General features: G+C 36.8%; 3 protein-coding genes across 8 annotated transcripts; all 3 read right to left on the bottom strand.

The window, feature by feature from the left end:
* Nucleotides 1-329: 329 nt before the first annotated feature.
* LOC117410760 (protein-cysteine N-palmitoyltransferase HHAT) lies at nt 330-95,976 on the bottom strand. 6 transcript variants are annotated; one of them, XM_034017548.3, is made up of 12 exons: nt 95,835-95,976; nt 92,751-92,915; nt 86,667-86,734; nt 85,487-85,600; nt 83,516-83,710; nt 82,075-82,287; nt 80,438-80,609; nt 75,446-75,596; nt 59,096-59,131; nt 42,576-42,777; nt 40,752-40,896; nt 339-1,469 (listed from the first exon to the last, which is right to left on the bottom strand). In XM_034017548.3, exons 2-12 carry the CDS (start codon nt 92,890-92,892, stop codon nt 1,384-1,386), a joined length of 1,524 nt encoding a protein of 507 aa, XP_033873439.3. In that variant the 5' UTR covers nt 92,893-92,915; nt 95,835-95,976; the 3' UTR covers nt 339-1,383. The 6 variants fall into 6 exon arrangements, with proteins under 6 accessions (XP_058881526.1, XP_058881523.1, XP_058881525.1 ...); XM_034017551.3 differs by lacking the exon at nt 339-1,469 and adding an exon at nt 1,483-7,624; XM_059025541.1 differs by lacking the exon at nt 339-1,469 and adding an exon at nt 21,114-21,339.
* Nucleotides 95,977-106,820: 10,844 nt separating this feature from the next.
* On the bottom strand, nt 106,821-109,756 carry LOC117410710 (peroxisomal ATPase PEX6-like). Its single transcript, XM_034017469.2, has 3 exons — nt 109,272-109,756; nt 108,802-108,910; nt 106,821-108,003 (listed from the first exon to the last, which is right to left on the bottom strand). Exons 1-3 carry the CDS (start codon nt 109,306-109,308, stop codon nt 107,901-107,903), a joined length of 249 nt encoding a protein of 82 aa, XP_033873360.1. The 5' UTR covers nt 109,309-109,756; the 3' UTR covers nt 106,821-107,900.
* Nucleotides 109,757-109,789: 33 nt separating this feature from the next.
* Nucleotides 109,790-110,706, bottom strand: LOC131737384 (peroxisomal ATPase PEX6-like). The gene is made up of 2 exons (XM_059025938.1): nt 110,597-110,706; nt 109,790-110,111 (listed from the first exon to the last, which is right to left on the bottom strand). The coding sequence occupies exons 1-2, from the start codon at nt 110,678-110,680 to the stop codon at nt 109,890-109,892; spliced, it is 306 nt and encodes a 101-aa protein (XP_058881921.1). The 5' UTR covers nt 110,681-110,706; the 3' UTR covers nt 109,790-109,889.
* Nucleotides 110,707-119,473: the final 8,767 nt, after the last annotated feature.

Genomic DNA, 119,473 nt, shown 5'->3' with positions numbered 1-119,473 from the left:
CCCTCTGCATCTGTAAGAGAGTAAATGGAAACTGTCTATATAATATCATAGTGCTCACCGAGGAGACAGAAATTGCAATCACCTACCTTTTTTCAAAAGCAGACTCGGGTTATTGCTATTGGTTTTTGCTGGAATAATTAGAATGCATGATAAATAATAATCCAAGCAGAAACAACCATAGAAATGACAGATGGCACATATAACAGGATATAGAGGGGGTAATGAATGAGATATTCTGAACAAGCTGAAGATATAAAGTATACCTTTAAGTTAAATAGCTTTTTAACCATGCTGAAAACAAAGATTTTGGATCCCTCAGTGATTCAATGTTTATGATCGGATGCGGCCAAGCGCATCTTACACAGCAATTTGTAACTAATCAATTGTAAACAAACTCTGTGCAGCGCATACCAACTCTATTTATAGTACAGTAATTTCATCATGAGTTACATCATAGAACAATGTATAGTATATCTTTTTTGAGGACGATTTTATTAAATCACATTTGTATGGTTGTTCCATTAAGTTTTATGTCTTTTTTTTATTTGGTTACAATGTTTTATGAACATCGCATGACACCGCCACAATACACAAACGTGTTCTTCTACTACTAACAAAGTTTACCAAATAACAGATCACTGCATGACACATCTTGTGTATTTTAAGTTCTATCAGGATAACGATTTCCCCATTGTGCAGACTGTATATTTGTTCCCTTTTGGAAATCTCCATTTAAACACAGTTATAACAATATTTTTTAAACCTCCATTGATACAACAATTGTAATAGTAATGCACAAAACAGCTTAACAAACAGCTTGTACACAAGAAGATTCTGTATACATCATGCGCTTTTCTGTATCCTTTCCCCAAGTTCTGTTTTAACGTCTTCTCCAAAAGAACTTACTTATTTCCTTTTGAAAAGCTCCTCACCTCCTGCCCACAATCTAGATATAAAAACAGTAACTATAACATAAAATCTTTGATAGATGAAAATAAATGGCTTAATAGATATGAAACAGTCTCTCATTACATTTTAATTATAGCACTGCTGTTTTTATACAAGTGTAAAACAAGGAAATACTAAATAATGCAATAGAGATAATGTGTAATTATGTAATAAAACTCCTAAAATGGCCAACTGGCCAAATTTCTTAGTTGTTACCATACCTAAAACCAGTTATTAAGGACAGCTGCACCATAGTTAAAAGGTAATGCCAGTCCCAGGGATAAGTCAATTATATTTGTACATTTCAGAAGAAATTAGACTCTTTACTAGCATAGTCATATTAGTGTACAGAAAAAGATAAAAATACAATTATTCAAATGTTTACAAAATCTGTGGAGTGTTTTATTTAGACTTCCCATTCACTCAACATCACTTTTACACATGTGTTCTTTCCCATTCCATTCCAATTTGTGCAAAGCAATACAAAAAAACAAGAATAGGTATGGTTGCTCCTGGCCAGCCTGTAAAAAAGAAAAAAAAGGTTTATCATACAAAACAATGTTAGTGAATACACTTTTTTATTTGGACTCTTTTTCAAACAGATCCTAAATTAACAGGCTTCTATTTTGTATAGCAGTTATGCAGCCAGTATACTGTACTACAGCAAACAGATATGTATTAAGTTCAAAATACATATCTGGAACACAAGAGTATATGAGTATACAGGACCCAGTACATCATCATATCACCTCCAACATGTAACCAACCCAACTGTATATGAAAGGTTTTAGAGCAATCTTGATAGTTAAAAAAAAAAAAAAAAAAAAAAGACTCCAAGATGGTTTTCAACTAGCCATATTGGATAGAATATCAAGGTCACTAAACAAATTCTCCAGTGCTGGCTGTTATAATGTTCAGATTTCAAGTCAATACAGTAGTGCCAGATGCACCAAGCATGAATCAGATTGATAACTCTTTGGTTTGCTCCCCGGGTTGATTGTTGCTTTCCTATGTCCTTCTCTGATCCTGTACTTTTGCTCTTGTGCTGCTATGTGTCCTATTAGCAACTGGCTACTTATTAGACTTCTGTAGGTGGGTTCATAATGTTATTCCCTACTGTATATTATTGTCATCTTGACAATGATATATAGAATTGAAAACTTTATTCATTTGGACAAATTACTGCAAATCATAAGAATACAAAACAGTTTTTTTTATTATTAATTAAATAGATTCAAACTTTTAAATACATTTAAATTTACAGCATAAACAGGGTTGGAAAAAACAGACCCAGTAGTCTAGGCAAGAATGATCAATTCAATGCACAAAACTTTTATTCGGTGCTCATACTGTATATCAAGTTCTGAAGCTCTGCGATGTAATAAACTATATGATCTGAAACACAGTAATTTGGAAAGATTAAGATGTCACTATGATAAAAAAAAACAATACATTGCCGACAGATCTAGTGCAAAGAGGCCATGTGATTGACAGTTGAAGTAATCACAGTGAAGAAGTGGGTGCATCAAATCGCAGGCAGTCTCCATATTTGTGGTTTACAAAGGTAAGAAATGAGATATTTAAATCAACATGTAAAGTCAGGAATCAGTGTTGTTTGCAATCTCTCCATGTAATCATTTAGAATGAAAAAGAAAGACCTGAAATCCAATCACCAATCTCTTCATGGACTGCAATGTTTGTAACATATTTTAAAACCAGTTACAGATTAGTTATAACTGCTTATAACAGATCATTGAACTAAATGTATACTTTTCTTGATCTACAGTAAAGAGCTTAGCATGCTCTCTCGGTTAAAATAGAAGGTCTCCAATCCTGCCTTTTTCTGACCCCTGTCTCTTCATGTGATGCCCACCTATAGTTGCAGGATGTTGGTCTATAATAAAACATTTCTACATGTAGATCTCATTTGACTACATTATTATTATTATTATTATTATTATTATTATTATTATTATTATTATTATTTATTTCTTAGCAGACACCCTTATCCAGGGCGACTTACAATTGTTACAAGATATCACAATATTTTTACATACAATTACCCATTTATACAGTTGGGTTTTTACTGGAGCAATCTAGGTAAAGTACCTTGCTCAAGGGTACAGCAGCAATATCCCCCACCTGGGACTGAACCCACAACCCTCCGGTCAAGAGTCCAGAGCCCTAACCACTAATCCACACTGCTGCCCCATGCTACATAGGATAAATAATTGACATTTATAGTGTTCCTTAAGTATATCAGAAAATTGTATTTAAATAATTCATATCAAAAGCACCACTCACTGACCTCCCACCAAAACCCTACGGTGCCCTTCTTCAGTCCTGCAGAAAACTTGAGCGCTGTGGCACATTTATCGTCCATTTTTCCATCACTGATTTCATGATCGGTCATGTGTGTCTTGTCCTTGAATTGTATTTTCAGCAGTCATTTCCTTATTGAACATAACTGAGATGATGCTTGACTTTCTGTGCTCCCATGGGAGCTTGGATCTGTGTCACAATCATTTGACTGCATACTCATTAGATTTCAAACAGACTGGCTACCGCACTGACGTAACAAATTGTGGGTTATCACAAGTTCATGCATGTGAGAACATGAAAGTGTTGCACGCCCTTTGAACTAAAAAAAAATAGGTATGTTAATTTCAAATCAGTTACACTATGCTGTGTTCTCAGTTTCATTTTTATGTGGGATATCAAACTCATGCATAGAGCAAATTAATTATAATGAAGCTTACAGCTATTTTGATCTTGTTTGAAAATCCTTATCTTGTTTGTTACAAATCAATGACTCCAATGTACTTTTTGTTCTTAGAAATGATATGTTATCACTTTCTATGTAAAATAGTTAGATCTATTTCTAATTGGATAGAATAGATATTGGGGGCATGCTAAAAAGTACAGTGGTTTAATACACAAGCATATGCACTAGCCTACACCTTGCATGTCTTTAAATTTGGCTTATTATCCAAGTTAAATTTAATTTTGGTGATCTCAAAATCTAAAAATTTTCCCACACATACAGTACCTCACATTTTCTGGAGTCTCCCTATTATGTATACTATAGATAAAAGCCTTAAAGATTATTTGGGCAGTTTGAAGAGATTACACTAAAGTGCTGAAATACAATATGGACATTTAGGAAGACAGTAATGAGTGTGCTTCAGTAAAGTGAACAAATGCCTCTTCTGCTTTGTGGCTCTAAACTGTAACTCAAACACTAAAAATATTGCACAGGACAGAGTCTGCTCATTTTTAGTTGAGTCAGCCAAAGGGAAATACTGGTCTCATTTATATTTTTCTTACCTGAATCTTTAGTTTCTGCCCATATGAAATGCACATGATAACATAATCTGCTATGGCCAGAATACTCTGGATTAAGGAATGTGTCCCAGTGTGCCTATTCTCTCCATGGCTGGGTAAAGTATAATTAAAGCTACACCCCTAATACTGTGTAGAAGCTCCAAATGTAGAGTGAATAGAACCGGATGTAAACTATTTTTATTTATAACGCATCATAAAACAAACTCTTTTCCAATTCCAAGATGCCATTTTGTTTTGTTACCAGATACTCTATAGTTTATTCTCTGATGTTTTCTGATATTGTTGGACTGAGTGACAATTTGCTGGTCTAACCATGATGAAGTAGAAAGTTTCAGTTGGAGATACATTTTGGTGGTCTTAAGCAGTTAAACAGAAGAATGGAAATACCAAGATGACAGCAGATCTATGTGCTATATTCATAGAAACATTGAAGTAAATCCAAATTCATAATATAATATTTGGTTAAATACTTTGAGTTCTGTTGTTCACAAAAAAACACATACTAGTAACAATGTCAATGCCATTAAAAGGTGCGTTCAGTGCTTATGTGACACTATACCTGAGGATGTTTGACACAACTTTCTGGTAGTTAACAAATAATTTACAAAATTACTGCAAAAAGATACAAGTTGTCAGATATACTACATACTATACTACATTATACTATATTATATTATACCACCTTTCTGGGATCCATCAAAATCCTAATTTAAGCTTTAAGCAGCATTATTCTTCCTTAGTAAAGCACGGAAATTCAACCAAGGATTGATAGGAACTCTGAAACAACCAATTACAATAAAGTTCATACCAATTATAATGGGATCCAACAAATTCATAATGTATGCAGAATTATTAATTTTTTATGTGGAGGCAAGCATACTTGATACAATTTAGCCAACTATGAAACATAAAATGGTGTCAAGGGACACGAAACCATGAAGAGACTTGATTGCTGATTTGCATGACAAAATAAATCTGTAAGACAACATGAACACAGACACAAAAGGCACTAAACAAGCTTTAAACTGCAGCAGAATAAAAACAATGATGGAGCAAGAACAATGGCCATTGGATCAAGGTAAAGCTCCAAGTAAGCGGAGTCACAGTTTACCTGACCATACATAAAATGTATAAGAACAGTAACAGTTAATCTACGTTTATTATCATTACTGGAACCAGGGAAAAAAGCAATGAAGGATTTCCCTCTGCTAATAACAACTCTTCCCTTGAGACACAAGCAACCCGTTTGGGTTTTAAGATCTTGGATGGCAGTAGGACCTTTGGAAATGGAATCAAAAATACCTTGGAGGATCACAAGCATCTATTTTACTCCTTTCATATCATGTAAAAGTAGTAGGTATAGCCCCTAAAGGTTCGATAATGTGAAAAGAGAAAAAAGGGCATTTTACAAGTGATACAGGAGGAGCCTTAGGCAAGGATAAAATATCCTTCTTTTCTATCTGGACAGCTTCATATTTTATTGAAGTAACAATGCTGCTTGCTGTATACCTTCGGAAGTGAAGAGGATAGATAGGGACATATGTGTGAAAGTGGAAAGGATTCTAAAATGAAATCAGGCTCTTGCAGTTCTGGAGTCTTGTCTTAAAGGATCTACCATTGAGGCAGACAAGAAGATGCTTTGTGTCGGAGCCTAAACAAATAAACACATCAGACCTTTACCCACTTTACCTAATTGGTGGGACAAAATGGGGATACAGTAAAAACATTTTTAAATAGTGTGCACCCTGTATATAATGTGCTGAGTTGCGTTACATCTCTTGTATAATACTCAATGTATACTAACCTATCAAAAAGAACATTATATAGTATATGAGTACTTATACCCATTAACCCTATCTTGGTTTTGGGTTGTACATTTTTTTACTGACTGAATATGTCTGAAACAGCTGCTGTATATAATAAGGCTCAGATTGGTCATGGTACTTTGCACTAGGAAAGCAGATAGAAGTTTTTACTCCTTGAACAATCTGTGCCTCCGAGAAACAACACTCAAAGCTCTGTGACTCTCAAGAGACAGGACACATGGGCCGGGTAATTGGACAAAAATCAAATATCATTGTATGCACTTTGATGTGTATCGTGTGCTACCAGTGCTACCACCTTAAAAAGAGTTCAGTAAAACTTGAAGAACAACACCGACTGCCAGATCCATGATAATTAAGCTTTGCAGATCAAAGGAAGGCAGGTACTGCATGCAACTGAAAATGTTCTTGATTATGGCACTCCTGTGGGTATGATCCTGCATCTAGCATACCATTAAGTGTGTGATTTTCCCTGACCATCAGTTCTTCCAAAGCTTTTCCTTTCTTTTATCTCCTTTTTCAACTAAACATACTTTTGCCAGGTAAGATCTTATGTGAGAGTTTTGATTACAAAAAAACTGAAGTTCTGGTTGTTTGATTCATGATTAAAATGACATACAACTTTACATGAAAATAAATATAGTATGGATTTTATTAACCTGATTGTTAACCAGACCATTTAGTAAACAGATATTACATATTGACATTTACAAGTAATCATACATAACACTTTCATTTTGCCTTTGGACACTAGTATCTTTACCCCATATGTTGTCAACTCAGCTGTTTGGAAACATTCTTTAAACTGAAAGTGGTGAAACCTGTTGTACAAATAAAATAAAAGATTTTATAGTGTTCCAGTGAAGAACCCAAGTCAAATGCATACCCTAGAGGGTGAATAATTTATTCCAGTATTTTGTGAGCCCCTGAAAAATAAACTTTGCAAGCAAACATGTGTGTATGGTGAAAGAGGACCAGGTACATCAAGAGCTGCTCCTGAACACACAGTATTTAAAATCGAATAAACATGACAGCCACTTACTCTTCATGAGAAAGGATTTACTCCAAAGAAAGACCACATTAATTAAGGTGCCACTAAAACTGGGATAAAGCTCCAACGCCACTGCAATATTATTTGTCTGTATGTCATTGTGGCAAAGTGGTTGATTGTGTACAGATGCAGGAGTGATGCAGTCCGTAATTAATAGACAGAGAGTTGTAATCCAGTTGGAAAGAGTTTTTTTTAAGTTATAATCCTGGTCTGGTGACCAAACAATAACTCCAGGCAATACACAACAATGTGTAATGCACTGGAATAAATAAACGTGTAGCAGTCCCAAATAATAAACACATGTATCTTTCCCACAATGTACAAAACACGGTCACCAGTCCTGAGTGTGTGCTGTAGTGCTTGTGGTAGGTGATACAAGTTTATGCGTGACAACAGTGAAGTGCTGTTCCGGGTTTTTTGCTGGCCCTTGGCGACAGCTCCGGAACGGGTTAGCCATCTAATAATAACAAACAAGAACAATTATAGACAAACAAACAAAACACTCACGATACGATTTATCACTGGGTCTCTCACGGGTCCTTTCAGGTTCAAATCACAAACCAAAGCGAAGGAAAAGATTGCGTCTCTCCGTCTCCTTTTATGTCGTCACACATGACCCCTTGGTAAATGAGTGCAGCTGCCCCTCCAATCCGTGACGGCCACATCGTTTCCCTTCCGGGTCGTTTAGTTAATGCACTGGAGTTCCGCCCCCTTTCTAGCTGGCTGACTTCCCTTGAACCCTGGGAAACAACTGTCAGACCAGCCCGTCCAAGGTACACTGTTCTCGCTGCTTAGCGCCCTCATAGGTCAGAAGGGAGAGGGAGAATCATTGTATTTCTGTCACAGTCATATACTAATATAGTCGCTTCTTTATGTTTTGCAGTGGACTACATGTAGATTCAGCTGTTTTTTACTGATGTGACATTTTTATTGCTCCCTTGATGATGTTTGCAATAATATGCCTAGGTATTGCCTAGCTAGTTGGTACATTACATATGTCTACGGCAGGAAACAAGAACTCGTGATTGCAAGAAGAACCACTAATAATGAATGCAATTATCATCAAGGGAACAGTAAAAAAAAAAAAAAAAAAAAAAAAAAAAAGAAAAAAAAGAATTTGAAGCACCGGCAATAACAGTTTTTATGTTCCTTTGTTTGCGTGTCACCAGAAGACTGCAAATAACAAATCTACATTTAAATGTACATTTCCCATAGCGATTGCTTTGTTAATGTACAGTGAGCTCGATTGTCTGACATATGGAAAGGTAATCTGCCTGCAAGTTGCACATAGTGGAAAATATAGTCCAGTAAGTCGAATATGGCATGAACATGTACTGGTAGCTACAGTTGTGTGCCACAGTTTTGATTACTGATTTTGTGTTATAAATGTAAACTGACTTAATAAATAAGTTAACAGGATATTAGCGTGTTTATAAATGAATTACAAACAAAACATGTTAAAGTCCCATAACTGAAATTTAATGCATGTATTTATTGTATGTGTTTTGACATTACACATCAGCAGTGTGATCAATGACTGTGAAATTAACAGAGAACTGACCTTTCACAACGAAAGGGACTACGTTTCAATCACATTAGCTGAATTTCTCCTTACGTAATGGACTGAATAGATTTAATTATTTTAGCCTGTCTGCATACGACATGCCTTTTAAACCCGGGATAATTCTGGTCAGTCTTCTTTGCACTCTTTCTAGAGCAGCAATATCCTTTTTGCAACGAGGTGACCAGAACTGAATACAATATTCTAGATGAGGTCTTACTAATGCATTGTAAAGTTTTAACATTACTCATAGATTTAAATTCAACATGTTTAATATTCCTGCACAACTCCTTATGGCAACTGCTACTAAAAGAAGACCGGGACATGTGTAGTATGTCTTAATTGAATGAGCTTCTGCTGAAATGAGGATGAAATGTGCCTTGATTCTGGGGTATTGTCGCTAGCAGGTAGCTTACTAGGTTTTATGGCTGATAAGAATAAATTAGCATTTTGGGTATTGGCTAATACAGTTATATTATATTTGGCAAAGTAGTGTTGCACAGTTCTGGCAATGTAAGCTTGGAGTGAACTGCCAGTGCACTGTCTTGGGAAACTGATTGGTTGAATGTATCAGCCAAGTTGTCTATCAAGCCAAAGGGGGCTATTTTTAGAAACTTGGACAACTTAATTTTAGAGGAAGACAGACCTGAAATAGCAGATCACTTGCCCAGGGCAGGTATACAGAAATATAATTTGCAGTTAACATTTACTGCAGAAACCCACTTCAAATTCCTGCTGTGAACAATACAAAGAAAAAAGGCTACAGTTGTTTGCTGCTGTAGTCATTGGCTTTGTACACTGCTTCAAGATGGTATATTATTCCTTATATTAGGATCTGAACTCACCTCACAGCTAATGAGATGAGCGTTACCTTGCTCATGCCAAGGAGGGTGAAGCACTGAGACACTTAGTGTAAAATTACTGTATTCCTTTGAATTTAAGACACACTTTTTAAACAATTTTTTTCTCCCCAAAATAGCCTCCATCTTAAATTTGAGTACAGTATAATGATGCATGTATTAAAATTGACAACAAACGACGTGACTACCCGAGTACACAAACAGCAACGAGACTGACTGCTGACAAAGGATGAACAAAGACATTACAGCCCAATCTCAAATTATCCATTGCAGCCATTTTCAAAGAAGCGTCATTAACTTCCTGAGGAATTCAAAGAGACGCTTTTACAATTTCAGCGTTTCTAACAAACAGTACCCGCTTGGACAGATTGGAAATGCTGATCACACCCCCGTATTTTTCGAAGTGCCATGCGTTACCACAGTACACAAATTGGGAGAAAAACAGGTGTAAGTAATCATGACTGGAAACGAGAAGCAGCACATAACTGTAATGCTCTGTGTGACAGCAGACAGCTGCAAACTGCCTCCATGTGTGTAATTGAGGTTGTATGTTTGTAAATGCATATTTATATAATGTTTTATTTTTTCCTCAAATTAAGGGTGGGAAATGTGGGCGATGTCTTAATTCAAAGGAATACGATAGTTTAAATATATTATTATTATGTGTTTTTTTTTTTAACCTTATTAGGCAAAAAACAGCAAAATAAAATCAATAAAAAAATATTATGGATCTGCTATTCCTTCTGCTGTTTGAATATGTCAATTGTGATGACCTTTCATGGTCACAATTAAACACATGTATTACCGCAGGTCTTCCTGCATGCTGGTTCCACAAGAGATAAATAAGCATTACCAGTTCCCATGAGCTATCTAAGATTACACTGTAGCGACTGTATTTATTTTAACACTCTGTGATGATTAAAGTAAGAGATCTTATTAGATGGCATTTGCGCACACACATTATAGCAATATATCCCACTGAGCTCTACTTAGATGGTTTTAATCGTTTCACCCTGAGGTATTCCTGCAGAAAGGAGGATAAAACCCAGACTTTCTTTAATTCGTGCTGAGATACTTCAGTAACAGTATGGTGCTACAATGTAGCTGTCTCTTCACAAATGACTGCAATAATTATCCAAAAACAGGGAGCAAATTTAATGGAAAGGCAATACAAACAAATTCAATAATCCAATAACTAGAACAAATTAGTAGCTGTATATTTAGTTTAGTGGTTTGAAGAGAGGTCTTTGATGTAAGGCTACTTTATTATTATTATTATTATTTGTTTATTTAGCAGACGCCTTTATCCAAGGCGACTTACAGAGACTAGGGTGTGTGAACTATGCATCAGCTGCAGAGTCACTTACAATTACATCTCACCCGAAAGACGGAGCACAAGGAGGTTAAGTGACTTGCTCAGGGTCACACAATGAGTCACTGGCTGAGGGGAGATTTGAACCGGGGACCTCCTGGTTATAAGCCCTTTTCTTTAACCACTGGACCACACAGCCTCCTAAATACATGTACAGTATGAAAGTAAGTCGTTTGATAAGAATGCCAATAAATGTATTTATTTTACTGGGCTCTGATCAGTACTACCGCCTAGAAAACTCATTAATTACTCCTAGCATGTTAATTAGAGTATGGGTGAGAGAGTGTGCTATCCAGGATGATGATACCAATTGTATATTGCTACAGAGTATACATTATTCTTCCTCTGTTCAAATGAATGTTCATGTCACATATTGTTCCTGTCAATGCAGTTTTACGCCTACCCACTCAATTATCCCAATAAGTGAACATAAAGATTGCCTTTACCTATAAAGGTCTTTTTCACTGGAAAAGAATGTGCGTTGGTGACAATTACTGAACAATATAGAGTGGAAGCTTCAGGAGTTTGCATGCGATAAACAACCACATTTAAAAAAAGTTAATAAATGAGTCAATGTATCCATCCTTGCAGTGCAATGTTCACAGCCTTTAGGATATTCTTTAACATCTACATGATCATTAATATGTTAATCTTCTGCAGTCTTCAAAAACAAAACATACTAGACTGCTGAACAGTCCAGAATAATCCAGGTGATTTCAATCTGGTAAATTGGGTAGACAGGTGATGTACATATCACTCTGTGAAGCAAAACTTCATATGTTCAAAGCTGAGCTCTATATTATTTTTTTTAAAAAAAGCTCCAGCATTATTTTCGTGCGGACATTCAATCAATTTTTCAAAACTTTTCCAATGTTTCTGGACATTTTTGCGAACAGCAGTACAGTGCCACAGTTCCAAAATCAAAAATTAAATGCATGCTTTATTTTCAAATGTTATGCAGATTGGGATTAAAGGTGAAATTAAGGAGAACATTTCCCCCCCCCCCCCCCACTTGAAATAGAACTGTGCAAGACTGATAGGTAAACATCTGCTATAGCATGCTTGGTCTGCTTCAATCCTTTGTTAACAGAAGGGCCATGTTAGGTGCCCTGAAAGAGAAAGGGTTCCACAGAGGACCACATGGAGGGTCATTTAGCATTCCTGCGGGTGATGCTGCTACTTCACTATTTATGCTACTTTGAGGACCAGACCAAGCTTTAATTCCAGAAGTTAGGAATGTTAAAATATTTACAACCCATCACCCCATTAGTTAAAAATTAGGTTACTCACTTTTTACAGAATGTGTTTTATTAAACATTTTGGTTTCTTAAACATTTAAGAATCATTTGAAAACATCCTCGTAGAAATAACAATACAGTACTTCACAGGAAAATACGTACAGTGACTATGCACACAAAACAGAACCTGTAGTTCTATTTTTGATTAGTTTGTAAATCATAACTTTTTTTATGAAGTGTTACGCTGAGTAGCTAGATAGAAATGTTCCCAATCTGAAGCCCCTTCAATTGTCAATGAAAAGATTATAAACAATCATCCCATAGGGATCCCATAACAGCATCTAAGCTCTCAAAAACTATTCAGTGTTCAACAGGCGGCCTCTATTTCTGATGACAGTACCATATTTGCATTGAGTTATGGTATTAAAAAGACACAAATCGTTGAACTAACTACAGTAGGTACAGTATTTATTATCAGAGGTCTTCTTTTACCTATAAACACCATCTCTGTCTTGTTTGTACTGATGATAGTCCCCTGGCTCACCAGAAGTGATCGTATAAACACTTTATTAAAAACAGGGTTAACTGTAAAAGTATCTTCAAATGACATGTGCAACATTTTTTTCTTTTGCCACAATACACTTTTTTTTTAAATCATGTTTGCTGTCATGAGAGATGACTGGTGACACCAAAGTGTCTTTATGAAAGTCAGAGCCATAGCCATCTAGTGCACAGCAGTGTATTGCCAGGAAATCAGCACAGAAAGAAAATTGATCTTTTGTATCTGCTCAAGTTGGCGTAGGCTCTTACTTTTATAAAGACACTCTGGTTGATCTACCCTGCGTTAAACATTTCTATGGCAGGCAACGAGGGCTGAGGAGCAGCTCCTGCACCTTACACAGAAAATACCAAAGTTAGTTTCTACCTTAAAACCCAAGCTAACCACAAAGCTGGTATTTTAAACTGGATACTGGGAGCTATGTGGTATGAGGTCTCCTGCAGAGTTATTAGCTTAAAAAGAATGAGCGCAGAAGCCCAAAGCTGATTAGTTACCTGGCATCTGTTCTCAGCAACTAATGGAGTGAATCGGATTTGGAGACTTTTTTCTAGGAAGATAATACCTGGGGATTGTTTGTAACATTACTTAGAAAATTAATCCAGCCCAGGCCAAGCAGCAACATTTAATTTTCTTCTGGACATTTCTGTTATCTTTTTTGAACTGCAGCATCCATACAATAAATAAATAAATAAATAAATAAATAAATAAATAAATAAATAAATAAAATACATAAATATTCCAAGGGTTTCTATAAAACAATGTTTACAGGGTTAAGATGTAATCACACAATCATGCTAAGCGTCACAAAATCATGTTAAGTTTTACACCATTTTAAACTAAAATATAATTCCCGGGTGATTTTTTTCCCTAACTCCATGAAGTTTAATCTGTAGGAACATTTGCGGCCTCACACCTCTAAATCTGCTTGTCAATACAGCATGTTGAGGTACTCCATATAAGCAACGGTTTACTCTCTCTTTTTTCTTTTTACAAAATACTGTTTTTGTTAAAAATGGCTGCATGAGGTTAAAAAAAACTCCCTAAATAACGATTGATGTTCTTTTAAAAACTGTCAGTACATTCTTCAAGGAAAGTCAGCAGCCAAATTGTCTGTTATTTAAGAGGCAATTGCTTATGAAAGGTGAGTGTGTAAGTATCTGTAAGTAAATACAGAAGACTCACCCTTTTGTACAGTATACCTTTAATAACTACAACTGTACTTAAGTTTATAACGAGTTACATTCATTTTCCTTTCACAAAAATGATGTACATTTTCACTTGGGAGTAAAGACTTAAGCTGTTGTCAAATATCAACTTTACACTTTTCTGTAATGATGTGTTACATGATGCTGTGGTACTGTGCATTTTCCTCATTAGAAAATACCATCCAATAGTATTATTTGTGAGTGGCATAATTACGTAATTAAGTACCAATTTTCAATTAAATGTAAATCACAAAACCACAATCAAAGCAAAATAGCTTTTTTTTTTACTTTTCTTTCTGAAAAGCTGTGCATTTTTTGCTGTTTTTTTCACAGCTACTATTCTGCAAACAGTGGGACATATCCAAAAGGGAAAGAATACTGGGGTAAAATCCCTGCCTACAATTTAATAAACAGATCAGATATCTGGAGGCTGTGTGGTCCAGTGGTTAAAGAAAAGGTCTTGTAACCAGAAGGTACCCGGTTCAAATCCCACCTCAGCCACTGACGCATTGTGTGACCCTAACTCTGTCACCTTTGGGCTGCAAGTGCGGTCGCTAAAATAGATAATGCACACATTGAACCCTCATTATCATAATTGCGGATCATTATTTGTGCGTGTCGAGTAATTTGCATTGCTGTTAAGCTTACATAAGGTGCAATGCAATTTGAATTTTGCATCCACAGTTATTTGCACTGCGCCTAAACTTATATCTATCTCTTAGAGTAAACTACAGTCTTAATGGTGCGTGGTGAAAGGGGGTTGGGCCAAAGACAGCAGTGTGTAATTACAAATCTAAATCTGCTGATATTTAAAAAACAAAACAAAAAAAAAAAAACAATAATTAATCTTGCCTTTATAAGTGACGACTTTTATCACGTTTTGCTAAATGTACAGCATAAATAGCACATCAAAGGACATCACTGACAAGCATTTGTATTCAAGAATTCCAGTTCCGTTAACTAAAAATAAACATGTCCCCAGGCAGAGATATGAAAAAACATAGGCATCTTGGGAGATTTGGTTTTCTCGAACCTGATTAGGTTGCTTAAAAAAAAGGATTTGAGCTTGCGCTTCTGCAAATAGCAAAACAAATGCGTTCAGAACTCAGAGCTGCTGTATCAGTGGAAATAACAGGACTAGTGTTATGACATACTGCAGAGAGACATATGCATCATAATGCAGTTATGTTTGAAAATGAATTATGAACAACATACAATTCCAAAGAATAAATCCCATTGAGTTTCACTGGTACACAGTACCCTCCAGACAGGCAAGCTAAATAGTAGAACATCTAGATTGAACATAATCATTTTAACTGATACCCACACAGCATCACAAGCTAATGCTAGACAATCAATGATTTTTATTTGATTTAATATTTATTTTTTGAATACAATAACCAAAAACAACAATCAATCATTATCATGGGGTTTCCATGTGGGGCAATTCACATGTGAAATGGTGATGTGCGTGCACGTTTGTGAGAATTACTCATGTAAATCAGGTTTGTGGCTGAAAAAAACATCAGAAAAAAAGGCCAAAGAGAGGGATAGGGTAAAGCTCATTTACTCGTGTAAAAGACGAAAACCACGGGAAAATCCACGCCCAGTTTCGCATGGAAACCCGCATTTCACGTGTAACTGAATTCCCTATGTCCAGCTACGTCCAAAGACAACGCGTGTCCGCGATCCACTCAAAATCACTGGAGCAAGGAGGAAACCCGGGTATTAATAAGTATAGTTTGTGACTTGGATGTGTTGAGCCAGCTCGATCGCCCGAAACAGTGCAACAAGCATGTGTACCAACAGGTGGTGAATGAATGAATCAAAAGATAAATTAGTTGAAACCTGATTCAATACTAACGACATGCCCCCCAGCCAATGACATTTAAAAAACAATTTGGGCAACAGCAGTAAAACACATTATTAACCAACCAGACACAAGGTATTTTACTTTATTACAGCAGCTTAGACTCGTGTTCCAGTTCTCTGCGCATGGAAACCACATTTTCACAAAATGTCACTAGTAATCTTCAAAAACAGCACAAGTATTTAACGCATAGCTAATTTACATATCAACCCCCACCTTTCCCATTCATTTGCATGACGTCGGGTGAAAAGCCCGGTTTACTCGACTAAAATAAACTGAGCGAATGGAAACCCAAAAAAGCATTTTACATGAGACATTTTTCTCGAGCAAATGTCTCGAGCTAAAAAAACACTCATGGAACCTCCGCCTATGGTTATGTATTTCTGAGAAACGCACTCCGCTCAACCATCACCTTTTCATTCAGCTGTTGTGCATCGTTGTGTACCAATCTCCTGTCTCCTTAAACACTTTGATTTCATAGTGCTTAGCATCCTACTGTATGTAAGCCGGCTCTGTATTTCTTAAGGCTGTTGCATTCTCTTGCAACCCTCACTGTAGATTCAGTTTCCAAGTTGCTCACTCCCCCATTAAGACCATTTGAGGTCAATTTATAAAGCTGCATAACTCCCAACTGAATTTTCAACAGTAGATGCTTGAAAACATCTAAGACATGGAGACAACAGCTGGATGGGAGAAGCTAGGCAGCCTACTGCCCTATTTTAGCATAAGGGCACCCTCTGTAGGTGAACGTTTGCTTTGTACTAGTACAGTATATTAGTTAGGCCCATTAGGGTACTAGTGGAGTACAATTTTGTCCCACTGTCAATACACCATTTACTTTGGGGTCAGGGCTAAAAATAGGCAAATTCAGAACACAGTGTGAACCTGCAGTACTTAGAAGTGTTCAAAGGCATTGGAAGATGAAATGGTCTGTGATAGACTCCCCCTCCGGAAAACTGTACAAGCTGTTCAATCTCAACCTGCTACAAGGGATCACCACAATGGCTTCTATTTACTTGGTAGAAGGTAGAAAGCTATCGTAAATTGCACAGTAACTAATTTTATATTAAAGAATGTCTCTACAAAGTCATAAAATACTTCTTAGCAATGATAAAACAACCGTGCACGCCTCCATTAATTGTTGATATTTGTGGAGATGGGACTGGTTGCACACACAAAAAAAAAAAACTACTCCATAGCACTGATGTTCTGCATCTTCCTACATTTAGTTTCTTTAAAAACATTTTGATTAGAACAAAACAATGTGTTTCAACACATAGGGTGTCTTCAGGTGTAGAGATACAACAACTGCTAATTTGAAAACAGCTTTAGAGAAAATATATAATAGATAACAATTAATCCAGTAATTGAACAATTAATTAGATAGTATACACAGACATGTCATTATATATATATATATATATATATATATATATATATATATATATATATATATATATATATATATATATATTTATTTACAGATCACAATATTAACCATTGCATATACAACCATTGCTATCTAATTAAAAAATAACATTAGAATAGACTATTATATAACCTATTTATACATGATTTAATTGTTTGACTACATTCACAAGTCATACATAAAAATACTTAACATATATACGGTTACAGATCATATTACATTTAATATACAAATAATTCAGAACATTACACTTAACCAGAAAAAAGATGAAAGATTCAAGTTGGCACATAACAATTAATGATCTAATCTTTGAGAGATATGGACTGATATCTGGTGTTTCATTAACATGTTTAGCTTTATTGAAAATCATTACAGAATCAATACAATCATTGCATTTTTTACCAGGGAGCTAAAGTATGTTTTACAATATTAAATCAGTGTTTAGGTTTTTATTTTTCATAATGTTTTTCCTTTATAAACTAATACTGACTAATACCACATTAAATACTACTATTTACAGTAGTCATTTTCTGTAAAATTCAGTCAATTGTGCTATTCCTTGCTTTATATACTACAAGGTGGTTACAGTATTCTGCAGCATATAGTACTGCAGTATTCTACAGTAAATATATTTTTAAAAACATTTTAAAAAACTCTGATAGCTGTAGTGAGAGTTAACAGAAGTTTTACTACTTCCCTTCTGGAGACCTTATTTGCTCCTACCTTTTACAATCTCCTGCTAAAAAAAACATGGTGACATATCACAGTTATAATTAAATTCCAGTTGTTCTAATTACATTAACTGCACAGTTCACCGTCAGATATGAGATAGTGCGAGATAGTAATTAATATCTCTTGTCATCCATTAATAGGATTTTAACATGAGCAGTACCACGGGAAACATTTTATACAATTAGTTGCATCTCAAATTCACATTTCAAAGTCATAATCAAATTGGATTCTCTGAGTAAGACAATGGCCATGCGCCATTTTTCTGTGTCCATCTTTCACATCGCAAATTGTGAGAAGCTACAACCGTAATGGGCTAGGGGGGTAGATATACTTTAGGGTTGGAAACTCAAAGTTGGAATCTTTATTACAGTTTTTAGAAACTTGCTTGCAAATAGCTTTCATTCTCATAACTCCTTGCCCAACTGCAGGTTCTCTTTCTCTCTCTTGACCAGAAGAATGCCTTAACAACATCCCCTGCCACCAATGTAAATATAAAATTAGAGCTATCAGTATCACAGAAAGGTAAACCGCCATAACATACATATACAATACAGTACAACTTGGATTAACATTTAGTTTGGGCTATTTCCAAGATAAAGCTAGCCTTCTACTGCTAAACTAAGCAACAATACCCATTTCTTCAGTGGCCTAATTCTGTCTCACAAATGTGCAGGTGGTGAATTCTGTATTCCTCTCAAGTGCAATGAGAAATCAATAGCGCTATTAATCACGGTAATTGGATATTCCTAGATAGCTTGCCATTTAATGGAGCATGCTGCATATGTTTAAATGTTCAAAGCATACTGTGCAACGCAATTTATACAAAATATAATCATTTAAAAAAAAGTCTGTGAAATAAGACACACTGCATGTTCTGCAGTTTTGCATATTCAATTGGCTAAGAGGAAATATGGCTTTTGATCCAATGTAATAACCAGGATAGGCGCGTAGTAAGGTTAGAGTCTCATTTCCTGTCTCTAAAGGTAAAGCCCAGCCACAGGATTTAGTCAGTGTAGAGACTCCTTGAGTGTGACTTCATACGAGCTGGATAGCGCACTGCCACTGTATGGCAAACCTGTGTTCTTGTTGTGATTTTATAATCTTTTTATTTATTTTCTAGTTAAATACAGGTTAAATATTTCCTTGAGTTGATGCATTACGTGGTCATTTACAGTAGTTCTGGAAATGTGAGAGCTTTATGAATTACGGAATATTTCTCTGTGCTGAAACAAAAAAATGTTCCCCCATGTACCTGAAATCTTTAGTTTCCCTGCGCAAGACACTAGGCATTCTGAGCTGTTTTGTGTAACTGGTGAAAGATTATCTTGGTGCAACACAGACCATCCTACATTCTGGAAGCTACGCTACAGGTTCAGTTTATGAATCTTTTCTAAATTTGTCCTGACGTTTCCATCAAGATTATGAAATATATTACCCATAAATAACAATCCCCATCTACGGTCGCTCACAACATGATTGGAAATGTTGTCTTTGCATGACAGTGATCAATACTTGTATTCAGAATACAATTAGAAAAATTATTCAGGGAAAAATACATTATCTGGAACACAGATATGGTTTTAAAATAAATATTTTGAAAATAATCGGCATTGACCCTGCAAACATATAACAATATAATTTCTGTACATGAGCTCAGATTCCAATCCTGCTCCCTAAGCTTTGATTGGTGTAATGTGTTGAACTAATGCACCAGATACAAGAAAAGTCATTTTAATCACACCATTATTTCAATGAAACCTCGACTTGAACTTTACATACCTAATTAAATGAGAACCCGTAAATTAGTGGGCTCACAATTATCTTTTTTTTTTTTTTTTTTTTTTTACACTCATAGAATGGACCATTTAAAGTATCTTGAAGGCAAAACCTCTAATTAAGTACTTATAAGGACTTCTTTTGTATTAATGAAATTCCATTCAATGGCAAAGGTAGCTGGCTGTTGAGACAATTACCCCCTGAAGATTCTGCTTTAAAGATTGGGCAGTGAATGGGAAAGAACAGGACTCCCGTGTGGCTTAAAACAACCAGTTAGAGCATGCTTTATGTACCATCCTTCCTTTCCATAATTGCTATGCTTTAGGACACTGGAGACTGAGGGGTAGATGTACTAAAGTGTTATGGCTGTCGCAAACCAGCTGCAAACGAGTCGGAAGTCTAGGGTGAAACGTACTAAACAAGCTCAATGTTCTTAGCTACTTTTTAGCAAATGCTTTGTGGCAGCAGCTTGTCTTTGCGGTTCAGCCTTCGATGAATATGCAATTATGGGCGTTCCTGCATAAATTCGCAAAAATGGGGTGGAGATGGTTTTCAAATATTATAATGAGATGTACTAAAGCTGCCGGCAATTGCGACTCTTATAATTGCATCAATTTGTTAAGAACTTTTGAAAGCACATTTTAAACAGTGGCAATTAACAAACCATTAAAAGACAGTATGAAAAACAATCCCCTAACCATGGCCGCTGTCTTCAGCACGAACAAGTGATTTATAGGATGAGCTGAGAAAGAGTATTTCGTACCCGCATTACTCTTTTCGATTTAAATGAATTAACACTAGAACTGTCGGATTTTCAAACAACCTAGAACCACCACGTGGGTCACTGTGACCCATACATTTTTAAACTGCTTCATTATGAAAATTAAAGACATACTATCGGATACAACTGAAAAGGCTTAAAGGCTTTATTTTTAAAATGAGCGCACATACAGGATGACTACAAACAGTGAAAAAATATAATAAAATATACATTTCAGAAGAAACGGGTACGTACATATACCAGTGTACAGGTGTAAACGGGTACATGTACACACAGAACTATAAAACCAAAATCGTTGTTTCTCATACTACATTAAAAGAAAATATAACACTACTTCTGGTATGACGGCAGCATTGTACTCTATGGAGGAGCGTACGCGTCTGCCAGCTGACTGTGCCTGCATCCAGGAGCTGTGTTGTAAACAGACACAGTTCCATTGAACACTATTGTTTAAACTGGTACATACAAACCTGTAAAAACAAAATGTTTTTTTTCTAATAGTAATATAAAAAAAGAATATATAACATACGTTTCATATTAGGCACATAAATTATTATCCTAGCTGTCATTTCAGTTTGCTGTATGCATCTGAGTGCAGCTTGCCGTATTCCAATCAAAACGACTACTTTCAAGTTTAAATATTTCCTTCTGATATATTCCCAGTTGCATTTGTAGAACAAAACAAAGGATTGTTGTCTCCAGGTACATTGAAAAATAAGCAACTAGGCTTTCACTGACTTTGCATCTTGACAAATCCACAATCATAACAATCTCTGTCTCGTAGTCAGTCTACAAACAAAGAAAGGCTTGAAATAAAAAAAAAAAAAACATGTGTGCAAGGACATGTATTGAAATGCATGGGTCACAAAGACCCACGTGGCGGTTCTAGGTAGAACTGTTTATAACGTTATCATTTTTGTGATTCTGGCTATCAAACGTCGTCTGGATATTTAATTAATATATTTAGGAAAAGTCAAAAACAGACACACACATACGATTTACAACGGAAGAGTAATTAACATTTTAAATCCAAAATGGGCCAAATTGACCAGCATGGCGGTTCTAGTGTTAAAAAATGACCTGGACCCTGTCACCCAGAGAAGCCATGCTATCCCTGCAGTGTCCAGACTGCTGTCCACCCTGCATTATCTTGCCTCTGGGTCCTTTCAGGCGACTGTGGCAGCTGTTGCTGGCATTTCCCAGTCCGCTTTTTTTCGTGAGTTGCCAGTTGTGCTCAATGCATTTTTGAATTGAACATCCAAGTACCTATTTTTTCCTAAAAGCAGGGTGTACTTAAGCCTTGAAAACAAATTTCTGACATTTCTGGTTTCCACAACGTGTTGGGAACAATAGACCGCATACATATGTAGCTAACCCCTCCAGCTCATTATGAGCATCTGTACAGAACGAGGAAACACACCCATTCTATTAATGTGCAGGTGGTTTGCAATTGTGAACAATTTAACACTGCACCACTGACTAACTTAAATAAAAACTGAAAGTATACATTTGGCTTATATTATTATTATTATTATTATTTATTTCTTAACAGACGCCCTTATCCAGGGCGACTTACAATCGTAAGCAAATACATTTCAAGTGTTACAATACAAGTAATACAATAAGAGCAAGAAATACAATAACCTTTGTTCAAGCAAAGTACAAGTGTGACAAACCACAATTCAATAATACAGCAGATAATAGTGATAGTTACATCAGGATATGATTAAATAGTGATAGTTACATCAGGATGTGATTAAATACAAAGTACTACAGGTTAAACACTTGGCGGATTACAGTATTCTGAAGTACAGGCTACTCATGATAATATTAACAAGAACTGACTGTACTCCTGCAAGTATCATAACTTGTCAATGCGGCACCATGATCTATTTTGTGTTAATTATCTAGACTACTAAGTAGGCAAAGTTATAATAATAATAATAATAATAATAATAATAATAATAATAATAATAATAATAATAATAATAATAATAATAATAATAATCACTAAAATCATTTACTTTCAATTTAAAATAATCTTTTAGCAGCAGCATGATTTATTGTGTGTTACCAGTAAGCTAAAGTAAAAAGAAAGTGTGCTAGATATTCATTTGATTTTACTGCTGTACTGTATACTGTATAGGCATACTGAATAGATTTATATTTTTACATAATGTAATGCGTAGCCTACCCAAAACACATTAGTGTTATTTCAGTGCAATGATTTATACATGTACATTTATAGTGCTCAGTGTATTTTACATGTGTGCGATTATATTGTATTTTTTTAACAAACGTATCTGGTTTAGTGAGGGGCTACTATATGATTATGAAAAACGTTTTGATGGAAACACATTTTTTATTTGGGGGTGAAGGTGGGGGCCCCACTGTAGAACTTGATGGGATTAAACTGCCTTTCATTTTTTATTCAAAAACATTTTGCTCGACTCTTGCAATGCTAGAGATCTCGCTAAGAGGAGGCAACAAATATTTAAATTAGTATATTGCGGCTCTCTTCTTTAACATATTTTCTCATAGTACAGACGACAAAATGTATACTTTGCGAATTGTCGCAGTGAAAATGCAAATTATGGTATGTTTGCGCTGCGACTGGCCCATCTTAGTACATCTATCCCTGATTCTCTTCCATCCAGGGGGACCAGGGACAGGAGGACGTTTGGGAGGACGGGAATAATCAAGGGATTTAGCCTTTTTGTAAAAAATTGCAGTAACAGGATTTCACAGTATATATAGTTGCCATTTTGGAGAAATTGCTAGTATCAAGTTTAAGGTGACCCAGTGGGAGAATGTTATACCTATAATATTTAACGTTAGAGCAGCTAATAGTCCCCGAGACTTCAATTCATTCTGAGGCAGGGGGGCAGTGAACATCATAAGCAACCTGGATAGGCATCTTTACTGAGGTGGCTAAACAAACAATTGTAGTTTGCTACAGCAATGCAGCCAGTCATAACACTGTACTGTTATATTTTGTATATTCATTATTCAGGGTATTACCACCTTTGCCATTCAACACTTTCAACTGACAAAGTTCTAAAATGAGTGTTCTTTGGGCAGCTTTGGGACAGTAAGATCAAGTGAATCAGTGTTCATGTACATAAAATATGAGAAAGAAAATGTCTTGTCCAATCTGCCTTGAATATGAAAACAAATTTGCAGTAATGATTTGTTGCTGCTGTGTTTAATTGTATTATCACGTTTACCTGATTGTCACATATGCATATAATTGAGGCAATCAATCTGGCTTCAAACTTAATTATATAACGCAATTGGTTGGAACTATTTCTGCTCAGCACCAGAGGTGGCATTGTATTTCAAAATGAAGTCAATAGAAAAGGTTAAAAGCAACACCACTTTCTCAAGCTTGTTTCTTGTGAGTAGATTTCATTCACACAATTAATAACTCTAAATATCAAACTGTACATATTCACATCACAATGAATGGATGAATAAATAATTGAATAAAACGGCAGAGTTAGCAGTGGCTGGACTCTTAGCTTCTAGAGGTTTAATTGGTTCAATTAAATAATAATGTTGGTACAAAGAGCTGGAATAGAAGAGCAACATTCCCTAGCCTGGTTATAATATACCCAATACTGATCTCACATACATATTACACATGTATATTGTGCAGTTTCATTAGCTTTGTGAATCGCAAATGTCCAGTTCTGAAATAAACCCATCAGGGTTTTACCAAGCTTGACAGAAACTGTTTGACTTTTATATGAAGCTGCATTACAAGTTATAACTGAATATATTATTTATATGAACTGCAAGTCCATCTTGAATAATGTAAAGGAGCATGCACAGCCTACAGCAGATGAGCAATCTGCCAAGAGGGGATAGGGCTTTTGATCTAATGCAGTGTTTCTCAACCTTTTTAGTAACAACACCCCCTAGATCAGCTGAGCTTAGTCATCGCCCCCTTGCCACAGAAAATAAAACAAAATTAAGAATTATTGCAGATTAACAATGTCGTTTAATTAACATCAATTATTAATTACATTTAATTCCACTAGTTCCGAGAATTACAGAGAAATAGTTCATAAAACAAAAATAATGAAGCCCCAGTCACTGGTGTAATCAACATGTAGATACATACATAAAATGCTTACTATTATGGAATATTGCCAACATATCTTCTTTGCTTGCGCCATGGTGTGGATAGCAATAGAGATATGCGAACCGGTTCCTTTGAAATCGGGTACCTGGTTCCTGCTTCGGAACCGACCAACTGGATACAAATATCAGGGATCTGTTTGCAGTGAGTACTATTATGTTAGTAAAACTGATTATTAAAACATTAATTTCTGTCAAAAATACATTTGATAACTATAATTGACACGTTCACACTTAGAAAAAAAAAGGTCTGCAAAATATTTATTACAGCAATAATGGGGGTTTTAATTATTATTTTTTTTTAATTATATGTATTTCCAAGGAGAATAATTCAGTCTCACTTTTACATGAAGGGATGAAAACGCTTTGGGTAAAGTGAATCTTCTGCATTTCGATGGGATCATTCGCAAGACAACCCCCAGCCAAACACGACACGATTTCAGCTATCTAAAAAAGTAATTTAACCCCAAGCCGATGGGGTCGTATTTAGGCTTGGGATCCTAACATCCACTGACCTCTTTGCACATACCATGTGGTTAAAGATTTTTTTGATTGTAAACTTTGTGAAATTAGCAATTAACAAGGTTCATATACAAGCACACAATGGCTTTCACTGTTGTAATAAAACTGTTACTGTGCAAATTGGAGATTATTTTTGTTTTGTTAACTTTAATTATACAGGGCCATTTCACATCTGCTCACACATTGCCATACGGACATGTTTTTCTAAATAGTTTTGGAACCAGAATCGAAATACCTGGTTCGCAAAAATGCACATCACTAGATAACAACATGGCAACAGGCATAAATGGAACGGCTGTTTCGTTCTGATTGGACCATATTACATTTCCATGACAAACCGGATCGCACAAAAGGCAGTGACGTTGCTGCATAGCAACAAACATTTCTGACTTGATGTGTACACGATCTTACAGTGCACAAGTCAGTGAGTATATCACTGGCACATTGTGTGTAAGTAGTTAATCAACATTTTGAAATAAAAGTTCCTTAATTTTAATTTTAAATAAGAAAACGCAATGCCCCCCCCCCCTCCCCTTTTTATTTTTTAGCTAAAACGCCACCCCCCCCCCCCGTCCTCTTGGATGTAAACGCCCCCCTTTGGCTTCAGAACACCCCTTGGGGGGGCGGTACCGCCCCCGTTGAGAAACACTGATCTAATGTAATAACCAGGATAGGCTCTTAGTAAGTACTCTGATGTACAGTCAACATGAGCAGGTCTTCCTAAACATTTTCATATTCATACATAGCTAATGATATTACATGGTGGGAAATTGGCATAAAAACATAACATCTTAAATTTGGAAAATGCTTTCTTGCCATCATTAAATTAGATTTACCATATAACTGATATATACAGTATATCACTTCAATTGTAATAAACTGTAAAGGTCAAATCCAAATGCCATGCTCACATACTATTCCCAACAAAACACATTCATTAGCTGCCTGCAAGCTTGTTATCCGTGAGTAAAAATAATTTACTAAACAGGTTCAATTTTGCCCTTAACTTTCACTCGTTAAAACATAACATCAAACTGACATATGTCAAAATTCATGCTTTATTGACAGTAGGATTAGATTGCTATGGTTAGCAAAAGCTGATTTCCTTTGCAGGTTTTGAATGCTATTAATTATGGGTGTTTGACCCAACGTGGTCAAGCTTTCAACTTGCCAACGGGAGAAAGCACTGATGGGCTTTCATCCTTACTTCAAGGGTAGGATAATGTTGTTGTAATTTTTTTAAAGGTGCCATAGAAACTGCGGCAGACTTACTGGTAGGTCTTGCAAAAGATCTTTACAGAGTAACAAGTGAAAAAGTCAAGCATGATATACACAGACTGTGAACTATAACCAAAGTATGGTTATTTCACTGCATGATCGAGCAGTTTATCTACAGCGTTGTATTTCAATTATTTACAAATCCTGAATTAACATAAAAGTAAAGAGCTAAAAGATTGTTAGCACATTTTTTTTTAAGGTTAGAAAAAACTAATAAGATGGGAAAAAAAGTTGAAATACTTGGGTATCACTCTTTAAGTCCATAATCACTTGCTGTTTCAAAACAAGTGCCTCCACTATATCCGTAACAACATTTGCCAATTCAATTTTTAAAAACATCTTTTCTTTTTAGCACTTGAAATACAATTTCTCCAATGGTCCCTTCGGACTGCAGGAAATCAGACAGAAACTGCTCATTTGACTGCAGGGGGTGGATTTCTTCAGAGGGGAAAATGTGGGTATAAATGTACGTGAAAACATCTCTCACTGTCTTTCTCTGTATCATTCTAAGCCAAGACTTCTTTATTCTGATTCATTTAAGACTTTCTTCAAGAGATAAAACCTGGAAATAGGAACAGCCCCTGAGCTCCAGCTGCGTGAGGAAACAGACATCATCAAGCTGTGAGTGGCATGTCAAAAAAATACACTTGGTTCAAGAAAAAACGCACCTGATGCCTTGTAACCTTGGAGCCTGAAAAAATGTAAATTCTTCAATTGAGAACAGATTTTAAAAGAGATGTTTATCAGGTGGCTCAGTGGTGGCAACAGAATACAAAGCCCTTTAGCGCCAAACCAGGCAGGCAGCATATATAGTCATAGCTATCTGATGGCTGTGCAGGGATTCAAATCAGTATGTGAAACAGATTCTAGCATTCAGCCCATCTGCTAATGAATTGAAAACAATGTGGTACCTTTTGTCAGTCCCTGAAACAAGATACAGTTACAACCCTACAGAGAGCTTTAAGGAAGGTTTAAGACACAATCGCAAGGCAGCACTTACTGTATTAGTATATAAACATGTCTCACCTGCTCTGTGGCTGAACAGAGGACTTACAGTCTCTAGAGCTTTATTCGTAAAACAGTATTTTTTTTTTTTTACGTCAGAAACTATAAATGTTTTTGTGTTAACAAAAAAAGAAAGCATCCCCATGGATTAAAATGAGGGCAATGGCATTTCTGAAGGAATAGTTTCTAAACATGAAATACAATGGAAAGTGGTTAAAACAATGTGTCAGTGAAAAGTCTGCTTTTCATGTACAACACCGCTAATGGAATGGAAAGAATCATATAAAACTGCTGAGTCCCATCTAAAGAGCCAGTATCTCTAAGTGCACTTACTGCCATAAAAGGGTTTTTTTTGTATGATACGGGAGAATAATAGAACTGAAGTTGTGTCCTGAGTATGAAGCCTACATCTAAAGGAGTTGAGTTCATAAACCAAAAAGTTTCCGTAATAATGAAAACCTATGAACGTTTATGATGAGATACTGGCACTTGATGTAGAAACGGTACAAAGTGTAATGAGACACACTGTAAAGTAGTTAAACATTTAGACTTTTGATTTTGAACGTAATATTAACTGCTAACCCTTTTGAGATTGCCTGTGTGGATTACAAACCTAAGCTTATTCTTACTGCAGCCTATATGCTAATCTAGCACCACTCCCTGTCCCTATGTGACACATGGATGACGGTATGTCAGACTCAACATATAGTATGATCATTTTGAATTAAGTTTTGTATTCGGCAGCCAAGATATCACTAGGAATGGGACTTCTTTGAAAAGTATCAATCCCTCATGATCAATTCTAGCAGACTGAATGGCTTTGCAAAGCTACTACCAAATCAATCTAGCGCTGATACAGTGGGGCAGTAACTACTATTTAGATCTAGAAAGAAGAGTAAAAGCTACAGTTATTTATGCTAGATTTCAAAATATCTCTGCTCACACTCGTTTATTCTTTTAATATAACAATGTGTCAACTATCTTATGCTCTGACATTTTTTTATTTTGCTACTGTATCATGTGGGTGATGCTGAAAGTCTTGTGCTGAAAAAGAAAATGGTACAATTTCTGTTCACGGTAGCAGCCTACCGTGAACAGAGTTTCTCCACCACAGCACTAGTAACGAAGGGTAAATAGTATTATGATTCCATTCTTTTTAAAATAACTACTTTAGATGAATATCCCAAGTGGTCATTTCTAAAACCATCTTTCTTCAGTAACTCATCTTTTACAAATTGTTCAAAAATGACACTGGAATTGTTATTAAACTGAAGATGCAATATATGGGTATATATAGTGGTTAGAGTTTTTGCTTTGATATACAGTGCAAGTACAGTGAGGTTTTCCATTTGTATCTTGTTTTGCAAAGACAGCAGCTTCTAGGTAACCGTTTAAAAGTTTTGTGAGGTTCTCGTGTGCCCAGAGCAAAAGCTTGAGCACCACGTGATGGAGACTGGGAGACCTGAGGCCGTCCGGGTGGTTTATGTATGCCACCACTGTTGTGTTGTCCGTATGGACAAGCACATGTCTCCCTCAAACCTCCTGCAAAAAATTCTGCAAGGCCAGGTAAACTGCCTACAGCTCCAAAACATTGACATGGAGACCTTGCCAAGAGGGGTTCCACGCCCTCCTGCCATTCCACATAGTGCCCAAGCCCAGGCTGGACGTGTCCGTGGCAACGACCTCCCTTCTGGTGACACTGCCCAGTGCTACACCGAGGTGTAGATGGGCAGGCTGTTTCCACCAACAAAGTGCCTTTAAACAGTAGCGAGACACTGTGAATAAGCAGTCACGGTTCAACGCTGGCTGAAAAACCCTGCTGCTGAACCAGGCCTGCAGTGGGCGCATGAGCAGGAGACCCAAAGGGTCATCAAGCCCAAAAGTTTCTGGAACGTCACTACCGCAAGCGCTCTGTTGAGCTGAAAGAGCTCTAAACAGGTGGCTATTCTCTACACCCTAGATAGTAGGCTGTCTGAGAAGGCGTGAGCTGGCTCTTTACATGATTCACCGTAAGGCCCAACTGTTGAAGGTGGCCGGTGACAAGTTCTGTGTTGGCTTCTGCCTGTGCTGGAGACTGGGCACAAATGAACCAGTCGTCCAAATAATTGAGTACTCTGAAGCCTTGAGTCTCAATGGGGCCATGATAGAGACAGGCCAAATGGTAAGACTCGGAACTCGTATGCTGTTCCCTGAAAGTGTGCGCTGGTTTTATGCAATGTGGAAATAGGTGTCTTTGAGTTCCACCGTGATGAACATTGCCTGGCCTGACTGACTGCAACAGCTGTTGTATCGTCAACATTTTGAACCTCCTTCGGCTCAGATACAAGTTGACCTGTCTGAGGCCACCACCCCGCTTGGGCATGGAGTAGAACCCGTCTTCCAACTGGAGAGGGTCTACCATGCAAATAACCCGTTTGTGCAGCAGAGCTGCTACCTGAGACACCACCGCAGAATCTTGTGGGTCCGTGACTGATGGTGGAGTCACATCCTGAAAGGGAGGGGACTGTGCTTGAACTGCAGAGCGCAGCCAGTTTTAATGGTAGTAAGCACCCAGAAGTCTGTGGTGCACTGATGCCAATTCTTCAGGTAGCTCCCCGAGAAGGGGCCCTAGGCCTGTGGCAGCAAACTCCTAGGGCTGCTGCTCAGCTTGTGGCTCGGCCTGAGGCTTTCATCTCTGCACCCTGCAGCAGAACCTATTATAGACAGCAGCGAGCAGCCATCGGGTGGTTCTAAACACCACCTCTTGCAGCAGGTGCAGCCAGCTGTGCTGGTCTCTGAGGTGGCTGGACACTGTAATTTCTTACTTAAATAAAGCCCTTTATTTTAGTGGACCAAAAACATGTTTATATATTTTTTAAATGTAGTGACTTTTATTCTAGTGTTTTTCACCTACAAATGTAGGTTTCACGATAATGCACTGCACACTGTAGCTTTAAAGTTTATGTTTGTTTTGTGAAAATATTTGAAATGACAAAATAGGACATTACTGCAGCAACTTTGAATTGCATTTCACCAGTCAATAAATATGTTAACTAAGCTTCTTGATTCTTTAGTGTGACTGTGCTGTGCTCTACCTTTGAATTTTAAGAATGCCTAATTGTAAACTTAATTTATCTAACTAATGTTAAAAATACTCCCTCTGCAATAATGTCTGTAATTTCGAGTCAATACCCCCCACACTTTTGCTTTAACGACAACTTTACACCCCCTGGCATAATCCGGTATATATATATATATATATATATATATATATATATATATATATATATATATATATACATACATACTGATGCACAATGAAAAAAACGCTCATTGGGCACATATATAATGTTATTTACAGTGAGCATATAGGTTTGTTGATTGTTTGAGTAGTATTGTTCCTTGGGATAACAAAATACTGAGCTCAAGTCATGTGATTTCATAAAAATGCCGGGTGCTCAGTGTTTGGTATTTGAGTTTAGTTAAAATTGCCAAAATGAGTTGATTAAGAATCTGTATAAATAGCCATTTGAAAATACACGATTTTAATTAATGCAAGAACAGCGATTACAATTGCACGACTTCAAGAAAATAATGTTGCCGTGGCCAGATTTTTCTCCTGACGTGAGTCCAATAGAGCATCTGTGGGACCAAATTGCCAGTGCCATCCACAGGAGACAACCACGACCAGCCAACCTTAGCCAGCTGGCTGCAGCTGCAGGTCTATCAGGTCTATACGTCAACACTGCCAGGATTGTGTTAATGCTCAGGGAGGTCTCACCCGATACTAACTTTGTAATGTTTTCATTTTGACAGTGTGTCACGTTTCATTCTGAAAACTTAGCATGATTCTTTGATCTGTATTTTTGTTCACATTTTCTGTGATTGTTTAATATCTATGTTTAAAATATTTGATTAAATCCATTAAACCTGAGTGGCGCTTTTCTTTTGTGCATCAGTGTACATATACAAAAATGTACAAAAAGGATATTGCTGCTCTAGAAAGTGTGCAAAGAAGAGCAACCAGAATTATCCCAGGTTTAAAAGGCATGTCGTATGCAGACAGGCTAAAAGAATTGAATCTATTCAGTCGAACAAAGAAGACTACGCGGTGATCTGATTCAAGCATTCAAAATTCTAAAAGGTATTGACAATGTCGACCCAGGGGACTTTTTAGACCTGAAAAAAGAAACAAGGACCAGGGGTCACAAATGGAGATTAGATAAAGGGGCATTCAGAACAGAAAATAGGAGGCACTTTTTTACACAGAGAATTGTGAGGGTCTGGAACCAACTCCCCAGTAATGTTGTTGAAGTTGACATCCTGGGATCCTTCAAGAAGCTGCTTGATGAGATTCTAGGATCAATAAGCTACTAACAACCAAACGAGCAAGATAGGCTGAATGGCCTCCTCTCATTTGTAAACTTTCTTTTCTTACATATATATATATATATATATATATATGGTTTAATATGATGAAGCATTACCATTCCATGAATATTACAGAACAGCCATTTACTGTGGCACCTAAAATACAAAGTAATTTAGGTAATCTGGATTAAATTTTCCCTTTGATAAATTATTCTGGGCCAGGCTCCCATATAATGTGAACTAATTGTCTTAGCAGTCCATATATTGATTAATTAGGCCACATGCAATTATCCTTCAGCTCATTAATGATTTCATTAGAAGAACAAGTGATACAAATAGCTGCTGTATTAAAGCTGCTGCAGGGATGCCTGGGGAAACTGGAGCAGGGTGTACAATTGCAGTAGGCCGGCAAGGGCAATTGGTACGCTTGCATTCAAAAAGCTCCATTTAGAGAATCATTGGCTATGTTTACAACAAAGGTAGCACAGTATGATTGTAACGCTATTATTCCTCAAAATCAATTTGACCCTGTCTTTTTTATAAACTTCAAAGTGCTGTACAAATTGGTGTCAATTGTCTTTGCACTATTATTGACTATTTGTTCTTAGTTGTTGTTTCTTAACACAAGACTTGCAGGCAATGAGATTACAGGAGGTAAGGAAGTATATTTCTGTCTCAGTAAGATTTGTCCCTTGAATTTGACACATTTTGACCCATGGAATGATCCTAATGTTACCAGACTGACAGTGGCCTAAGGTGTTCCATGCTTGGAACTCATATTTCTACAAATGTATATGACAGGTATGATGACATTAAAACTCTACAAAGAGAATGTATATGACAGGAATGATGACATCAAAACTCTACAAAGAGAATGTACATGACAGGTATGATGACAACAAAACTCTACAGACAGAATGCATATGACAGGTATGATGACATCAAAACTCTACAAAGAGAATGTTCCATTCTGGGTGCCAAAAGTCAAACACAGCCCTTGAGTTGTGTAAAACAACTATGAACTGGATCTAAATAGCACCACCCTTTAACTTTAGAAATGTCAGTTCGGTGTTTTCTTCAAGGGTGATTTACCTTTCTTTCTAAGCAATGGCAAAGAGACTTTTTTTATCATTTCAGGAAATCAAGAAAACCCCTACAACTCAATTTGATTTAACTCAAATTTCTAAACTTCATTAAAACAACTCTTGTATTAATTTTAGCTAACACAGACATCTTCCATAAAGGTCCACCATGGACATATAAAAAAGTTAGTGCTGTAAAAAAATCTGTTTTTGGGCTCCCGAGTGGCGCATCCAGTAAAGGCGCGCCACGTGGAGTGCAGGATGTGCCCTATAGTTTGGACGTCGCGAGTTCGAGTCCAGGCTATTCCTTTGCCGACCGAGGATGGGAACTTCCAGGGGGCGGCGCTCAACTGGCCGAGTGCTGCCCCGGGGGGAGGGAGGGTTAGGTCGGCCAGGGTGTCCTCGGCTCACCACGCACCAGCGACCCCTGTAGTCTGGCCGGGCGCCTGCGGGCTTGCCTGTAAGCTGCCCGAGAGCTGCGTTGTCCTCCGACGCTGCAGCTCTTGGGTGGCTGCATGGTAGGTCTGCAGTGTGAAAAAAAGCGGTCGGCTGACGGCACACGCTTCGGAGGACAACGTGTGTTCGTCTTCGCCCTTCCGAGTCAGCGCAGGGATGGTACCGGTGAGCTGAGCCTAAAAATAATTGGCCATTTCAAATTGAGGAGAAAATAATAAAAAATAATTGGCAACGACTAAATTAAAAAAAAAAAATCTGTTTCTAAGAACAGAACTTATGTAACAAATGTATCAAATTTGTTTCAGAAGATAATTGCCTTCATTATCCTTAGCAATTAGAGGCCAGAGGATATGCACAAATAGGTAACCATGACTTGACCAATACCACGTCCTTAGGAATGTCTGCAGTCATTCAATTAGGGGACTGCAGTTCCCGGGGGTTGGGGAGGTAAAATCATCAGAGGCTTCTTATATAACGTACCTAACTTAATGAGATTCCTGGGCTTGAATCTTCACTACCAGGTCAGCAAGGAATGTTGTCATTTTGCGTATTGAAAGTTGCTGTTGGCAAAGTTCCTGCTTCTTTTGTTTAAAATTGTTTATTTTTTTCACATTCTGAATGTCTTGTAGATAAATGGCGTCACAGTTTTGCAGGTTTAAGAGTTTTGTTTGACAAATAATGCACTGGGGCTTGGGTCGTCCTCAGATCAAGTAAATGTAAATGCCAGTGCTGGTCCCAGCAACTGTTACCTCATGCAGCAAATTAATGTCTGTTTGTAACGCAATTTATTGCACTCAATGATAGCCAACTTCGCTTGATGTACATATAAAAAACACCGGAATATGAAGACGAGGTGGGTGGGAAGCAATTTGAAAAAATTTTAAATGATTTGAGAGTGTACAGGATGTTACTTACCACTTCTGGTGGGCTGAAACGGGACTGGTGGTACACAGTTGATAGGGTTTATAGCACTTTGGTTAAATATGATACCATCAAGAATAGACTGTACACATTATTTCCAGAAGTAGTGTTAAGAGAATTTCCTTTTGGCATATAGTCTTGTAAGATATTAAACCTGGCTGAATAAACCCATATAATAACATGGAGCTGAAATAGATCATTCACACAACGGTACAGTTCACAAGTCAAGCTACAAATATTTGTTTCACATTAACTTCTGTTACTGTATGCAGCTAACCTCTCCAATAATGTATTGAAATAATGGTATACTCTATTCCTATACCCCTGACAAGACTGCAGCACATATATTGTTTAAAATGAAAACTACTAAAACTGTGGTTTATTTATTTATTTATTTATTTATTTATTTATTATTTAGTTATTCAACTGAGTTAGGCCTATTCAATGCAGTGAGCTACTTTTATGCCCAGTGAAAAGGCTGGGACAGCCAGATTACCTTTTTTTCTTTTCTGAAGTTCAATGAACACAAGCAGTAGAATGAACACAGATTAGAAAGCAGTGCATTTACGAGAATGCTAGATGCAGAATTTTTTTTTTTTAAATGCTCGCTAAAAAAAAGAAGTCTGTATTCTGAGAAGACACATGTGGCTTCATAATGTGTAAGTTATTTAGTTAGTATTTCACATTAAAAAGCCGTTTCAGTTAATGTCGGCTCTGAAGGCGATGCTTGGTATTGTATCATAAGAGAGCTGTAATATATATGAATTTATAAACACGCCTGTAATAAAATAAAACAGATAGGGGGAAGTGGGGGAAATGCAGACTAAATACATATCATATAATTATATATCATGTGGTTAAAGCTATTTATTGTGTTGCTTAGTAATACTGGTAGCACAACGTGTGAGCGTATAGAAATAGTTTTTTGCAAGAATTGCGTAACCAAATTTTGGGAGCTGTTTGCGGACCACCAGGAGTTTGACCTTGGACCACAAGCGGTCCACGGACCACAGGTTGGGAACCACTGTCCTAGCAGGATACATTTGTGCAATATTGTCAGTGTGTGGGATGGGTGGGAAGTGTCTACTGCAAGTACTGTAGCTCTAAGATTTCTAATGTATTAATGAACAGACTACTAGTTTTCCGTCCCAATCATAATACCTTAGGCTGGTTGTGTGGTCCAGTGGTTAAAGAAAGGGGCTTGTAACCAGAAGGTCCCCGGTTCAAATCCCACCTCAGCCACTGACTCATTGTGTGACCTTGAGCAAGTCACTTAACCTCCTTGTGCTCCGTCTTTCGGGTGAGATGTAATTGTAAGTGACTCTGCAGCTGATGCATAGTTCATACACCCTAGTCTCTGTAAGTCTCCTTGGATAAAGGCGTCTGCTAAATAAACAAATAATAATTTCCAAAATTATGTTGATTTACAAAATAATGTTAATATCTGAACGAGCAGTGACTTCTTGCGACTATTTATTTTGTTTGTATGGGAATTTTAACCCTTTGCGGTCCTATGTCGGACCCTGACCGACATCATCAAAGACGCAAAAAACAGGTCTCTAGTCGTTTTTTCTCTGGAAAAAGCCGAGAAAACCATTCAATGGCCGAGTGAGACCAATAGGAGCCGAGAGAAGCCGAAAAAAAAGGGAGTATCTCATGAATACTGATAGACCCGATACCACATAGATAACACGGACATAAACAAACAAGATAGCTGCTTCCGCATCCAGCACTCAAAGAATATCACGGACATTTGCAGAGCTTTTTTTAGATGTTATAGTAATAAAATAATGACTTGGATCACATTATTGAGTTTGGTGATAAAACAAGTGATCAAGAGATGATTTATCGGTATGTACTATTATTACGAGGCATTTGAAAAATATAGGGAACAAGGGGTGGGGCGGGGCTGGGGAAGCAGTACTGACTGTCCTGTTGATATGCAGTGCCTTTTTTAACCTGTTTTACTGTGAAAGAAAATACTTTTAAACAGCGCGTCTAAAATAAACTGTACGTGTGAAAATAAATTGGACCTGACGCGCCTGACACACGCTGAATAAATGGACCGCAAAGGGTTAAAAGGAAATCCGTGTTAATTGTCATAATTTATTAGCAGTTAATTTGCACATGGAAAAGGAGGGTTTTAACACTACAATGACCAAGGCTGTCATTTTGACCGTTTTTGGAATTTAAATTTAAATTGCGATGGGTGTGTTAAAAAATTAGGGAGATAAAATACCATCATACCTATTCCGAACAGGAGCGGTCAAATTGACCGCTACATATAAAACATATTATAACAATGAGATGTTGTAGTATTATTTATATTTATCAGTCGGGACTTGCCGCCATGTATTGAAGTTTGATTATCTCAGTCTACATTCCTCAAGTGAACGATCTTCTGACATTTCTATTGTTTCAATGAGCCTCCTGATAGCTCATCAAATCAGCCTTGACAGCTCACGGCGCCCGGTTGTCTATCTATGTTATCGTCTATCGCCTCTGATCTATGTTATAGATACGCTTGTTTTTTAAGAAATTCATTGTTAACCCAATACACATTGAAAAAGGATTGCAGAAGACTCAAGACAGCAAAGCGGTGTTTGGAATTACTGCAAAGTTTACCAAACAACGATTCTGAGGCAGCAGAGACAGACAATGCCGAATCTGGCTCTGAAGCAGATTGGGTTTGTGAAAATTAATCTTCCAGCAGCAGTGACACCGAGGGTGCAGGAGATCCAGTGGGAAAAGAAGCAGTCCTATGGCAGCCCCTGCAAGGATGCCAGCTACTTCACCTGCATCAGTCCCTGCACCTGATCCAGCCACTACTTCACTTAAGGCAGCCACTTCGTCAGCAGTAGCGCCAGCACCACATGGCACTCAAGAGGCTGGTAATGATGGCACTGTTTGGAACACTATACATCCTGGTGTTGCAGCTGCAGGTAGAAGGGGTGAACATAATATTTAGAGGGAAGTTCCATGGCTCACGGCATATGCAAAACGCAACATTGATGCGAGCAGATTAAGTGCTTTTCACCTATTGATTGACATGCATACGCTGTACCGCATACAACGTTGCACTGAAGCAGAAGCCCATTGACAACTACAAGATGATTCCTGCAAACCGGGACAGAATATTACAGCAGCTTTTCCCAACAAAAACAAGGTGTCGCTGGACTCAGTGCCTGGCTAATAAACCAGACAAATTCAGGATCACATTTTGGCTGGCTGTTGACATCCAGTCCAAATATTTGGTAAATGGTTACCCCTTCTTGGGAAAGGATGAGACTCGTCCAGCTGGACAAAGACTGGGTGAAAACGTGGTACTTCGGCTACTTGGACCCTATTTAGGGAAAGGGAGGAATGTTACCACTGAAAATGTTTTTACTGCATTGCAATTGGCAAAAGAGTTGCAGAAGAAAAAAACAAGCCTGATTGGAACATTGAATAAGCATCTGCAAAAAACCTGCAAACACAGCAGTCTTCCACGAAAATCCTCAAACACTCTGACTGCACACTGACTGTTTAGAAAAGTGATTATTCTCAGTTTCCTTTATTGCTCTTGATCTCATTAATATGCATTTTGATTGACAAGTTCTCCTTATCTAGTCATTGAGACAGGAAATTATGTACGTGACCTGAGACAATTAAGCTTTTTACCAAAATATTAGTTAATTAATGACATCATCGACTCAATTTCAAAGCATTAACGGATTGATTTTATTGACAAATTCCGTTTGAAAATCACTTGCTACTAAAGTTGTTGTTACTATACCACAAGCTTGATACAATAACGCTGATGTCTGAAAATCCCCCCTCCCCACCTTTACATGTACATTTCACGTTTACACTTATTTATGTTTTTATTTTGTTTGATAATTCACTGATGGTGAAAATAGACTTTAAAAGATTGGACATTTCAGGTAAGCATTTAAATATTTAGGAACATTTGTTGCATAACAACTTTGAGAGAAAATTATCGATTTTCAATATGACAACGCTATTTTCTTCTGCTTTAATAAATATTATGTTTAAACACCTATTTTCTGTACCAAACACATAAATACCATGAAATAAGCTCTTTTTTACGTGAAAATAGCCCTACTCATGAGAATGGCTGTAAACATCCTATTTGCACCCTGGGAAAGGGCATTTCTAGAAAGAAATGATAGAATAACTACAGTACTCCTGGTGTATCCTCAATGTACAGTTCTGTACTCTTCTGAAACGCATGGGCATCACATGGTTGATAGCTTCTGTTATGAAGTTACAAATGAGCTGCCTGATGATTCAACAGAATGCACCTCCCGCTGACACAGCTTTTTTTAATGTGCAACTCTCTGCAGTGAAGAGTGGAGCACGGAAACAACACAGTTGCTGCTCCACTGATGCTGCTAAATTCCTGGGGATCAACCAGCTGGTTAGAATACTGCCTGCAAATGTATGAAGGCTGTCTTAAGTGATGTAATTGGTCAGGTTTTATTGACAGAAAAAAGGACATTTCAGGATTTGTGGAACAATTATGGGGACAATACCAACCAAAGTAAGATATACAGAGCCTAATAAATTGGGAAAGGGCATTTCTAGAAACAAATGATTTGATTTCTCTAATCAAGTAGAGCTGTAGAAACAAGTGGCCACTCAGCATTCATTTTCGACCTGCTCCTATGCTTAAGAGACCAAAGTCAGGTATAAAAGCCTTAACGGTTCATTTTATAGACACCTATGCTAATCACTACACTGTTTGATGTGTCACACATAATTAAGCTTTATATATTCACAGTACAGAAATTGTGTATCAGCAGGAGGCCCAAATGTGTTTTATGTTTGTAGAGGTTAGTGCATTGGAAATTCATTCTTCAATATTGAGTATAAAATTGTGTTATTATCATTTCTGTCCCACATGTTATTAAACCACAGAAAAGGAAAACAAGGGAATATACTTCTACAATTACACAATGACGAATAATATTTTATTTATATATCATATATAAGCTCCAGGGAGCATGCATGTGTATACAGTATACTACCTGCAAACTATATTAAATCAATGTAGTTTCATAGGTAATACTGATACACTATACATGTCAGGTATGTGCCTTTACTAATCCAGTAAAATTAAAATGAAATACATGATTATGCATGTGGTCATGGGGCAAGTCATGTGATCCACTAGGCCTATAGAAGCTGTGTGCGATATATTCCTCAACAAAGTGCCCTTTCAATTGGCTTGTCCTTGAACGCAGTGCAATTGGCCAATGTGTCAATCAAGATGGTCTTCTACGTGTTCATGGAATGGCAACGTTTGCAAAAAAACATCACGGGAAAGCACAACTCGACTCAACAAATGGTGGCTTGAGTCTGCAGATGTGAGGAATGTTTTGTTCTACAGTTGACTAAAACCTTCAGCAAGACGCACCTGTTTCCACTGGAACAATGTCTCATGAGCTGTGTGGTCCTATCCACCATTAAGGACATTCTGTAAATGCTTTACCATACAACACAATACTGTTTGCATCACAAATATTTAGGAAGCTTCCTATATTTCCACAGAAACTAAATCTCGAATCTCTCGTTTTATCCATACATAACTTGTCTTGGTATCTGTTATTCATTCTTAACTGTTTCCATCATCAGGAAGAAAGTAGACTTTGTGTGGTTATACCATATTCCTTTGAATTTAAGATGCAGACCAAATTTCCCACCCTCAATTTGAGGACAAAATAAAACACAAATATGCATTTACAAAGATACAACCTTGCATATAAGAGCCATTCATACAAAGGAATGCTTCACATTTTCCAGTAAAATGCTACAAACTCATCTATTAGGCATATTGGTAAAGCATATTGTATATTGGTAAATTAACATGCTTGTAACAACAACAAATCTCTCCTTGTAATCATCCTCCGAGTTGCAGAAATCCTCTTTATTATTTGACATCTCCCAGACAATGACTCCTGCTTCTTTAAAAATGTCTGATTCATGGATGGTTCGAGATCGGTTAGTCACGTTCCTGTTTGTGTACTCGGGCAGTCATGTCTTTTAATACATGCTCACTATCCTCAGATCTAAGACCCAGGCCATTTTTGAGAAGAAAAAAATGGTTTAAAAAGTGTGGCTTAATTGAAGAAATATGCTGCCTTTACCAGTATTTTAACAGCTGCCTGCATTAGACAGAATATAAACACCTGACACAACACTGTCACAAGGGGGCAGGGTCACCATGGGCAGCCAGATCATGTGAAGTACAACCTATTTACACAAAAGTGCATGCTACACATTGCAGCTGTTTCTAATGTTTGGTACTTGGTCTAATGATATGAGCTGTCTCTTTCTGTCTCCACTTGACTTTCCACTCCACTCACAGCTGCAACTCAGAATCTGTTTAAGAGCCGGAACCTATAACATGTTTTTGAAGAACAAGAACAAAAAAAAAAATACCTTGCACAAAAATCCTGTTCCAGTAGATCCTCCCTATGTGGTTTCCTCCGAGAAACACCAGGTTTGACAGTATTAGCATAGCTGTACAGAAAGCCGACAGGAAAGCGTGACCTCTTCGGATCATTCCTGCCGACAAGGATTGCTCCTGGATGGATGAAACACAGTCTATTACTGGGCTGCAGGTAGCTATGGTAATGAGTAATTGCGGGTTTGTCAATGTTATCCAATTAATGTTATCCAGTGGTTTGGTAATTTGTGTAATAAAAGGCCATTAACAAGACAAAATGTATTAACTCAAACTTCAGTCAACTAAAATATGCAATGGGAGTTGTTTTTATTTTGTATTCGCTGTTGATGTTTAATAGACCATAGCGCAATACAGTCAGCACTTGCATATCTGACCCTATAAAATTTTGACTCCTGTGACGGTTAAAGGAATGTGACGCATATCGGATTATTTTATTTTGGCCCGTTCCGTTCTGTTTTTTCAGGGAACACAAAAAAGATGCAATGTCAAAAACACATAGCTGAAAGGACTGTTTTAAAATAAGCAGGCTTCCATTTAGATGTACTGTAGTTGGGTTTGTTGGTACAGTATTATATTTTCAACAGAAGTAGTATTTTAATTCAGAACGATATGATTCTGAAAATGTCACATGCCAAAAGAGTGGACTGTAATACAGTACATTCTTTTAAATCTGGTATGAATTGTAGCAGTATGTACAATACCATAGCTTGTCTTGTTCGCTTTGTTTTGGCTGCGTTTTCGTCAGGTGAAACTGGAGGAAGCGTTGTGTAACTGCACAATAAAGACAGACTGATTCGTTCATGCGAGAAACAAAAACAAAAAAACGTGGGCTGTGACGGAAAAACAATTACATTGTAACATTGAAGAGATGTGCTTTGTATCAGAAAACTGGTGACGGAGTTGGAAATCGCGAGTGATGGGTAAGTGCATTAATTTGCTACATATATATCTATAAATACAAATATAAATATAATGGGGATTTATTTTATTCTTAATACCACGGCAGTAAAACGCAACTGACGCGTATCTGGGTAACGAATATTCGAGTGCTCACTGTACTTGAATTTTTATTTCAGATGCTGTTCTGTGGCTCAACAGAGTCCCTTTGCCACTCCATGCCTAAGCAACTTGCACATCATAATAGGAAATGTTAAAAACACATGAAAGCCACAAGACACACAGTGAATTCCACCGTGTATAAAGGGTTAATATAGCTGCTTTGGTGTGCATGGGCCTGTTATTGCAGCTGAAAGTGCTTCAGAGGTACAGTAGGATAAACTATTTATTAGAAATCAAGTGATGAACTTTCTGTAGGTCTCTGCAGTCTGAGAGAGGCCTCTAGAGATGTGCCTGAAGCAGACCTGTTGTACTTACATTTCCAATTTGAGGGACTCATCCCTTCTTTCACAAGGGAGTGAAGTAACCTTAATGTATAATACATCAGTTAAGAGTCAAAATACAATAATCCTGATTTATGATGTATTTATGATCTTTATTCAAGTGTGGGCATGCACTCAAAAAAAACCATAAAATACAATGTGATATTAAAATACAAAAACATGTTAAACAATAAGTTAATGGATTTTTGTTGGGAATAATGACATATTAGCAAGGGTGGGTTTTTTTCACGGTTATCATGGATTTCACGATTTCCATAAAATGAACCCATTACGTTGACAAAGGGGGATTAAGCTTATGAAAACTGTTAGCCAAGCCCAAACCCTCCCTGGTCAAAAAATGGTGATTCAATTTAGCATTTAAAGAATAATTAAAATGGGTTATTTTAAAACACTTACTATTAACCCTTGAACAGGTGGAAAAGAAGCGACTGTCTTCACTCCATTTTCTGCTATGACTCCCAACCAATTCAACACAGCCCAGTTAAGAAGGTAATCGTGGCCACCATGCCAGTAGTAAACAAACCCAAAGGCCAATCCAGACGAAAACATCTTTCCCAGAAACCCATGCTGAGAACCTCCCATTGGAACATAGATGTATCTGTAACGACAATCAGGGATCAGGTCTTTAGATTCTGTGAAGAAGCATTAATAGCCAATGCAGCATGCACGACCTTCTAAATAAATAACTGTGGCGACAATGAAATGTTCAGAGCCAAAGACAAGAGTACTTGAAGAAAACGTTGGTTATCTATTAGGTATTACCCAAAGTGCTGGTTACTATAAGGAATAAAGTAAACCCAATTATGCAAAATAAGGCTGTAATGTTATCAAGGGTTTCGAGCGATCATCAAGGTTTTCGGTTTATAGTTTGTATTATCTCCAGTTCTGAAGTCACTCAAGCATTGCTGGCTTGGTAAAGAAAAGAGTTATCACCTTATGAACACTTAAACAGTAAGTAGCGTGGTTCCGAAAAATATAACGTCCCCACGCGTTGCTACAATTGTTTAAATAATGTACCTGCCATTTTTCTTTTCACTGTTAACATCCTGACAACTTTTTACACTTATAAATTGAAAGTCAGTTTCAAAGCTCTTTTAAAAATGTCCGCTCTAGTGCACTGGGGTTTGAGATCTGTCCTCTTAAATCACTGCATGAAGAGCAATTTAAAAAAACAAACAATAAAAACACATGTGCTTTGGATTTTCTGTTCCGTACCACATCATGGATCGTTATTATTGCTGTGTTACCTGTTTGACAATGAGGGCAATAATCCTTATACCATCAGTGCACTAGAGTGGACATTTTAAAAAGGGCTTTGAAACAGACTGGGCTTTGAAACAGACCTTCTTTAACCACTGGACAACACAGCCTCCTGTCAGGATGTTCAAAAAAAAAATGCAGTCTATTGGTAAATGGTGGCTCCTAACGCCATTTTAAAAGCTGCAGTCATCTTTTCTGTCTGTAAAAATTAGTGTCAATAAATCTCCCCAGAGGCCAGTTGCAAGGGGGTGGGTTTGGGGGCTGGGCTTTGTCACCCTGCTGCCCTGGCATCATTCTTCTTTCAGAAACGAGTGGCTTCCCTTTAAAATGCACCCATCACCCATCAGTCTTACCCTAAAAGAAGTTTAAAATTAAATGGACTTTGTGGCGGAGTGTCCCGCCCCTATTATTATTATTTGTATTTTTGTTTGCGGCGCGGGTAAAAGCGCCGCGTCTTTTATTATTATTTAAAAACCCCGTGAGGATGCATGGCTGATCAGCTACTGATTACTTAAATAGCTGACAGTCATGCATCCTTACCAAACGCGTGCAGACTCTGGCCGGGGGATAATAAGATAATTACCAACCAGTTAAATCCCTCGGCCAGAGTATATAAACCAGCAGCTCTCTGCACTTGTTGTTGGGGTGTTGGAGTAGAGAGTACGGGGAGCGGAGAGAAGGAATAATATTTAAAAAACAATTGCTAATACGTGCTGGATAATCCAGCACGGCACTTACTTGTTTGTTTATTTATTCGTTTGGCCCTCGTGCCCTTTTGTTTGTATTTTGTTTAAATATTTTGTTTGTTTGTTATTAAATACGCTGAGTGCTTTTGCACTCAGTTTCACCCGCCCATCCACTGTTTGGAGTCAGTTACTTCCTGGTCCGTGACGTCATCCACCACACCACTGCGAGCCAGACTGCCACAGTCATACATTCCCCATCTGCTTTGTTTCTTATGAGCCTAACATAATGCCTTCACCTGGGTATATTTTAATATGAAATTGCTGCACTTACATTGTATCCTTAATCAACGGCTGTATGGCAAAGCAAGAGCCCTGCCTGTAAATAGTATTGGTATTTGTGTGGTGGTTGGCAGGGACCGGAATTAACCCCATCCCTGCCAACCACCACCAAAACACAGATACCAACACGATTTACAGGCAAGGCTCTTGCTCTGCCACAGGCTGTAAAAAAGAACATCTTGTAATAACAGCACATTTCTCCACGTGGAATACTCAGCTACAGTATCCTGTACCTACCAATTTTGCCTATTTGTACGAACAAATGCATCAATTCAGGCTTGTGTGTATAAAAAGCTACTGCATCTCCAAATAAACATAGCAGTAAATGCAGCAGAAGAAATCGCTCAGAAAACCATTAAACCTGAGACATGTCACATTCAATAATGTTACCGCAATATTAAAAATGCAGCATCTTCATAAGCCCAGCAGTTTCTGAAAATGTTGCAAATGGAGGAATTATTGTGTGTCTTGGTATATAATTCAGGCTAGCATATCTGCAATACGATTTAAAGTTAGGGGTTGTTTGTTTTGATTTGATTGCTTTATTGTATGTAAAATAAACAAACATACAGGCTCCGCCCTGTTTTGGAAATCACTTGCTGTTGTCTGGATGCTTTTTTTCACATTGGAAGACAGTGGAAAAAGTTCTGAAGTTGGCAAAGAAACCCCCACTTTGCCACATATGATGGAGAATGCCGGCATTCTGCACTAATTATGTGGCAACCATGGAAGCAGTACTACAAGGGCTCCTACAAACCGCTGCAGCCCAGCAAGAGGCTACCTGGGTCCAGCAGGAGGCTACCCGGGTCCAACAAGAAACAAACCAGTTGTTAGTTGTTAGAATAGCTGCGCACAACCCACATGTTACAGTGGGACATTCAGGCTCTGAAAAGCTTGGGGCTGTTACCAGTGGGACACAACCTGGGCCTCAACATATCAGAGCGAGTCATCACATACAGAAAATGACAAGCACGGGTGATGTAAGGAAATAAGGTTAAATCTATACTCAATTTGGGAAGTTTAATTACAATGGTCTCCGAACATTTAAAAATAAATTGCAAAGGTCTCAAGAAGTTAGCATTACGTGCATACATGGAGATACCTGCCAATATCCCATGGCCATTGTTCAGATAAAGACCACTGCCGAGTCAGTGAATTGACGGGTAGGTGTGGTATCCACATTACCGTATACAGTAATACTAGAATGGGACTTCCCTTGCTTCTTCGAGTTGTGGGGGGAAAAAAAAGGCATATTGGAAGGGCCCGATGAAAATCCTGTGGCCGGTATTAAGGCAAAGAGTGAAGACCCTGAGTTATTTTGTGAGGCTACAAATAGAGGTATGACGGGACGTAGTACAGCCATTGAAAAACAAAATAAATTAAAAATTCCCCTGCTGCGGTACTGGTAGGGGATAGTCAGGACCCAGAGACAACCAGTCCATCCCATAAGAGAGACCCAGATTGGGACGCAAATTTAACGGAGTTCTGCGTTAGCCCTGAACATTTTGGAACAGCCCAATTGCATGACCCCACTTTAAAATATGTGAGGGAAAATGTAAGGGTAATGAACGGGACTCCTAACAACCCCGAGATCCCCCTCGTGTTACCTTACTTTGAAATGAAGGAAGAGTTAATATACAGAGTAGAAAAAGGGGTAGATACTTGGGAGCAGTTGCTCGTACCATGATGTTTTAGGAGAACAGGGCTAGACTTGGCTCATGATCACATATTGGGGGGGGGGGGGCATTTATGAATCGATAAGACAAAGGAAAGAAAAACTAAGAGGTTTTATTGGCCTGGGATACAAGCAGATGTACAGGGTATCGAGAGTGTCACAAAATGGCACAGTTTAAAGCTGTTTGCAGTCCTTTAGTGTCCTTACCAATTACAAAGTCCTCCTTGAACACATTGCCATGGATTTGGTAGGTCCCTTAGGGAAATCCACTGGGGGGCACCAACACATATTGGTGGTACTTGACTATGCCACACGATATCCCAAGGCCATACCTCTGCGCAATACCTCTGCAAAAACTATTGCAAAGGAGTTGATGCATATGTTTAGCAGGGTCGGAATTCCGAAAGAGCACCTTTCTGATCAGGGTACCCCTTTTATGTCCTGAGTGACTAAACAATTATGTAAATCGTTGAAGATTAAACATTTAAAATTCTCTGTTAACCACCTGTAGTCTGATGGTCTTATTGAAAGATTTAATAAAACACTCAAAACACTTTTTTTTGCTATATTTATTAGAGAGGTGCCACAAGCTTCCCTTGGGTTTTCACCATTTGAGCTATTGTATGGGAGACACCCCCGGGGACTGTTGGATCTTGCAAAAAAGACGTGGGAACAAGAGCTGAACATGTGTCTCAGATGCAAGCCCGCACAGCAGCAGTCATGCCTATAATGAGAGAACACATGAGGCAAGCTCAGGAAGTGCAAAAAAACTCTTATAATAGAACTGTGAGAACTAGAGTTTTTCAGCCTGGAGACAGAGAATCAGTCTTGGTACCAACTGTCTAAAGTAAATTTCTGGCTACCTCGCACGAGGTGAGACAGCCCGGTAGGAGAAAGCTTGAACAAATATATGATGTAAATTTGCTGAAAGCATGGATGGAGACATCCCCGGTCCCTGTCAATAACATCACGGAGCCAAAGGTAATTGGTTATATTTTATCAGTTACCGATATGTATACATTTGAAAACTATTTATTAATTGTCACTCAAATTGTCTCTCTCTCCTCTCTCTATATATATATTTTCTGTGTTTTGCTAGGGGTTTGTGATTTAAAAAAAAATTATATATATTTTTTTAAGGGCTGTATTTTTGTATACTTTGTAGCAGCTTCAGTATTTATAACAAACTTGCTCATAAAATAACTAAATTATAATGCACTATTGTGTTAGGAGTCAACTGCAAATGGAAATAATTTGAAATGTTGTATAAACGGTTAAAAGAAAGGTTTCTTAACCCCTCGTATGCTTTTTATCTATTTGGTCAAAGAAGCTTGCCAGGACTACTTTCTGCAGACCTCAGTAGTTAATACATAATTAGCTTGGTACAGTCTTTAGTTATCGTAGGAAGTTGAGCAAGGTTACGTCACATACAGGATCTTCACTGCAGAAGTCTTGCGAACATATGGACAAAACCTAGTTTTATAGTCAATGTGCGCTGCTTTTTAGAACGAGAAGGTGATTTACCCATCCTTTTTTGCACTACCAGGTTTTGGCCATACTCTTCCTATAGCGTGAGGAATGTGCATGATATAACACAGTCTCATGACAATGGAGAGAGTATTTTGAGTTTCTAAACTGTATGTAAACTAAGCCATTCTGTCCTTTTTTTACGGTCACAGGGCTATATTTTTTTTTCACTGTAAAAAAATGGCTTATTTCACTGCATTTCACAATCTAAAAATAGGTATATCAAGATATTTCATAATTAAAGATAATATTTATTAAAGCAGAAAAAAATAGCTGATCATTTTCTCTAGCTATATTATACAACAAATGTTCCTGAATATTTCAATGCTTACCTGAAAAACACTAAATGCAAAATTCTAGAATATATTTAATATTTTTTTATACCCCCCTTTATATTCTATTTCACCATCAACATACCTGCCAAGTCTCCCGATTTCGTCGGGAGTCTCCCGGTGAGACTCAAGAAACTCCCAATAATGTAGATTGCCAAATGTAAAGCATTATTACCTTAAGTACATTTTCTATAACAAGCACCTCGGTCGCTCTACAGGGGAAACAGTGAAAAAAGGTATGTATATATCTTAATTCAGCACCCGCCGCTGCCCCTCAAAAAATCTCCTGATTTATTTTCAAAGGTTGGCAGGTATGCATCAATGAATTATCAAGCAAAATAAAAACATAAATAAATGTAAAAATAACAACAGACACGTGAAATGTCCCCTTCTTGTACTGGACAGAGTGATCTTTAGGATAAAGATTTTGTTGAAGATATTTAAAAAAAAAAAAAAAACATTTCGCTCTATGCAGTGTGTTCAATCATTTACCAGAAGTAAACTAAAGTAAAAAAAATAAAAAAAATAATAGACTTTGAAAGTAATTTTGAAATGTGTATTCCTATAATGCAATTGCAAGTGTGGGTTTATTTTAAGTTGTATTAGGTTCCTCTGTCAGGGTTTTAGTAACAATAATATTGTTGAGATCAATGTATTATTCTTGAGGGCAGGGTGTAAATCTAATACATAGTTATGAGCAATTTGAAAAGCCAATTCTTTTTTCAGTCCCTGGGATTTATTTAGATTGTTTGTATGAGTACGCAAGGAGAAAGCTATTTATCTACAAAATCCGTGACAGGCTGGCATTAAATAATTAAAAGAGGGATTTGGGGATTATTCAAAGCTATGCTTTTCTTTACAGTTAAGATTAGTAAAAGGGCCATAATGAAATGCACATCCACATCATATAAAAGGAGAGCCCAAGTCTCCATTAGAGAGAGACTACCAAGGGGCAGTAACAAAGAAAAGGTACCATGTGTATACTTTGAGAATATATAGGTACCTGTAAACGGCTTAGCCGTCCAGTTTATTAGTTTAAAAACCTGAACCGTTTAGTTATGACTCCTTGAAAGAGTTTTTGTTTTGTTTAAAATAAACATACAGGCCTGCTGTTCTTTTACACAAAAAGACAAGTGAAGACGGTTGTGCATGTAGCAAGCTCAACCCGGTTTGTCACAATCACTATACAAATTAAACTGGGGTGTGTATGTTTCCAACATGGGGGTGTAAGTTTAGTAGCAATGTACTACTCACATACAGTATGGATGCAATATAACACTGTACCTAATACACAGTTGTTACCTGGCTATGTTTTTATTTAAGTACTTTTGCAAAGCATTCAGTGGATGTTCCTGAAGCATTGGCCTCTAGATGAAGGTAAAACCTGTGTTTTTGTTCATGCAACATGTTTTTGGTCAATAAAAATATATTTTAGAACAGAGGGCAAAAAGCTGTATTTCTATTTAACTATGAGAACATATCCTCTATACTTTTAAAAAGAGTAAAACTAAAAACACTCCTTTGTATAGGAATAAGCATATCAAAGAGAGCTGAGGTTTATGTGCATTAATAATTACTGTAATTTCAACAGGAATAAAAAAAAAAAAAACACCAATCAGTATTAATCAGCTGCTCTCATTTCCCTCTGTTCCTACCCTTAGTTCTACAACTGTCTCATTCTGTTGTCTGGCAGCAGTATGAATACCAAGTTGAATACTAACGAAATACTAATGATGTAAACAAAAGAACTGATTATGTTTGGCAGGCCTCTAAATCAATAAATGAAAATTATTTCATTTTTCTATTTATCTGAGATTGACAACAATAATACTATTCTTATATCAGAACAATAGCTTACTTTAATGATATAATGATATGTATTTGTCTTTGTTTTTAGATTAATTTATGCTTTTTATTCACTCTTATTATAGGGGTTTATTTTGAATACATTCTGATTGATATTCTGCTTTTTAAATCACCTCTTAAAAATGTGCAATCATAGGAGAACATTTGGTTTATGTTTTGAAGCTACAACATGACCAATTACAGCACTGTTGTGATGTCAACAAAAAATAAAATACAGTAATACAACATTAGTTTATAATAACTGGTGAGCATTTTTTTCAATGGGCTCATCCAGTTGATATTTTTCCCATAATACACTGCTGGTTGATACAGGAAATGGCCACAGAGAAGAATATAACACTGCAAGTCTCCGAGCTGGAATAAACCGCTGTCTAAATGAAAACAAAACTGGGCAATCTGTCAATATTGCAGACCAACTGGAATGCCACAAGGCTCGGCCAAGGCCACCTTGCGCGTTACCTTGAGGAACCCCAGTACAAGGAGCTAGGGTTAACAATTGACGGAGAAACTCACCTCTATTTGTAAGGGTTGACCCAGAAGTCGCCTTTAATACTCTAGTTCCAAAACCAGGGTTTTTGTGGATCCAAGACCTAAGTTTGTAGAACCTAGTAAGGGTATGGGGAGTAGCCCACACTGCTGCATTGCAAATGTCATTGACAGATGCACACTGGAATAAAGCCCACAAAGTTGCCATGCCCCTGAAGGAATGGGCATTCAGCTTTCTGGAGCGGGCAAGCTGACCAGCTCATAGGCAGTTCTGCATGTGTCTGCTATCCATTTGGACAGCCTCTGCCTAGACAGGGCTTGACCATGGTACTTTGTCCCAGAGCAGACAACGCATCATCCAGAGTGCCTCCAACTTTTTTTCTTGTCAACATAGCACGCCAGGACCAACACTGGGCAGAGTGTACGGAGCTACACCTCCCTGCTCTTGAACCAGGCTGGCAGAGGGTGCATGCGCTGGAGATCCAAAGGTAAGATCTGCGAAACTGCTGCTTTCAAGCCCAGAAGTTCTGGAACGTTATTACCATGAGAGCTCTGTTGAGCTGAATAGCTCTAAACAGGCAGTTATTCTCTGCACTCTGCCATTCAACAGAGTGGACAGCATGGATCCAGAGTCTAAGCACACTCCTAGATAGGAGGCTATTTGAGAAGGTGTGAGCTGGCTGTTTGTATGATTCACCATAAGTCCCAAACGAAGAAGGTGGCCAATGAACAGTTACGCGTGAGCATATGCCTGAGCTGGAGACTGGGCACAATTAATTAGTTGTCCAAATAATAGAGTACTCTGATACCTTTGAGTCTCAATGGGACCAGTATAGCTTCCCTGCGCTTCAAAAAGGCACCGGGAGCTAGTGAGAGGCAAAACGGCAAGACCCTGAACTCGTACGCTCTTCCTTGAAAAGCGAACCGCAGGTACTTAAGTGTGCCGGTTTTTATGGGGATATGGAAATAGGCGTCCTTGAGGTCCACAGTGTTGAACCAGTCGTCTGGCCTGAATGACTGCAACAGATGTTGCGTCGTAAACATTTTTAATCTCCTTCGGCTCAGATACAGGTTGATCTGCCTGAGGTCGAAGATTGGTCTCGTGCCACCATCCTGCTTTGGCAGTAGGAAGTACCTGGAGTAGAACTCTTCCTCCAACTTGAGGGGGTGTACCATATGAATAGCCTGTTTATGCAGCAGAGCTGCTACCTCCCAAGACACCACAGCGCGTCCTGTGGGTCCGTGACTGATGCTGCAGTCATGCCCCGAAAGGGAGAGGGGCCGTGCTTGAACTGCAGTGAGTAGCCGGTCTGAACGGTAGTAAGCAGCCAGATGTCCGTGGTGCACTGACGCCAATACTCCAGATGGCTCCCTGAGAAGAGGCCCTGGGCTTGTGGCAGCAAACCTCTAGGGCCGCTGCCTGAGGCTCTTTCCCCTGCATACAGTTGCTGCCTCAGCTGCTAAAGACAGCCACAGGACTGTCAACAAGGCCAGCGTGGTACCAGACTGGGATGTAAACACCGGTCAGTAGCGGGCCAGAATCGGATGGAACAGAGCACTTTGTCCCCATCAGGCACGTGTGTCTGTGGGAAACTGTTGCTCAGAGCTTCTCTATTCCCAGGTGCGTGGCTCTCCCATGGCACAGAGCCATGGGGTGAGGACGCAGCCACCACACTATGAGAGGGTGATGGGGAAGAGCACTGTACAGGTGAGGGACGCAGAGCGCTCTGTAGAGCTACAGGAGGAACGTTTCTCCAGCGTACGCTTGGAGAGTGCACACATAACTTGCAGAAAATGTGGTTTACCAGTGCCTTCTGTGCGTGCTGCTGACTCAAGCAGTAAGAGCACCTGCTTGTCCACAGGCAGGCTGGCCTTGCATGTGTCACAGGGATAAAACCCAGTCATTATGCAAATAGCAGGCAACGTACCTTAAGAATGTACAGTTGCTGCCTCAGTTTGCATATATAGAGAGAGAGAGAGAGAGAGAGAGAGAGAGAGAGAGAGAGAGAGAGAGAGAGAGAGAGAGAGAGAGAGAGAGAGAGAGAGAGAGAGAGAGAGAGAGAGAGAGGTTAGGGAATTCATAGCAAGCACCATGCTTCTGGGTTTAATCAAATAATATAATATAGGCGTACAATAATATATTTTAATTAACTGTGAACTCAGCAGCTTGTTCTTTATATGAGACATGTTTGCTGTGGATTGAGGGCTTTTAGTATAAAGTGGCATCTTTCTAACATTGATATACAGTAGAGTTCAAGATTAGTTGTGTAGGGAAATAAAGCATTTTCTGTTATGCTGAGATATGGGTCATAACGTTCATGCACTTTGGATCAGATCACAATGGTCTAACCATGAAGCAAGCTGAAACCAGTAAATATAAGAATAATAAAAGAGGAACAGTGATAGAATGGTCAAAATAAGAGCATTGCAACAGCTGTCTTACCCAGTTATATGAGAACACAGTATGAGAAATCAATTTACAACACATACTTTGGGTTGTGACAGTGAGCTTGTTTTGTGGGTACAAAAAGGCTGAGTATTAATCATAGAAGTGAGCACTTCAGGGAATACAACTCATGAAGAGGACCTCCAGCCCTGCCTTAAAATCACAGCGCTATAATAACAGGAACTGAACTGTACTCTTTCATGAAACTCTACTCACAGAGTTTAATAAATAATCATTTTAAAAGGTGAAAAACTGCTGGTAGCAAAAGCTTACTAAATCTGACCCCCCCATGCAGTAATATAGTATTCATAACCCTGTGCAAGTCACTTAACCTCCTTGTGCTCTGTCTTTCGGGTGAGACGTAATTGTAAGTGACTCTGCAGCTGATGCATAGTTCACACACCCTAGTCTCTGTAAGTCGCCTTGGATAAAGGCGTCTGCTAAATAAACAAATAATAATAATAAAAATAATAATAATCAAAGTACTAATGCATGATAAAGTGTAAATATATAACCCCACAAAATCAACAGGGTAATTAGCTGTTTTCACCTGGAGTTCCTCACTTATTTTGTTTCTCCCAATTACACAACATACAGACAGGTACAAAACAAATGTATGTGCCAGTAATTTACCCTCAGCACCTGTCATTGTTTTTTTTCTATCTGTCAAAAGCCTGATGGACTGTGAGTGTTGTGTGTTTTTCAGAAACATCATTGCAATCAGGCAACAGCAGCAGCAGAAGCACTTTTATCTTTGAATGGTTTCAGGTTTTCTGTTTTCCAATAAAATAACCAAGAAATAATTTTAAATTGTTACTGATGTACTAAAACTTCTCATGAATATTAATGCATTTGTGGTGAACATAATTGTGCAGCAAGTGAGATTTGAGAACAAATCTGAGAAAAGTGTAATGAGAGTATAAAGTCTGTTTTGGGAATCAACAATTCAAATCCATATAACAAAAAAAATCAAGATGCAACAAATAACCCTGTACTGTGCAGAGATTACCATTAAATATATATATATATATATATATATATATATATATATATATATATATATATATATATATATATAAAAAAGAACATGTATTTTGTAGCTGAGCGAGCATGTAAATGAACACAGATCTCATGGTACTCTCTGTTGTGATCTTCACATACATACAGCGCTTGTTAATTTATTTTTTTAAAGAAAAAAGTGGGCTTGCATCTTTAAAAAATATTAATTAATAATTACATTTTATTGCTTGAAACTTTTTTTCATACATTGTTAGTGTAACCACGTAGTAAGTTGAAAATAAATACTCACTTTCTATAAAACTAAACATTGCTTAAACAAAATACTTCAGACTGCCGTTGAACATTGGTTTTTTTTTATTATTATTTCCTGCAAACAGTAGCTAAAACAAGAGGTTTATCTGTTTTGTAGTCTGTCTTTTTTATTTCTGATCTTTGTGATGCCCCGCTTCTAGGACACGGTGCCTGCCTGTGGAATTTGAGTTTTCAACTCTGTTTTTTTTCTTTTTAAAGAGGGGGTGCTCTGTAGGTTACTCAGAAACAACCAATTTAAACATCTCGTTCTTATTATTGAAGAATGTTTATATACTGTTTCATTTTGAATCGTACAGTATTAAAAAAATAAAATAAAAAATTACGTTGGTGTGAAAAGACCTTCACTAAAGTTTTTTACTCTAAAGTAACATTTAAACTTGCCAACAGTCAAAAGCAATAGTCTTTGTATTATTGGTTTTGGTGTACTACTTAAAAGCTCTTATGTATGTTGATGTAGTTAAACCTACATCATTTGGTGGCCTTTCCGTGAATTCGTGTCGTTTTTTTTTCTGCAACTCGCCTGTAAAATGCACAAAAAATTGTATCCTTAAATCATAGCTCTTTCAAAGTCTGATCTGCAAAGATGGAGCTTTTATAAATTACAGAATACATGTCAGGGATGGTGTTTACGTAACAAATTAAGCAGTAATGTGAGGTACAACCATTTATACAAAACAGAGTACTATTGCAGCTAATTGTATTTTTGTCCAAACCTTAAACAGTGTGCAGTGTACAATCTTGAACGGATAACAGAAGGAGCTTCTTGAAGCAGGACCCATGTAAAAGATCACCATGGTAATGAACTTAGTTTACCATGTTTGTTTGTTTGTTAACCTTGCTTTACCATAGTCTGTTTTTTAGAATTCCTTGTACTCTCTATACTACATGTTGCTATGTTTTTGCTATGTTTTTACTTTTGTACCCCCCGAGGACATCGGTTCTCCTCATCACTGAAGGCCAGCTCAAATTAGACACAATACCTCTCTTTATACTCATCACATGTCCAAGTCCCCTGCCAAGATCTGAACTTGTGGCACATGAAAGCAAAGGATCAATACAGAAAACCAGTGCTGCCAGCTCAATTAAAGAGTAAAACTAATAAGGGGAGTGACCCCAAAGTCAGACAGAAGCAAGCAAGAGGTAGACACACCATGCATTATTTTTCCTTCACAGTGCTGTCACTGCACATAAAACCAATATATTTTGTATCTCAAATTCCAGCTGTCTGTCTTATCTGCATCAAAACTAAAATACTAAGCTCCAAAAAACTGGTCTGACCAAAATCCCATCTCTTTATAGTGGTAGATACTCATTTGAATATCTGTTTTCATATGTATGTTGTCAGGCACTTGCTCCATTTGAGCTTTAATGACCCTGCCCATAATATTTAAGAAAAAGAGAGAGCAATGTATTTGTAGTTTTATCTACCACAGTTTGGTAGCAAATCTGTAGGGTTGCAAAGCTGAAATCCGGCCCCTACAGTAATCATAACAAAAACTAAACCTATAATATGTGAACAACAATAAGGTTAGGGAGTATAAATGTAAGTACATCTTAATGGTATGTCATTTCTTTCTATTTTTATACTCTAAAAACCAAACATCCATGCAAAAAACAGTGTTACATAACAGGCAGGTATTCTCAGGAGACAGAAAACTGCAGCAGAGAGAAAATAACCTATCTGTGTCCAATGAACAAATGATTTATATAATCTGTTTGCAGAATTTTTTTTTTTTAGTTAAAAGTAAGTGTGCATAATTGAACGGCTTTCCTTGAAGAACATTCATCCATTTGGTATACACCTTGTTCTAACCATCCGTAACACAAAGAACTGTAGAACTACATCCTCTTCCTGCCAAGACTTGCAATGCAATCTATACAATAATTAATTCCAAACCGTGCCGTTTATCAAAAGATCAAGCACAAAACTAGCCGCAGTATTCTGATGTTGTTGTTTGTTTTTTAATTTAGGGAGAGTCAGTTCCAGCTACCTGAGCATTAAAAGCAAGTGATTTATTTCCTAGTGCCTTTTTATTCTGGGACTTAACTGTACAGCATCCACACACCTTATAAAACGTGTTCTCACCTGGTAAAAATTCAGAAAGAAAGCCTGGGGTCTAATCTTTTTTTTTAATAAACTAGTGGTATAGTAATTTATTCTTTTTGCAAGTGATAAGCAATCTTGTTACTAATGGACACTGCTAAACATATCTTCACGTTCGCACTTATATTCTACTGTTTCACTGATCATCTGACACAGCAATCACCATAATCAAGACACTCAATTGTTCTCTGTCAAACTTTATTTCTGATGGCTATTGAATATGAAATCAACCTCTGAAGTTCAAATAACATTTCTTTGTGTGCAGTTATGACAGTGGCTTTTGATCAAGTTACACCCTTTCCAAGCACTCCAATCATTTCAAATGTGTGTCCTTAAAGTTCTAGATGCTGTGGCAGTCTGGCTCGCAGTGGTGAGGTGGATGACATCACGGACCAGGAAGTAACTGACACCAAAACAGTGGATGGGCAGGTGAAGCTGAATGCTACGGCACTCAGCGTATTTATTAATAAACAAAACAAAAGATTTAAACAAAACACAAAACAAAAAGGGCACGAGGGCCAAACGAATAAACAAACAAACAAGTAAGTGTCGTGCTGGATAAACCAGCACGTTTTAGCAATTGTTTTTCGAATGTTGCTCGCTCTCTCCGCTCCCCGTACTCTCCTCTGTACACCCACCTCGAGTGCAGAGCGCTGCAGGTTTATATACTCTGGCCGAGGGATTAACTAGTTGTTAATTATTTTATTATCCCTCGGCCAGAGTCTGCACGCGTTTGGTAAGGATGCATGACTGTCCGCTAGTTAAATAATCAGTAGCTGATCAGCCATGCATCCTCACGGGGTTTTTAAATATCTTAATAAAAGACGCGGCGGTTTTTACCCGCGCCGTAAACAAAAATACAAATAATAATACATAGAGGCGGGACACTCCGCCACAATGCCCTTCATCTTAATCTTTATGTTGTCTGAATAGTAATACATTGTTCTACATTCACTCTAAAACAATAACATGCTTTTAGCCTAATAGATAAAGGTAGGCAATAGTGCACATATACTAAAAATAAATGTCCCAATAAATGTAGTTAATGGTTTCCATGAAAAGCCTATACCAACTTATTTTAACTGTGTTTTTCAAGGTTTTGGTGTAAATACACACACGCATGTATATATATATAAAAAATGAATGAACCAATAGTACAGCACTTCACCAGTCAGGGACATGACATAAATGATGTAAAGTTTGTAGTATTAGAACAGCTCAAATTAGACAATGCGACATATAGAAGAATAAAAGAAAGTAAATGGATAAATAGACTGAACACGATTATGCCAGCGGGACTCAACAGAAAAGAATGAACTAATTAACTTCAATAAATATATAACATTTAAATAAATAAACAAAATTCATTCAAAAGTTGTGCATACTGATGCGCTGAGGAGGCCAAATCTAGACTGATCCTCAGAGCCAGCATTGCATGATATAATAAAAATATAAGTTTATGTAAAGTAGTGTTAATTGGAATTAATACAGATTCAAAGATAGAAGTAAAAATGATGTCACAATATATAGAACACCATTACATCATGTAAGAATAAATCATGGATTTGAATGTAAACAATAACAAGTAGTTGTCATGCCGTCAAAAACCTATAAATACCTCCAATGTTTGGATTCAAACACAGGCTCCCTTGAGAAAGATATGTACAACATATCGAAACGTTGGGCAGCTGGCTCTTTGAGCTAAAATATATATATATATATATATATATATATATATATATATATATATATATATATATATATATATATATATATATATAATCATCTTTAGAGGACAGAAGCACAAAAAAATATTCAGTACTTAACAGTAAATTACAGTAATTTCCCACTAACAATTAAAAACAAGAACAGGTTTCTTTTTTAAATCAATCATGTGCTCAAGGCTGAATGCTAACGACCTGGAATAACATGCAGATTACTGACTAGTATTCTCTGATATATTGAGCCTCAAGACAGTTACATAAACCTGTATTCAGATGTTTGACTCCTCAGATAGATCTGTAGTTCAGTTCTCATCCACTTTTGTACTTATGTGTCTCACATGTTGGCTTATCTACTTCGTTTCAGCTGCAAAAAATTCTAAACAGCAAACGATAAACTGTTGGAAGTAAATCAATATACTACAAGTTCAATCACAACTGGATAAGCACTGCTCAAGATATACACAGACAGACAGGATACCTCCAAATATTAAAATATCCATTAATCTAAATCAATTAATTTAGAGTCGATGAACAAACTAGTATTGCCAAATTAAGATTGATACAAAGTTTCACATTTTTTGTGTATACATTTCTTCTAATTATTTATCTTTTCTATATGGGATAAGTCTATAGGGATGACAATCTATGCAATACAGATGATTATCTATGCAATTGCTGGATGACTATCCATGATATAGTGAAATGCTGAGGGCTAAATGTAAAATGAGCATTCATGAAGGTCAGTTCAGGATTGATTCCAGCATAATTTCAGGACACTTGTCATTTTTTATCTCAGTTGGTTCTATCTGCTTCTGTACAATACCTAGTAGAAGGTTAACATCATTTATTTAAATGTTTTCTGAGGCTACTATTGTCTTTAAATGTTCCTCCTTGAAACGTATGGCTCAGAAAAGTAAAAGCGAGAGCTTGTTCTGTTAAATGGGAAGTATATGTCATAATCTTGAAAGTTCTCTTACAGAATTCAGTGGAGCCAAATTAATAACTGAAATAAACACTCAGTGGATCCTTTAAAAGCAGTCTTTATGGAATGCCCGCTGCCATTTATCATGGGAGGCTCGTGTTGTACAAGCTTCTCAGTGAGGAAGGCTAGCATTAGACTAATCAGTTGTGTGACTCACCTAATAAGCCAACGGTGCAGTCCTACATCAAAATGTCTGAAAGAAAAAGAATGAATACTGTCAACAAAAGATAACTACACACTTCTTCAACTTCACTTATGATTATTTTGGAATACTAAAGCAACACATAAATATCACACATTTTGATCACATAAATTGATCACATAAATAGCACACATTTTGGCAGAGATACAGTACATGGCCATAAATGAGCATAACATGTACAATTTCAACTGTTGTGTTCTACACCATATTTCTTACTTCAATGTTGCTGAAACAGTGAAACAGTCACCACATTGCATATAAAATGGCAATGCACGAAAACATTTACTTGTGCTTGAAACAAAGGTGGAGAGGCAATGCCCTGTCACTGATCCTCCCTTTGCCCTGCGCAATGTACCCACTTTTTGTGACATCCAGAGGGTTATAAGCTTGTGTAACGTGTAATGTCATGTGATCCACTGCTGTTGCAGATCCTGGCCCATGTCACTGGGATAGGATGAGGTTAAAAGCTCTAAAACCATGAATGCTGATAAGCTCTTTTGCATAGTGGTTAGCAGGCTTGCTTGCAGTGTGCTGGTTCTCACCCAACCTCCGCCCTGTTACACTTGGTGAGTTATAAGATTGAAACAGCACTCATCCAAGGAGCCTGTATAAGCACACCATTGTGTTATCAAAAGCGACCTGTTGAGTGAAAAGAAAACACACAATGGGCTTTGTTTGATATCCTAGTTATTACAGTAGACCCCTGTTAACCCGTGCAGACTGGGACCGATTTGAGCCCGAAGTAGTGAAAAACACAGATTAGCCGAAATTGTATTTACTTTTTGGGAAATCCATGCTCTATTAATTGAAAACTCAAAAAATGCAATACTACAAATAAAATATAATGTCCCAACAATGGTCAAAATATATACTGTACATAACCAGTGTTGTTCAGAGGCAGAGAGTTGGTTTAAAAAAGTCACTGATCGAATCTTTAATTGTCAGAACTGCTCTTCATATTCAGAGTGCCAGGCTGAGAGAGTCTTAAGTCTGCTTTCTGCTCGCTTGTCACTGGTTTCAGTAACTACAATACAGTACTGTCCGTTGGCTTGCACTACACTGTACCCAACTGAATTGAATTCAATTAAATGATGACTGTCCGCTCCTGCACAGATACACTGATTTCCGCACTAATAAAGTGTGCGAATACCCGGTTCTGCATAGATCAGATGATTTCTGCACTAATACATTTTGAAAATGTACTGTATGAAACCGCACAGATTATTGAAATACAAATTATTGAAACACGGATTAACGGGAGTCTACTGCACTTGTTACAAAAGGCTATCAATGTGTGGATTAAGCTACTCAAATAATATATGAAACGGAATAACAATAATACGTTTGTGTTGATACTGACGGCTGTTAATTTGAATACAGTATTTGTATGCCTGTCTGCTTCTTCTGAGACACCATTACAATGGAATTATGCTTTTCAAAAGGGGTTATCTTTGAATAATACAAACATAAGTTGTTATTTACTTCTAATACAAAACACAGCTTGTAAATCGAACCACTTCAAATTAACAGCTGCAAGCAAACTATTTTAACCAATTACTAGGCAGTTCTGGATCAGAGATAATATTTTTCTATGTAATCAACTGGGTTTTGTTAAAAAAAAAAAAAAAAACATACCATCAAAAGCAGGAATTCTTAAATGCCTGCGAGACAGCTTAAACATCACTTTATACTCCAAATCACTGAGAAATGTGACATTTCTCAATTGAAACCAGAAAATCAGTCATGGCAATCCCAGAGTGCTACGAGAGTGAAGGTCTGCTATATTTTCTGCTATTATAATACAGGTGAGCACTGCAGCAAGCTGAATGGCTTTTCTTTTGCACAGAACATACAGTACTTGAATGAATCCAAAAGATAAACAATTCCAAATCATTTCCTTAACTGTGAATACATGATTTATGTTCAATTATGCAAAATAATCACAAAGTAGGAGCTCTCTTAATTAAAATGTAACTGATTGTTTTATCCACTGTAGGGGATAACAGCTGCACTATATCATTAACATGAAACACGTGGCGTGTGTCTTCACAACATTTTTATAAAAGCTTTTAATGTGGCTACTAAATCAATTCACAGTTGTGACATGTTATCCACAACAGCAGGGTTATTGTGGTGCCATCCACACACAAGCCACACTTGTGATGACACTTGAAAGTGATCTGCTTGAATTCTAGACACTGATTGTTTGGAATGTTGTCTTACTGACTTTAAGACCTTAGACAGAGCCAGGTGCTGTTTACTATATCACTGTTTCGGCTGCAAATGTTTCTAATATTAAAACATGAAAACCTACCCTTCAGCTAAAATAATTATTTCTGTAGCTTTTACATGTGTCAGTTGGCACTTGGCAGATAATATGACACCAATTACAATGTTTCAGTTCTCCCATGTTTTTGCCTTGGTTATACTATGCATTTACCATAGTTCAGTCAAAACTTGAACACAAATTCTCATCCCAGTAAAAGCACATATTCACCCAGCTGTCACTGAAGGAGCTCTAACCATCTTAGAGGCAAATAAAGTGTTATTCCTTTTAGCCGGGGGCTTAATCACTGAAATGAGTGAGAGACAAGATGGGAAAGTAAAAGATGGGATATTAAGGAAGATTTTAATAACGACATTCAACTTCTGGAATAAGGAGGGAGGGCCCAGTCAGACTAAGTGATTCATGAACACATATGTAACACCAGCAATCTAATCTCCGAGCTCTCAAATAATGCTAGTGGAATACTGATTCAGATTTTGTATGACGCAGTCAACTGAACAATCATTAAGTTAGGGGTCTCTTGAGTACAATCGCAAATCCTCTTGTTTTGTTTTGAACAGCATTTTTATGTAAAGAGCAGCATTAACATAATCAGAGATCAAGGTAATAGGATAAAGGGAGAGTTATCAAATCGTGGCAAGGAGTCAAAGGTATGTTGATATTACATCTGTCAAAATGTTACAAATGCTGCTATACTGAACTAAATAAAAAAAAAAACCTGTAACTTGTATTCAGCATAGTATTGGTCAGTGCCTTTCTATTTCTGGTAAGAATCCTGGCTATGTACACAATATGATCTGAGAGCAGAGAAAGTTGACAGTTCACAGGGTTCATTTCCCCATCACTCCCCTTGGTTGAAAACCACTACTACTTGCAAGAAAATTGCCAACCAGTTATAAAAGCCTTTCAATTATTTAAATGGGTTTTTCTGTGTTTGTCTGCAGCTCATTAGCAAATGATGTTATTGTTGTAAAATGTAGGTTCAAACATATACGGCAGTATACAATTTTTATCTAAATAAAAGGGCTTGCAAGACTTTGAAACAAACCCATGAGTCAGTTACAGACTATACAATGTACTTAATTACTATCATACCAAATGTCTGACAAATATAGAAGTATATATTTTTTTGCAATTCATTTACTGTGTTTTCTAGTTGATTTTGTGGTCGAGCAAAGGCATAACTAAGGTGAATCCATTTTATTTTTATTTATTTCTTAGCAGACGCCCTTATCCAGGGCAACTTACAATTGTTACAAGTTATCACATTATTTTTAAATACAATAACATTTTTTTTTTTACACATTATTACATACAATTACCCATTTATACAGTTGGTAAAGTACCTTGCTCAAGGGTACAGCAGCAGTGTCCCCCACCTGGGATTGAACCCATGACCCTCTGGTCAAGAGTCCAGAACCCTAATCACTACTCCACACTGCTGTCTGAGTTAAGAAGACTCCACTGTTTTACTGTATTTGTATGGACTAATAAAGTTACTGTTTTGTGCTCTCAAAATCAGATTACCACTGTCCTCCAAGGTATTTATCCTTGTGAAACAAATAACTGAATTTAAATATTTTTCTGCATACTTTGTGCGACACTCAGTCGATTACTGATACTGTATTTATTTCTAAAATGCAAAAGGCACACAGAAACCACAGACTGGCTAACTCACTAAATCTCACAATGCTTGAACGCGGAAATGACTTTTAACAACCACCAGGAATCCTGCTTACCAAGCTGTTCCGCTGCTGTTTTTTCTTTTTTTTTTTTTTTAAAGAGAAATACAATTAATTGCAATGGATTCCACATTGGATTTGCAATAAACGTTAAGAAAAAGAAAAGTCAGCTGAATTTTCACCTCTCTCAGCATCTTTGCAGCAAGCAGTTATTTGTGTATACTGTTCTGGTAATCCTTTCCATATATATTCCATATACAGTGTTCAATTCATATTTAATGGCAGGTCGTGTTGCTGATGAAACAAGACAAGTTCATTCTTCTCCCTGACACATCATTTCAAAGCAACTGTAGCACCTGCAATGTATAGACAGTCTTTGAAATCTAACAGAATCTTAATGGTGTAACCATATCATGTTGAAAATATAAATGAGTTCTTGTGAACAAAAATAAAGCATCCCCGGGTGCACACTCTGACGTGAGTGTCATATCAGATTGAATGGTTTGTAAAAGTAAAATGGAAATGGGAAAATGAGATCTCTCATTCGTATTTCTACAGGTTACAAAATATGGCAGTGAAATAGTTAATTTCTAAAGGACACCACCTGTAATGAAACTTTATTGAGAGAATCATAGAATACCTCTGTGTACCAACTGTAAAGATGCTGTCTGAAAGTGCGTGGTCTGTGTCATTAATATGACCAGAGGAAAAAAACTGAAAACATCTGAATATGGCAGCCACTCATCATAGCTCAAAGTAAAAGGTGCTGTTTCTATAACACTGTAAATACGAAGGTGCTAGTTGAAATGGTGTAAATAAGTGCAGTATTAGAAGTGCCAGATTTGCAAATTCATACATGCTCCACTCACAAGGATACTTAATAGCCAGTTATTCATGTAAAAGCGTGCAGCATAACAAGACATAGATTTCTTCATTTCTGTTTGGTTCCTGAGCTACAGTGCAAGGGAGCAGCAGAACATGCTATAGTATTCCTCACAAAGTAACACACGCAAGCAGGTTTCAACAAGGAGGACGCTTGTGTCCCTGTTCTGAAACTACCTTGTAAAATGTCTACCTGATAAACTATGAAGAATGTAGTACAGTAAAGGATTATATTGTAAGTTGATTTTTAATTTATTTTAGTACACTGTAGCTTTAAATACTCAGAACGCTTAAGGCATAAAAAGTAAAAAACAAACGAGCAGTTTGTAACTTTACATTTTGCATTAAATCCCCCTGCACGCATTATGAGAAAGAAGTTTTCAAGAAATAGCAAATTATTCTCAGGAAATGAAAGCACAGTGTGCTACAGAGCAATGTTGCTTACTGATGTATTCATGAATTGCAAACAATAAACAAAACCAGATAGTTTAGTGTAGGATATGAAACTGTTCAGGGTCTATGAGCTGTATTGTTGAATGTTGAGATTAGAGACAGAATGCCAGTTAACATATAGAAGAGGTGCATCTATGGGGCAGAAAATCCAAGCTGAGCCCAGGAGGCAAATTAACATCGCCAGTCTCCAGTGAAGATCAGTTAACGAAGAACAACCAAAACAAAATCGCCTGCACATTAAAAGCAGCTCAGATATCAAGACAAGCAGAAAACTGCAGTTCTTCATTTATTTTACAACACAATATAAGTGTAGGTGAAACTCTGTCATTGTCTCACTGGCCAGGGCAACTTACAGGACATCCTTATAACTGCCACCGGCTGGGAGTATGCAGAGATACGCACTGAAAAAGAGATGTGATTACCAAGTGTCAAGGTAAAGAAAAACATTATTACTGATAATTGTACGATCAACAATAATTAATATGCATTAATGCTACCTACCAATTAGTTCCTCTCTCTGATTGTCCCAAAGTTGTCCACAAAATGAATTGAGGGAGGAGAAAGAAATAACTACTGTACCATCTAGGAGGAGAGAGGTAATCGATGTGATTACTTTGATCATTTTTTAGCTGATAATTATCATCCAACCCACATGACTGACCCATTTTAATAAGTTAGGCCAACAGAGCTTTAAAAAGAGTTTAGCTAATTACTGCCAAAATTATTGAAATCCAGCCGCTATTACTGCTATTTTGATTTCATTAGCAGCACCATGCCATCATATAATTATAATTATAAATAACATACAGTATCAGGGATGTTCTCTACAGAAAATAAAAATGTAATTAAGGCCCTAGGAGCTAGTTCCATAATACATTCTACATACAAATTAGCTCATAAAGTGTAATTAATAAATCCTTTGGAAAAACAATATTGCATTAAATATAATTGGAATTCCATAAAACCTATCTTTCCCAAACAAAACAGAAAGGCCTCCCCTCTTATCAATGGTATAATTCAGCATGGTAAATGTGTAGTCATTTACAGTAGAACCATGCTTTTCTTGTGCTTCAACAACAGTATGCATTTGTCATACCTATCATGATTTTTATAATCCTGTGGTCTTTATCAAGCTTGCTTCACCATGTTTTCGAATTTGGTATGCTCATACCATAGTAAACTTTTGAAAGGTTATAGAGAATATGATCATTTGTAAACTAACAACAACCTATGATAAGACAGAAGTCTTTCTCAATTAATGCCACTGACTTTTAGTAGAAACATCAGTCAAAAGTTATTTTAATACTACAAAAAATATCCTGTTGTCAAGATTTTCGCATGTACTTCGCAGTAGATTATATATATATATATATATATATATATATATATATATATATATATATATATATATATATATATATATATATATATATATATATATACATACAGTACTGTGCAAAAGTTTTAGGCAGGTGTGAAAAAATGCTGTAAAGTAAGAATGCTTTCAAAAATAGACATGTTAATAGTTTATATTTATCAATTAACAAAATGCAAAGTGAGTGAACAGAAGAAAAATCTACATCAAATCAATATTTGGTGTGACCACCCTTTGCCTTCAAAACAGCATCAATTCTTCTAGGTACACTTGCACACAGTTTTTGAAGGAACTCGGCAGGTAGGTTGGCCCAAACATCTTGGAGAACTAACCACAGTTCTTCTGTGGATTTAGGCAGCCTCAGTTGCTTCTCTCTCTTCATGTAATCCCAGACAGACTCGATGATGTTGAGATCAGGGCTCTGTGGGGGCCATACCATCACTTCCAGGACTCCTTGTTCATCTTTACGCTGAAGATAGTTCTTAATGACTTTCGCTGTATGTTTGGGGTCGTTGTCATGCTGCAGAATAAATTTGGGGCCAATCAGATGCCTCCCTGATGGTATTGCATGATGGATAAGTATCTGCCTGTACTTCTCAGCATTGAGGAGACCATTAATTCTGACCAAATCCCCAACTCCATTTGCAGAAATGCAGCCCCAAACTTGCAAGGAACCTCCACCATGCTTCACTGTTGCCTGCAGACACTCATTCGTGTACCGCTCTCCAGCCCTTCGGCCAACAAAGTGCCTTCTGCTACAGCCAAATATTTCACATTTTGACTCATCAGTCCAGAGCACCTGCTGCCATTTTTCTGCACCCCAGTTCCTGTGTTTTCGTGCATAGTTGAGTCGCTTGGCCTTGTTTCCACGTCGGAGGTATGGCTTTTTGGCCGCAAGTCTTCCATGAAGGCCACTTCTGACCAGACTTCTCCAGACAGTAGATGGGGGTACCAGGGTCCCACTGTTTTCTGCCAATTCTGAGCTGATGGCACTGCTGGACATCTTCCGATTGCGAAGGGAAGTAAGCATGATGTGTCTTTCATCTGCTGCAGTAAGTTTCCTTGGCCGACCACTGCGTCTATGGTCCTCAACGTTGCCCGTTTCTTTGTGCTTCTTCAAAAGAGCTTGGACAGGACATCTGGAAACCCCTGTCTGCCTTGAAATTTCTGCCTGGGAGAGACCTTGCTGATGCAGTATAAATACCTTGTGTCTTGTTGCTGTGCTCAGTCTTGGTGTATGACTTTTGACAGTAAACTGTCTTCAGCAATCTCACCTTGTTAGCTGAGTTTGGCTGTTCCTCACCCAGTTTTATTCCTCCTACACAGCTGTTTCTGTTTCAGTTAATGATAGTGTTTCAACCTACATATTGAATTGATGATCATTAGCACCTGTTTGGTATAATTGTTTAATCATACACCTGACTATATGCCTACAAAATCCCTGACTTTGTGCAAGTGTACCTATAAGAATTGATGCTGTTTTGAAGGCAAAGGGTGGTCACACCAAATATGGATTTGATGTAGATTTTTCTTCTGTTCACTCACTTTGCATTTAGTCAATTGATAAATATAAAATATTAACATGTCTATTTTTGAAAGCATTCTTACTTTACAGCATTTTTTCACACCTGCCTAAAACTTTTGCACAGTACTGTATGTATATATATATATATATATATATATATATATATATATATATATATATATATATATATATATATATATATATATATATATAATCTAAACACACTCTTAAACTCAGGGGAGACGTTCAGGAGGACATAAAGATGTTTTGGACCTGTAAGTGCATTGTTCGTGCACTGGGCTTGCAATGCATCCAGATGACTTTTTAATACCTCAAGAAAATCACACAGACTTGAAAATCACACAGATCTAAAGTTTTAACAAATCAGAGCATTAGTAGTGCTCTTTTCGGTTTATTAAATGCTTTAAAAATTGGACTGGCTGGTTGCGCACACCACCATAAATCCCAAGTAAAAAGCAGTCTGGGTGATCCAGTGCTTTACAGGTTTAACTGCATTAGTACTTCAATACAGTAATACGAATATGGTTATTATATTTAGCCTTCAGGCTATGCTTTCATAAAGCTAAAAAAAACACCACTAAATTCTAGAACAGTGGTTGTCAAATTTTGTCATAGTAAGCCTCCCTGAGCTATGAAAAAATAACTGCGCCTCCCCAGTTTACTAAAACAATATAACAAACTGAAAATCCTATATGTTGCAAAAAAATGAATAAAAAAGTAGAAGGGATTTGATCAATATAGAGCAGTATGAGCTTCAGAAGTATTAATTCAAAAACGGTACAAATGGAAGCAGCTAAAATCTTTTCTTTTTTTGTCCTGTTAACTCTCTTATATTAGTGGGTTTTAATGTAACTTCAAAATTGCTGATTTTGTATTATTATGTGTATACTGTTGTTTAAATCTGTTATTTAAATGGTCTGATTGTTGTAGTTGTATGTGTGACATGCTATACAAATGTAGTGTGGTTTGTTCTTTTTTCTGCTATGTACTGTACAGTGCTTTGTGATACTTTTGTATAAAAAGCGCTATATAAATGCAATAAATAAATAAAGAAATAAACTCATTGCGCTTCCTGTGAAAAATCTTTACAGGTTTAGATACTAAGGTAGTGTTGTCGTGTTTCGAGATGCCGGTGTAGCTTGCAGGGCTGCATGCTGTGGTTTGCTTGTATTTCGCTGCACATTTGAGGCCTCGGGGCACCGCTGGACCCGCTCCGTGTAAAGCACAGTTTTAAATATGCTTTGTCATATTTTCAGGCTTCTGCGTTTTGCTGGAACCTCCACTGCTGCCCTCACTTCGGTTTGTGTTGTACGTTTTTCTCCCTTTGTCACAAAACGATCCATTTCTCATTAAAGCTGTTTCTCACTGTAAGCGCGCTGCTGTTACTGTTTTGAAGTTTACCTGGGGGGGGGGAACCATGCAACGTACGTGTGACGTATCACAGTTGCTAAGGAACATTAGCATGTGAAACAAAAGCTTTTTGTGTTATTTTATTTTAGTTATTTTTAAATGATACATTTAAAATATATAATAATTTGTAATTTTTTTCAAATCATCCAACCTCCCCCCCCCCAAAAAAAAGGACACACAGCTCCATAGTTTGAGAACTGCTGTTCTAGAATATTCAATATATATACCGTATATATATATATTAAGACTAAAACATCATTTCTATACCTTATAGCAATGCATCAATATAAAAGAGACATACAAAATAGTTCTTATCTTCCAAAATATATGGAAGTGTAGAATATAATATAAGGACAGGAAAAATAAGAACTATCTTCAAAAGGTAGAGACTTCTAAATTCGACCAAACAGCAATTAGTTTTTCAGAGACCCTCAGAGCATGGACCATGTCAGCTTGCAAGATCAAGATCAATGGTATCGAATGGGGTCTTGCTCTGGGCTTATATAGGATTTTCCCTCCCTTGAATACATCAGAAGTCCCAAGTAAATCTAATCATCACTCGGCATTGACATTTGTTATCTTTAAGTTAATTATACATTCTAGGAGGATCTGGTCAACTCCTTTTTCAAAACTAATTGGATATAACTTCTTGCCAAAAAATATTGAAACATGATTTCATCGCTGTCTTTTTCCAACTCCTCCTTTTTCTAAAAAGTCAGGTGGACCAAAGTTCACAGAATCCTTGTTATAATACAATACAATACAAGTTTATATGTGTAAAAAGTGAGTCTGTTTTTAATATGTAACACCAGCTCTATTTGATTATATTAATCTGGGTAAAAAAATATATGTCCCTCTTAGCCGCATATTATTTTATCTTTTCAGTGTGTCGTCAATGGGCCAGTTTAACTTCATATACAAAAGTATGGGACAAAGACTGTAGAGATTTATCACAAGCCTTTGAATAAGCATACAGTGGTCGGTTAAATTATTTTTATTTAAATTTAAACTATAATGAACATGTTAAATAGCCTTATATTAACTTGGACCATGCTTGGACTATGCCTGACCTCTCTCTGTTTCTACAAGTTGCCTGCACAAGCAAGTTTTTAAGACACCCTGTTTTCTCGCCAGACTATTGTTTTGATTAATATGAAACACCATTTGTAAGCACTTCTCCAAATTCACCGCATGAAGTCAGTTTTATCCCAAAGAAAGTCGCTACTTATTTGTTAAGAACTAATACTTGACACAACTCGCCTAATACGTGGAATGCTCGCTTCGACTGCCAGGTTTTCTTATTATAGAAAGGCCTTGGATTCAAAACTGTGGGACGACAAGTAAATCTCGCTTTGACTTCCACAAATAACCTTGTATATCTAGTACCGCTCTGCTTGCAAGCAGATAAGGGCAAGACTATTTTTCTGTAGATTTATTGTGTACTAAAATTATTGAATACAGTTTACACTTTATTTGTCTAATATTCCAACCTAACCGTTCATTTTTTATTGCAGTAAAACCTTTAAAATGTAATGGATTAATGTCTAAAATATTTTTTGTTTAGTTGGAGAAAGAAACTGAATTAATTCTTAAATTGATTAAATTAAATGCTCGCTCCTGCTTTTAGTCTTTTTGTATTACAGTAGAGCCTTAACAAGCAAAAACACATGTTAGTTCAAATATTATTTTTCTTATTAGATCAAACTACTTAAAACATATTATTTCTCTTCAGAGAGTTTTGTCAATATTATTAGATCAGAATATTTTTTTTATTTAAAACCTCTATGCTTAGTAACAACACAATCAAATAAAATCAAATAGGTCTTTTTAGTTTCAAATATTATTCTGTCTAAAAAGGGTTACCCTTTTGTTTTTGCTAATTTGCAATACCTAGCCTACGTGTTTAGTTCCCCCAGATGGCTGCTTCTTTCAAGGTTACAGACTTCTACGCGCAATAGTCTGACTGGCTTCCAAGAGTGTATGTGCACATAGACAAGCTTTTCTTTCTAACGTTAACACTTGTTCAGTTTTCTTAGTTCAAATCATAATTTGCTGCAATATTATTTATGCTGGTTTTATATTCTCTAAAACACAGTACAATTATTACAATATTCTGACAGTGTCAGTTAGTACTGAACTTCTTTCGTTTTAAATGTAATATGTTCTTTCAACAATACTGTTATTTGTATAACAGTTTACATTTCAATGATTTTATAACATGTATTTCTAATTCAGTTACTTCAGTATAACAGTTGCTCCTAGAAATGGTAATAATATTTTACTGAATTAAGTCTGACTCCTTCCTCTGTTCATACAAAATCCAGTTGAAGCAGGTGTTGACATTCTAGCTGTTTGGCCAATTTTTGGTGTTGATTAATATGAGACATTACTGTATGCAGTAATGACAGTAAAGTAACGAAAGAAATTGGCTACTTTTTCTCATAAAACTGGAATATGTTAACACGGCCTTATGATAAGAGCCTGCCAAGTTTGACTCCTTCCAGCAGGTGCTTTCATAGACTGCTAATAATATTTTCAACTGGTTTTACAGATCTATTTGAAAGGAGTATATACAGTATTTTTATAATTATTGACAAAGAGTATATCATATTATTTCAATCAATACAGGTTCGTTTAAATCATCCAATTCATGTCTAATAACTCAGCACGTTCCCAACAGGATTCAAACTCTGTGCCAGGCTCAGCTCGGACTGGTTCTGTGAATACCATGACAGGCCTGTGCATCCAGCGTTTGGGCAACCAGGGCTTTTACTTGATACCTGCAAAAACTTAAACCTTGTTAGCTGGGCTCCCATCTCTACATTCCCATCATTAGTGGGAAGATTTCAAATAAATTAAACTGTTTCTATCAAAGAGTCAGACATGTCGGCCGCATATACCTTTCACTCAAAAAAGGTGCTGACACCTTGTACAAGGGAAGACAGGTTTTAGGGTCACTACATGACACTGTACATTTCTTGAACATTTTACTGCAGCAGTTTCTAACCCTACCAATCAGCAAGAGCCTTCAGAAGCTTTCAAAAGCAATTACTTAAAAAAACATTTAATTGGATTTATTTTCGGCTTCTACTTTACTAAACGAAAGCATCAAAAGTTCTGGATAAGGGGAAAACAGTTTAAAAGTTTGATGATAATAAAGCCCAGGCTTGGATTCATTTCTCTTTTGAATTATCCAAAGATACAGATTTATGTTCAATCCTGTCATGAATAAATTACAGTAATTTATGTAAGTCTCTGGGGAACAAATGAGAAACACCATCATTATAACTACTCAGATCTGAGCTTGCCTGAAAGGAAATTGAAAATGTATAATCTTTATAATCCCAGTAATGCCAACCTGTTTCACTTTTAGGTAATACATCTGAATTTCACTTGCATTCAAACAGCTTGAAAAAGTGTTTCTTTTCATCTTAAGGGTCTTATCCTGATAAACATTGACAAACTAGTGTAATAACTCACTGTGCCACGTCATAAGATACAGAAACACATTGGCCCATTAGCAAGGCAAGACAAACTGATTAATTGTTTTGCAGTAAAAGTGTGATGTACTGACAAGCTATCTTACATTGCTTCTCAATTAAAATCTGTGACATAAAGACAAATAGATGGACACCTCCTGTTTGTCCCTGTGACCAAACATTTGCATCTCATGGGCAGATAATTAGCATTCCTTCAAATGAAGTGCATTTACAACTAAAATCAAGTATGACATATGGGACAATTTTATAGACTGTTGTTAAAGAAGACAAAACAGTATATAACTTATTCACAAGAATAGACTTTAAAAAATAGTCCTGTAGTTATTCCACTAATCAATATTGTCAAATCACCCACAAGCCCCTGAAGGGGTTAAGAGGGTTGTTTCTGGTTATCCTCACGAGTTAAATAACCACAACACTCTGATGACGTTAATGGTGTATTATGTTTACAGTATATAAGAGGGATAATTACGGAAAAGAAAGTATATTTAAACCTAAAAAACAACAGCGTCCTGTATATGCCTTGACCAGTCTGCACCCAGCTACCTCCAGACCCTCATCTCTCCCTACACCCCCACTCGACCTCTCCGCTCCGCCTGCACTAGAAGACTAGCTCTACCACCGCTACGCTCCCCTGCCTCCAAGGCCCGCTCCTTCTCCACCCTTGCTCCGCAGTGGTGGAATGACCTTCCTACAGATGTCAGGACTGCCCAGTCCCTGACCACATTCCGGCGCCTCCTTAAGACTCACCTCTTCAAAGAGCACCTGTAGAACTCCTCTGTTTGTATCCTGGGACACTATCACCCTTCATGTAAATGTGCTTTATTTTGCTCTTATCAGCCCCTATTTTACTGCATTTAATCCTGTACTTCAGAATACTGTAATCTGCCTAGTTTTTAACCTGTAGTACTTTGTATTTAATCACATCCTGATGTTTCTATCACTATTTAATCATATCCTGATGTAACTATCACTATTACCTGCTGTATTATTGAATTGTGGTTTGTCAAACTTGTACTTTAGTTATTGTATTTCTTGCTCTTATTGTATTACTTGTATTGTAACGCTTGAAATGTGTTTGCTTACGATTGTAAGTCGCCCTGGATAAGGGCGTCTGCTAAGAAATAAATAATAATAATAATAATAATAATATCACTGGATATACGGATTTGGAATCTTAATGAAAGACCATGGCAGATCAACTTCAATAATTCCTTGTTTTAAAATTAACATACCAATTAAACTGTATTTTATTACATAGCAACACATAATGGATCTTTAGATCTGTCCCAGCACGGTAATATTCTGGTCTGTAGATAGCCAAGTTGTTTCTTGGATACTGCACCGAAAGAACGCTTTCCTCAGACCACAGTTCAGATGGCTATTGTGCAACCAACATTTATTTCTGACAGCAAAATATTGATTTTGCATGTTTATTAAAAGTGGCATCTGGTACAGTAAACCTGTCCAATGAAGCGTCATTTGGGATTGGAAAACTGGGCCGGACTAGACAGTATGTTGGATTAGAGTAACTGTAAAAAAAATCGAATACTGTACCTAACAAAGGTAAAATAACTAAACTATTTGAACACTTAAAAAAAATGTACATACACAGTATAATAAACACAACAATGCCTCACCTAAATCTTTATCTGTTATTAGCCCGGTGTGTTTAAATCGTTCCCATAGAATGACTTGTTTATACCGTACCTGCATTCAGGATTCAGGCACTTTCTGTTGCCATTCAGGTTTTCTCCGTGTTGCTTTAAAATAGGCTGATTTTCTTTTCAGAATGTCTGAAATGGTTTGTCTTGTGATTTGGGATTTTTCAATTAACTCTTCTTGCGTTGGTTTTGGTAAGCTTTCAGCTTTGTTGATAAGCGTAATTTAATCTGCAGTCAGACTTACTTTGGTTTTAGACAGACAAGACTTACAAATCACGCTGGATTCCTGAATAGACAGAGTATATTGGGGTAAATCACGTACATATACAGTGGTGTTGGGAGGGGGGTGAGGTTAGCAGAAAGCATTAAGATATTCCATAAAAGTATGTCAGACAAAAGACACACATTCACAAGGGTTTTCACCTGTCTCTCTGTACAGTACATTTAGCTCATGTTCCCGAAAGTCATCAAACATATTCTGCTAGTACAAATAGATAAATGTTTGCATATTCATTAATCACTCTATAATGAATTACAATATATTGGCAAAGATATTACAACACAGGTGCACTGGCAGGTGTTGGTGACACAGGATGAAAGAACTCTCTTGGCCCATGAGCTACAATAAATTCTGATCTCAACCAAACTGGGAAAATTCCAAATTGTAGTGTGTCACAATATGCTTAATCTTATGTGTGTTCCAACTGGAGTCCAAAGCGGGGAGGCAAATAGAAAATGGCCTAGCATGAACCAGTGGAATTGGACTCTTGGTAATGCAGTACACAAACGATGTCACAAAGATGAGGTTGGTGTCTATGAACAAAAATCATTTCCATTGGCAAAATGGTATCTACAGTTGAAGGGTTTGTAAAAGTTTGTAAAACTAAAATGGGAAAAGATCTGTATCATTCATATGGAGGTTAAAACAATGGTTCATAGAAAACAGCTGTCTAAAGACACATCTCAAAGTTAAGGTTATTGTTGGATTCCCAACCCCCCCATCCCCCCACCCTACAAGGATTTTCCAAAATACAAAAATATGAAGAACACTATGGCAGCAGGAAGAAAGAATGAACATTCCCTTCTCACTGGCTTGCAATATATTGTCCCCCCCTCTGCACTAAAACAAGACACAAAAAAACAAAATTCACAATAAAACTGGTTGTGCAGTAATACTGTGCTGTCTACTTAAAAGAATAGATTTCACTTAAATCTTGGTGTTCTTTCCTGTCAAACCAACTCTATAACATAAAGTACTAACCTTTGAATTGAGTGTTTTAAATGAATTGCTGACATGAGAAATTGCATGCAATGATCAGTGAAGTTTAACCTTGTACTACAGAGCGAATTTGTATTTGGGGTGGGGGGTAGTTAACATTCAAGTGACTCTAAACAACAACAACAACAACAACAACACTTGTAGTATTCCATACCTGTACCAAGCTAATCTTTAAATAAAACAGAGAATGAAAATGTTACTAAACACATATAAAGCACGTCCCTCACCTCCACATTCCAGTGAAACTGTACATGGTGCTGACACAGCGCGGTAGTCTAGGTGCTTCAATGCCATCCAGTTTAACAATTAGGGCTGGCACACCAAAAAGCACCAAGTACTTCACATAGAAAAACAGTACTTGGGCCAATGCCAGGCCACCTGAAATGAGACAACATCCCCATGGTTAGACCAAAAAATGTAATAAATGTTATTGCATTTACTGTATTATGGCTCTATTATGGTCTTCAAAGATTATACATGTATCTTCAATTTAGTTGTTTTGTGTTTTTCAAAAATATTGTTTCACTGTCAACCACACAAGAATACCACAGCTTTTCAATAAGTTATTTTACATCTAACTTATACTGCAGTATACAGGTACACAGAACAAATCATCATAAACATTTCTCTTGTAGGATTCTCTACCTGATGAAACAGTATATACCCATCTGGATCTGACCACTGTCAGCATTTCATTTCCATTTAGATAGTTTCTGGGCTGTGAGGCTGTGAAAAAATCCTGCTGTGACATATATATAGGATTTTTTAAATCAAACATAGGAATACCATTTCAAATCCATCTACAGCTAGGTTTGTAGTAGTTTCTGTATCAAAGACACTGCACAGCTGTATATGAAACACACATTTTAAATAACAGAATTACATTAGGAGTGTGTATGAAGCCAGTAACCAGTATACTGGGCTTCATTTACAGACTAGGTTTATTCAAACTAATTGGAATGAGTCCTCTGCTACAGGAGGGCTATTTATCTCAGTAAAACCAGCATCTCTACAGAACATCTCTGTGAGGGTAAAGGCTGGCTCCTTGCTGCTGAGCCACTGGCAGCAGTATATACTCAGATAATCTGAATACAAAAAGCAAGTTGGCAGGGGGTACAAATATACAGTGATATATGTATCCACATGGTGGCAACTTTTTCCGCTTTTTAGCTGGCAAATGTTTTTGGAAGATGTCTCTGCTGATGTCCTTTATTGGGTGTGGCTTCCAAAGCCCTCTCTACCCCTGCAACACGATTCTTCTTTTTGTCTCTCTTCTTTTAGTAACTTTGTTGACTCACAGGGGTGTATTTTGAGTCAGCTGTGAGTGCTCCCTGACAGTGCCAAGGCTGATAAGTTACATGAAAATGCAAGGGATGCAAAGTTTGATTCTTGGATTTTCACGCAGCTTGTAATTGCTGCCCAGCAGTCAGGCTTGATTGAATTTTAAATTGAATAATTGATTTGTGTATAAATAGGAACCGGTGACGCAGGGAAATTCTGCACCGACAAGCCTGCAGGAGCAGAGTGGCAAAGGTAATTCAAAATGATCTAGACAAATGGCAAATGACATTTAATATAGAAAAGGGTAAGGTACTGCACGCAGGTAATAAAAATGTGCATTATAAATACCATATGGTAGATACTGAAATTGAAGAAGGAACCTATGAAAAAAGATCTAAGAGTTTATGTTGACTCAGAAATGTCTTCATCGAGACAATGTGGGGAAGCTATAAAAAAGGCCAACAAAATGCTTGGATATATAGTGAAAAGTGTTGAATTTAAATCAAGGGAAGTAATGTTAAAACTTTACAATGCATTAATAAGACCTCATCTAGAATATTGTATTCAGTTCTGGTCACCTCACTACAAAAAGGTTATTGCTGCTCGAGAAAGAGTGCAAAGAAGAGCAACCAGAATTATTCCGGGTTTAAAAGGCATGTCATACGCAGACAGGCTAAAAGAATTTAATCTATTCAGAGGTGAACAAAGAAGACTACACGGCGATCTGATTCAAGCATTCAAAATTTTAAAAGGTATTGACAATGTTGACTCAGGAGATTTTTTCAACCTGAAAAAAGAAACAAGGACCAGGGGTCACAAATGGAGATTAGATAAAGGAGCATTCAGAACAGAAAATAGGTGGCACTTTTTTTACACAGAGAATTGTGGGAGTCTGGAACCAACTCCCCAGTAATGTTTTTGAAGCTGACACCCTGGGATCCTTTTAGAAAATGCTTGATGAGATTCTGGGATCAATAAGTAGGGGTCTACTTAAATCGCGGTAAATTTACGTATTTTTCACGGGTATGTTGCGGAATAAAATTAGGATTTCGCGGACATTTCGCGGACCTGTTTAAACATTAAATAAACCTATGTAGACAGTATTTCAGAGCACTATAAAAGCCTAAAAATAGCGGTACTTGCTTCCTTACTAAAACAGAGTGCTGTCATTTGTTAAAGGTGAGTATGCAGCATCCCCCTGCAGTTGACTTGCCCATACATTGAGACTGCACGTCTGCATCCACTGAATTGGTTGGAAGTTAAGGCAAAGCTTTGCCAAGTTATACAGATGTGGAAATCGATTAGAAACAGCCCAAAAACTCGGCTACACAAGGGTATCTGGCATACTTTAATAAAGTCAATGTATGCAGTACGTTCGTTGTCATGTTATTTGTCCCATCCAATAATTTATTTTATTAGTACCGAGTCAAAACAAAGAAGACGTGGCTATTCGGGTCTAAAATTCCAACTGTAACAGCAGGTTGAAGCGAGGTGGCTGTGCTGGATCGTTTTAGTACTGATTTAACTTGCAGACAGGAATACTTCTTGTCTGGGCTGACTTTCCAGTTTGGTTTCTGAAAGCTGTTTATTTTACGTTCTGTTCAGCAGCCTCTGTGGTAGCCATTTGTTTAATGTGTCATTCTGAAGCTAAATAGCGACTGGTCGTATTTTCTCCAAATACACATTAAGATATGGAAAACAATTACCTCAGTCTGCATGTACAGTTTCTCTGGGAAATATCTTGAAACGATCATCATCCGAAATATACTTTGCTTTTTTTGTCGTCCATTTCTACTATTTTCCCTCCAATGCTGAAAACTAGATTTTAGCAACCTAAATCAAAACAATGCAGCACCAACCTTGTCCCACCCCCTACCGCACAGTACTACAGATCACATAAAAGCAGCAAAGACGCACCGATAGGCTGATTAAAACTTTGTCATTTGAATAGTAAACAAGAACGCTAACTGCTTTGGAGAATTTTTTTTTGTGTAAATGTTATTTGTGGACGTTTTTTGTTTGTTTGTTTTTTGCTTAAGTGTAATGCACACAGGACGGCGAAGGAATAAAAACGGGCTATTTAAACAAGGAAGATACGTAGTTTGCGTCGCTTGCGTTGTGCAGTAGTTCATTTGAACGCGGTTTCTTTTTTTTTCCTCTCCGTACTTGTTTGTCTGAATTGTCCCCTAAGAGGTGAATTTCGTGGTGATCCCTCAATTTCACGATTTCCGCGAAATCGCGATTTAGGTAGGTTCCTATCAATAAGCTACTAACAACCAAATGAGCAAGATGGGCTGAAAGGTCTCCTCTCGTTTGTAACCTTTCTTATGGTCTTATGTAAAACTTATCTGCTGCTAAACTAAATTAAAGGAAATAAAGTTTTCACTGCCTGTAGGAGCAGAGCAGCATTGCATCTCATTAACCCTTTGATGCCTAAACAGAATGACCATATACTCTGCTTTGTGTTTTAGCGCTTGTAGTTTGGCAACCTTATATCAGAAATTAAAACCCAATATATCCACAGAAAGGCCTTACCTAGCTGTTTCCAATTATATATTGTATTTTGTTGTGGAACGTATACATATTTTCTTTATATAAGCCGTGCCCCTAAAAAAATCATAACAAATTATAATAATAAATAATATTTTTAAAAGCTGCCAATTTCAACCCCTTTCTAAGTTAGATATAGAAATAAATATTAGGATTTCAAATAAAACATCTGATTTGAAATATATTCTACCATTGAGGAGCTACAAAATTTTGTCTGAGCCATGGTCTCTATGACAGAACGGGGCTATTTACAGGCACTGTCAGCTATTTTATGGAAGTAGTCCAGACTAAGCAAAATATCACACGTATATTGCCAAATCATACATAAAATATTTTAGCCATGAAATATATGAATAAATATAAGTAAAAAATGCAGTTGTTTTTATTAAATTATTCAATAATTTTGCATTATGAAGAGGAAAATCAAACATCATAGAATTCAATATATCCATGAATAGCATTTGTTTTTAAGCCTATACTTACTATTACAACAACAAAAAAGTATATAGAAAAACGAACTATAGTACTAACTATATTGGGCTACTGCAATAAATGTGGCCACCACTGTAAAGCAAACAAATCAATAGAAACATAATGTACTGTATATTTCCTGACTTTCAATAATTTTGCATTATGAAGAGAAAATCATATTTATGTACAAAAGTTATAGTTACAGCGAATGGAACCCTTTCTCGACATACAACTTTGGATGCCAGTATTTTAAAAAGTGTTTTATATGGTGGATCAGAATAGTGACAGTAGCATAATGCATAGTATATGATATGTTTCATCTATCTCAGAATCTCTTGAAGTACTGTCTGCTAATGGTTTTTATATCCTTTCTGACACATTTAACAGTAAGGCAAGCAGTGGTAATTGTAGGTTAAACAAAAAGGACCAGGAACGAAGCCTGCCTGCTGTTAAGAACCCGAGGGAGGACTGCAGGGAGCTGACAAAACTGTGCAAGTCACAGGTTAAAAATGTGCTTTGGTTAACCTTGTTATGGAAAAGCTTTCAAGAAGACTGGGCTGTTTCTACTAATACTGAGCTTCAAGCAGAGCATAGTTAGATCAAATTGACTCAAGTCAGGTTCCATATAGTGTAGTCACTGTGTCAATACTTAAGACACCTTGTACAGTTGAACTGTTAACCAATTAATAAAATGGATAAACATATTCTCTGCTTACAAAACAGTGCTGTCGTCCTGTTGTTTCAAATACTGTACTCATTTTAGTAAACAAAAGTCTTGATCTGAAGTCTGCAGTGCTAAAACATTTTATTTTTTATGTCAATATAAGTAGGCAGCAGGTCCTGTAAGGAAGACTCAATTTAAATAAAATTTACATAAATAAATAAATAAATAAATAAATAAATAAATGATTACTGACCTAAGGCCCAGATTGGTACAATTTCCAGGAGTGTCGCGTGGCTCTGAATTGCATGCATGTACATGAACTGAATCATAGACTCCGCCAGTAACCACCAGAGGAATATTCTTGCAATAGTCAGAATCACAGTACAGATGTCAGTCTGCACAACACTTGAATCCTGTCTCTGCATCTGCAAATAAAGTGTACCATATACAATGAACATTTGTAGGTACATTATTGTTCAATATATGTTGATCTTTTTATGCAGATACATTGGTATAATAAGTTAAAGGTTGTGTTACATCACATCAGTTTTAATTTAGGAAAGCTAAAGGGTCAATTACTGGGAGATATTGGAGACTTCTTTTCGATCAATCCCATGCTGTACCGCCACTATTAATCATGCTGATATTTTCTCCCAGGGGTGATTTATTGACTTGCCTATTTTACTACATACAATATAGTTTATCATCTGTATTAAAAAGCACATCCTTTTAGGGTGGGTACGCCATTGGTAATGTGGTCAAATAACAAAATACAGGGCGTTTCTCATGTTACTTGCTTTACCTGAAATGTATATTTTAAAAAGTTAGGGGTGGTGGCAAAACACAAACATGATATCAGTGCACTGAACAAGATCTGTGTTTTCATTTAATATGTCACAGTTTGGGGTAGTATAATCATGTGACACTATCAAAGTTGTCGTAGAGTCATGTTTTGAGCTGTTTTGGGGCCTTTTGAGTTTAAATGGCTCAAAAATGTGTTCTGCCTGAGCTAGAAGTGTTTAAGTAGACTCCTCAGATTATGTGTCAGTTTTTGCCAAATAGGCTTCATTTATATCTTATAGGGTATATCTATTTTGACAAAAATGTGTATGGTTTGTCAACATTCAGTTAAAATGTCAACCCACGGTGCAGAATTCTGATAATCTCAAAACCACGCCAGTTATACATTTATGGAAAGCATTTTGTCTTGCCTATTATATCACACATCATGTTTTTCAATGTTTTAATATATGAATAATTATGCATGTGCTCCAACACAGACTGTGTTCAATACACGGATAATTTTGTTTGAATCCGTGTCTTACCTGTACCACCACCCCTAACTTTTTAAAATATGAATTTAATGTAACATGAAAAACTTTTTATTTAACCACATTTCCTATGACGTATCCACCCTAGAAGGATGTACTGGGTCCTAGTCTGTCCCAAAAACAATGTGAAAAGTATCTGTATCAGGAGTTGAGGTTCATCACCAGATTTGCTGCTCAGGTGATCCAAAAACAATTCAGTGTAATTATGTCTGTGAAAAGGTTTGCAGATTTGTGGATGTCAGTATTAAGATCCACCAAAAACAAAACAAAAATGCAATACAACAACCATAACTTAAATAATAAAAGTTGAACACATATTTTTGCAGTTTTACCATGGTTTAGCCATGGTTATACTATGCATTTACCATAGATTACCCTGGTTTGCCACGTTTATAGATATGCTTACCACATCTCACTATTCTTTAGAATGCTACCTATGCTTCACCATGCTCTCAGTACGGGATAAAGCATGATAAGTGTTGGATCGGTAAAAATAATTCAGTTTTGAATGCCGAAAGCCCAGCTTTCAAGGAATTGTAACTCACAAAAGAAGCCTCACCTGCAAGGTGAACTCTTCATAGTTTATGATGGGTCCGTTGTGAAACAAGGGGTAGTAGAAAAGGTAGGCAGTGAACCAAAAGAAAGACTTGTAGCTCTTCTGCCCAGAATTTTGCCAGCAGTACTCCAGACTGAAGCTGGTGTACCGCAAGCAACACATAGCCAGGCTGAACAGCAGCAGGTAGTATTCATTCTCTGTCTTGTACCAACTTCTCTGTAAAAGAGAGAAAAGACCAAGATTAGTGATTACACATTCTTCTTCATTTCAATTGATGCTCTTGAAAGGTGTTGGACTGGAGATATTCTTCAGATATTTTGCCAGTATAAGGCAAGCTCTAAAATTGGGGAAACAAGCAATACGATTGCTTTATAAAATAAGTCCACAAAAATGAACACAGAGCTCTCTATTCAAACAACGCAAACTCTAACATTACATTTAATTTTAAACTATTTTTGTACAATTAAAGAAAACCTTAGAGAACGTTAACAAACACTCTTAAAACAAGTAAAATAAACCCTTGCAAATGATGCTAAAATTACAGCTAGAAGTGGTATAGGTAGATATACTTATATATAGTTTGTAGATCCATATGACCTACAAACTGGTTTCTCTCTGTTGAGTCCTTGATTAAAGAAGGGAGACACTGAAAAGAAGACTCAATCTACTCTGTTATACAATAAAATAAAACCTTAGAATTAAAGAAAGTGATCCACTTCATATTTCATTTAGAATAAATATAGTTTCTGACGAGTATGCTACCAAACCTGTCTCTGCGGCTGTTTGACAAGTAAGAGTTTTAAAATTATACTAAAAAACAATGTCGTAGCTGACACACCTGGATATATATTATTACCTCATCCAATTCTAGATTTGACCTACTGGAAAACTACTGCAGTAACACAAAATGGTGATCTATTAAAAATATGAACAGTGATCACATTTAAACTAATCCAAGCCTAGTTATTCTTATTTTTGGATAATATTTCCAGATAAATGTTTTTGCTAAATTTGTTTTCATAAAAGGAATCTATATTTTATGATGTGGCCCAGATTTATAACAAAGCAGTAATTAACTGAGAAGATACCATTAGAATGCTATTTTAGTTTGATGTAGAAAACTAAGCTAAGCTACATACCTCTCTGGGGGACCTATAACACTAGCAGATTCCCCAAGTAATGCATTAATTTTCAGTTTTATATGGGCATGGTTACATGCCAGCCTAAATTCATTTTAAATTAAATTCCTGCCTACATTAGACGATAAAGCAGCACATTAAACTGTATCTCCTTCCTTTATTAATAATACTGCTGGCTGACTTTGGGGATTATATGTCATTTGTAAAATTCTAGAAGTAAAACTCAAATGGTTCTTCCTTTCAACTCCACTGTCTGATGTTATGAAGAACCTAGAAAAACTTGACGGAGCATGGTGACCCATTACCTGCATTTCCTCCAGCGAGCTCATGTGTAGTGTGTAGAGCAGCAGCAGGGAGCAGAGCCATGACATAAGTGGCACTCTCAGCATGGCCACAGTGTAGGAGAGGGCCATGTGCAGCAGAACCACAGCCAGGCCTTTGAGGCCCAAGAGAAATAAAGAGGCCAGCAAGCCATACAGCGTCAGAAACCAGACTCTAAACTGAAGAGCAAAATAAGCTTTTTAATTTGTTTATATATTTGTTTACATATGCCATGATTAAATAACAAATGCATTACATAAATGTGTACTCAATTTAAAAGGTAAATAAAACTAAAGACAATTTTTGGTCTTATTAAAACCTGTGTCAAGTTTTATAAATATTTATTTTTAGTCTTACTGAATATCTTATGATTTTGTGTTTAAAGCTGCATATAATTAGAAATTTGACACTGTCCAGTTTTTAATAAACTGCAATTATGACTTCTGCTGGCTACATAGGATAACGTAGTATATACAGTCGCAGACAAAAGTATTTGAGCAGTTTAAAAAATGAGAAAAACCACAAAGAAAGTGATTTCTGTCATTTAAGTGTTCTACTGAAAGATATCAAATTAAAGTAGAGATTCAGCTTCATAATAAAACAATACATTATTACATAACATGCATAAAATGAAAAATAACATGCAAAAACGAATTTCATACTTTGACAAAAGTATTTGGGCGCCCTTAACATTAGCATTTTGTGTGCCCACCCTTTGCTTCCTTTACAGCTTGCAATCTTTTTCTGTATTTTGAAACCAGTTCCTGGCATCTTTCCAGAGATGTTTGTGCCCATTCTTCAACACATATAGCTTTGAGTCCAGCAAATTAGCAGCCTTCAAGTCACTCCACAACATCTCGGCAGGATTCAAGTCTGGTGAATGAGATGGCCAATCCATAACTGCAATCTTTCTTTTTTTCAGAAATTCACTTTGCATAATGCTTAGGGTCATTATCCTACTAGAATTCAAACTTCTGTTCAATAAGCCTTCTAGGACTGGGTAACAAATGAGAGTACAGAATATCTACAATAGAAAGGTCACAACAGTGCCTGAGGAAGAAAAACAAGCCCATGCCATCACACAACCTCCACCATGTTTAACACTGGGCATTACTAACCTTTCTTTAAAGTCTTCTCCTCTCTTCCTCCAAACATATTGTTGTTTTCTTGGAGAAAAAAAGTTATATTTTGGATTCGACTGACCATAACATTTGGTTGAAGACATCATCAAGCTTCTTCAAGTATCCGATGGCTTACTTTTGTGTGGTTTTTGCCCATGGCCATTCATATTGTTAAGGTATTGTTGAATTGTTCATTCGTAAATTTCTTGACCATCTTCTCTCAATTCTTTTGTCAAGGTGTGGAAGACCAATTTTTTTTTTTGGTCTTCCACACCTGGAGCTAGTTCTCCTGTGTTTGTCAATAATGGCCCACACAGTGCTTTTCAGTAAACCAAGTCTTTCTGCTATTTTTCAATTAGTGGTATCACTGCCATTTTGAGATCAATGCTGTACTCTGTAGTTTTACCTTTTTTTGTTGCTTTTTTGAATCACAAATGTCTTATTTGTGCACTTGATGAGTATGTATTTATTCATTCTATAATTATCATCAGGTGTTGGTTTTCAATCATGATAATTGTCAATAATTAACAACAACTGGGTTTCACACAAAATATGTTGATTGCCCAAATACTTTTGTCAAAGTATGACTTTTTTTTGCAAATTATTTTTCATTGTATGCATGTTATGTAATAATTTGTTGTTTTATTATAAAGCTCAATCACTACTTTCATTTATATCTCTCAATAGAACAATTATAAATTATGGAAATCAATTTTTTTGTGGTTTTTCAATTTTTATTTTTTTTCTTTAACTGCAGAAATACTTTTGCCTGCGACTGTATATGATAATTATTTTGCCTGGATTTTCTAGAACCAAAGCATAGTGGACGATTACCTTGGGTATACACATTCTGGACACCTTTGAAACAACTGAATGTCCAATCAGTGTCCAGATTAAATAATTCTGACCCCACTCTGTCCAGAAGCTCCATTCAAAGTCTGTTGGATCCTACAAATGTGAAAAAAATACAAGGTTTTAAAACGAGAATGTGTATTATGCCTGTGGGCCTTCTAACTGTCAATTCTCTTTTTGACATGTCTTGTTTAAAGCACACACTATCCTGCCAAAATAAAAGCAACCCATCATGTTATCACCACAATTTCAGGTTGGGCTACCTCAGCTAAAAGACAGTCAGATGAGATACCAGATATCATTTGTCACCCAAGGCCTCCACCCTGGAAGAGGCAGTGGCTCCCACCAAGCTATCAGCACTGGGGGTCAGGGATCAGTATGAAGGCTGAAACTGTAGGACAGTTTAAGTAGGTGCAAATGCCAGTGGCTTTCTGAAACAGCGTTTTCCTGTTAATATTATTAGCAATATTATGATTATTATGATACAATTACATATTTAGAGATAATAAAACCACTAAACAATAATTTTATATCTAGACTGCTTTATAGTTATTATAGTTAGTAACCTTTAATGACCACAAATGCTACGTCTGTTTCAGAAGGCAGCACCTCCAGCCAAACAATGCCCTGTGACTACACGGCAGTGAGTAGACCAAGTACATGCCTACAGTGTTGTACTCAACCTCATTAGCTTCCAAGATCTGATGAAGAATCAGAAATTAGAGTGGTTTGGCTGCAAGCAAATAAAGAATGATATGTTGCTTTGGATCATGAGCCATTTTATCCAGACATTACATATGTGGCTGGTTTCACAGACGCTGTCATTAGTGCTTACCTGGGTCTCTAAAACCAGCCGACAGATGACATTACATCTTTAATCATGAAATTATTCTTGTGCTGTTTTATTTAAAATAATGAACTGCTGTTATACATGATTTAATAGTTCCATAATTTTGGTTCATCCACACTGAAAAAAACCCCAAACATTAAGTCTATGAATGAGACTACTATTAGCTTAGTGTAATAGCATCTAATCAATTTCTGCCTGCAAGCCTATTGGGCAACTGCTGGAACAAGATTTGCAAGAATGTCAAAGTGTTAGCCAAAGGATTTCATATTCATAGAGATGGATGAGATTCAATGCATATTTATTAAACATTACCTTTTTAAATCCCCAAATGAAAAATCCTTGTTCAAATTCAAATTCGCTCGTGAGTTCTTCTTCATAGTCTGTCAAAAGTGAAATGTAGAGATGAAACTGCAGAAGTGTACAATACCTTGATGCACAGTGATCCCTATCAAGTGACACACTTTCTGCATTACATCTTAAACACTAGCTTTACTGCTAAATGGTCTACAACAGTTATTTTCTGAGGGTGGGTAAAGGAGCAGTATTAGTTTGTGTAATCGCGGCATTGTTATTCTGTGCAATCACTCTGTCTAGGTACAAGAGAACACGGCTGGATTTTTATATAACCATTTATATTTTTTTTGCAAATTTTGAGATATTTGAATCCGGCCTCTGCAGAGTGGCAGTCGAGACATTCTTTTATGAGATCAGCGCAATGGAGCTGTTATTGGTAAATAACCTTTCAGTTGATCATCTTAGTAATGTACATTTTTGTATATGCATTACAACATCATTGGATTTGGGTAACTCTTTCTGTTGCAGGGCACAAATATATATATTTTTTAAATATAATGCAATTCATGTAATTATTAGATCATTATTCTAGTATTGCTTGTAACTTAGTAATTGGTGCTACCATGTACTGTGTATAATTTGCAAAAAAGTTACTATTCCGTTTCTGGATACATAACAACAATCATACATTAGCATGTAGCAGTAGTAACAATATAATAAGCAAATGCTGATTATGGTAATTCCTAAATTATGCCTTGTTTCCACTGCCTGGCACTCACAGCTACGGCTGACCACGGCAACAAGGTGCTTCCAATGCTCAGCCAAGTGGCTGAACGTGGCTATCTGGTCAGGTTCATACTCGATGTAGCCTAACTGGCTACAAAGGAAGTCAGGAGGTGTTTAAGCTCTTTGTTTACAGCCATGATTGGCTGCAGTGTGGAGTACTGGTTAGGGCTCTGGACTCTTGACCGGAGGGTCGTGGGTTCAATCCCAGGTGGAGCACACTACTGCTGTACCCTTGAGCAAGGTACTTTACCTAGATTGCTCCAGTAAAAACCCAACTGTATAAATGGGTAATTGTATGTAAAATAATGTCTTAAAAAGAATGCAATTGTATGTAAAAATAATGTGATATCTTGTAACAACTGTAAGTCACCCTGGATAAGGGCGCCTGCTAAGAAATAAATAATAATAATGATGAAACATATGAAAATTAATACTTAAAAACTAAGCAATGTTAGCCCGTAAATGCATATGTTATTAAGGCATTTCTTTACAATGTATTATTGTTTCACATTTAGCAGTGTGAAGTCTTTTTTTTTTTTTTAAGATAACACACAAACTGGAAGCTAAAAGAAAATTGTATGTAGTGCAATAATGAAAATAGCACTGTTCTTTAAATTACAGCTTCCATGGCTTTGCTACCGCTAGCAGCTGAAGCCTATAGTGCCAGGCAGTGGAAACGAGGCACGTGACTGATCCAAAGAAACAATTATGAACAAGTTATTAGCCCGTTTTTTTTCAGTACTGCTAGGAACACTCTTGCAGGGACCGGCTCATTAATTCAGTCTGTGAGCTAATGCTACCAGGACAGAACTAGTAAAATAAAAACAAATACAATAAATGCTGAACATATCTAAATAATTCCTTTGATAATGATGGTATAATGGGGGAGGTGTGTTGGTTATCTTATACAGTAGCAGCATGTATACCACAGTTATGTTTATCCATTGAACTTCTTTTTCATCCTGTGTTTTTCCATGGGTTACATACATGATATTTGCTACCGTGCCTTGAGGAAAGTAGATCTGTTAATAACATTTGAATCTCCAGTGGCAGGGAAGCCTGCAAATCCCCTTCTCCCTCTCTGCAGCCAATGCATATCGAAGCCCCTGTGTGGGTCTGCAGCAAGCACTCTGCTCTTCTCTGCAGTGCAGTGTCAGCTGCGCCTGGTTTTTCCCTTCCCTGGTAACTCACCCATGTAGGAGGTTTTCCTGCCTGGTGCAGTAACAATCAGGAAACTTAAAACAGTTTGTGGAATGAGAACCTTTAGGGAAGTGCTCCACCTTCTGGGAAAAAATAACCCTGCAGCTTTTTATGTTTGGTTGCTAGATGCAACAGACAGATGAACTACAAGGTAACGTTAACACAGTAAATCCAAATAAATCCATAACTGCATTAACAGAGAACCAAGACCTTAACTACTGTATAAATAGTACAGAAGTATGGTCATAAAAATGGCTGGTTTAGATGTTATTTAAAACCAATCTTAGGAAAGCTGTGAAGAAAATAAAAATCAAGTGTTTACCATTGACACTTGGTAGTTTCACATCTGTAACATTAGTCATCATACAGGATTTATCACAATTTGTTGGCCAGTTCTTTAGATACATATTTACATTCCTCTCTGGGGGTAAAAGGAAAACTGACTGATTGGTGGATCTTTAACCCTTTACAGAGAAGTCCTTGGTGTTGCACCCTGAATCGTAGGTATACACAGTATATATATACAGATCAAAAGTTTACATACCACAATGGGAAAGTATAATTTCTAGAAATTTCTCAAAAACAAATTATACGAAATATCTTTTGTAGCAAAAGTTTTGGTTTTGTGGATGAGGAAAAAAAAAGTTACAAGAAATAGATGACTACAATTATTTATTTCAGCAATTTGTTTTTGCAAAACTCCAAAAATGCTAATTCAAAAGTATTTATACCCTGACAAAGAATATGAAATTAATAGCTAGTTGAGGCACCTTTAGCAATAATAACCTCTTTTAAATGATTAGGATATTTGTCAATGAGCTTTGGCATGATTCTTTAGCGATTTCTGACCATTCTTCAATGCAAAATTGTTCCAGTTCATTCAAATTCTGAGGACTTCTCTTGTGCACAGCCTTCTTCAACTCATACCTTCTACAACTTAATCGGATTTAAATTGGGACTTTGACTAGGCCATTCCAGAACCTTGATTTTATTCTTCTTTAACCATTCTGAAGTAGATTTTGATGTGTGCTTTGCATCATTGTTGTGTTGAAATAGCTCGATTTTTGTTTCATCACTCCACAAAACCTTTGACCAGAACTCATATCCATCATTCAAATGCCATTTTGCAAACTTTAAGCGATTGTCCTTGTACACATTTTCCTAAGAGTGGCATTTTCCTTGGCCTGCGACCATTGAGACCTTCACCATGCAATACTCAACCTATGGTTAAAATAGAAAACCCAGTCCCACTTGCAGCCAATTCACTTTGAATATCTTTGGCAGTCAATCTCGGATTGTTATTAACTCCTCACAATTCTTCTACTTATTCTTGGTGAGAGAACCTTCTTTCTTCCAGACCGTTGTGACAGTAACATGAGCCTTGTACTTCTTGATAATAGAAACAATAGTTCAAATTGGGATATTCAAATGCTTGGAAATCTTCTTGTATCCTTCTCCAGCTTTATGACAATAAATCATTGTCTGCCTAAGGTCTTCAGATAGCTTTTAGTTTTTCCCATATTGACTTATCGGTAATGACAGCAATCATCCTAAGCCTTTTATACTCTCTAATGTTCACCTACAATCCAGCATTTTCTAGACTTTTCTAGAATTAGGTTCTGCATTATCATACTGAAATGTCAAACACCTTGTAAACAATACTATCATAGCATCAAAGGGTATAAACACTTGCTGAATGCTGAAATAAATCATTGTAGACATCTATTTCTTGTAACTTTTTTCCACATCCACAAAAGATTTATCCTAAAAATAAAAAAAATTCTAGAAATTATACATTTCCATTGGAGTATGTAAATGTTTGACTACAACTGTGTGTTGTTTGAGCTATATATATATATATATATACATATATATATATATATATATATATATATATATATATATATATATATATATATATATATATATACACACACACAGTACATATATATATATAAGCAGTTTTCTAATCATGCTTTTTACACTCCTGAATGCTGGTGGTCAGTTTGTATTATATATGAAGCCAGCACTGTCTTGCTTCAATAGGGAGGTACTGTTACATAGTGTAAAATGAAAACGCACCTTAGAAATTAGTAATTCAGTGAATACACAGTCATTTAAAGTTGTTTAAGGTCACCCCCTAGTGGAAAACCATTTTTTGAAACACATGTTTCTACACTAGAAAGTCAGTATAAAGCATGTAATACAAAGAAACATCTAAACAGCAGCAAAATATACATTTACCCCCTCTTAATTTTGCTGTACATGCCTTCCCCACTCATTCATAACCCTAAACATTGTTGCTGTGATACAAACTCAGGAAAGTGCACTATAACTCTGATTCCAATTTAATCAATGCCAAACTGTCCCATGTGAAAAAACCTGCTTGCAGATTGCAGATTTCTTAAATTTGCAGATATTCATGTGCTGCACCTTTACATTATTTTGAGGGTGTAGCGGTTTTCTTTCCACTGCAGAACGGTAAAGCAAAACTGCCAGTAGACAGTGCTATAATTGTATGTTAATATAAATGCCTCCCTGACTAGCCGCAGCTCTAGTTACACAAGCTTGCAATATTAAGTAGGATTGTACAGCCACGACTGTTTTTTTCACCTGGGACTACTGACAGTAATATTGCACTGATTCCAACATTAAAACTCAATAAATCATAGTGAGACGAATCCTTCTTTTTAAAATAATAAATGTGTTTATTCTTTTATTAATTGTTCCTCTTCCAAATTTTCTTGGAACCATTCGGTTACTATTTCCAAACTATATTTCAGCACATTTTAAAGACACAGCAAACTGTCTATGACTATCATGGTCATATTTTTGTTTCTAATTAGAGCCTCTGTCCCGCCAAACACAACGTTGGTGCGTACGTTACGTAATCAAGCTAATGGCTTTCATTGGGCGAAATTGAAATTAAACAAAACAGTCTGTATTGATTCATCTACCAGCACACGTTCAAAGTAATCATACTGGCACAGTCTTACACAAGTACCTTTTTCAAAGCTTTCGTCACCATGGTAAACTTGGTGAAAATTAATTGAGCCACACAGGAAAACATTTCGATGGTGGCGATGTGGCAAGCGGATAGAGGGAACGTAGCATGACTACCTATCTCTGCTTGCATTCAATTCAAGACCCTTGTTCTTGCCTACTGCTCTTTTCACCACACTTCCCCATCCTACCTTCAATCCCTCGTGCCTACCTACACCCCCTCTTGCCCTCTCCGCTCCTCCTATACTGGCCGACTGGTCATACCTTCCCTCCACTCTTCATCCTCCCATGCCCACTACTTCTCTTCCTTAGCCCCTCTGTGGTGGAACCAGCTACTGGAGAACTTGAGGACAGCTCCATCTCTCACTGCCTTCCGCTGCCTCCTCAAGACCCATCTGTTTAGACTGCACTTGTAGATCTCTTGATCCATCCCTCCTTCTATGCAGGAGGCTGCCTGACCTGGCACCACGTTACTGGATCCTCAGCTATGCACTACTACGTCACTGTTGTTATCTGTTGTAATCCTAACTTGTTGCATCCTAGTTCATATTGTATTTTTAGTAGTGTTTTTGCACTTATTGTAAACTATACTGTATTTAAATATTAATCTTGCATTGTAACCCCGTACTGCTCTGCAACACCTGTAAGTCACCTTGGATAAAGGCGTCTGCCAAATAAATACATAATAATAATAATGTTGATACAAAATATACTTTTTTTTCTTCAAGATCAAAAACAATATTTTGTCGACATTCTTGCATTGTACTCATTTAAAAAGTTATGGCATGGATAGTCCAATTAGTAGACTTTTAACACTAATAAAACTTGTGATATACTTTCTTCTAACTTCTACAGTTAAGCCCTACGAGAGGTTGCCCAAACTAATACAAAATACACTAAAAACAGAAAAGCTTCAGGGCATGACAACGGTGTATTTCTTATTTTACAATGAGGATAGGTCCGTAACAACAGTAGAATAAATGATACGTTAAAAAAATGACACCATGCAAATGACTTAAAAAAATATAGTAAAAGCAAGACTTTAGTCAATTTAATTAAAACCATGTATCATACTCCTATATAAACAGGAACGTGAGAAATGTAAAATGTTACCTTTTGAGACTTTGTAAACCTCATAAAATGAGTATAAGTGAGAACCAGCTGACAGCAGCAGGTAAAAGCCTATCTCCCAGACAGGCAATGCAGCTGTATGAAGGGGTGGCTTCTGAAATCTCTGTTTGGCTTGATTGTGCATTCTATCATTGCTGCATTCATTTTCTACAATAAAAAAGAAGAAATAATGAATTAATCAAATGTATTAATTAGATAAACAAATCCATACCCTGTATGCGGTTAAAATCCTCTTAGAAAAATATGTAACTAATTTCAGGACACGCTTTATAAAAATGTTCTGAGAATACAGAAAATTACATAGGTGCACACATAGGTCAGTAAATATATTTTATGTACTTTTGTCCTGTGATAAACTTTAATAAGGGGAGGGAAATGTATGATCAGGCCTGTACACCAGCCTGTCTGAAGAAGAACCTCAGTTTGCTTAACTAGTAAGAGTTACACACGTAGTGTTGGAGTTAAGTCGTTCAAATCATCACATCCCCTGCATAGAAGTTGACCCTCTCTCTCAATCTAGTTAGTAATTTAATTTTGGGTACTAACTGTACTGCAAGAACTAGGTAAGGACCATTACACAATTAGGACAATACAAAAAACAAGGAAGATATTGGGGTTAGGTTAGGGTATTTTCATAATATTTACAAGCAACAGGAACACAGTGATTACACATTCATGATGGATGATTAAGCAATTTCAATCTGTATATGATATTCTAACGCACACCCATTCATGCTAATTCAAATGAACCTTAACCCCAAACAAACTAATCTCATTCATATGACGTGCTATGCGTGATGATCACAATAACGCATAACTGTACTTATACTTGATTAAGTGGACCAAATTCTGGAGATGTGTTTCCTCCATTTCGGGTTGTTAATACATAAACCACATGTGAGAAAATGGCTCCCAGGTTTGGTGTAAATGCAAAAGAAGTCTTCTTATCATGTTCCACATGGCGACAGCCTGTCTGTCTAAAGTTTGCTAAAATACCTTTTTGCTAACCTTGGACCGTATTGTTTCCATGTGGGGGTTGACCTACAGTAGACTAATAATGTCAGTATCATTGTGTAGCTTGTTTCAAGGGTCAAGCAACCTCCTCGGTCTACTTGAGCTGGAATTATTCCATGAACTAATGCATCAGTCAAAGTAAATCCCCACTCCCTTCACTTTGTGAGACACTGTGGTGTATTACCATACCATTTTGCCACAAAAAGTTTGAGATATAACTGGGTGGCTGCTTGAACCCTGGGAAAGGTTAGCATTCACATGGAGATTAATGCAGCAATCACTTTTGTAATGCCATATTTTTTTGGAATCCTCCATTATTGCCTGTGTGTGGAGGGGGTGTACTGTGACTGCTGCATAAAGATAAGGATGATACATATGGATTTCCTTATTCATGTAAGTACTAGTTCACCCTTTGTATCCTATACTAGTGTGACTCAGTAGTCCAGTTTGGTGGAAGAATATATTTTAAACAAAGCTTTATTAATGTACTTAAATCAACCTCCACAGTCCAAGTATAATACCTCTGTCTAGAACGTTATTGCCAAAGAAACCAGAAAGATGAATGTATGCAGCACAGCAGCAACTTAAGTGTTTCTCCAAGCTGGACCCAGGGAGCTAGTAGGGTATTTCTGTTTGTCAAATATGTTAAAAGCTCAATCAGACTATTCCCAATGAAGCCTCCTGTCTAGTCGGAATCAGATTTAATTAGAAGGGAGATGCACTGGCATCTGGAGAGAGTGGTCTAAGTATCACGTATCTACCACCAGTAGGTTATAGGGATGGTTTTCATCCTATTACACTTATTTATTTAGTAAACTAGATAGGAAACGAGCCAGAGATTCCATCTAAAGCCCATTTCACACTGGTTCTCAGGATGTGGGTCGACACGCTTTGACCCGGGTTGAGCGAGACATAATGCATGATGGGTGTTTGTAAGCGGACGAAGTAACAATCACTTCCGCAAGGCAAATTTCTTTTTATTCTGTTTACCATATTTCTGTTAATTGGGACACACCATGAGCCAGATTACAGCAGGGATGAAGAAACATTTGCTCTAATCAACATTTGGGCCGACAATTCAACCCAGAGAAGCTTGGATGGAAGCGTCCGTAACAAGCACGTCATCCTGAAGGCCTGAACAGATGAAAGGGTGGTCATGTGAACATTGCTGCTCCCGGGCATTGCGTACACACATTGTGTACTTGCTGGAGCTGTATCATTGTGTATACTCTGTCACCCAGGTCGACCCTGCTTCTTCAAAAAGCAGTGTGAAATTTCGTAGCAGACCCGCACAACACTGGGTCGCGACCCAGTTAGGGTCTGACAAAGGTAGAACATGCCAGTGTGACGGGGGCTTATATTGAATTGGGGAAGTGCATGCAATCTGTTTTTATACACTCCATACTATCTCAAGGCCAACATTCTGTAATACAGTACCATCAGTTTCTAACAACCATTAGCAGAATAGACTACCGTGCAAATATTGTTACGCTTATTACAGGGCACACAAAAGGTGCTTCAAATCCCAGACAAGGTTTACTGCAAATGTACATTCATTTGGGAATGTAGACAACAAACAGTTGACTTTAGAATTGTACAGTACAGGGATTTTTAATGGATTTATTATTTCATGGACCAGCTTAACCAGCTCCTCAGTCAGCATGAAGTCTACTCTTCCTCCACGATCAAGTGGAAAAAAGCAAACCAGGAGCTTATAACTGAATACTTTTCTTTCTTTCTTTGTTTTTTAGACAGGCTGCTTCTACGGTACGTTCTTTGAAATAATTTTATTTAAAAAGATCGGCAAACTTTTTTTTTTTTTTTTTAAATAATATAGTCATCTTTACCACATAATCAAAAGGTTACTGCTATTTATAATTTATAATGTATACCAGTATCGTACACATAACTGTACAGTGTAGTTAACTTGTACATATGGACAGATTGCATGTTTTAATTGTGCGAAATAAATAGAACGTGTCTCGATTTACACTGTATGTGCAAATTAATTATGTTTTAAAACAATACATACATGAATACATTTCTACTCACACATATTGCAAACAGTTAACATCCAACTGTTTCAGTCTCCTTTTCCTCTTTCTTGCCACTTTGTCAAACGTATTCATACATTGCCCCGCCCTGTCCTTCCACAAATCCTGCCCCCGTAGCTCTAAAATTAACAATCCTGTCTTTTCTTTCTATATCCGGTTGGGTGGAAGATTTCTCAGTCATAAAAACCGCTCTTTGCAAACATTGCTTTTAGTCATAGACAGATAATTTGGGATTACAGATTTTAGGCAGAGCTATACGGCAGAAAGGCAGAAACACCAAATAAAATGTGTATTCGTTTCTTAAAGGCACAGTTCAATTTAATCACTACGGGAGAATATGTACCTTCATTAAATTAAAATAATAAAATATAAGATGTTACACATTAAAGCGGTGACAGATTACCTCTCAGGGGAAGTATGATTGACTATTTCACAGATGAATGAATTTCCAACCACAACACTGTGGTTGACTTCTTGTATTAAAGGTACAGTACTAGGACCCAAACAGTGCCCTGCCTAATACTGCACGTGGGACTTTGGAAGTGAATAGAGGAAAGGAAGCAAAAACCTAGGGTGATGGACAGGCAATGTACCTTTCCTTTGTCAAAGCCAGAAAAACAAAAACTATAAACAGCAGAACAATAAGAGATACGATGTCTGAGAGGTAATATAATATTCTGAGAGGCAATAAAGAGTGGTGTAAATTTGATGTGATAAAAATGTATTTGCAATGTTGAAAATGTCTGCAATATATGTCACTATATGTATACAAAAATGGCATTAAGTTTATCATAAACCTTTGATTTTTCAGCTACTGTATAATATAGCTTAAATGTGTCATTTATTACATTAACTGCTACTTTGTAAATGAAACATGAATATTTGTATCAGAGAGATAATGAAGTTGACCCTGGTGTTCTTTCTGCTAAAATGTCCTCTGTGAGATGGTAGCAAATAAACGGTGGACCAATCGATCACTAGGGTCTGCATAAAATGCTAAATTGTAGGCGTGAGGGGTATTGACCTGGTAATGACCTGCCTTTATAACTGTTAACATATTTCTAAATATCCTATCTGCTAACTATTCTGACGTTTTATATGGCTGCAGTATTTGGTGGAGAAGGCAGAATTATGAAATGGTGACCTCTGTGTGCATAAAGTCAGTACTCCGGTCAATGCAGTGACTCGACTTAAATTTCGAAGAAAGATTACATAGGAGTTGAGAGTTAAAAAAAAAAAGGATAATGTTTATCATCACTTGTATGTAGTGTATATTGTAGGACTCCACAGTGTCTAAACACAGAGATAAGCTGGAGTCACTGTTCTAGCAATTAGGTCCTGGCTTCATTCTCTCTCTCCCTAGCTAATCACATTGTTTGAACTAAGCAGAAACAAGCCATCCTGGTTTTGTCTTTTGGGCACAATATGCCAATGTGTTGCTGCAGCCAATTAAGAGAGGCTATTCTTGTCATGTGTTCAGGTTGGTGATTGTGTCACACACCTGCGGCATCGCCTAAAGAGGGCGAACATAAAGAGGAATAACAACTAATCGGAGTTAAAAATCAAATCCATCCCTCTGACATCTGCTGTATGTACCTATTGTTCCCCGCCCACCATGTACGGGCACTGAATAATCGACCAAAAAAGCAACAGTCAACCTCAGAAATGTGTAGTTGCATGCTTTAATTCAAAGCAGCAGCAGCATGGCAGCATGGTAATATGTTGTGTATTTAAAGTGTACTGGTAGAGAACTAGCAATATCAATATTTAACTGTATTCAGCTGTTTGCATTGAAATGCAAAGTAATTGAGTGAAGTGTGGGATTTAAGATGGACGGTAGTGAAGTTGCAATCCATTACATCTAAATATTTTATTTTTTAATTTTTTTTTTAATTTAGTCGTTGCCAATTATTTTTATTATTTTCTCCCACTTTAGAATGGCCAATTATATTTTAAGCTCAGCTCACCGCTACCACCCCTGCGCTGACTCGGGAGGGCGAAAGACGCACACACACAGTCCTCCGAAGCGTGTGCCGTCAGCCGACTGCTTTTTTTCACACTGCGGACTCACCGTGCAGCCACCCAAGAGCTACAGCGTCGGAGACTCCCGTCCATGGTCGGCTGTGGAATAGCCTGGACTCGAACCGGCAACGTCCAGGCTATAGATCGCACCCTGCACTCCACGCGGAGCACCTTTACCGGAAGCGCCACTAGGGAGCCCACATCTTAATAGTTTTAAATAATTCCAATACATTTTAAAATACATTGCATAACAGAATGTTACAAAACCGTGAGAACACAAATAGGTGGTGAGTAGTCAACTGTTTTTACCCTGACTACTTGACTTTGGCAAATAAGTAGTCGTTCTTCACCCATATGGAGTTGTACAAATCTGTGTACCGGTATGTGAAAAATAAACAAAACAACTAAGAACCAAAATATTTGAAAGTGATATGTTATCACAACCCAAACATTATTTCGATAGCAGTAGCTGCCATTTGGAGTAGTGGTTGCCAGCAGTGCCAGTAGCTGCCAGCAGTGTGGAGTAGTGGTTAGGGCTCTGGACTCTTGACCGGAGGGTTGTGGGTTCAATTCCCAGTGGGGGACACTGCTGCTGTACCCTTGAGCAAGGTACTTTACCTAGATTGCTCCACCAAAAACCCAACTGTATAAATGGGTAATTGTATGTAAAACAATAATGTAATTGTATGTAAAAATAATGTGATATCTTGTAACAATTGTAAGTCGCCCTGGATAAGGGCGTCTGCTAAGAAATAAATAATAATAATAATAATAATTTTGTCAGTAGTGATGATAATAGGTTTCCCAAGAGATCCAGTTGTATCCGATTCCCCATTTCTGTAACACTGCATGAATTGTGTGTGGTAGGTATTGTTAGGGAAGGGAGGGGGAACGCATGTTGAACTGATGATGATTTATGATCAATGAGGACTGAAAAACCATCAGTGCACTAACCTTAACTCCAATACAGCAACAAAAAACAGTGGAATAGCCATAAAACTACCTGAATCTGCTGAGGCCAAAACTGAAACCTATGTTGAGCACTGTAAATGAACAGTCCTTTTAAGAAGGAATTGAAGTCTGTTTGGTGGAAAAGACACAGTGAGACATGTATGACGTACTTTTTTTTTTTTTAACTCTGATCCAATGCTGACCTATAAAAGGCTATGTTCCCCGAAGGTAAGCAGCAGACACTTTGATGAGGAAATTTCTAGCAGTTTATTTGTTTATAGATTTCTTCCAAAATTAAAAAAAAAATGGAATGAAAGTTTTTTCCTGTGTGTTTGCTATGATTGTTTTTTTTTTTTTTTGGTTGACCTCATCCCACCATTGTCCCTACCCAGGTTCAAATCATTATTGTAAACAGAAAAAAAGGCTTGCCCTTTATTGATAATATGTCAGATGTCATGGTAACTGAGCAGTTCTGTGCCCTGATTGTTCAGTGTCCTAGGATGGTACGTTCCCAGTGAGAACTGCTGAGTGGACCGTGCTTTTTAAAACCCCACTCAGTTCATGGCCTTCCGTTATTTAGCAGAATTGTTTTGCATCCCGGCTGAACCTTCTTGTGTGAGAGTAAAAACTCCATTCGGGTCCTATATGTACCAGAGCAGGGACACTGGGGGCATAACCTAACAAATGTGTGGGGTCAATTGGTAAGAGCATTTATTATTATTACTGTATTATGTTTTTATTCAAAATGTATGCTTTTTAAATGTGCAACACTGTTTGAAATAAAGAGACATAACCAAAATGATACAGATAACAAATTCTAACAGTCTGGACCAAAGCATGATATAGATTGAGGTTCTGTGATATGCTTGTTGATTTGCGCATGTTTAAAACAAAATCTAATAGAATAAAGACCTAGTCATCTAATAAATATGACTTCTGAATCTAGCCCTTTTTAAAAGTTGTGGTCTTGGCGCATAACCAAAGGTAGCAATCCAAAAATACTAGGGTGGTTATTTGTGCAATATTTTCATAAACTGGTAAAAGGTCCTTCTATTTGGAAATGCTCAACTGTTTGACATGCACAATTGGATCAATTTATAATAAGAGCATGAGTGCCCAACAGGTTTCTGTTGTGGAAAAAGCATTTGGATTAGGGCTAACTCCCTGGCTAGGTGCAGTTGTCCACAACAGAAAGAAGAATGCCCAGGTTTCCTGCTACCAGTTCAAGAGACTCTGATTGGTCAGTGAGTAATTGCTGTAGCATTGTTAGGGGCTAAAGTCATAATAAGGTTTTATATAATCCAGCCTTTCCAAATTGAGTAAATCCCTTTAGTAGGGGTGTTGGGTTTGGAAAAGACAAAGATATTACATTAGAGTTATAATTTAGTGTAATGTAGAAGTTTAATACCAAAGTTTTTAATAAAGGAAACTGTACATTTAAATCAAATGCATGCACTGCAATATATATATATATATATATATATATATATATATATATATATATATATATATATATATATATATATAGTAGTTATAAAATGTATATATATATATATATATATATATATATTGTAGTTATAAAATGTGACCTTAGGCAGCAGAATATAAGAAAACGATTATGACACTTGCATCAGAGCCCAATACAGCAAAACGTAATCAAATCTATTGTCATTGTTGTAGATTTCATTGCATTAAATCTGGAAGGGGTTTTGCATTTTAAATTATATTTCTTAGCGTCATACATTATTACAGAGTATGGGCTAAGCTCTTTCTAGATGGAATAAAATAAATAAACACGGATAAATAACTAAAGTGTATGCAGTGGCCGTTAAATCTTCACTTAAACATGTTAAACTTTGTACTAGTGCTAAAGCTTGGCAAATCTTTCCTTAGATGTCCAAAGAAGTTCCACCTCTATATTAATACGTAAGGCTGTGTCTTTGAAAAAGGAGAGCCAGCATTATTAGTGACTGAAACCCTCAGCTAAGCCATAGCAGTGCTCTCCTCCTATAAGTCTTGGCTCTAACTAAAGGGTCCACCCTCAGCTCTGGTTGGGAGGGAGGACAGTCAGGCTAATTGAGCCCAGGGTCTGTGTTTACCATGTGTGGGCCATTATTTGACAAAATGGACATGAGGAGCCAAGATAACTGTAACTTGATTTAATGTGCAACCTCTTCTACAATAAAACATATGTTTAATCTTTATATAGTACCTATCATAGTGGACCACCATCACAAAGCGCTTTACAAGACTGCATCAGTAGCAGAGTCACTTACAAGAACAAAAACGTCTCACCCGAAAGATAGAGCACAAGGAGGTTAAGTGACATGCTCAGGGTCACACAGAGTCAGAGGCTGAGCTGGGATTTGAACCAGGGGCCTCCTGGTTACAAGCCAGGTTCTTTAACCACTGGACCACACAGCCTCTGATACTGTTTCCAAAAGGATAACTACTAAGGCAAATGCTGATAGCCAAGAAAATTGATCTTCAGCTCCAGTGTATATAAGCACTGCAAAAAAAACAATAGTGTGTTTAGTATATTTAACAACAACATCATCAACACAATAGGTTTAGTAAGGTCTTCACGAATCTAAACATTGCTAGATTTCTCTCTGGCTAGTTAAACTATGCTCAACCAGCAAAAGTCAAACAATTGAAGGTTTCATACCACTCATAATTTCGACAGGTCTGTTTATAAAACAATGCACAGGGCTTAAACACAAACTAGTAATCCTATAAAGCTGGATGTTTAAATATCTAGAGGTGCCCCCACGCAGGGAATGTGTAGTCGTTGTATGAGCATTACTGCTGGATAACCAGTTACATAATATTTCACCAGCCCAATAACTGTGAAGTTCAGTTAGGTCAGAAAGTCTCTTTGAGTGAATGATGAGACTGCATCCTGTTGTAAAGGTGGTGAGAAGGACATACAAGCTTGGAAGTCAATTCTTCTCAAGTAACCTAGTGTAGGTACAGTAGTCCTAAAGATTATTTCGCTTTTTGATATGTGCATGTGTACCTAATTAATTGGAACAAAATGTACTACTTTAAACTCTGCCGTTTTTGATAATTAAAATAGGCCCTTCGTGTATCAAGACTTAAAAACCATCATCTTTAGTGGATGTGTGTCTCTTTAACATATTGTTGCCTGGAAGACTGACAGATATATTTAGTTCTGCTGTTCATATCACTGAAATAGGGTACTGGTACAATCGTCTTGCTGTTTTAATTGAGCTCAATAAATTAAGTGACAGGAGGCTTGTTTATGTGCAAGTTGTAACATAGGCTGTGGAAGAAGTTATTTTTAGAGCGGTAAGACTCAAGTGTTTTGGTTTGTTAAAAAATCCTGGTAAAAGGGAAATTTAAGTGTAATAACCTTAGTTTGTTCAAGACCAAAATTGAAAGGCATCAGTGCAAGTACAGTACCTTTAATCTTGAGTAATAAAAGTCTTGCAAGTGGCATGAATTGTGGGTATGGACCTGAGGTATAAAATCCTCTGAGCTCTGATGGCTTCTATTACTGTCAGAATTGGGGATACATTTAAATGTAATGGTTTCAGTCAACAAAGTTCATACATATCCAGGAAGTAGTCAGTGACAGTTTGATGGTAACAGACATTGAATGATTGATAGCCTGAATGCGGAAATTGTGAATCTCATGTGTAATCAGTCAGTTTGAAAGAAGACCTTGCTGTCCTCTTTGATAGGATGAACGTGTGCATTCTGTGCAGTAACTGTCTGAAAAAACAGCTAATCCCTGATCCTTTCTCAGCTGTGGTTTTGAAAAAAATCCCTTAAAAATATAGCCACTGTGATATTTAGAAAACAGAGTAACAAAGATGCAAGCATTTGTAGTCACTGTGATATGTATGTGTTCCATATTTGTGTTCAAATTATGCTCAGGTCCATTCCTCAAATGCTTTTAAGTCAAAGTTACAGGTAGGTACAGTAGCTCCATTAAGGCTGGACCAACTGCTCCTTAAAATGAGTTCCAGAATTATATACCAATGCTGTTGGATAGTTCATCCATTGCTTCAAATGAGGCAGATGCACCCCCAAGCTAAATCTTCAGCACTGTGCAAAGGCCTACCTCCTGTATTGTTGACCTGCATATGCAGGTACTAAAAACTTCCAGAAATTGCTGATGGAATTGTGGAATTGTTAAGTACCCTTGAAGCCATTTAGGACAAGATAAGATTCTTTTTTGTGGAATTAAACATGGACAACCATTTTTAGGATTACTAGTCAGCTGTCTTGCAGCATGTTCCTCTTTCCATGATGCCCCAAAGACCCCTGCCACTTGAATGTGGATGATAATGATCTGTTGTCTGAGACATAGCGTTTGCTCCATATTATCTACAATACACCATGGAACACTGTCATATGTAGTGACTATGGCCTTGATTTGCATTCTGTTTCAATATGTCCTGTGAATGATGGTTTGCACCATCTATGTGGACATCTGCAGTACTATTCATCTATTTTGCTGAATAATATGATGCGATGCCTGTTTTCTGGAGAAAATACATATTATTGAAAACAGCAGTAAGTGTAAAAGATGATGCTGATGATATTTTTGTGTGCAGATTAATGCTTCCGTCTTCTCTTTTTTTATGATTTTTGCTATCGTTTTGATTATTATTGCAATTTCTCAAATACTGAGTTCAGAAGCTGCTTTTCAGCTCCAGTTACCTGCCATAGATGTGTTTAATGTAGGCTAAGTCAGCCAAAGTGTCTTAGAATATAATTAGGAGAAAGCGCCATGATCTGCCACTTTGGATCAATTTTCTTGTTTTGCTGGCAATACACTGCTGTGGACTAGATGGTACTTACTAATATAAAGACACTGCCTAATCTAGCCAACATTACATATGTCTACGGCAGGCAACTAGGACTGAAGAGCAGCTCCTGAACTCAGTCAAAGCACCTTCGCATATGCAATAAATATAATTATTATTATTATTATTATTATTTATTTCTTAGCAGACGCCCTTATCCAGGGCGACTTACAATTGTTACAAGATATCACATTATACATTATTTCACATTATACAGATATCACATTATTTTACATACAATTACCCATTTATACAGTTGGGTTTTTACTGGAGCAATCTAGGTAAAGTACCTTGCTCAAGGGTACAACAGCAGTGTCCCCCACTGGGGATTGAACCCACAACCCTCCGGTCAAGAGTCCAGAGCCCTAACCACTACTCCACACTGCTGCCCGAATTACTCAGAATACATTTGAGTAATTACAATAACCCCTCAGAATGATTGCACACATCATAGGAAGGTAAGAGAACAAAAAAAAAAAAAAAAAAAAAAAAAAAAAACAGAAAATGAAATTTGAAGTTTTATTAAAACTCCATAATAAAAAAACGAAAAACTTAAAAATTACAAAAATGATTTAAAGATGCATATCAATCTATTATTTAGTTCATAAAACTTGATAGAAAGTAGGACACAGATGGGCAATATATGGGGAAAAAATCCAATATTTTATTGTTACAGTAAGATGGAGACAGAAAATAATGAAATTGCTTGTTTAAGAAATGGAATTTAGATTTCTATGAAAATTATTTAAAGGGGGGGTTCTCATTTTGATTTTTGTAGACATGAACAAAACTTTAGTGACTGGTTTCACAGACCCAGATTAGCAGTAATCTTGAACTACCTTACCTAAATTAACATTAGGTAGTTCAATACTAGTGCTAATTAGGGTCTCCCAAACGTACGTAACGTGAACCCAAACGTAAGAGTCCTGGTTCGCTACCATGACTGGCAAATGAAGCTGTTGATCAATCAGATGACTCTCTTAACTCCATCTGTCCCAGGTTTCCCAAAGGGACGCTCCTGAGAAGCTGGCTCACCAAGTCCCAGCCCAGATTTATTTTATTGATTGCAGGGTAAAAAGGCCACAAGTGACACTAATGCGGAGGAAAAGGATGAAGCACACGAAAGTAGCAAAGTGCGTAAGCGGTAAATATGGTTATTCTACATGCAAGACTTAAATGATTTAAGGTTATACTCGTCACTGTGATTACCATTATCTGTTCTGTACCCTTTGAAGTGTCAGGACACTTCTACTGATGTTTTCTTTATGGTCAACAAAATGTAGTTATTCAGCTGGTTAAGTGACTGTGTGATCCCTGGAGCCAGCATTACACTTCAGCCATCAACACCAGGCTGAAGGATATCTACATCATCATATGGAAGGAAGCGCAAATGGATGGAGACACAGATGGATCACATTAGTTTACTGTAAAGCTACATCTTAGTTGGTGCTTATCTTGGCTAGAGCAGAGTTCAAATCAGCATGAAGTTTTAACATCTACTCTCGTGTAACAGAAATCATGGTTCTGCCAGCAATGTCATTGATCTAGTTTTCTGCTGCATCTTTGCTAGTGTCTCTCCCTTGGTGAATGGAGTATTGTATCCTAATAATACATGGGAGCCAAGTAATTTCCTATTACTAATAAATTGCATTATGCTGTATTGCCAGAGACCATGTTCCTCCATGTAATTCAGTGCATGACAGTTTTCACTGCAGAAGATTATAGGACGTGTATTGGTGGTGGAGTATCCTTGATCTGCATTTCTGCCTTTCTGTATTTCTGTGCTCCATGAGATGCCAGGTAGAATTCAATTTGATTCTCATCTTAGCAATGCCTCTCTGCACAGAGGAGCTAGTAACACACTAGAGTACTGAGGTTTTGATTGGTAGAATTGGCTTTAATTTTCCAAGAGACGTTTGCCGTCTTGAACACTGGCCCAATCAAAATACTAAATCTATAGTACATATACATTATCCATAACTATAAAACTCAAAGTGCTTATGTGGCAGGACAAAGTTGTCCTGCCCCTTTAATGGAAGGGGTCACGTGATGGGTGGCCATTCTGGCTCTGGAGTGGAGCTACAGACCAGAGCTGGAATGGCTGCCAATTAAACACATGATCCCAATCACCCAATTTTGGGATTATATTATTAATTGTTTAATTGGCCCAGCTGGCCAATATAAAGCTGGCCATGCTGCAGCACGGAAAAGGGAGGAGAACAAAGGAGAAACACTGAAGTGCTGGGGCCTGTGTGTTTGCTGGTTTTCATGACTGTGAGTTTTGTATATTTAGTTTAAGATATTTCTGTTTTGTTTAAATCTTTGTTTTGGCCATTGTGCCCTTTATTGTGGCATTTCTTTGTTTTATTTATGTTTTGGTTTATTAAAAATAAACCCCCATTTCTAAAATACTCTGCCTCTGAGTCTTGAACGCCAGTATCCTCTGCCATCCTGTCACAGCTTAACATAGAAATATTAACTCAAACATAATAAATTAAATGACTGACACACAATTTGACTTTTTCAATGTTTTCAAATGTTGGAATGGCTTTGGATTCACTGCTTATGCCATTTCAGATAGTTAGTCGTGTAGATAAGAATGGAAAAAAGGAAAGGAAAAATAATTAACTTCAAATAAAGATGTGAAAATTTGAAAAGTTAATACAAGAGGGAAATAAAAAAATAAAAGCCAAGAGAAGGGGCACAGTGTAAAAAACAGCTTATATTTATGAAGGATCATTCAGGTTACATGGTGGATAGACCAGTCTGATTGGTTAGTGAGCCTCCTTCAGAAATGTGTAAATTAATTTAAATATTGGATGAGCCAGGTTTTCAGGTACAGTGCTCCCCCTTTATAAGGTTGCCTGTTATACAGCAGAACAGGTTATAAAGCGTACTGTCATGACTCCCATTTGCACCATAATGCCATTACACTAACACTAGTAGTCTCATTTTAAGGCAGAACACAAACAGCACGGTCTCTATAGTTATTACGTGCATCACAGGCAAAATGATTGTTTCACGCCAGTGGAATACCACAAAACTGTACTTCACAGAAAAAGGAAAACAAAAATCACACTGTAGTTCAGTACTTGTTCTCTGCACCAGGGTCTTTGCAAAAAAAACATATATATATATATATATATATATATATATATATATAGCCATTTACATTTACCAAAACAATTAAGAAAAAAATTCCCACACCTACTGTAACATTTTCTCCACAAATAGCAGATGATCTTGTTACATTAACAGGAGGATGTATAGGTCATCTACCAGTGTGCTAAAGGCAGTCACATTCTGTTTACAATCTTGTATTTTCTTTCTTTTTCTCGTTTTTGAATGTAATCATAATTTTTTTAGTGAAGATAAGATGCTAATACAATAGATTATTATGTCCATGAAGGTTTGCTAACAAAAGAGAAGTCAGAAAAGGCTGTGTTTCAATAGCTACATTGAACAACGAGCCACTCTGCTGCACTGTGCTGGTACCATTCACACCCATTCTCTCTACAAAAACAAATTCTCAGAACACTGTATACATACATTCCTATACTGAAAGCTTTGTGATTACAGGGAAATGAATGTAACTAAATGTAAATAATTTACAATCACACTCATTGTATTATAATAAACCATGCAGGACCTTTTTTTGTGTCATTTTTAAAGCCAGCAAAAGTGCACATTTTTCATTTAAATGCTGGATATGTAGACTGCATGTATGCTCCGTTTTATTTTTGCTTATTAATAAACCTATTTTTATGCCACTTGCATAATTGGAAAGAAAATGTCTCGGTGCTGCTAAATGCACCACCTGCAAGCCGCCCAGGCATTGTCTTTCTTCTGGATGTCTTTGTAGTCGTTCAATTTGCAATCATATAATAATGGCTACTGCTGCACCTCATAAATTAACTTCATTGTCATTGTCACTGGTGCACGGTGAGCTGAGGACACCCTGGCCGACCTAACCCTCCCTCCCTCTGTCCTGGGTCGGCAAAGGAATGGCCTGGACTCGAACACGCGACGTCCAGACTATAGGGCACATCCTGCACTCCACGAGGAGTACCTTTACTGGATGCGCCACTCGGGAGCCCTCTTGGTTTGATTTTTTAGGCTCTGATCTATACTGCAATTAGCTTGTTTGTTTGTTTCTGGTCAAAACAGCCTTCAGTTAGCAAATGAATGACAGTGTTTTAAAACTTTGAAACAGGGTCTCAAGCTGAATAGTTTCCTGTGATGGAAACCTTCATCTATCCTGATCTTCCGCAGAGTGTGTACATATCTACACCCGTCAACTGAGGAGGGAATCTCTCAGTAACATCATGGAGGCTGACACTTGAATCCACCTTAAACCTAGAAAAACATAAAAAGGGAAAGCTGTTGTTATAGTGGCTTAACTGAAAGAAAAAAAGAAATGATTTAATATGATGTCCACCATTTGGAAACAAAAAGTGTAAAACCAGCAATAAACTTCGTTGTTCAAGGATATCTTCCCACAATAATAATCACATTTAGGTTACATAGCTTAATTAGCATACTTATCACGGCTGTTACCAGATGCAGCTGGATGCTAAAGATGAAGCTGGGTCAGTCCAGCAGGCCTGTTTCTTTCTTTTTATTTAAAGATAAAATCGAGAAACACTCTATACATGTAAAAGAGGACAAAGGGAAAGGAAATGGCTGTAAGAAGTGTCAATGGAAAAGGGACAAAAGAGATGGAAGCAAGAAGATGAATGGAGATAGAAAAGAGAAAGAAAAAAGAACAAAACAAGTGGCTACACGATGGTTGTGTTGACAGATAAGGTTCATGGCTATGTTGTTGAAGCGTTAAAAGTATGCAATACCTTACATCTCATTCCATTATGTGATTTAATTTAAAAAGATGTAAAGATTTTTGATCAAGCTTAACTGAAAGAAAAAAAGAAATGATTTAATATGATGTCCACCATTTTGAAACAAAAATAAACCCCTAAAAACCCTTGGATATCAGGTGAATTATTCCTTACAATGCCTTGCTTGTCCCCTGAAATCAGGTCTGACCTTACAATATTCACCAACCTTATTTGTGTCTATATGTCTGAGGACTGCCCCACAAGGCCAGATATTTTAGACCTGGCAGTAGAACTATATCTGGTTAACGGCTCAGTTTACCTGTTCATGACTCCTCCCAAGTCTCCACTGCAACCTCTGTTGGGAGCAAGAGAGTCCAGCTCATCAAAGAAAATAATACAAGGTGCTGCTGCCTTGGCCTTTCCAAACACTGAAACAAGAAGCAAAGATTAAATTAAAAAAATACAGGGTTATAAAAGTCAGAAATAGGAGAATATATTAAGCCTGCTCGGATTTAAGTCAAACTGAGCACCAGGAGCTGCAAAACAAATGTCAACACCTTTGTGCTCAGTGGATATAACATTACAGTGAACCTCCTCACACATTTCATTTAAATAATTACGTATAAAAGGATTAAATTACCTTCACAATCACACATATAACATGGACAGTATTGAAAAATGCCCCCCTTCTATGAAATAACAACCCTAAACATATTAAATGTACATTAAAATGTTTCTTATGTTTGGTCAGAAGATATTTACTTGGACAAAACGGTCTTTAGCCCTTACTTTCACTAACATTTTCCTCACTTTGTCCCACATACATATGTATCAGTTCTGGCTCCTTTACACTAGAGAGGACAGAAAAATCAGGTTTCAACAGAAATTCAACAATAAATACAATCCACAGGAGTGGATGGCATTCTGTAGTGTTCAACTATTGGCATGTTAGCCAAAAGGATTTCTTGTAACTTACCAATTCTGCGTCACACTGACACACACCCTTAAAGGTTCAAAGTTACAAAGTCTAATTTTTTTGTGCTACTGTTTGAAAGAGAATCCTGCACACGCTCATCAATTGGATAGAGAGCAGTATTTTGTAGGACAGATGGAAGGATACACACTGAAATTGGCTGAGCGACATGGATACATAATTAGAATTCTTTTTACATCCTAGCCTGGTATTTAATGTATTATGCATTGTTTTTCACTGTATTTCATGTATTATGCATTTTTCACTGTATTTCATGTATTATGCTTTTTTTTTTTTTTTTTTTTTTTTTTTTTTTTTACTGTGTCTTGTAAAGCACTTTGTGATGGTGGTCCACTGTGAAAGGCGTTATATAAAATAAAGATTGATTGATAAGAATCCAGGAGAAAAGTCTGAGAGATACTATCCACATACTTTCAAGATATAGATATAGATATAGATAGATATGTCATGGAACACTCTGTTGCCACTGCTTTAACCAGCAGGGTTTTTCCAGAGCCAGGTGGTCCATAGAGTCCAGAGTGCCTCAGGCCCAGAGACAGCAGGTCAGAGTGCTCCTGGGGCAGCTGGATGGTATCCAGGATCTCTTTCTTCATGGGCTGCAGGCCGCCCACATCCTGCCACTTCGCAGAGGGGATCTAGGGGACAAGGGATGCCTTATGACTTTTTGTAATGGGATCAAACTTAAGATTCCTGTTTATACAAAAAATAATAATAAATGTGGGTCAAGCACTGAGGTTAAAACTATTTCATGTGTTGAATGTTTTTTTTTGGATGTGCCTCACTCTTGTAAAATACCTACAATGACGAATTACAAACAAATGCATGCAATACAGCCATACTCTATTAAGTCAACACAGATATTTGAGTACAATAAAAACAAGTGAGCCTGCATAACGTTAACACATAAAATAACAAATTAAAAGGTGTTAGAATTTGAAACATTTATGATGAGACTGCATGGGCTGCTGTACTCTACATAATGGTGTCAGATTTTGACATCTGTTTATAGCTTCTCAAATTAAAGAAATTATCTACCAATTTTCCCAAAATATGCTGATCAAATAGTGTAATATATTAAAGCATGCACCAAGTATAATAAGACTTTCTTGTTAAATAATACCTTAAGATCTCCAATGGCCTGTGAATGCACTTGCAGTAGCTGGTCCAGGGTGCTGGACCGAAACTCCGGATGCACAAAGGTCATGCTCTTCTTGTAAACTTATTCCACCCAGGAAACTGACTTTAAAAAAGAAAACAGACTCAAACGTCTGCAAAATGTATCTATAAAGTAAACAAAATGGTCTTTCAAGTTATTATATGACAAAGATTCTTTATATGACAAATATTATTGTCAAAACATTTAAAACTACTGTTATTGATGCTCGTGGAGGACTTACAATATATATATATATATATATATATATATATATATATAGTATGTCCTCCTTTAACAATCTAGATATATCTACCACTCTGATATCAAACCTGCACTCCAGTGCTGGAAGAAAACTAGAAAAGTCAGAATTCACAAACTTCCTGCTGTCCGGGAAAGAACTGCCATCGCTTAGACATAATGTGGAAAAAATCAGAAACATACAGAGACTGGAGAACTCTATGTGCATGATTTGAACCTTCCAAAGCAGCATGGATCTGGGCCATCTCTCTAAAAATCTACGCAAGCATTTACTGTATTGATTCCCTGCATTACAGGTGTGCACTCTAATATATCCAAATCAAGCAGATAATGGTTACCCTGGGCAATGTCTTCCCCAAGCAGTGGATGGTAAGGAACTGCCACCATATCCCCTTGTCTTGCCAGGATGTTTTACTTCTGACAAGAAGCAAGTATTAGCAGCAGCCCATTAGAAAACTTCTCAGAGCTGGCCCACTTGTACCCTGCTGTCAGTTGGATCCTGATGTCTCCGAGGTGACAGCAGGGTACAAGTGGAATCATTTCTGTTGAGGAATACCTGCGTGAATTGTGACTTTGTAAGAAGAAAGTGAAGGGAATGGTATTGAGAAGGGAAGGTATCCAAGGTGAACAACTCTGTCAGAGCTGACATGTTGTATAACAGAGTGCACTGATTAAATAGCTTTAAGTGGAAAGGGTAGATAATCAAGCAATAGGAGTTTTTTTTTTAATACACTAGGGGGTGCTGTATTACAGTATAAACAATAATAACATCAGATTATGGAGAACAGTAACATTTGAAGACTATTATACGTCAAGAAAAGAAAATGCATACCAAAATGAACAAAAATTACACAATACAATTTAAGAGGTTAACAAAGTGTTGAATTAACTATATATATATATATATATATATATATATATATATATATATATATAGGTTGATAAGAATTATTTAAAAAATAAAATGAAAATAATATACATAAAAAGTTTAAATGATAAAAAATAATTTATTTACGGACGTTTTGGGCAAAAGCCCTTCTTCAGCTGTGTAGAAAGAAAAGTAACATAATGCAGTAAACTTGGTGATTTTCAAAAATTCTGAGGTTGATGTTAAGATGATGTCAGAATAGAATGTTCATTCCAAGAGGCTCCAAAGATCCAAGTTTGAAGATAAGCTCATGTTCTCTTTGCTTCCTAGTATAATTTGTACCAAAACACTGACTGATTCCAAAAACTATCTGCTAAACGTCTTTTAGTTTCCCCAATGTATAACTGGTTGCATTTTGTGCAAATGATGCAGTGCACTACTCCTTTAGAAGTACATGTAAAGGGGCTGGTGGATGTGGAGTGATGATTTAGGGCCACTGATCTCAGCTTGGGAGTTAATATATTTGCATGTCATACATCATGGTTTATTGCATGGGACTGTGCCTTTTAAAGGTTCTAAAGAAGAGTGAATTTCACTGTAGACCACGTATTCTTTTAGATTCGTGTCTCTTCTATAGGACATTAGAGGAGGATTGGACAATTTCAAATAACACTATCACTGTGATAATCCTATTCTGTTTACAATGGACATTAAAAGCCTCTACACTGTTATCCTCAACAGTGAAGGTTTAATAGCTTTAAAACATTTCCTTGATGAATGGAGTGAAGGAGCCCCAAACATATCCTTTTGAGACTAGCTGAACTTGTGCTCACTTTGAATTGTTTTTCTTTTAATGGAAATTTTTACACTCAAGTAAGAGGTGTCAGCATAGAAACTAAAATGGGACCATCATATGCCTGCCTTTTTGTAGGATCAGTTGAGAACACATTTTTGCAGCAATACAATGGTAACACACTGAAACTCTACCTCAGATACATGATGACATCTTTGGAATTTCAACTCCCTCTTATGAAGATTTGAAACAGTTCATTCAGCCAGCATCATATTCCCACCTAGCTTTAGGATACACATGGGACATCTCAGAGACCGGCACCAGTATATCACTTCTAGACATTTCCATCACAGCTGAGAATTCCACTATTAACACCACTATTGACTACAAACCTACCGACTCTCATTCATATCTACAATGTGACTCCTCACACCCAAAGGCTTGCCGTGACTCAATGCACTATTACCAACTTTAAAGACTCAGACATATTTGCAGTGATGATCAAGACTTTTTCATTAAAATTGAGGAAATGTGTGGATTTTTTGCAGATTGCAGTTTTCCAGACAAGATCATCAACAGTGCTAAATACCATCTACAGCACCTATTTTTAAAAATCCTCCACTAATGTCCTATAGAAGAGACACGAATCTAAAAGAATACGTGGTCTACAGTGAAATTCACTCTTCTTTAGAACCTTTAAAAGGCACAGTCCCATGCAATAAACCATGATGTATGACATGCAAATATATTAACTCCCAAAATGAGATCAGAGGCCCTAAATCATCACTCCACATCCACCAGCCCTTTACATGTACTTCTAAAGGAGTAGTGCACTGCATCATTTGCACAAAATGCAACCAATTATACATTGGGGAAACTAAAAGACGTTTAGCAGATGGTTTTGTGGAACATTTCTGAAGCATTCGAATCAACACCTTGACATTTCCAGTAGCCCGACACTTCAACAGCAATATCACACTGCTGAAGACATCACCATCTGTGGAATCAGTCAGTGTTTTGGTACAAATTATACTAGGAAGCAAAGAGAACATGAGCTTATCTTCAAACTTGGAACTTTGGAGCCTCTTGGAATGAACATTCTATTCTGACATCATCTTAACATCCTCAGAATTTATGGAAAATCAACAAGTTTACTGCACTGTGGTACTTCTTTCTACACAGCTGAAGAAGGGCTTTTGCGCGAAATGTTCTGAAATAAATGATTTTTTATCATTTAAAGTTTTTGTGTACATTATTTTTATTTTCTTTCTGCCTTCTCTGAAACATATATATATATATATATATATATATATATATATATATATATATATATATATATATATTAGCTCAAAGAGCCTGCTATATATTATATATTATATATTAGCTCAATAAGGTATATCCCACACCCTGAAGTGCCTTATTGCGCTTATAAAATGGATCAACCAACATTACAAAAACATAAAAAAAAAAAAATGCATTAATTAAAATATAATTTCAGATGTTGACTTGAACATTGCCATTGAAAGTGCGGTTTTGATTTGTTACACTTCTTGTAATTCTTGGTTTATTCATTACATTTTAAAGTAAAATATTACTGTCTATTTTCATTACAACAGCACAAATGAGTCTGCCTTTAAATCGCAGACCCTTCCTCACAAGATTTGCCCGTTTTTGAAAAAAAGTGCCGACCCATGGTGATATGCTGTAATATCAACACCCCCATGTGACCTGTTTGGACCAATCAGGATAGAGTATTTAAAATACCCATTATATATATATATATCACATTATATATTATCCCTTATATAATATATAGAACACCATTACATCATGTAAGAATAAATCATGGATTTGAATGTAAACAATAACAAATAGTTGTGATGCCGTCAAAAACCTATAAATACCTCCAATGTTTTGATTCAAACACAGGCTCCCTTGAGAAAGATATGTACAACATATCAAAACGTTGGGCAGCTGGCTCTTTGATCTAAAATATATTATTGTGTTTTATACATAATATCATCCTACAAAGGAAATGAATGGAGAAAGTGAGAGGCGGACTGGAGTATTACACCAATCCAGGAGGGCAAGACAGGCGGATAATAAACTTAAGAGACTGACGGCACAGAGAGCTAAGTATCGTTCTCATCAAAACTTTATAGATACTTGTATAGATAATGCAGTAGTTCCAACTGGCTTTAAAATAAAACTAAGCGTAAACATGAAGACTAGTGAAGCAGAAAGATTAAATGTAAATCAGATATTAAAAGAGACTTCGTTTAAGGTAATGCAGGAAGCTAAATTAACATCGGCAAGACGAATTAGAGAAATAAGTAATGAAATAGAGATAGTAATAAATGACATTAATTGCATGTTCCCTCCATCAGAAATAAGACAGTTACTTCGTAAAGTAGACAACTTTGAGAACAAAACACTAGAACATTTGAACAACAAAAAGATAATGAAATTACACAAATTAAGAGGTCAACCGGGATTACAAAATAGAATAGGTCTAGAAAAAATTAAAATTTCAAATCATAACAAATCAGAGAATAAGGAAAACACTGCTGAAACACTTTCGAATAGAATGCTTAAGCAATGCGAGTATAAGAGTTATGACCACTACAACATAGTTCAAATAGAGAAGGACGGGAACTGTTTCTTTAGATGTTTAAGTGTAGTTTTATATGGTTCACAAAATGACCATCGAACAATTAGACATGATATAACAGAACTAATGGAAAGCAATATAAAACAATATGAAATGTACATCGACTCAGTGATCCATATTGAAAAAATGAAATTAAGCGATGGGAGTATAGATTCTTGGGCTACAGAGGCAGAAGTTATGGCAGCTGTAGACCTCCTAAATAGGCCCATACACGTATACATAGACTTAAAGAATAAGGACTGTTTTAAATACGAAGGCACAATAGAATATATTAAAAATAAGAACGAACCAATTAATCTTTTATACAACAATAACCATTTCTCAGTTATTGTATTTAAAGACAATGAAACCAGAAGAAAATCTAAATACTGTGGCATAATTAAGAAAGATAATCAAAATAAATCTAAAACAGTAAAAATAAACCAGGTTAAAGTAAATTATAAAATGCAAAATAGAGAGTTAAACATGAATAGGACAGAGAATTCAAAACAGAAAGATAGGAGACCCAAACATAGACATGGTACCAAATACACAAAAAATAAGACAGAAGACATAGTATTCAATTTATCAAGTAGAACTTTAACCACATCCCAAAAAGCGGTACTGAGTAAAGGACTTAAGTTTATACCGACTAAAAGATACATCGATAAAGATAAACTGGCCACTGAATTAAAGGAGTGGGAGAGACGCATGAGATTAGCAGAATATTTTTTCAATGAAAATATCTCGGATTCAGAGGGTAATTATGAGCATGGGATTAAGGTAATAGTACAAGCACATGGACTCCTCCGGATGGAAGAGATGAATGGTTAGATATGTATATTGAAGTAGTTAAACAAGAAATAATAGTAGGACTAAAGAAAAGATGTAAACTTAATTTAACCAATATTGAAGAACAAGCTATGACTGAGTTGTTAAATGATGATGATATAATGATAAGACCATCAGATAAAGGCTCAGGAGTAGTGATAATGAACACAGATGACTATATGAAATCTGTAGAATGTGAATTAAATAATACATATACATATGAAGAAGTTAAAAGCAATAAGATCAATAAATCGGTAAAAGAGGTTAAGGAAATTGCGGAGAGACTATACAATAAAGGCATTATATCAAAAGAATTAAAAAAATACATGCAGCCACATAATGCAAGAACAGGCCTAGCAAGAGGAAATCCTAAAATGCACAAAGAAAATCACCCTATGCGAATGATAGTCAGTACAATTGATAATCCAACACACATAATAGCTGAAATAGCAGAAAAACAACTTAGGTCGCACGTTGAGAAATTACCAAGCTATGTTAAGGATACAACACAATTTTTAAAAAGACTTGAATCAATAAAACACAACCTTCCAGAGAATACAATTTTATTTTGCATGGATGTAAAATCCTTGTACCCAAGTGTCCCTCGTAAAGAAACTTTAGAAGCTTGTCAAAAAGCACTAGATAATAGACTAGATCAATCAATACCTACAGCAGAGGTACTGAACATGATCAACATAGTTTTAGAAAACAGTTATTTTACATTTGTTGATAAGAATTACAAACAAAACGATGGTACAGCAATAGGATCTAAATTAGGAATGCATTTTGCCAGTACATACATGGGGAAATGGGAAGAACAATTACTTAGAAAATCGGAAAGAGAACCTTTAGAATACATTCGGTTTGTAGATGATATTTTTGGGGTTTGGACACATGGAGAAGAATCTCTTTTCCAGTTTCATAAAATGGCAAATGAAATACACAGTAATATTAAGGTGGACCTTCGATGGACAAGGAAAGAAATAGAATTTTTAGATACCATAGTAAAACTTGAAGAAGGTTCAATTGAGACTGACCTCTTCTGTAAACCTACTGACATGCACCAGTATTTACACATGTCCTCTGCACATCCGATACACACTAAAAGGGCAATCCCAAAGGGTCTAGGAATAAGGATACGAAGAATATGCTCAAAAGAAAGTGACTATGTAAAACAAAGAAATGTATTAAAAACAAATCTTAAAAAAAGAGGATACAAAGAAAGACTTATAGAAACGGAGTTAAGAAAAGTGGATAAACTAAAAAGAGATGATCTACTAGATTATAAAAATAGAGATAAAAAGGTCAAAAGAGTCCCATTAATAATGACTTACTCTAAACTTTTGCCCAATATTTCTAAAATAGTTTGGAAACACTTGCGGATTCTACATAATTCAGAAAAATTAAAAAAAGTATTTCTTAAGCCCCAGTTGTAGCATTCAAAAGAGAAGCTAATTTAGGTGATATTTTAGTTCACAGTAAACATAAAAGAATAATTGACAAAATAGGTTCTACAAACATGTGCACTAGTAGATGTAAAGTGTGTAAATACATAGACAAAAGTAAAAATATAATTAAACATAAGAACACCACATATACACTAAAAACTAATACCTACTGTAAAAATAGCAATGTTGTTTATGGAATAGCCTGTGAAAAATGTGATGAAATCAAATATGTTGGAGAGACTGGAACTACTTTATATAAAAGAATTCAGAACCACCTTTCATTAATTAGAAATAAAAAAATGAATGAACCAATAGTGCAGCACTTCACCAGTCAGGGACATGACATAAATGATGTCAAGTTTGTAGTATTAGAACAGCTCAAATTAGACAATGCGACATATAGAAGAATAAAAGAAAGTAAATGGATAAATAGACTGAACACGATTATGCCAGCGGGACTCAACAGAAAAGAATGAACTAATTAACTTCAATAAATATATAACATTTAAATAAATAAACAAAATTAATTCAAAAGTTGTGCATACTGATGCGCTGAGGAGGCCAAATCTAGACTGATCCTCAGAGCCAGCATTGCATGATATAATAAAAATATAAGTTTATATAAAGTAGTGTTAATTAGAATTAATACAGATTCAAAGATAGAAGTAAAAATGATGTCACAATATATAGAACACCATTACATCATGTAAGAATAAATCATGGATTTGAATGTAAACAATAACAAGTAGTTGTCATGCCGTCAAAAACCTATAAATACCTCCAATGTTTTGATTCAAACACAGGCTCCCTTGAGAAAGATATGTACAACATATCGAAACGTTGGGCAGCTGGCTCTTTGAGCTAATATATATATATATATATATATATATATATATATATATATATATATATATATATATATACAGGCACATAGTCAACTATATACAGGATGTGCCAAAATAACTTTAGTGTGTATTTTTTTTAAAATTATTTTTATTAAGCATGCAGTTTGTCCATCATTTATAAAAAACAAGAATACATACATCACTAAAAAGCACATGTTCTAACTATGTAACAGTGAACATAAAGATCCATTTGCTGCTTCTCTCTGGCTTCTGTTAGCAATTTAGCACTGCTTACCATGTACTGCAATCAATGACCTTATGTAACAAAACATCTTCTCTTATTCACCAATATCTTGGATGTTGTTATCAGGGTAATTACAGGGTTCCTAGTCTTGTGTATTCTGAGACTCATATACACAGCAGACCCTTCTTATCCTGCCACTCTGTAATGATGAGTGGCTCAAACGTGTGGTTCATGGTTGTGCAGGCTCCGCAGGAGTAGTGTGGAAGTACAAAGCACAGACGAAAACAAAATGGTGCTGGCTCTTTGGGTGACCTACATTCATCAATGGCAGACAGCTAGATCTGAAGAACACCTTATAAAATGGCTTGGATAAATTAAGTGCTGTGATTAGCTGAACAAGATCACATGACCATGCAGTAAGAAGAACATAAGAACATTTACAAACAAGAGGAAGCCATTCGGGCCATCTTGCTCGTTTGGTTGTTAGTCGCTTTTATTGATCCCAGAATCTCATCAAGCAGCTTCTTGAAGGATCCCAGGGTGTCAGCTTCAACAACATTACTGGGGAGTTGGTTCCAGGCCCTCACAATTCTCTCTGTAAAAAAGTGCCTCATATTTTCTGTTCTGAATGCCCCTTTATCTAATCTCCATTAGTGACCCCTGGTCCTTGTTTCTTTTTCAGGTCGAAAAAGTCCACTGGGTCGACATTGCCAATACCTTTTAGAATAATTATTCTAAGAATAATAATTGTCTTACCGCACGTCTATGATATCATAGACCAAATTACTTACCTGATCTATTAATATTACTATGCCTTAATAGTAACAATTATCTAAACAGTGGGCGCGTTAAGTAAGTGAGCCGCTCAGAGTGAGAGCGCTCAGAAAGCACACTGAGCAGAATT

The sequence above is a fragment of the Acipenser ruthenus genome, chromosome 6 (assembly GCF_902713425.1).
Source record: "Acipenser ruthenus chromosome 6, fAciRut3.2 maternal haplotype, whole genome shotgun sequence".
Lineage (NCBI taxonomy): Eukaryota > Metazoa > Chordata > Actinopteri > Acipenseriformes > Acipenseridae > Acipenser > Acipenser ruthenus.
The sequence above is the reverse complement of the archived record's forward strand: the minus strand, read 5'-3'. Positions and strand labels throughout refer to the sequence as shown.

Bases quoted from the DNA above. Each gene is read 5' to 3' on its own strand.
- LOC117410760 (XM_034017548.3), bottom strand. From the start codon at position 92,892: ATGCACAATCAAGCCAAACAGAGATTTCAGAAGCCACCCCTTCATACA. The intron at 86,735-92,750 runs GTAACATTTTAC...CACTTTTGACAG, and splicing joins GGTTTACAAAGTCTCAAAAG to ACTATGAAGAAGAACTCACG. The intron at 75,597-80,437 runs GTCAGTAATCAT...GTCTCATTTCAG, and splicing joins TGTACCAATCTGGGCCTTAG to GTGGCCTGGCATTGGCCCAA.
- LOC117410710 (XM_034017469.2), bottom strand. From the start codon at position 109,308: ATGTATGTGGGACAAAGTGAGGAAAATGTTAGTGAAA. The intron at 108,911-109,271 runs GTAAGGGCTAAA...TTCTTGTTTCAG, and splicing joins TGAGGAAAATGTTAGTGAAA to TGTTTGGAAAGGCCAAGGCA. The intron at 108,004-108,801 runs GTAAACTGAGCC...ATGTTTTTCTAG, and splicing joins TTGGGAGGAGTCATGAACAG to GTTTAAGGTGGATTCAAGTG.
- LOC131737384 (XM_059025938.1), bottom strand. From the start codon at position 110,680: ATGACCTTTGTGCATCCGGAGTTTCGGTCCAGCACCCTGGACCAGCTA. The intron at 110,112-110,596 runs GTATTATTTAAC...CTTGTCCCCTAG, and splicing joins AGGCCATTGGAGATCTTAAG to ATCCCCTCTGCGAAGTGGCA.